General features: G+C 44.5%; 2 long non-coding RNA genes across 4 annotated transcripts; both read right to left on the reverse strand.

Annotated features, from left to right (window-relative positions):
• Positions 1–25,246: 25,246 nt before the first annotated feature.
• Positions 25,247–105,226, reverse strand: LOC135983798 (uncharacterized). The gene is made up of 5 exons (XR_010601613.1): positions 105,075–105,226; positions 104,868–104,983; positions 98,870–98,984; positions 30,368–30,448; positions 25,247–27,780 (listed from the first exon to the last, which is right to left on the reverse strand). It is a non-coding gene; the product is annotated as an uncharacterized LOC135983798 (long non-coding RNA).
• LOC135983797 (uncharacterized) lies at positions 60,385–66,672 on the reverse strand. Of its 3 annotated transcripts, none has more exons than XR_010601612.1 (2): positions 64,436–66,672; positions 60,385–62,599 (listed from the first exon to the last, which is right to left on the reverse strand). It is a non-coding gene; the product is annotated as an uncharacterized LOC135983797 (long non-coding RNA). The 3 variants fall into 3 exon arrangements; XR_010601611.1 differs by having other exon boundaries at positions 64,424–66,672; XR_010601610.1 differs by having other exon boundaries at positions 60,385–62,611; positions 64,424–66,672.
• Positions 105,227–128,581: the final 23,355 nt, after the last annotated feature.

Below are 128,581 nucleotides of genomic sequence, written 5' to 3' on the forward strand. Positions count from 1 at the left end.
CCCAGGCTTTCCTTCCCAGCCTCAGCCCTCTCCTAGGGCTGGCTTTAACCCTTTCTGGGCCGGGTGACCACCCCGCTACAGTTACAATAAAGTAAGACGTTTGTATTTCTCTAGCATAACTACGGAGATCAAGAAATATCAACAGATAAACATGATACAATTATTCTTTAATAGGAGTTCTACAATGGGAATCAGCAGATCTCTGTTACATTTTATGCATATCACCCAGATATAATTTAGATACAGTGTTTTTATGGCTTATATTAATTATTTATTTGTATTATAGCTATGCCTGAATGCTGGAAAGTGTTTTTGTTTTTTGTTTTTTTTTCACAGAAGATGTTGACTTTTCGGTGAAAAATTGAAAAATGAAATCTTTTGGCTGAGAACAAAAATATTTGGAATCTACAGTGTCACTGCGTTGCCTCATGCTTCCATTCTCCCCAGCAGGCTGGGCTCCCTGGTGAGACTACCTCTCCCATGATGCACAATGGTCTCCCTTTTTGGTGTGGGGTGCGAGTACAGCATGGGAGTCCTTGGCTGTGGTGCATCCTGGAAGATGTAGTCTGGCTGGGGAGTCTGGCTCATAGAGGATAATGGGAACATGAGACAATCAAACTACAACTCTCATGAGGCACCATGACAGCATAGCTGAGAGGAAATATTTTGGGTTTTGGCCACACACACAAAAATCTATCTCCCCTTGTAAGTACTCTCACACTTATTATCAAACTGTCTGTACTCGGCTAGCTTGATTATCACTTCAAAAGTTTTTTTTCTCTTAATTAATTGGCCTCTCAGAGTTGGTAAGACAACTCCCACCTGTTTATGCTCTCTGTATGTGTGTATATATATCTCCTCAATATATGTTCCATTCTATATGCATCCGAAGAAGTGGGCTGTAGTCCACGAAAGCTTATGCTCTAATAAATTTGTTAGTCTCTAAGGTGCCACAAGTACTCCTGTTCTTCTTTTTGCAGATACAGACTAACACGGCTGTTACTCTGACACAAAAAAATGTCAGTTTTCAGACATTACTTTTTTGACAACAAATCAAAAGTTTACATGGAAAGCAAATACTTTTTGCAAAAAATATTATGTCATCTAAAACCCAATTTTCTAAGGAAAAACAGTTTCAACAGAATTTTTGACCAACCCTTCTAAAGGCCCCAACCAAGATCAGGGCTCGATTGTGCTAGGCACTGGACATACACATAGTTAACAGCCAGTACCTGCTCCAAAGAATTTACAATCTAAAGAAAAAAGTCAGACATAGGAAGTATTATTATAACTATTTTACAGATGCATAACTGAGACACCGCAAGATGAAATGACTTGCCCATGGTCACACCAGAAGTTAGTGGTGAGTATTAAATCCAGGCTTCCAAGTCCCACTCCAGTACCTTAACCACAATTCCATCATTTTGCAGTAAATAAATATTTTGTCAGTTTGAAACTGCTCTTTTTATCCTGTTGGTGTTTAATAACTGAATGTTATGTTAACTGTTAACTTTGGATGAGTTTGCAGTCTGAAATCTTATAGCACTTACAGTAGTTTTTGGAGAATTCCGTTTTTGGACTCTTCATTTGAGTAGATGAATCTTATTCTTTACTTTGCCTCTTTCTGTGTTTATTTTGGGTATCAATGCACCATTTACAAGAAGAATAAGGAAGACCATTCCAAAAAATGAGCAGGCTCACAGATAAAAAAGTTGAAAAACATACTGTGCCTTTGCAAGGAGCGAGATGCAGAAAGCGCTTTTTGGGGTTTTTTTATTCCATAGAGAGTGAACTGTTTGGCAGAAAAAAATCCATTTACCATATCTAAAAGCTGGCAAATATGAAAAAAAAAAAAAAAAAAAAGAGAGAGTGAGTGAGAGAGAGAGAGCTTCTCACACAATCCTGATACACCAACCTCATGGACAGCACCAAAATTCACTCAACACTTGACAAAATATTTTCTTTAGCAGGAGACCAATTATAACAACACTGCTCCCATGTTGCGTCCTTTACCTCCGCATTTGACAAATAAGAACCATTTAACATGTGTTTTAAAAAGAAGTAGAAAAGGAATATTCTGGTTTACACTTTGGCTATGGCAAAACAGGCATGAAATTCACACCATAGAGAAAGGCCTATGTAGCATTTCTGTCTGAGCTGGCATGTAGTTCATAGGCCTTGTGCTTGCCAATTTTGCCTTCTAATATTTTGTCACATTGCTCCCGTTGAAGTCAAAGTAAAACATTCTTATTGGTTTTATTGGAAGCAGGATCAGACCTTCATTTGGAAGTCCCATTCACGTATTTTTACAATGAGGTGTTTTTGTCATTTAAAGTGTCCATTCTGGGCTTTGCGGCGTATGACACTAGAAATGGCTCATTTCTTTGCTGAGCTGAGTGCAGGGGCCGTTTATCAACACGTTATCACATGGTGACGTGGAGAAGAAGAACTGAAGTGCCAGCTTTGCAGTTTGCTGGAATTCCAGAGTTCTGCTAGCCCATGGATGCCACCTTTCTCAGACACTTCAGGGAGGTTTTCGAGGGCAGGCTGCATTGAAAATGGCAGCTTCATAGTGAATAATAGATTGGAGGGGAGGTTTTAACAGAAGAAATAATAAAATATATGGGCTGTGTCAAAAAGACTGATGAAATGTCGAGTTCAGTGCATAGTTTCAGCTGAAGAAAAACAAAAGAAAAGAAAACCACTTTCAAAGAAGTTGAAAGGAATTGTTTTGGACATTTTGAAATAAGACATTTTGACTTCTCATTTTGAAACAGTGTTTCATTTCAAGTTAGCTTTAAAAAAAACCATAAAGGGGTGAAAGCCACTCAGAAACAACCTGAAATTAAACAAAAAGATGGAGGTGGGGGAGGGAAGTTTCCACATTTTTTTTTGTTTTTCGTTTTGTTGAAAAAAATTCAGTTCCGGTTCAAACTGAACCGATTTTTTTTTCAAATGTTTCAGTTCCATCCCCAAACCAACCCCCTTCCCCCACCCCCAGTGATTCACTCACTTGTAACTCTAAGATCCTCCTCCACACCAAATGAGGAGTCTATTTGCTGGGCCCCCAGTTCCTTGGGTGACATATTGATCCCATTGAAGTCAATAGGAGTTTTGTCATTGATTTCAATGGAACCAGGATTTCACCCCTGGTAATTTTCATCTCAAATGGCCTACTGTACAAGCAATAGGAACTTGTGCATTGTGGATTCTCTTACCGCCCCACTAAAGCATAGAATAACATTATTTACTCTCTTCATTTTATTTTTATTTTATTATTCCTTTAATGGCGCTATTCCCTTCCAAAAGAAACGCTTTATGATTCGTATCCACATCTGCAGACTCCTGGGGGTAGGCCAGGGTCATTATCTTGAATTTGATGAGTGTGCGTGTAAGGTAAACTCACTTAAAAATGCAGGGATGGATGCACAGAGCACACACACACTGCAATTTCCCATAGCTTAAATGAGGATTTTTTTTTATTAAAATACGAAAGTAATTAATACACATGGGCATTTGCTGATCCGACTTTATATACATTTCATATGGACCTGATTTAAGGTCTTGAAATTAATTAAAAGTATCAGAGAAAGAGGCTGGTTCTGATGCGGTTAATACACCAATAACTCCCATAGACAGGATCTGCAAAGTCCATTTGCTGTCTGTTATACAGAAAAGAGGTTGCTATCAGCCAGTCACAGGTCAGAAAAATGATGATTAATCCTTCCCAAGGGGCCTGATCATACTAACTGCCTGATGTACTTAGTGTATGGCAGCTTTGGACCTGACACTAAACTGGGAGGAATGGTAGTTACGCTGGAGGGTAGGGATAGCATACAGAAGGACCTAGACAAATTAGAAGATTGGGACAAAAGAAATCTGGTGGGGCGACCATATCTGCACATAGTATTCAAGATGTGGGCATATCATATAGCGGCAACATGATATTTTCTGTCCTATTATCTATCCCTTTCTTAATTATTCCAAGCATTCTGTTCACTTTTTTGACAGCTGCTACACATTGAGTGGATGTTTTCAGAGAACTATCCACAATGACTCCAAGATCTCTTTCTTGAGTGATAACAGCTCATTTAGACCCCATCATTTTGTATGTATAGTTAGGATTATGTTTTCCAGTGTGCATTACTTTGCATTTATCATTATTAAATTTCATCTGCCATTTTGTTGCCCAGTCCACTAGTTTTGTAAGATCCCTTGGTAACTCTTCACAGTCTTCTTTGGACTTAACTATCTTGAATAATTTTGGGTACGTCTTCACTACCTGCCATATCGGCGGGTAGTAATCAATTTATCCGGGATTGATATATCGCGTCTCTTTAAGATGCGATATATCGATCCCCGAATGCGCTCACTGTCGACTCCGGAACTCCACCAGAGCAAGCAGCGGTAGCGCAGTCGACGGGGGAGCCGCGGCCGTCAATCCCGCGCCGTCTGGACCCCAGGTAATTCGATCCAAGATACTTAGCGTAGCTGAAGTTGTGTATCTTGGATCGATCCCTCCCCCCTCCCCCAGTGTAGACCAGCCCTTAGTATCATCTGCAAACTTTACCATCTCACTGTTTACCCCTTTTTTCCAGATCTTTTATGAATATGTTGAACAGAACTGGTCCCAGTACAGATCCCTGGGGGACCCTGCTATTTACCTCGCTCCACTGTGAAAACTGGCCATTTATTCCTACCCTTTGTTTCCTGTCTTTAATAACTGATCCATGAAAGGACCTTCCCTCTTATCCCATGACTGCCTACTTTGCTTAAGAGCCTTTAGTGAGGGACCTTGCCAAAGGCTTTGTGAAAGTCCAAGTACACTATATCCACTGGATCCCCCTTGTCCACATGTTTGTTGATCCCCTCGAAGAATTCTAATAAATCGATGCAGCATGATTTCCCTTTACAAAAGCCCTGTTGACTCTTCCCCAACAAATCATGTTCATCTATGTGTCTGATCATTCTGTTCTGTGTTATAGTGTCAAGCAATTTCCCTAGTACTGAAGTCAGATCTGTACCAGTTAGTGGGCTTTGGATCAGGCCCCAGGCAAACAGAAGAATTCAGCCTCTAGAGCTATTAATTTGGCATCTTTCATGAGCACTTAGAAATAAATCTTTTAAAACAAATAACTGGCTTTAAATACATTGGTGTCAGTGGAAATCCTTCTCTGTTCACCTAAACAGTTTATATCCTGATTTCTTTATCATAGCATTTGGGAGAGAGGAAAGCTTCCAACCAGGATTGATTTCAAACAAAGGAATTCACCATAATGGCTTCATCATGTCATGTTCTAAGCCTTACATGGACTATAGTATTGAGACATATGTTCCAGCTTTGTAAAAGGAAACTTAATATCGTGTCAGTCCTGTGTTATCATCTACCTTGCTGGCAAGTTAATTCCCAATAAGACTATTGCAAAGGGTATATGCAATAAACTAGAGAAAAAAACAACATATTTGTGATATTAATAATGATGATGGACCCAGCGCTGTAAGGTGCTGAACACCTGTGAGTCCCAGGGATTTCAGTGGGAGATGAGTTTGCACAGAACCTCAGAGGATTTGGCCCAGCAATTTTTTGATATATATAGGTACCTAGTAGTTGAAGGCTTCACGTACAGAAAACAGCTGCGGCCTCGCTCCCAGACCCAGCTTCAGAGGGTGGGAGGGGACAGACGGGGTCCTCAAAAGTTTGGGGGCCACTGGTATAAGGCCACTGTGGTGGGGTGTACAAACCCCACACTGGAGAGCAAGGGATTAAGAAACAGCTCTGGGTCCAGGCAGTCCCATCCAGACACATCTGCAATGCCTGCACAAGCTGGAGGCAGGGCTGTAAAGAGGTGGGTAGAGCAGTTCAGAGGCAGGCAGTGGAAGGGAGCGGACTGCTGCTCTGAGGCGAAAGTACTGGCCAGGATCTCACTGCCTGGGAACCGACGACACAGACCTGTGCAAACACACAAAGGAGAAGCAGGGGACAGAGTGTGTGGGTGAGAGAGACTTGATTGATTTACTGTGGAAAGCTGAAGGAGACAGGGTTAGGAAATGGTACTGGGGCAGTGGCTTAGCACCCCACAGTGTTAGGTGTAGCTGTTCATCATTGGGCCCTGGACTACAGCCAGGTGGAGAGGGCGGGCCTGGAGTCCCTCCTCCCCCACAAGGGGACAATACAAGAGCTTTCACCGCTGGTGAGAGGCCAGCTAGAAAAGATTATGACAGTTCAAGGGCCCAGCCCTCAAAGCCCCTGTGCTAAAGGATTGAAGACCTTTGAGGCTGGGATGCTGAAGGACAGGACTGTGCTTCCAGGGGGAGACACACTGCCAACCCCTGCTTGACCACTAGGCAGAACTGTCAGTGTTTGTGCGCCTTCTACAGTCCCTTCCAAAGAGGAGTAAGTTTGGGTTTTTTCCAGGGTGAGTTTTCCAGTTGTGTAGCCATATCTACCCTCCTTCCTGGATGGGCACATCATTCTCTTTTTTCCCTGTCATCTTGTGGCTGGCATGTTTGCTTCCAGCTCATCAGTTGCTCCACCTTCTGGAAGGCTGGTCCTCAGCTCACTGAGGCAAGACGACGACACCTCATCCACCTCTATAGATTCAGAGGGCCTTGCCGGTTTTTCTGCCTGAACATTAAGTCACAGGAAAGTCTGGATTTGCAGAGTCCAAACAGAATCTTGTCAGGAGAGTAATGGATAGTTGGGTGCCAGTCGGTGTTGTATGGAAAGACAACACAACTAGGACTAGATTAGGCCCTTTTCTTACTGAGTTGAGCAAGAGAGTCAGGGGGACTCCAGCCAACCCCCTACTCACATGAGTAAGACCTATTTGGGTCTGAGTCTGGTGCAGCTGGAAGCTTCTGCTCTCCACATACTTCCCCCTGAGTGAGGTGGAAATAGCCTCTCCACTTCACCAGCCTACTCACTGGCAGGGTAGCTGGCCAACCACAAAGTGGAGAAATAAGCTGCATCCTCTCCAGAGCTGAGATTGCTCAGGAGAGACTCTAGCCTTTCCCATACAGCCCCCAAGGGAGCTCTGGAAAGGACTCTGCCTCCTCGTTAAAAAAGAAAGGAAACAAATGTTAGGATGCATGTGGAATGGGGCAGAGGAAAATAGTATAATATGGTCATTATACAAATCAATGGTATTCCATGACCTGGAGTACTGTGTGTGGTATTGGTCACCCCATCTTCAAGAGGAGATAGCAGAAATAGAGGTGTTTGAGATAAGAGCAACCCGTGTGGTTAGGTTTCAGAGTGGTAGCCGTGTTAGTCTGTATCAGCAAAAAGAACGAGAAGTACTTGTGGCACCTTAAATTTGTTAGTCTTTAAGGTGACACAAGTACTCCTCGTTCTTTTTAGAGTGGTTAGGGGCATGGAAAAAATCTCATGTGAAGAGCAAGGGAAAAGATTGGGCCTGTGCTTTACAGGGAGATCAGTGAGAGGGGACATGATAAAAGCATTTAAAATAATGAATGGTCTAGAGAAGGTAGATTGGGAACATCTATTTCTATGTCCCTCAGTGAGCTCCAGAGAACCTGCTGCATTGTCCCTTAGCTTGATACAGCACACACATCTAGTCTGTGGCTGGCAGAGTCCTGCTTCTTCCCACTCCCTCTGTGGTTATCGTCCCAGGGGCACTAAGAGGGAGCAGTCCCTATGCTCAGGGGAATCCAGGGATTGCAACTGTGACCGACCCTTTCATAAGGATCCAAGAAGATGCCTTTTATGAGACGAAAGATGGTCCAGTGTTTAGGGCATTAGCCATGGACTCAGGAGACTCAGTTCTATTCCTTACTCCACCATAGACTTCCTCTGGAACATTGTGTAAATCACTTAGGGTATGTCTATACTAGAGGTGTCATTTCCAGAAGGGCTAGACATACCCAAGCTAGCATGCTAAAAATGGCAGTGTAGCCAAGGCAGCAGGATGCGCTAGCCACCTTGCGTTTCAGATGGGATTGTACTTAGGGCAACTAGCCTCTGCCACTACAGTTACTTTGCTATTTTTAGTGCAATAGTTTGATCAAAGCTAGCGCAGGTATGTCTGCTCATGCTGGAAATTACACCTCCTGCTCCAGCTGAGACATACTCTTAGTCTTTCTGTTTGTCGGCTCCCCATCTATGAAACGGGGATAATAACACTGCCTTATCACACAGGGCTGTTGTGAGGGTAAATACATTACAAAGTGTGACACTCAGATACTGGAGCAATGGAGGTCACATCAGTACCTTAGCTACACTTTGCTCTCCGCCCTCTTGGCCAGTGACAATCTAACCATCTTGTTACTTAGAGCAAAATAGAGTCATTACAAATGAGTCACGTATGGAAGGTAATTGTCAAGCTTACCTATAGCTTTAGGCAGTAAGGAAGTACTCACACACACACAAATCCAGTTTCTTTAAGCATGAGGGAAAGGTAAAAAGAAATCTAGAAAGTCTTTCATTCCAGTATCAAGTGGGAAAAAATTGCTTTAAATAACACAAATTGTTTCTCTTGGTCCTTATCAGTTAATGTAGAGCAAAGATGGAAAAAGTTGTCTCACCCACCCTTCTGGAATGTGTATTGTTGAGTAACGTAAGAGTTCCACTCAGAGTAATTCTGCCACATTCATATCTTGGCAAGCAGATCCCTTTGTTACATCCTCTCCTCAGGGATATTGAGCTGATGCTGCCAAAGCCTGAGAAGCTGAGAAACTTGGACTCTGTGGAACTTGTGTGACCCTGTTAATCCAGTGAATGAGAATGTGGAAGCAGTATCCAGTGTTGTTGTAGCTGTGTTGCTCTCAGGATATTAGAGAGCCAAGGTGGGCAACATAATATCTTTTATTGGGCCAACTTTTGTTAGTAAGAGAGACAAGCTTTTGAGCTTGACTCGCTCACCAACAGAAGTTGGTCCAATAAAAGATACTACCACACCCACCTTGATTCTCTAATGTAAAAGCAGCTCTATCACTTCCATGAAGATACCGGTAAATTGTGTGTCCTCTTCAGTTTGTTGCAGCCTGAGGTCTGAATGTTAGCCTGACAAACCAAGTCCTGGATTTGCTGTGGGAGTCAATAGAAAAATCTATGCTAGTCAAAAATGTGCAAAAAAGACCAGCTGCCTAACGAGAGAGTTCATTTTGTAAAAAGGCGGCCTAACATGAGGGCATCAGGCAGCTAGAAAATGTAGTAGATAACATTCCAAAGGTTGCGATAGTGCTTCAGCCTCTAATCTTACCTACCCGCTGTTGAGGGGATTCATTAAGTAATATTTGTAAAGTGCTTTGAACATATAGGACTCAGTCCCAGGCCCCACTATTGCCGCTTGGTGCAGTTCCAACAGTGCAAAGCAGCCAGAATGCTGGCTTAATTGGCCACTGGAGGATTCCGTCCGTGTGAGGAAATCCTCAGTTGTTGCAATAATAATAAAGCCTAGTTCTTCACCCAGAAATCTCAACATGCTTTACAAAAGAGGTTGGATCATTGTACTAATTTTATAGATGGGAAAAGGGAGGTACAAAGAGGGGAAAGTAACTAGCCTCAGGCCAATGGCCAAGCTAGGAATAGAACCAAGGTCTCCTTAGTCCTAGTGCTCTCTCCACCAGGCCACACTGCCTCCTATACAACAGTATAAAACCACCATCTTGGCTTTTACATCAGGGCTGTGTCTGAGGGAAAGAGGTGTGGCTGGGGGCCCACTAATCCCTGCCTCTTTGGTACTATACGCAGCTGGGCATATGCTAGAGCTGTGTTCTGAAGTACACCAGGGAACAGGCTGGATCCAGCCACTGTGTCGAGGGATCTGAGGTTAGTGTAACACCACCTTGGTCCACCTCTCCCATGCACACACCCAAGTTGTACTGAGTGTAGCTCAGACACAGCCCTGTACTTAGGTCATGGCTTATGTACTGGAAGGAAAAACTGGTCATTTAACGTATGTCTACACTGCCATTAGTCACCCATGGCTGACACGGGTTTTTAATTGCAGTGCAGCATACCCTCAATTAAAGTGTTTGGAAGTCTAGAGTCTATTCCCAGCTCTTCAACAGATCTGTTGCATGGCCCTGGGTACATGACATCATCTGAGGGTATTTGTGAGAAGTATGCAGTTAGCTGGTGTTTGTAGGTACTTTGAGATTACCAGCACTAGGTCTTCTTTTCCGGTACGGAGGACCTGCTGATTCCTTTCCCATTGTGATTTTCAGCATTTGCTATTTCACCTCTTTACCATTTCATACAGTTGGTTGGAATCAGAAATGCAGCAAACCAAGTTGTTAGGCCCAATGTTATTTCTGTCTTTTTTAGAAATTATTTTTATCCACAGTGATTTGGATCAGAGATATCCAAGGCATGTACTGTAATTTGTCCCTAGCTCTGCACATGATTTGGGGAGTACATGAGTGAAAAAACCAAACAAACGTGCTTTTAAAGAGAATTTTTCACAACACCAATCTTTAGGAACTCAGAATTTCTTTACCAGATCTGGCCATTGGTCTAGCAGAGGACATGATGCTTCCGAGAAAACTGAAAAAATCCTATACTGTGTCCAGATAAGGCCCTGATCCAGTAAAGCACCTAAGCACATGCATAGCTTTAAGTGTAAGAAGAGTGCCATAGAAATCAATGGGATTACTCATGTATCTAGAGTTACACATGTGCTTAACTGCTTTGCTCGATTAGGGTCTAATTATACAGCGCTGTATATTGGGCATGAATTTCTCTTCTTGACCCCTGTGGTGATCACTTGGTGCTCTGAAGCATAAGATGTGGTTACCTTTAATACAGGCAATGTAAAGTGAGCACATCTGTTGGTATTTCGTAAGGATGTTTAGTGACACCTCTGCACTATTCCTAATGATGGAACATAACATTACCAGTTCTCTATCAGAATGTTGGTAATGAAGCATTGCTTATTCCTATATTGGTCATTAACTTCTAGGGAAAGACCAGTATTGTAATAAACAAAATACTGCAGCAACAACACATCAAGCTTGATATGCAGCAGGCACAGGAAAAAATGGCAATTACATTATATTTCCATAATTTATTGCTCTCACATGGTGCACAATAGCAATAACAATTTCCAGGGAAGGCATTTCCTGGAAGCTAATGACCAAACGGGGTAGGGTTTTGGGGCTCTCAGGTCATTTACAACCAGGAAATGCTTTCTGCATCAGTCATTAATGTTTAACCCTATGGCTTATTGCTCAGTCATTCTCAAAAATGGGCAAATTCTCTAACATGGAAAGTATCTGAAAATATTGGCCATGGAATAGTTTTTGTATCTTAAAAAAACACATGCCTTGCTTGTCTTAAACAGAGAAGATGATCTTCCTAGGGGTGAATTTCATCCCTAATGACTCATATTATTTCGCACATATGTAGTGACCAGAAACGATAAAAAATGCAGACAATTTTTTCATCAAAATTTTGATTTTTAAATATAAATTGGTAACAAAACAGCCCCCAAAAAAGAGTTTCATAAATTGTTTGAAAACGTGACCATATCCAAAAACCTCAGATAGTGACATATCACCCAGACATGTTGCTTTTCTAATGAAAAGCAAAACCATGAGGTAAGCCTAATGCCTCAATAATATCAGCCTATTTTCTCTGCTAGAGCTTCAAAGTCTGCTTAAAACCCAGCTAGTGGACCAGGGTAAAATTACAGCCTTTGGAGAACCAGTAACACCCACATCAATTTAATGTTATTGCACGGTCTATTTCATGGTTTGTAATTAATTGTAATTGGGGCAAGAAAAGAAAAAAAAAGACTGAAGCCTAAAGTGGGTTGTTGTTTTGGGGGGGGGTTTATTCATAAGGAAATATATATTTTTAATAATAATGTTACTATAAGGTTGGTTTTTGTGTTGTTTTCTTCTTTTTTCTTTGTAACGAACCCTTTATTTTCTATCAAATTTCTGTTACTTGTGGGCAAGGACTGTTTGATGCTCTCATCTTGTGGGAAATTGTTGGCTACAAGCTATATCATTTCTGTAATTACCACTTTCACTGAAATAGTTCTGGGAAATCCAAAAATACCTTCAAGTATTTGGTCATATGCACCAAGAGTTGGAGGAGCAGCTAATAGCTGATGGTTGTTCCTAAATCCTACCAAAGAGAAGACTAGTTTTGAAAACTCCTGTCTAAACATCTCAGCACCTCTCCAGAACCAAATGAATTATCTGTGTTGCCTGACTATAATGCAGAATAGCTCTGACCGTTACTGCTTTGCTGATGGTGAACCTCAAAAGTCAGGATAACAGCATTGGTTTGCACTTCTGTAAAGCCTCCCCGATGAGGATTCCATATGCATTTTATGTGTGGTAATGAATTAAGCTTCACAACACCCATTCACATGATGGATTTTTCACAAATGGGGTTGCTGAAGGGAAAGCGAGATTAAGGAATATATTTGCACTGGGGCCACTCCTTTCTTGCCAGAACAATGTGCACCTGCAAACTGCACTTGCTTGTTTTTGAGCACACAAAGATCATGACTGTGCAAACCCTGATTCTATTGGTGACTACTCAAACTCGGGCTTGCACACTCAGATCTAACGTGAATTGCAGGTGCAAATATGTACTTGCACCTCTGCCTGATTTGTGGCATAATGAGGTAATTGGGGAAGCCAGTTCTCAGATTTTTACCTACAGTTGACTTTCTGGCACAGATTTCGCACATGCAATTGGCACCCACCAATGGGACGCTGATGTTCTGAAAATGGTACCCTATCTGTCTAGCCTGATGCCTGTGACAAGAGCCGGGAGCTCCTAGTTTCCAGTTCCATCAATGCAGCATATTTCATCCCAGAAGTTCAAGGGTAAAATCCTGGCCCTGTTGAGCCATTGACTTCAACAGGGCCAGGATTTCACCCCAGTTGTCCCAAGATTATCTGAACTATCCAAGCACTTCGAATATCTAACATTGAGCTGCATCTGCAACTGGTCGCTGGCAAAAATACAGTTAAAGCGCATTAATTATTTACTGAGCACCACACAAGAGCTCAGTGCTGCTAAATATAGAGTGTAGGGGCATGTCCCCACTTGGAGCTGGAGGTGTGATTCCCAGCTCCAGGAGAAATATTCATGCTAGCACTGATCAAACTAGTGGGCGAAAAATAGAATGTCGCTGTGGCCGTGCAAGCAGCATGATGGGGTAGCTGCCCCGCATACATGCCTATGATCTATGGGTATGTCCTTGGGGTGGCTAACCCATCCCACAGCCTGTGCTGCCGTGGCTAGGTTCCATTGTTAGTTTGCTAGCTTGTTGAGAGCTAGTGCCAATAAGTCTTCTCAAGCTGGGAATCACAGCCCCAGCTCCAAGAGGAGAGGTACCCTAAAACACAGCTACTGCCCCCTCGGGTTCACAGTCCAAACTAGACACTCACAGCAGCATCCTTCTGATGGTAATTTGGGGCTTCTGGTCCCAGTGAACAGAAAACAAAAGTGCAAAGATGGAGGTGAGGGAAGCAAGTTTGCAGTATAATAATGATGATGATGATGATGATGGCCCCAATTCAACAAAGTACTTAAGCACGTACCTAACCCTAAGCATGTGCATAGTTCCGTTAACAGCAGAGGAAGTATTCACGTACTTTAAGTAAGGCCCATGGTTGAGCACCGTGCTGAATTGGGGCCAATCTAACTTTGCAAAGATTGGGCTTGTAGAAATTGGCGGAGGCTGGGGATATGAGATGTGGAGGGTTCTAATTTTTTCTGAACAAGTCTGGCATCCCCAGTTATTGACACACGAGAACAAACAATACTGTATATTTTCCCTATTTTCTAGATGAAGACGCTCCAAACAATCACGATGTTTTAAGTCAAGACCGCCGTTCTTTCCATTTAAGAAAGGAGCTGCAGTTCTTCTGGATTTCCCTTTAAAGCAGGCGCCTGTATGTAGCTATTTTCCAGCTCTCTTGTCATTCTTGATAGTTGGGTTTGGCCAGGAGATAAGAACCTTGTCCCAAACACCCTTTTTGCTGTAGACAATATACCAATGAGCTAACTCTGTTTGCCTGTCATTAGCAGCAAAAGCACATTTCCCAAAATAAAGGTTTACATGAGCCAAAAAAAAAAGGATGCTAATATTTTGACATTTTAGTCCTTAAATAACACATCACTCTATGTTCGGGGATAACAACTTGTTTTTTCTCAACTGTAATGTTGCATAGATTAAGCTGGTAAACTAAAAATAGTCCTTTTCAATTAACAAGCCCACTGTCACTGAATTGAAAAATACCCTAATTCAGGAGTCCTTAGAACAGAGACTCCATGTTTTTGAAGATTGCTTATTTAATCAGGGGTCTAGTCCAAAGTGCAGACAGGCTGGAGGACTGGAGTTACATGGGGCCCAGATACTTTTGCATCTGGTACATATGTGGGGAATGGGAGGGTGATTAAAGACAGCCATCAAGTGGGCTGTTGCGGATGAATCTGAAAGAAGTGGGTCAGATCCTCTGCTGATATAAATCAGTGTTGCTCTATTGAGATTAGTGCAACAATGCCACTTTTGCACCAGCTGAGAATCTGGCCCAGTGTCTCCTCCATAATATGCAAAATCACATGTCCCTACACCTACACAATCCACTGTGTGGGAAAATCTTTTGTGTTCACTCACTGTCTATTAACTCTTGGCCCATCAGAATCTTTGTCCTGTCCTGCATTCTAAAGAGAGAATACTGGCTAACACTGAATGAGGAGGGGAAAGTGGTGAGGGCAGCTCACACAGGCGAGAAATACAGTAGGAAGTTAAGCTGTCAAAGCAAAAATGCACTTCATCCTGTAAATACCAGCAAAAGTGCAGTGCAGGCCATACTGCATAAGAGCCTGAAAACTCTTGTTTCCCCTTAAGTTAAAAAATATGGGAAGCCTTCCAAAGCCCAGTCTCGCATTGCGGCTGTTTTGACTGTTCAAGCTACTGAGCAATGCAGTTGTTCATCTACTATTGCTATTACTCCAGGAACCCAAAGTCCTCCCTGTTAAGAGTCCTTGTCCTTACCAGCCAAGTTCAGAAGACTTAATTCAAGTCCTCAAGGGCTTGAAGTACTGATAAGCAAATTAACCAAGCAGCACTAATTGCTGTATGGTGCCAAGCTACTCAAGGGAAACCTGGGAAAGCACATGCCATGAATGAAGACTATACTTTCATTCTCTGAGATATTCTAAGCTGGAAGCATCAAAATACAGTGATGGGCATTCCGGAGGTTAAAGAAAAAAAGCTAATATCACAATTAGTGTTGCTAGCTAGCCAATTTCTTCCCTAACTCAGACAGGTTTGGTTGTTGCTTCATTTAAAAAAAAAAAAAAAAAGGAAGGTTAGGTGAACTAAACAGATTGCATGGGAGTTCACTTTGTTTCATTAATAATCCTTTTAATAGTAGTGTGTGCACAAGATACACAGAATCAGAATGCGAGCTGGTTGGAAATTTTTTGTTGAAATGATTTTTCTGAGGGAACATATTCTTTTTGCAAAATTGAAATTTTCTATGGGAAAATTTCAAGTTTTCAAAATAATTTTGGAAATAATTGCGCCCCTGCCCTATGTCAGAAAGTGAAATTGAGAAGAGCCATCCTGGTAGGCAGCTGATAAGTTGATAACTTACATTTCAGTTCTCACAAAATGGATTTTCTTTTCAGAATTTCTGACCCACAAAGCAATCTTGAAGTTTTTTCCTTTTGTCCTAAATCAGGACAAATTTTTTCCCAATGACCAAAATTTTTCCCTAAAGATTCTCCTTTAGTTCAGCTATCGTTGGCCTGTGTTTTAGAGGCAGAAGAAGTTGAATTTTATCCTCTCTGTAGCCATGAAGTTCCAACCGGACGTGGAGTGCTGCCCAGTGACAACCACAAAACTTTACGTGGCCATTGAGTTATTGCAATATCTAAAAATAAAGACACAATCTGGGATTTTCAATGAGCCAGAGGAAGTTGGGTACTCAAATCCCAATGAAATTCAATGGAAGTTGAAAGTCTTTAAGTCACCTTTGCCCCACTTCCTTGGGTCTTGCACTGAGTCTCACCCAGACTGTAGGGTCCAGCCCATGATCTTTAATATGAATACTTATGTTCTCATTAGAGACGAGCCAAAATGGAACCTCCAAACATGGGGATTTGGGTTTAAGTGCCCAGATACAAATCTATCCCTACAGTTCTGGCTCCAAGTCAGAAACCTGACTTCTGGGTATGACTTGAAAGCAGCTGAAATCTCTCAAGAACAGCCTCTCTTTTGAGATTCAAGAAGTCTCATGAGAACTTTAAGGATAGTGGAAATATCATGGGATCAACTGATCTTACAAAAATTCTGTCCTCTTGGGCCTAGACTTCTGAGATTTTTACTATATTCAATCTGAACATGAACTTTAGGCATGATTCAACCTTGATTGTGATTCCTGGCATCTATCCTAAATCTAATTCAGGTGCAAATGTGAACAGTCTCTCAGAACACTATGGTTTGACTTACATCCTGTGTTCATGTTTGTATATGAGACCCACTTAACATCTCTTACATATTAATAAAGGTCTAAAGAAGGTCTAAGTAAATCTGAGGTCCACCTTAAGCATCAGTTCTGACTTTGGCCATCTACATTTAAAGGGACTGCTCCAACTAGTAAGTACTACTTCATGTAAGGAACAGTTACAGAACTGGGCACTCAGGGCTGGCCTACACTAATGCTGTAAGTTGATCTAAGTTACGCTACTTCAGTTACATAATTTACGTAACTGAAGTAGCGTAACTTAGGTTGATTTACAGCAGTGTCTACACCGCACTATGTTAACAGGAGACGCTCTCCCATTGACTTAGCATGTCTTCACCAGACCCTCTAAATCAACACCATTGCATAGATCACAGCAGTGCCAACTTAGCCCGTAGTGTAGACATGGACTAAGTAGTGGTGACTGGGAATCACTGCTGTACGCAGTGAACACTCAGAATAACACAAAGGACAGTAACCCAGGATGATCAGTATAAACAGTATATTAACATCTTCACATTACATGAGATAGTGAGGAAATAGCTAAGTGCTAATTGTGAGATGTCTTTGGCCTTGGCTACACTTACCGGCAAGTTCGACGGCTGGAAATCGAACTTCTGGGTTCGACTTATCGCGTCTAGTCTGGACGCGATAAGTCGAACCCGGAAGTGCTCGCCGTCGACTGCGGTACTCCAGCTTGCCGAGAGGAGTACCGCGGAGTCGACGGGGGAGCCTGCCTGCCGAGTGTGGACCAAGGTAAGTTTGAACTAATTCGAAATAAGGTACTTCGAACTTCAGCTACGTTATTCACGTAGCTGAAGTTGCGTACCTTAGTTCGAATTAGGGGGGGTAGTGTAGACCAAGCCTTTGTTTAAAATGGACTGGTATCCAAGTAGACTAATGCACTGGCTCTTTCTAGCATTACTGAGATAGTATGACTGTCTCCAATGCTATCCCCTAGCCTGCCAGGAAGATCACAGAGTTCTAAAATGTTCTTCCTTCCAGTGGAGATGAAAGGAGCTCTGGATACACAGTTAATTTGTCAAGCACACAGTGTTCAAATATAGCCTCTTTATCTTCTTCTGACTGTTTTCCTTCTCCCATCACTCACAGTTCAACTAGATAATGGGGATAATTATAGGAATAATGTGGTATTTTTGTGTGGATGCTAGAAATGATTGCTTGATTCTGAGTGAACAATTTGTTCATCAGATTTCATTGGTGTTCTGTCTATAAACAGATCTTGAGTAACATTTTCAAACGCACCTAATTCACTTAGCACAACTCCCACTGAAAATCAATGGGACTTGTGCACCCACGTCACTTAGGCTCAGCTCCTCCAAGGTATTTAGGCACCTGTTGGATTACTTGAGATGGAATATATGGACCAAAGGTGTTAGTGTAACCCAGTCACTGTCCAACATTAAACAGTTGCAAACAAGGCCCAGGATTTGTATAGAGACCTCTGCCTGCTCATTACTATGGCAAACACACCTTAAAACCCTTTTTAACCTTTTATTAAAGATGAAGAAAAGAAGGAAAAACAGTTAAAGCATTTGAAATGTAAAGTGTTAAGTAAGGCTTTCATTTGAACCACATTTTTTGTCCCCTTCCCCTTTAGCTGGAGAGAGTTTTAGATGGAAAATAACCCTTGTTTGAAAGTCTCTTAGATGGTATCAAAGATAGTAACAACTGTCCTTTTGGGTAAAAGAGAAGAAGTTAGTTGAAATGAGCCGGAGCTGTTGTTGTTGCTATTGTTGGTAAAATCCAGTCCTGTTTCATCCTAGGTGTTGTTTGGGATTCAGCTGGAGCTGGTAGAGGTCTCAGTATTAGCTGGATCCCTATCTCTGTCATGGTCTGGCCATGATATCCCACAGGATTGGAATGACAAAGGCCCAGGTCCCAGGAGATGGTGGGGGTGACAGCCATGATGGCGAAGCTTGTTCCAGTTGCCTCTGTCTGTTCTTCTATATTTTCTTCCCAAAGTCACTTTCTGTAAGCACCCAAAAAGGGAGTGATGGATGAGATAGCCCATCCCCTTATTATTTGGTCCACCAATTAGTCATAACATCCCACACATCTTGGTTCATTAATTTCCAGTTCCACATGTTTCTGTTTTTTACCAAGCATGATTTTAACATAGTCCTTGAGTTATCTCAATGTGGCCTTTTTGTTTAGTCTCTCTGCCTGGTTCTCTGGCACCTGTTTATAATATTCATTTTTGAAAACAACTTGACCTACTTCCCATCAACATTTATTATTCTAAGTTATTGTACCATCTTATGAACTTTCATGTGCTTTTTACAACTGAGCTTGCAATTGTGATAATTGGGCTAACAAATTTACCTAAACACCTAATTCTTATTGATTTCAATACAAATTAGACACGGAAATACCTTTTGAGGAGCCTGGGTTTAGGTGCTTATGAAAACCCCACTGAGTCTCTCCTCACTATACACTACTCTTACTTTTTATCATTGAGTTTAGTGGTGTTACTTCTGGTATACCCAGATGTAAGTGAGAGGAGAGTCAAGACCAATACAGAGTGTGTGCGCACATGCGCGCATAGGGAGGTGGGGGAGGCAAACATTTAGAGTGCTCATACACTTGCTCATGTGCGAATATGCTTGTTTGTATATGATTATATATTTTCATGAGTGAACAAGCATACGGACATTAATAAGAGCGCATCACCAAAAATTTGTGCTCACATGAATGTGCACGGAGAAACAAACAAAGAAGACGTGAATGTGTCCATGTTGAACATCACTTCCGAAGTTAGCTAAATATTAGTGGAAAGTTCTTCTCTATATTTTCCCAGCTCTAATGGTGTTGTGAAGCATATATGGACACAATATCATACACCTAATGTCACTCAAAAATGACCACACGGTCTTACAATTCTAAATCACCCTTCCTTGTTCTGATTTGGTTTTTAAGTAATTTTTACTTATTATTATTATGTCCAAATGACATAGATGACAAAAATAATATAAGACTTTTCATTTACATTAAAAAAGTTATAAGGTACAGCATTGTCGTAAAGCTAATTTCTGAAAGCCATTCTAACTGTAAACCCTAATCTAGCTCTAAACCTAAATCTAGCCATTAATGCTAAAGCTAATAAAAATGTATGAAGCTTCAACCAGGTATTACATTATTGTTATTAATGTAGCCCCCCAGGCATCCTTGTCAGGATCAGGCCCCATTGCGCTAGATGCGGGGCTGGTGCTACCATTAAGGCAAACTAGGCGGTTGCCTAGGGCGCCAAGATTTGGGGGCGCCAAAAAGCGGTGCCCCCAATTTTTTTTTTAGAGCGTTCCTGGGCGGGGCTGCCGGTGGCGCGCTGACACGTGCGGCTCAGACTCCCTCTCCCCAGCACAGCGGCCGCTCCGCTTCTCCCTCCTCCCAGGCTTGCGGTGCCAATCAGCTGTTTGGCACCCAAGTCTGGGAGGGGAGGAGAATTAGAGCGGGGGCAGCGTGCTCGGGGAGGAGGCGGAGCAGAGGTGAGCTGGAGTGGGGAGCTGCCGCTCGGCTCCCAGGAGGGGGGAGCTGCTGCGGGGGGGGGGGGGCGCCTCAGGGCAGAGTGGGGGGGAGCTGCCGTGGGGGAGCAGGGAGCTGCCGCAGGGCTGGGGGGGGGGGCAAGGTGTACAAATGGCTAGATGCTGTACAAATACTTTACTTTAGGAACTTTAGGAACCAGAGTTTGAAAATTTTGACCAAGGAGTCTGAAATACTTTCTTCTGAATATAACACCCAAGACAGAGCATTAACATTAGTGCCACAACAAAATATAAAAGGGCAGAGCTGGTCGGGATTTTTCTGCCAAACTGTTTTTTTGTTGTCGGGGGGCGGGGGAGGATTACCAGAAAATGTGGTTTCTTCAAAAGCAAATTTTTCCACAGGAAACCCCTCAAACTGAAATTGCTTCAGTTTTCAACAACCAAAAAATAATAATTTTTCTGTTTAAAATTTTGGGTTTTTTTTTTAAATGACATTTTTGAGCCATTTTCAAGCATTTTCCATTAAAAACCCATTTCAGTGGCAAATTTTTGACCATCTCTAATGATAATCCTCTTTTCTCCGACTCTGTCTGTCTCGTATTTTTACATCATAATCTCTTTGGGGCAGGGCCTGTCTCTCCAGGTACATGTATACTTATGGCAGCATGTCGAGTACAGACACAGCACGCCCAGCTAGCACAGGTATAAACAACGGTGTTGACCGTGAGGTACGGTTTAGGCAAGTGAAGTAGAGTAGAGTGTCCTACATGCCTGAGCTCTAATGTATATACCCTACATAGCTCTCTACCCATCCAAACAGTGCTTCCCATATCTACGCTGCTATTTTTAGCAGTATAGTGTCCTGCTGCCTTCTCCCAGCCTGAGCGTTTTCCTATTGCAGTGAAAAACTCTGGCAGTGGGGAAAGGCTGAAGATTTTACCTGCTGCCTCCCCCCTACCAGAATCTTTCACTGCTGCTTTTAGCTACACACTAGACCTGTGATGGTTCCAAAAAATTACCATGACTGCTCCATGATTTTTTATCAAAAAAATGCCATGACGAATCTGTAGCCCTAATAATAATAGGGACATTTACAGTACTTGGAACTTGCAAAAAACTCCAGGGACCAAAACCACCATAAACGAATCCCTCAATCCAACACAATACACTTTTTCCCTCCTTTCCCTGTACTTCAAACCTCTTCCCATCTGTCCCACCCCCAACTCCTACCCTCAAAATCCTAGCAAAACAGGTGAGCCACACAGCACACCCTGAGAGTCACCAACTCTGCTTGCTCTCATTGAAGGCCTGATCCAAAACCCATTGGAGCCAATAGCAGATTCCCATTGGCTTCCATGAGCTCTGAATCAAACCCTGCAAATGGCTTGCCATTATCCCCTCTTATTTAAACCAGGGTCAGTTAGCGGGAGCATACTGGCTAATTGTGACGACCTCAAAAATCACATGAGGAGAGGTAGTCTCTAAGGTAAATGGGGTCCACCCCATATATTAGTCCTCTCTTGATATGTAATATCATTCAGAGAGCTGCTTGGGTGACCCACCCGGGGCAAACGAGTCTTTTACATCTGGTATCCATTAGAGGGAAGGCGTCTGAAGGAGGTAAGGCATGCCTGACATGGTTGTTATTTGGGGGTGCTTATTGCTTGGTGGTACAAACAGTTGGTGATACTAAAATAGCCAAATGCTGATATTTCCAAAATGCTGGTAATCTGAGCGTTAGTTTGGTTACTGTGGTTTACACATATTGCCACATGCGTTTAAATATGATATTTATTAAGCTTACTGACAGGAACCCAGTTTATCCTGGCTGAGGCAGAGAGAACGTGTTGGATTTGGAAGTGCGGTGTCCTGCAATGTGCACTGAGGCTTTCAGAGAGCTGGAGCAATGTGTTTTAAATTAGCAACCGAGTTATTTTATTGTACTTGGCCTCGTGTCTCTATCCAGTGACCTTGAGCTTGATTGTTCTTAAAGAGATAATATGATCTGATCTAATATAAAAACCTGCAAAACCATTCCTAGAAGTATCAGTATTTGGTGCCCAATTATAGCCCACGGTGTAAATTCCTCTATGTTCTGGATGCATATTGTTCATAGACTGCAAAGTAGTGTTGTGTACCTGTGTTTTGGCTGTCAACAACCCCCTGCTCTTATCATACACCAATAATCTGCTCAGGGCCGGCTCCAGGTTTTTTGCCACCCCAAGAAAAAAAGGGGGGAAGGAGGGGGAAGGAGTGCCGGAGTGCCACCGCCAAAGCAAAAAAAAAAAAAAAGTAAATGCCGCCCCTTGAAAAGGGCCGCCCCAAGCATATGCTTGGTGCCTAGAGCCAGCCCTGAATCTGCTAGCAGACTGTACCCAGTGGCCATTGTCTGTTCAAAGTGCAAAATCATGGGGCACACATCCTTGGTCCTCTCTGCAGCTCCTGAGGCAGCGCCATACTTTCTGTGGAATATGAGGCAGGTCTGAGGCTGAAAACTTCTTCCCTAGACCAGTTTCAGGAGAGTACCTAGATGTAGTGCCTGACTAGAAAATGTCCCCTTTAAGGATTTGCTGAGTAAAGATGTTGGCTTGGTGTATGCTAAGTACATATAATTTTTATTATTGCTTTATTATATAGGAGGGAGGCTATCCCATGGTAGCAATCCATGACCAATTGCTAGTTTGTAACTGGATCTATGCGGCATAAACAGCGTTCCCTAAAGCGAGATGCACTGAAAACTGAACTCTATTTCATCAGATGCATGATAATTCTTCTTGGTGGGTTTTTCCAAAGTCATAAATCAGACTTTTTATTGGAAAGCTCAACTCTTCATTGGCACTGAGTAATACAGAACACAGTCCATGTGAAACCACCATTTTGCCTTTTTGATACCAAAAGCTTAAAAGACACTGAGGGTCAGGGGAGAGAAAAGGGGAGAAAACAATTCATTTTACTCCTCGGAAACTTTATTTTTAATCAAATCGGCATAAGAGAGATTTCCTGAACCTGCAGATTTGCATTGAAGCTATTGACGGGTTTGTCAATGCAACTGATGCATTGAAATAATCTTCAGCAATAGTCATTTTCCCTCAGTCAAGTTTAATTACCTCAGAATTGCTCTTTGGTTGCAGATCTCACAGCAGTGACTGTGGCGACTTCATGCAGTGGGTGAACCATTAGGAGGCGGTATGTCTAGTGGCTAGAGCAGAGGAGCCTGGGAGTTAGGAGATATGGATTCTATTCCTAGCTCTGCCTCAAGGTCTCTTGTACGCCTATTCAGCATCTATCACACTGAGGCCCTGATCCGAGTTAGGACTTTTAGGTGTTACTATAATACAAATGAATGATTAGCGCTGTTTGAAAACTGTTCATCAAAGATTTTATTTCGACAACAAATGGCTTTTTGAACAATACCAACGTTTTCACCAAAAAAATTGGAAAACAGAAACTGACGATTGTTGCTTGCAATTCCATTTGATTAGATTACAAAAATTGTTTTGAATCATTGTGTCAAAAATCAGAACATTTTGAACAATACAAAAATATTCAGTTTGGGTTTCTAGGCTTTGTCGTCCCTTTTTAACTTTTGCCCCCACACAAATGGAAATATTTTCATTTGGATTTTAATTTTGAATCATTTTCTCAGAAAATCAGAACATTCTGGGGAACATTTTCAATTAAATGATTTTTTTTTTTTGTTCCAAGCCCTGAATCAGCATTGCCCCAGTGCCCTAGAATGGTGGCAGCGGATGCTGGGCTGCTAAAGGTGTCATATTTCAAGTGAGGTGTAAAACTGAAATCCTGACAGCTTTGGGGTTCCTTAAATATACCCTGGCACTTTTTATCCTAGGCCTTGGCTACACTCGTGGATTCAGCGCTGCCTCGGCAGCACTGTGAAGCGCGAGTGTAGTCGCGCCGCCAGCGCTGCGAGAGCTCTCTCGCAGCGCTGCAAGTACTCCACCTCTCCGAGGGGAATAGCTTGCAGCACTGCGAGAGAGCGTGCAGCGCTGCAGGCGCTGATTACACTGGTCTACAATTTTTGAGCAGTCGTCTGCTTCAGAGATAAAATGTGCTATTTATTATGTATTTTGATGTGCTGAATTCAAATATGACAATTAAAACAACTGATTGGCTACTGTTCCTAAGATATTTAAGTTTTTACATTTTATGTCTATGTATATTGTGTAGATAATAGAGTTTTAATCATAAATTGTAAACCTAGGTCTTTTCATGTGTTTATGGTTGCTTTACGTGATAGTATTTCACATGTCCTGTTTATCTAACACTTTAAAAATCAGCAAAAGGGTTATATAAATAAAATTGATTATGAAACAAAGGGCAAAAAACTATTATGTACATAGTTTAGTCCTATTCAGTGTCTACTCGGCGCTTCTTAGCTTGTCTCTTGTATTCATTAAATGGAGCATCTCTTGCCACTGTCCAGCAATAGTCTGCAAGCATTGATGGGCTCCATTTGCCCTGATAGCGTTTCTCCATTGTTGCAATGTCCTGGTGAAATCGCTCGCCGTGCTTGTCGCTCACTGCTCCGCAGTTCAGTGGAAAAAAATCTAGATGAGAGCGCAAAAAATGTATCTTTAGTGACATGTTGCAACCAAGGCTTTTGTATGCCTTGAGGAGGTTTTCCACCAACAACCTGTAGTTGTCTGCCTTGTTGTTGCCGAGAAAATTTATTGCCACTAACTGGAAGGCTTTCCATGCCGTCTTTTCCTTGCCACGCAGTGCATGGTCAAATGCATCATCTCGAAGAAGTTCACGAATCTGAGGACCAACAAAGACACCTTCCTTTATCTTAGCTTCACTTAACCTTGGAAATTTTCCACGGAGGTACTTGAAAGCTGCTTGTGTTTTGTCAAAGGCCTTGACAAAGTTCTTCATCAGACCCAGCTTGATGTGTAAGGGTGGTAACAAAATCTTCCTCGATTCAACAAGTGGTGGATGCTGAACACTTTTCCTCCCAGGCTCCAATGACTGTCAGAGTGGCCAATCTTTCTTGATGTAGCGGTGTCAAGTATCAGGGGGTAGCCGTGTTAGTCTGTATCTACAAAAACAACAAGGAGTCTGGTGGCACCTTAAAGACTAACAGATTTATTTGGGCATAAGCTTTCGTGAGTAAAAACCTCACTTCTTCGGATGCATCCGAAGAAGTGAGGTTTTTACTCATGAAAGCTTATGCCCAAATAAATCTGTTAGTCTTTAAGGTGCCACCAGACTCCTTGTTGTTTTTGATGTAGTGGGATGTACTCACGAAAGCTTATGCCCAAATAAATCTGTTAGTCTTTAAGGTGCCACCAGACTCCTTGTTGTTTTTGATGTAGTGGGAATCTCTTGCAGGACTATCCCATTCGCAGAGAAAACAGCAGTACTTTGTGTATCCAGTCTGCAGACCAAGCAAAAGAGCAACAACCTTCAAATTGCCACAAAGCTGCCACTGATGTTGGTCATAGTTTATGCACCTCAAAAGTTGTTTCATGTTGTCATAGGTTTCCTTCATATGGACTGCATGACCAACTGGAACTGATGGCAAAACATTGCTATTATGCAGTAAAACAGCTTTAAGACTCGTCTTCGATGAATCAATGAACAGTCTCCACTCATCTGGATCGTGAACGATATTGAGGGCTGCCATCACACCATCAATGTTGTTGCAGGCTACAAGATCACCTTCCATGAAGAAGAATGGGACAAGATCCTTTTGACGGTCATGGAACATGGAAACCCTAACATCACCTGCCAGGAGATTTCACTGCTGTAGTCTGGAGCCCAACAACTCTGCCTTACTCTTGGGTAGTTCCAAATCCCTGACAAGGTCATTCAGTTCACCTAGTGTTATGAGGTGTGGTTAAGAGGAGGAGGATGGGAGAAAATGTGGGTCCTGTGACATTGATGGTTCAGGACCAGAAGTTTCATCCTCTTCCTCTTCCTCGTCTGACTCAAGTGAGAATGATTCTGGTGCATCAGGAACCGGCAGTCCTTCTCCGTGGGGTACTGGGCGTATAGCTGATGGAATGTTTGGATAATGCACAGTCCACTTTTTCTTCTTTGACACACCTTTCCCAACTGGAGGCACCATGCAGAAGTAACAATTGCTGGTATGATCTGTTGGCTCTCTCCAAATCATTGGCACTGCAAAAGGCATAGATTTCCTTTTCCTGTTCAACCACTGGCGAAGATTTGTTGCACAAGTGTTGCAGCATATGTGTGGGGGCCCACCTCTTGTCCTGAGCTCCAATTTTGCAGCCAAAATAAAGGTGATAGGCTTTCTTAACCATAGTGGTTATACTGCGCTTTTGTGATGCAAAAGTCACTTCACCACAAACATAGCAGAAGTTATCTGCACTGTTCACACAAGTACAAGGCATCTCTGCTCACTTTGGCTAAACAGAAATGTGTCCCTTTGCAAAATCAAACACTGACAAATAAGAGAGCATGACACTGTATGATTTCTAGAGCTGATATAGGGCAATTTGTTCAGCAGAGTGATGTAAGCTTCGTTATGATTGCATCATCCATGACTTCTAGGAATAACATGATGCAATTCATATCATGTATGATGCAATACCAGCTTCAGATTGCATCATTCATTGTTTTGCCTAAAAAGCAAGTACTGTCCAAACCCAGTCATAGATTTATTCATAGATCCAGTCAAAGATGTATTTTAGTCATTTCAGGTTTAAATTGAGATCCCTTCCCTTTATAACTCACTTATCCTCCGCCATTCCCAAGTCAAGGATCGTATATACTGACCCAATAGCATATCTTGAAAACTGGAGCCAATCAACAATTTTAAGCATCATTTTCGTTCTCAGTGACCCAGAATTAGTAAAGTTTGACTACATTTATTTCAGAAGCATTTTGGCTGTAGAGCAGTGTTACACTGGCGCTTTACAGCGCTGCACTCGCTGTGCTCCGGGGGGTGTTTTTTCACACCCCTGAGCACAGCAAGTGCAGCGCTGTGAATTGCCAGTGTAGCTAAGGCCTTAGTGTCCTAATCACAGGCCAGATTAAGTAACTATTAGAGTGACCTGACAAATCCTGGAGGGAGTTGAGGGAATGTGTGAAAATGTTCGCACAAGCTTCTTCTGATTTTTTTTCCAGTTTACATATTTACATTCTGCCCAATTAAATTCCCCCTGCACTTTCAACTGGGCACAGCATTCTTTGGAGGCTTTGACCAGTGGATCTGTACCATTAGTAACGCACCAATCAGGTCCCCCAGGCCATCCTAACTTTTCCCATTGCCTTCTTTTGTGCTGCCACAGCGCACAGCTCTGCAGTGTGCAGGAGGTACCTCTCCGCACCCTTACTCGCCCTTGCAGAGCAGAATTGCTGTGGTTTAGCTTTTTACGTCTTGAGCAGGTTTTTGTCAAGGCAAAAGTGGGGTAAGAAGGTTGGATGTGGAAATTCCACAGGGCCAAAATGATAATTGTGCCAGGTCATGCCCCTCCCCCGCCCCCAGCTCACTGTCTGAGCCCCATGGAGCTCCAAGCTAGCATGAAAAGGTTTGCTTCCTTTGGTGCTGCTGTGAGTAGGCTTCTCTGAGGAATTTGAAATCACATCCCTGCTGTAATTAATTGCCGCACATCATGTAGGGACACACATCTGGAGGAGAACATTTTACTGCAATCAGTGCTAGCGATTCTGATCCATCCAGGAGGCAGGAGGAATTATACCATCCCGAAGACCTCGCTTTGTGTACTCCTGGATAATGGGTCTATTTTCTTGCTGTAGTTTGTTCACATGAGCGATGAGAGGAGGCATTGGCTCTAGCAATCTTAGCTTGAAGTGCTCTTGACCCCTGTGTAAAGGTTAAAAAAAAATACAAATCATGGGGCTATTGCCCATCTGCACGCATTTGCTAATTGCCAGCATCTATTAGTTGTAGATGGCTGACGTACTCTGCCAGGAGAGATTGTATCAACAGCACAAAATAAAACAACATTGCTCTTAGTAAGGCAAACAACTTTCTTGTCACTTGCTTTGGCCTCTTTGCTAGATTGCCCTTGGTTTTCAAAGATACTATGGGCCCATTCCTGCAGTTCTCACTTAGGGAAAACTCCCAGAGGAAGAATGTCAGACTAGATCTGACATAAGGACTCCTAAGTCCAAGTAAGAGCACCTAAGAACTTGCTGCCTTACACTTGCCTGACATTAATATTTTGGGCTGAGATGGGAATTCCCACTTTGCAGAATCTGCTTGTGTGGAGAGCATTAGGGATGTGTTGTGTTTATATTATTTTAGGTACGAGATATGTGAGAGGTAAAACGTGGGTGGAAGCGAGAGAGTGGTTTGAAAGTCAGCAGTGGGAGAAAGGCCATGCAAAGGAGAACGTGTGGAGACCTGCCAGCTGGAAGTGGTTTGGTCCAGGCTGGTGAAGTTGCTGAAAGGTCTCTCCGGATGCCAGATCATAGAGGTCCAGGCTGCTGCGAGGGTGGCAGTGAAACCACATTGGGAGTACACTGAGCTCTGTGTCTTATGAAAAGGAAGACTTTCCAAGGCTTGAAAAGGACAATGGGCACTGCCAGATGATCATGCCAGAGTTCATGCATAGGTGTTAATTGCAAATAATAAATTACAAGTTAGATAATTCAGTCTGGAATGGAGCTGTAGTGAATGGGGATTTCTGGAATGGTCTTCAAAGAGCATCTACCGAAGCTATCAGGGATCCCTGCTCCTGGAAAACAGGTCATTGTAACAAGAGAGCAGAGGGAGGGATGCCCTGAGGAAAAATGTCCAAATGAGAAGCTTGATAGTGGCAGTAGGTAATCAAGACCAGGTTGTAGAAAACACAAAGTCATGATGGCACGTCAGAAATATTCTCTGCAATTTCAAGAAAATAAATATTTGGAGGACTATCATGATTGCAGTAGGTATCAATGGTTTATTGTCAAACTTGGGAGAAGTATCTAGTTGGGTCCCACAGGGGTCTGTCCTGGGTCCAATACTGTTCAATATTTTAATTAATGACCTGGATAATGGAGTGGAGAATATATTTATAAAATATACAGATTACATCAAGCTGGGAGGGGATGTAAGCACTTTGGAGGGCAGGATAAGAATTCAAAACAACTAGGGCTGTCAAACGATGAAAAAAAGACTAAAATTTTTAATTGTGATTAATCACCATTTGAGTCGCACTGTTAACAATAATAGGATACCACTTCTTTAAATATTTTTGGATGTTTTCTATATTTTCAAATATATTAATTTCAATTACAACACAGAATACAAAGGGTACAGTGCTCACTTTATATTATTATTTTTATTACAAACATTTGCACTGTAAAAAAAGATAAATAAAAGAAATAGTATTTTCAATTCAGCTCATACGAGTACTGTCGTGCAATCTCTTTATCGTGAAAGTGTAACTTACAAATGGAGAAATGAATTATTATTGTTATTATTTTACATGACTCCCTTCAGCTGAGTGAGCCCTGGTTTTCAAGGGAGGGTGGATTTTACCTCAGGGACTCGGCATACAGCAGGGGAGGAGAGGATGGTGCAGGGAGACTGTGTTCACTGGGCCCCTGTTCTCTAGTGTTTCTCAAACTTTTTGTACTGGGGACCGCATTTGGACTTAAAAAAAAAATTGTGAGACCACCCCCTAGAAAAAATGGTGGCCCCGTACCTTCAGCCCTGGGGGGCTCTGGGCTTCAGCCCCCCTCGGGGTGCAGGACTCAGGTTTCAGCCCCCGTCGGGGCTCCAAGCTTTAGCCCGCCCTTGGGTTTCCAGGCTCCAGTCTTTAGCCCCCCTCAGGAACAGGGCTCTGGGCTTCAGCCCCTCTTGGGATGTGGAGCTCCAGGCTTCAGCTGCTCTTGAGGCTTCAGCCCCACGGAGCTCCAGGATGGGCCTCAAGCCCCCCCCCCCCCCCCCCCCCCCCACCTCCAGAGCTCCAGGCTGGGACTTCCCCCTCCCCTGCTGCTAATGTGTTAAAAAAATTAACACGTTAATTTTGTTTTCCGTTAATTGCAGGCATTAACTGCAATTAATTGATATCCCTAAAACCAATCTTTACAAATTGGTCTGACATCAACAAGTTGAAATTCAATAAAGACAAGTGCAAAGTACTACACTTGGGGGGAAAAATCTAATGCACAACTACAAGACGGAATAACTGGCTAGGTAGTAGTCCTGATGAAAAGGACCCCAGGGGCCATAGTGGATCACAAATTGAATATGAGCCAACAACATGACGTGACTGCAAAAAAAGGCTAATATCATTCTTGGGCGTATTAATGGGAGTGTTATATGTAAGACAGGGGAGTTAATTGTCTCACTCTATTCAGCACTGATGAGGCCTCAGCGAGAGTACTCTATACAGTTCCGGGCACCATACTTTAAGAAAGATATGGGTGATAATATTAAACACAGATGGAAAGATTACCGTGCCAATCTGTATGCCTCACGAGAGTCACGCAGAATACAGAACGACAGAAAAGAGAATATGGAGCCAGAGCCATCAATCCTGCAAGAGAAAGTGACATGTACGGTTATGAAAATGAAGCCTGGAAAAGCGTCAGCGATGCCTACAGAAATGTTAAAAGCCATTGGTGAACTCAGTATTGATCTTATGTGGAAAATCTGTAATGATGTATGGAAGACTAGAAATTGGCCAAAGGGGATTTTTTTCCTGCCCTTTCCAAAGAAGGCAGACATAACAGAGTGCAGTAACTATCCTACCATCTCCCTGATATCACACACAAACAAAGTTCTGCTCTACATAATCCAAGATAGCTGGAAATGAAGAATAGAAGTATAACTATCACCCCAACAAGCTGGTTTCAGAGAGGGCAAAGCACCCAGGATCAAATCGCAAATATCCATCCCATCAGCGGAAAATACAGGGAATACAATCACCCATTGATCATGTGCTTCACTGTCTACTCAAAAGTGTCTGATGCCATCTGGTACAATCATCTTTGGGGGATCCTGGCAGGTCTAGGGGTTCCAAAGCATCCCATTGAACTCATTGCAAGTCTCTACCACCAGCAGCAAACCCTGGTGAAAACAGCAGTAGGTGATAGTGAGTGGTTTTCCACTGGGCAGGGTGTGAGATAAGGTAGTATTTTGTCCCCAAGCCTCTTTAACATATGCACAGAATTTATTAGAAGACAAGCCTTGGAAGGTCATTGCTACGACCACTTCTGCCATGTTCCCTTCCAGTGTGGGAGATTCATTTGCTCCATTTTTGTAAAGGTTTCCTTTTCTGCTAGCATTATGTAATAAAGGTGGGATGCACATAGGAGTGCAGGGGAGAGACCAAACTATGTCCTGGCATTGACATGGCTCAATCTACAAAAATTAACCCTTTAGGATATTATCCCTATTATTAATTTGTATTACTGTAGGACCTACAAGCCACAGTGAGGGTTTAGGCCCACATTGTGCTAGGCACTGTAACCGTACCTAGCCAAAAGATGATGCCTGCCCCAAGAGTTTTGTACAGTCTAAGTATGAGATGTAAGAACAGGAGGTTACAACAGACAGAAGAGGAAGGTCCAGTGGTTAGTGCCAGGGCCATCCCTAGGGCGGTGCGGGGCCCGGGACAAACCCCCCACTTCGGCCCAGGCCCCGCCCCCACTCCACTCCTTCCTACCCCTGCCCTGCCCCCACCTGCCTCTTCCTGCCCCTGCTCCACCCCCTCCCAACCCCCATTCCACCCCAAACCGCCACCCCACCTCTTTCCGGCTTCCACCCCGCCACCCCGAGCGACGCTAGGAGCCAGCAGGGCAGGCAGGGGCCAAGTCATTCGCTGCTGCCAGCACAGACCCCCCACTAACCTCCCAGGCTGTCCTGGATCCCGCATCCCAAAGTATGGGGTCCCCCAAAGCACAGGGCCCGGGGTGGTTGCCCCGGTCCGTCCTATGTACGGGACAGCACTGGTTAGTGCAATAGTTTAGGATGAGGGATACTTGGGTTCAAGTCCATACTCTGAGACAGACTTCCTGTGTGACCTTGAAAACCTCTTTTAGTCTCTCTGTGCCTCAGTTCCCCCATCTGTAAAATGGGGATCATAGCACTTGCCTACTTCACAGGGGTGTTGTAAGGATAAATACTTTGAAGGCAGTGAGGTGCTCAAATACTATGAAAACTGGGGCTATACAAGTATCTAGATGGACGGGAAAGTACAAGGTGACAGTGAGGGTAGCAAGCAGTAGGTAACCATGTAATACATGACAGGGGTTAGTATCCACTGACCCCCATAGGGCTGCTGTTACACAATTGTTTGCCAGATTCACCCAGGAGATGCTGCATTTCCCTGTGCCTAGTTATTATAGTGCTTATGTCCTTTGTAAGTTTGGACATTCTTCTGGTTTCTTCCTTCCATTTCACTCCTCTGCTCCTCTGTGATGGGGTGTCCACTCCACACAAGACTTGAAGGGGTTAAGGTGGCCAGTGAGCCAATTAATTTCCCAGGCTGCAACTGGAGGAGGAGCCAGGGAACAGGGATTGATTAAATGAGGCTCAGCTGGGCAGGAAGAGGAGGGGCCTGTATAAAGCCCAGGAGATGAGAGCAGAATGGGGTGGTAGGGAAGTAGTCTGTAGCCATTCTCTGGGAGAAGGAAGGTGTGTTTATAGAGGAAAGGCTCAGGGGAAAAGCAGCAAGGTATCGGCTAGGGCAGACCTTGGCTGCTGAAGGGGGGGGCCCCTGAGCTTGAACTGGGAGTAGAGAGCAGGCCTGGGTTCCCCACCAGCCCCTGGGGAAGTGGCATGGACCAGACAGTGGGGAGTGGACTGCTGGGACAGTTGGCGCTGAAGACTTCGATATCCTGGAAGAGGGAAAAACGCATAGTGGCCTGACCAGAGGACCAAGTCATGAAGAAGGAGGACCTAGAGTTGCAGAGATGGGTGGAGAGACCAACAGGAGGTTGCAACATCTGGGAGGAGCTAATCTCCAGGGTGGCCAGAGGGAGGTGCCCCAGCGGTGAGCAGACCCCGTGACATCCTCATTCATAATTAGTCCCTATTTTGGCTCCTGGCGATAATTAAAAAGAGCTCCTGTTACTAGTAGGAGCCTGCCTCTTTACAAAAGGCAAGTCTAGCACTTTCCTTGGCACTTTCAGAGAAGGTCCCTAGATGATGGTTTGGACCACACAGAGAGCTTCAGGAAACAGTCTGACGTGCCAGGCTGTGTTAAGTCAATCAGCGTGTTGACATCATGTTGACACTTTGGTTGAAATTGTATGACAAGAGTTGGTGCCCAGCATGTGGTAAGAAATGTGACAGTACACGGCAGTCTGTTGGATTTGGAGATATGCTACAGGCCAGATCCTCCACCCCAGCTCTGTCCACTTTGCACTTCCCTTCTGTAAAGGGATCAACAGCTGGGGTAAAGCTGACATAGGCAACTTCAGGTCCCTTCCTTCTCCAACCCACCTAAGTAGTGGGCATTCCAGGGGCTTGCCAAGGATGGGAGGAGGCACTGAACTGCAGCATATTTTGTTAAATAATACAGTCTTGCTAATAGGAGCTCTCACAGCAGGGCAGTGCAATTAAAGCTTCCCACAGAAATAGGGTCTGATTTGCAGGCAAAGGGGCCTCTTGGAGCAATCCCTGGGACAATGTGGATTCAAACTGCCTCCCTGCTCAGGGTGGTAACTTTAGGCACAATCTGTCCCTTTTTCATACAGGCATTGACAGCTCTCGGGACCTTGCTCTGAGAAATGTAACATACAGCAGGAGCCATCAAATTTGCACGAATGATTGGGAAAGCCTGGCTGGGCCTTCCAAAACCCCCCAGCACTCCCATTGGGAACCTCCCAGGACCAGTTGGGACAGAATGCCAAGTATCTAGCCACAGAGCATCCTGGGATTGAGGTGGGGGATGCCCACGCCAACCAGTGCAGGTAATTGCTTGAAAAGCTGCAAACATTCAAAGGAGACTGGGGATCCCAGTATCCTGCTCCAATCTGGGGTCTCCAGAAATGGTGACCGCCTCATCCAGCCTTATTGTCATGGCTGTTCTGGGCTTGGGGTATTCTGGGGTTAGGGATGGAGGAGAGGGCTAGCTGTTCTATTGGGACGGTTTCCATTCCATAAAGATATTGCTGGAACGGAAACCTCCTAAGTGTAGGCTCAGATTGTAGCACTGGAGATGAGAGCCTCTCCACCCCACCTCCCACCTGCATAGGAGGCAGCTGTCATCTGGCTGCAAAAGCACTGCCCTAGAGAGGGTGTATCAGAGGTGGGGGGCATGATTCCCACCACTCCCCATGTGCCAGCACAGCTAAAGAAAATGCTGGCTTCCCTTCTTCAAACCATAGCCCCAGCTGGCGACCAGAAACTCACTTCCCTGTACTCAGGAGACAGTATTACGCTTTATAGAGGCACAGTGCCTCTCTACCGCTCTTAGTTGCTCTCTCTTCCTCGCATTCCCCTAGCTGCCAACAGCCCCAAAACATTCATTGTGAAGTCATTCAAACAGCTATCGGCGTTTCTACAATGGCTGGGCATCCTGGGACAGACAGACCGGACCACAAAGGCTCCTTTATTACTGATGAAGTGCAGCGGCGCAAGTGCTTCCAGATGCCTGACTTGCCAGCAGCAGCCCCTCTTTGCGAGGACTCCGAACCCTTCTGCCAGGCAATGTCTAGCCAGCATTGAAACACTGTCACTCCTAACGCTGCACCCATCCACTGGAGCCAGCTCTCTTTGCCAATCTCGTCTCCTTTCACTCACAGGGGTCTGGCAGTCTGTGGCTAGTAGGCTCCAAAACAAGTGGGAACACTTGACAGGTAGCTTTATCCCACAGAAAATATTCATGGATCACTTCAGTCTCTGAACTGAGACAAACTTGATCCAGATCCATGTTTTAAACAGTTGGAGTGGCAAGGGGAGGAGGGTGGTGCTGAATAGCTGGCACTCGAAACTGCATGGAATGTGCTGCCAAGCTTCTCTCAGAAAAGGTACCGGTTATTTCTCCTTTCATTGGCTTTTGTTTAAATTCCTTTAGCTCGCTACAAAGAACTTTTCTTGAACATTTCTCCTAACAGCTAAGGTCAGCTGCGACCTTGGCCTAAACGTACATATGTATGGAAGGGGCCAGTTTGAAAAGGTTTTGTTGTTGCTGTTCTATTATCAAATGTCCTGTGGGGATTGGAGGAAGCCCAAAGTCCACTGGAAGATGGCAGATGCAGTGCAACGTGAGATGAATTGTGTACATCTCTCAACGGTTCCTCATTAGGTTCGACCTTCCTCTTTAATGCCCTCTACCCTAGACTTGGAGGAGATGTGTTATCCCACTTGTACTTAACAGCAGAAACTGATAAGATACTATTCGTGGAAGGTACGTCCTTCGACATCTGATGCTTTCCATTCTCAGTTACAATGGTGATTTATGTATTGTAAGTCAGATATTTTTATACACTAGTGGCTGAAGCAATTAAATGAGAAGTAGCGAGTCTAATACTTCAATATTTAGAAAAGTGATCCTGTGTTCAGAATTTGTTTCCCCTGGTATGTTTTATCTTGGTGTTACTATTTTGTTCCTTTTTTCTTTTTGCAACATAATTTCAAATAATGTATTTCATAGTATTGCTGAAATTTTAGATGGAAAAGACCTAAGAGAGGGATCCGGCCCCTGTGAGTGGAAGATTGTTCCGAACCATATGTTTCACAGAGTTTTGTGGAGTCCGGTTTCCAATGCTTCCAGGGATGGGGCTCCCACTACATTTCTGTGGCTTGATCTCCACACAGAGTTGCTCTGGTTCAACAAAAGTTGGAGGTTAAACCGATTTAGTGAAATAAGTGCAACTTTGTATGTGGACACACTTATATTTATTTAAATGTGGCTTATAGCAGTTTAGCTTGCACCTGGAGACAGTTCCACACACAGTCTTATAGGTCAGAGGCCTGATTTCCAGTTGGTCTCTACTGGTGTAGGTCCATTGGAGTGACATTGATGGACTCCAGTCAAAGATTAGGCCCCTAAAAGCTTTCATGAATCTTGTTGAAGTAAATTTAAGTGCATGAACACATAAGGTCATCAAACAAGCAAACCGACTGTATCTCACTGAAGTTGTAGAAGGAATTTAGACAAACAGAAAGTAAATATCTGAGTTGACTTAGGTTTCACACTAATTAGAAATAATATAATGCACACATTTGGATTTGCTACAAATGCATGTATTTTACAAAAAGCCTATTCCATGCCAAAGAGATTGGAAATGAATTTGTTGCATAGCTGGAATATGTTCTCTTTCAAATATTTCTTTTGATTTCAGGGCAGTTAATGAGGAAAAAAACAACAGCAATAAATGAGCATTCAGGTTATTGTAACCTGCATATTATCTTCCTACGATTTCCTGTTTTGTAAACAGGAAGCATCTTGTAACTTGAAAAGTAATATGTGATAATCTTGACAAATTATCAGACAGTAAATTATGTAACCATGGTAACATCTGACGGGGAAAACCTACAAGCTGTCAAGAAAACTGTTGGAAGTTTTGTGATATGATCTATCTGTTCAAGATGAATGCCTGACTGCATAGTGAGGCTTTTGTTTATTTTAATTCCATGTCCTAGGTAGGGTGACCAGAAGTCTTGGTTTTATAGGGACAGTCCCGATATTTGGGGCTTTGTCTTATATAGGCGTCTTTACACCCCACCCCATCCTGATTTTTCACACTTGCTGCCTGGTCACCCTAGTAATAGAAATCATACCTTTGTCCACTGTGGTACTAGTGTCTTGGCACTCAGATTTATTTCAGAGTTATACGTTGCATTCTATAAGAGAAAGATACTGTCTGGTTGTTTTTCTGATGTTAAGATTGTTGCCATAGCTGTCCGCCTCCCAGTGAGTAGTTGTAATCTGGTCAGTTTCATCATCATTTTGTGGCATTTCCAACTGAGATGCCTGGCACTAAGAGAATTTCCAGATGTCATTATTTGTGTTCCTGGACAAGACTGACTGGCGCTTGTAAACTATTTGCAATGTCCATCTTGGGATTTTTCACTTTTGTACTTCTACATTTGGGAATTTCAATGCTGTATCTTTCTTACCGGCTTAATTATTTTTCTCCCATCCGAAAACTCCAAGAAACAATCACAAGGGATACAGTCCAATGATTTCATCATAATGGAAATCTAAGTGCCAAATCCTTATCTAGTGTAAATTGATGCAGCTCCATTGACTCTTATATAGCGACACCAATTTACACCAGCTGAAGATCTGGCCCTGGATTCCTGAGCCAAATTGTTTGTGACGTATCCAACAATAATAATATGATGTCCATTCCATGGTCTTCCTCATTTCCTGTTCTTTAAGGGACATGTATTTCCCTGAAGCCACATACACACTGAACGCGCAGTGACATCAGTAGGAGCTGGGTATGCAGCCCAATGGCAGTATATGATCCTGAATATTTCTCGTCTTTGGTTTTTCTGTTTTTTTTCACAAATTAAATAATTACGCAAGTAACTCAGATGATAAATAGAAAGCCTGTCAGCCACACTGACCTAATGGCTTGTGGAGATATAAGCCCAGAGCTCAACGGGAGATGTTTGACTGGTTACATACAATTGCAATTTGAACATGAGACGTAAGCCCCTCAGGGTATGTCTGCATTGCAATTAAAAACCCTCAGCTGGCCCATGTCTGCTGACTTGAGCTAAGAGGCTTGGGCTAAGGGGCTGTTTAATTGTGGTGGAGACATGTGGGCTCAGGCTGGAGTCTGAGAGTCCCAGAGCTTGGTGTAGACATACCCTTAGTCAGTTAGGTGCTTTTGAAAATTTTGCCCAATATCTATATCTACGTATATATCTATCTATTTCTGTCTATTTCTATGAGTACATAATATGCATACCTGCTCTTCTTCCAATTTCTTTTGCCATGTACTACTGTCACCCTTGATCAGCATCTGCTGAAAAGATGAAGTATGAGTACTCCCCACAACAACAAAAGCACCTCATTCTAATAGTTGCTGCTCTAGGACTTTGATTTGTACAGAAGGTCCTCTGAAGGAACTATAGCAAGAAACACAGCATTTCATTGCTTCATTCATTAGAAATATTCCCTCAGGCAAAATCATATTCCAAAAGGAGCCTCCTTGAAATAAAATTTCCTTAATAAGGTGATGACCCCTTTTTTCATCGCCGGCTGTTGTTCCACTCTACCAGCACTGTAATGGAAGAGCAAAGACAAGAAGGGGAAAATCTCCCATCAAGAAGGCAAGCTCCCTGACTAAAACTCAGGCCAAGACTTTTTGGCCCATTTTTCTTCCAGCTCCCTCCTCTACTCCCTTTTCCTGGTTCTTCTTGAGGCTGCTTGTGTTTGCCAAAGCAAAGGAATCCCAGCACTGAAGAAACAGAGACAGAAACACGTTTATTAATGCCAGCTGCATCAGCCCCAGAACACATGACTTGGCCCAATTTTGTCCGCCCGTGGCAGAAGTAAGATTAAAAAATGATGAACCCTAAAAGCTGCCGCATTTTGACAATTTGGTCTGAAAGGCACTTGGCCCTCAGTCAGAATCCAAACTTCCTGCACTATTTGAATAAAAGCATCCCACTTATCTCCAGGTGCTTTAGCTGGTAAACACTTCCTTTGGATGGACCCCAAAAATCCCCAGCTTGACTTAATAATAATACTGCACAGGGCACCGCATGGCACATTTTTATAGAGCCTTCAAGCATCTTCTGGCATTTCACTAAAGAGAAAGAAAACAAATAATGAGTCAACAGTAAGGTACAATTATAAATGTGGCCAAGCTCCTTAGGGCCTGTTCCAGAGCTCAACAAAACCAGTGGTAGTCTTTCCATGTTCTTCGATGTTTGGATCAGACCCTCAATGAACAAGGAAAGTAAATAAATAGTCTAGATTTGAAAACAATTGTCTTCTCTTTCTTGATCATGTTAAATAACCAAGAAGCTCCTGGGGGAAAAAACTTTAATTCAAATCCCATGTATTGTATTTTAGGAACACAGAGGGAAGCCTTCAGTAGCAGCATGCTATGAGCATCTAGCAAGTAAAGGGAAGATTTTCAAATGCACAGAATGAAATTAGGCACACAACTTCCATCTTCCAACAGGAGATGGGCACCTAAATACCCTTTGTGCCTTTGAAAATCTCCCCCTACCCCTGTGGAGTTGAATATTAAAAAGGCCAGTGCTGTTAGCTTACAAGGTGCAATGTAACCTAGTGGCCCAGGAGACCTGGGTTCTTCTATTCCTGGCTCTGCCACTGGCCTGTTGAATGACCTGGGGCATGTCACTTCCCCTCTCTGTGCCTAAGTTTCCCTGTCTGTAAAATGGGAAGAATGATACTGACCTCCTTTATAAAGCACTTTGAGATCTATGGATGAGAAGATTATTATCATAGCCTTGTAAGAAAGGAATCTTAAAATAAGAACCTAGTAATCAAACCTGAACATTTCTTTGGAAGCCAGTTCAGCAAAATCTCAACACTGGTATAACTTATGTGTATATTGAAAATCATCAGCCAGAATTCTAGATAAATTGTAACTTAGTTATAATTTCAAAACAGTCCAGAAAGATCGTGGTAAATGAATTTCAATAATCCATCTGAGAGACACTGGACAGCTAAATAAACCTCCCGAAACAGCAAGGTCAGGGGCATGTTATATTCTGCGAAGTTTTATGATGTAGAGAAAATTGAAAACAATGATATCTGGAGATCAAAGATGACCCCAAAGGTGATGGACCTTACTAACAGGCTGTACAATAGTGCCATCAAAAAAGGATTTCAAAGAATGAAACTCCATTCAAAAGTCAGCAAGGTTCAACTAAAATCAACTCTGTTTCTCATGACATAATGTTAATGAAATCCACTGCTCCATAGCAGCTGTTTGCAAAAATGCCCAGTCAAATTTGTGACTGAATATGCAGAAAAAAATCACATCCTGAGGAAGGCTGGTTATAATACTCCCCTCTACTGGGCAATCACAACTGTATCGGGATTATTTCATTCAGTTCTGGGCACTACGATTACAGGAAAGGCACTGATAAATCAGAAGTGTTCAGAGAAGAAAAATAAAAGAATTAGGATTAACATGAGGAAAGATTAAATATGCCAAATAAATACAATTTAGCAATGAGGTGGGTTGGACAAACATTTGAAAACATCAAGGCGTGGCTACAGGAATTTTTGTAGGACTTGGCATTAAGATCTAACCAGGAGTAACTGGCTGAAATTAAAAAAGGGAAAATTTTAGGCTGAATGGGGCTGATTCAAAGCCCATTGATGCCAAGGAGAGTCTTACCCCTGACTTCAATGGGGTTTGGATCAGGGCCTCCATGAGGAAGTTTTCCTGATTGTGAGATGCACCAGTGTTAGGTTCCCAGAGAACGTAGGGGACGCCCTATTGCTCGAGACAATGAAATGTAGATTCCATGAAACACTGGAAGATATGCTGTAGAGAACACTCCTGCACAGATGGGAGGATGGACCAGATGCTCTCAGAGGTCTTTCCCATCTTCAATGTCTATGATTCTTTGGCTATGTCTACACTGCAGCTGGAAGCGATCCTCCCAGCCTGGGTAGATAGACTCATGCTAACTCAGCTCAAGCTAATACACTGAAACTAGCAGTATAGACATTGCAGCACAGCCAGCAGCTTGGGCTAGCCACCCGAGCTTGGATCCAGAGGTCAGCTGGGCTTGTACTCAGATGGCTAGCCTGAGCTGCGGCCCATGACACAGCATCCATGCTGCTATTTGAAGTGCACTAGCTCAAGCGGAGCTAGCAGGAGTCTGTTTACCTGGACTGGGAGGCACAATCCCAGCTGCACTGTAAACACATCCTGATATTACTGACACTGAACTGAAGTAAAAATTGCTTCCCTGGGTCATCAAGCTGGCAAATAAACTTCTGTATTATTAGCCTACCTTTAATAAATGAAATGTTTATTTTGCGTGATGGCACCAAATGGAAGCAGAAAGGGTGAAATGCTCACTGAAGTCAATGGCAAAACGTCCATTGACACCAATGGAACAGGAATTCACCCAGGGCCACAGAACACTGTAGATCCAAGAATTGGAAGCTGTGAGACTCCACAGTAAGTTGTGGATTGGACTAGATTGGAAAATATCCACATATAAGGAGGATCCTTCTGCATTGCATGAAATAAGACTAACATCACTTAGAATGAGGGAGGTTTTCAATGTCTGTCTATTGAGATGAATGGGGCCAGTCACCTGTGCAAAGCTGATCTCATGCCTAAGTGTTTGCAGGGATAGTGCCTAAATAACACCACCATTGTGAACCAGGTAAGTCCCCGTTTTATACAGGGGAAAACTTAGCTGCAGGAGTGTTAAGTGACTTGTCCAAGGTCACAGAAAGTGAAGACCAGACCAAAGGAGTCTTGGCTCTTTGTACCTGGGTTGACAAACATGATTTACTAATTTCAGCATTTTATTATTTTAGGCTGTTTTTTTCTTTTTCTTTCCAGTGAAATGTGCTGTTTTGACAAAGAAAAAGAGCTAAGCAGTGTATATTTTTAAATGGCCCATGGTGATCTGCTTTATTTTTCTGTGGTGGCTGGGTGGTTTGGATAAAAGCATCAATGAGGCGAATGGTTTTGAAATCAGAAATTACTATGTTGCCTAAAAAGCATCTTTTTTCTTTCTGTAAAATGTGCTTGTTTAGCTTTATTGTCTTCCAGTTTTTCTATAAAGAGGGTATAATAGAACTGATTTCTGGTTTTGGACAATATCAAGATTTATTGTTTCTTAAGGCAAATATTTATCTTGGTTTCACTTTGGTCCATATTTGGCTCTTAGGTCAATATGAATGAATATTGACCTCAACCACAAGTCACTGTTGGTTTATTATTAGGTTGGCAGCTCAAATCTGTTACACTATTGACTAATGCTACAGGACGCTCTTTGAAATATGTTACCGAAGCACAAATGTTTTCCCTGTGCAAATTCAGGGAGCGTTATGGATGAATCAGTCTCGTATGGTAAAACGTTAAATTATTCCAAAACCAAAAAGCCTCATTTTAAAACTAGCTAAGGTAATTTAATACAGGCAGTGCCATTGCCTATCATGACATTTTCTAAATGCAAGCCATTAAAATCAAGGAAATGAATAGTTAGGAACATCATAAAGCTCGCAATGCCCATGTAGGGTGAGACTGTGACTCTCCAGGCAGAAAAGTGAGGGAGGATAAGGTGCTCCCTTACCCTCCAGAGTGAGCTACCAGTGGCACAGGTTACAGGACAGTGGAGAGAGTCAATGTTGTCAGCTGTCACTCTCCCATAAATGGGTGGTTGGAGCAGGCAGTGGGTTGAGACTTGACTCCACCCATTTCCCCAAGGTACTGGCCGGCACAGCAGAGTCAGCAATGTGGGGAAAGTAGTCTGTGTCAGGGGAAGGGTTGGTGCAAATTACTTCCCCCTGGAGCAGGGAATGGGGGAAACCGGGGCTGAATTGTGACTCTCTGGTCTGCACCCCGTACTCAGAGCTGTTGGAAACTCCACAATCTAGCCCCTAATAAACAGACACATTTGTGATGGGGTGTCTACCCCAGAGGTGAACAAAGGGTTAACAGGAATCAGCCTGTCAATTAACCTACCTGGTTGCACCTGGAGGGTGGGAAGGCCTAATTAATGATGAAACCCAGCTGGGGAGGGGCTGAGCAGTGTTATAAATAGAGGCCATTTATAGCAGAAGGAGGTTGCAAGGAGAGACTCTGCAATCACTCTCCTGGGAGTAGGGAGTGAAGAGGCCTGTAGGGAACGAAAGCCCAGGGAAAGGCTTGGTAGGAAGAAGTCCAGAGAGATGTTAGCAAGGAGTCAGGTGGAATGAACCAGGACTGCCTGCCCTAGGATCCCTGGATAGGAACCCAGTGCTTGGACTGGGCCAGGGTTCCCCTACCAACCACTGGCAAGGTGGCATGACATTGCTGAGATGGGGACATGGACTACTGGAAGCCCTGAAGAAAGGGTGTACAAACTACTGGTCCCAGAATTGAGGGTGGCAGACTGGAGAGAATCAGACATTTGTTTTTACTGGACTTTCTGTTATCCTGGAAGGTGTCGGACTAAAGCTTGACCTGGCCAGAGAGCTGAGTCCTGAGAAGAGACAGACCAGCACAAGCCTGGAGTGACTGTTGACAGGGATGCTTGAGAGGAGAGAGTCTTAAATGTCATACCCAGCCTTGTGGGGGCACTCTAGCCGTGAGTCCACTCTTCTACAGCATTATAGGCATATTTCATCACCACACATGAGCTCTGACCCAGGGGTTACTGGTATTTTTTTTATCTTTTATCTCATCTTGAGTTCTGTAACTAAGTATTTTCAACTTAATGGAATCCCCTAAAAGAAAATGCTTAATCGGCTAATATTTAATATAATAGTAGACTTTGTCTTCAAGTCCTTAGTTGTTCTCGTTGAGAACAATGGTGTCTGTTTTGTGTGTCTCATTCTATTCTCTCCTTCTGCTCTCCTTTCGTTACTCCAGTGTTTTATGCTAGGTCTTGCATATCCTCCATGAGTGGGAATCCCATGGACTTTCATGTAGTTCAGGAGATGGGCCCTCTGCCTTTAAGAACTTCAAATCAAACTTCTTTAGTCCACTTCTTTAATTTCTGCCTTGGCTGTTTCTTCTCCCCTCTGTATTTTACTTTTAAGGGATAAAATAGACTGTGTAGCTCAGAGTAAGAGCAGCATAGAGAGCTAGCTAGAAGTGCCACACTACCTACATTGGATCTTTGGGAGGCAGAGTTACTGGTCACTGATTCAGTAGTTGAAAGAGGCCACTGCTTGTGGTGTGGCTAATTCAGACCAACAGAACATGTTCCCATGACTGTGCCCGGATGGTAGAAATCTACTAATTGGCATATAGTACAATTCTTGTTTAGGATTAGCATGAAAGCATTTCATGTTTGGTACCGATATGATTGTTTAGCACTTACATGTTGTCTTAGGCCATGTCTACACTCTCACGTATGTTGGCAAAACGTATATTGCTAGGGGTGTGAATAAAACACATTCCTAAGCAACATACGTTTCGTCAGCATCAGTGGCAGTATGCACAGCGCAATGTCGGTGAGAGAGCTTGTCCTGCCGACAAGCTACCGCCGGTCGTTAAAGGGGAGGGGTTTAATTATGTCAACGAGAGAGCTCTCTCCTGTCAGCATAGAGTGTCTACATGAGAGATCTTACAGTGGTGCAGCTGCATTGGTACACAGCTGCACCACTGTAAGGTCTCTAGTGTAAACATAGCCTTAAGGTACCTTATAAATATAGGTCAAGATTTCAACCTTACTGGTGCAAATCTGGAGTGACTCTATAGATGTCTGTGGAGTTACACCAGGTTTACACCAGGAAGATCAGAATCTGGCTCTAAATAATCCTCATTTACATAGTGCCACTGGGGTGCCTGGTGCTTTATTGACTTTGAAGACAATATTCCTACCCTGAGGTTTACAATGTAGGCCCTGATCCTGAAAACACATATATGGACATCAGTAACTCTTAATATTGACAGCCCAAAACATTAAAAAAACATGAGTCAGGCCCCCAAAATCATGTGAGTGGTTTAAATATCATGTATATATATATATAAGGAAGGGGGGGGGGAACCCACAGAACCCAAAATGTATTTTATATATATATATATATATATATATATATATATATATATATATATATATATATATATATATATATATATATATATATATATATAAAAATACATTTTGGGTTCTGTGGGTTTCCCCCCCCCTCCTGGCTCTGTTCCATTAAGGTCCCGTGGGATCACATTGTCAAGCTTTTTTCTGTAACCATGAGGGCCAGAAACTTACTGCCTCACCCACCCTGAAAACTGAGATTCTCATGTAATCATCCAGGAGCTGGGGGTTTAAGTAAAATATAAATGTCAGGAGACCTGTGAGAAAAGTGTGAGTTGGCAACACTGGAATTTACACGAGTCACCCTATCACACTTAGTGGATGTGTTTGCAGGATTGAGGCCTAAATTAGATTGGCACAACAATCAATAACAGAGCATGGTGGGCAGGAGGTAGGGATAGAAAAGGAGGGATGAGCCTAGAAAACAAAGAGGCAAGGGAAATGATGTGACACAAACATCCTATATACCATTTGAGATTATAAACACACAGCAATAGGTCCCAATTAACATAATACATTTTCCAAAGCCTGGAGGATGTTCATAGCCTGATTTCATTTTTCCTGAAGACTTGAGCCTGCCTCTGAGAAACACCCCTGGCCCTACAAGGCCCCTGAAAAGATATAATCAGAACAGGCCCTTATTGTATCCTAGGGCTGAAAGGCCAACTCCTGTTCAAGAGATGAAAGGCAATTAATCTTGAATGACTGTTTGTACAGTAATTCTCCCCCTTCCCTGCTCCTGGCCTTGATAAGTGGCTTTGTGTTGAATGGACAGGAGCACCATGGAGTCTTTCAGATGGTCTGTAGGCCTCCGATTCCCTGTGGCAGTTCTTGGCCAGAGAAATAACTGTTTAGTATTAAAACTGCAGGGGCCAAATGGTGTTTACGTTCTTGTTATATAGGAAGAATGGAGCCCATACAGATATGATATGTTACTTGGGGGCTGGGTGGAGGGAAGGGGGGTGTGGGTACTGAGATGATGGCATAGTAGCTGCAGCTGTCCGCACTGGCAAGCAGGGCTCCCAGCTTCTGTAGCAACAGCCAGCAAAACATGTCACTCCTTGCAAGTAATGCCTTCTGGACACTTTTCAAGCCCCTAATATAGCTTTAAGCAATTCAGACACCAAAGCACATGTTGAGGCTGACAATCAGTGTTTTACTGCAAAGGAAAACATAGCTAGTGCTTTAACTGCCAGTCAGAGTGATACCACAATGCTGGGCTACCGGGCAATTAGCTTGCCAGGCCTAGGTAAATGGCTTTCGGGGGGGGGGGGGGGGGTCTCTTTCAGCTTTATCTGTACATTTTCCCTCTTCAGGCCAAATGCTGTGCCTGCCTCCCCTCCCCTCCAAACACCACAAAGCCTGAGTAAAAGGGCCTGGCATAGGATTAAGAGAATAACCTTCGCCCCACGCTCCGGTGGGTCCACAGGACTCCTAGACACCCACTCAGTAGCTGCTCCTACAGCAACTGTGAGTTCTGTGTGCATCTTACACAGTGATATTGGTCAGGGGATCCACCCCATTCCACCTCTCACCTCCTTCCCCATGCTTTCATGGGGCTAAAGGTGCATTTACCACAGAGTAGAGGGTATAGAGCCCTACTGCTTGGCATGTCCAGGGTATTTGTTGCAGCATGTCCTGGGTCTCTAACATCTGCAGGGGGTGGAGGGCCAGCACTTGCCTAGGGGCAAAATGGGACCCTGGTCCTTGCTATTGATATCCGCTCCATCTTTTCATGGACCAGTGCTTCTCAACCAGGGGTACACATACTCATTCCCTTTCTCACCACAATGCTTGATAATTTCATACAGTTTAACACTGACATATCTTGACAGACGTGTGGATTTTGTCACCTTTCTATTTGCTGATTATTTATTACTAAACTCCCAAAACAATGCTCATTTAGCACCTGACCCAAAGCCCATTGACATGACTGAGAATTTTTGCATTCTTTTCACTCCGTTTTGAATCAAGTCCTGCCTGTTATTTATATACAGTTTAAACTGGAACATCATGAGCTGTTAGCTTTACTGATGTCTGCAAGCCCCAGCATATCCCCACAAGTATTTTTTCAAAACGTCTTTCTGAACATCAATGAGGCAGGAGGCTTATATTTTATATATTTAAAAATATAAAAACATGGTATACTTAGAATATCCTGGAAGTGCACAGATACTTTGCTACTTCAAAAATGACTGGCTTTTCTCCTGCATAGAAAGGTCACTTGGTATTGTGCTCATCCACTCTCACTAGTTTTGTTGGCTTAAAAAGATGTAAGATGCTGGCTCAACAAGATGTAAGAAAAGCATCCCAATCATGCAAAAGAGAATGGGAAGTACATCTGACAGAATAGCTGAGAGAAATTAATAAATTGTGGGTGATGATGTTAAACCAGTGCAAATAACTGATTGTTTTGGTTTGCTATTGAATGACATTTTGGTTTGGGAAAAATGAAATGTCTGGCTTGACCAGAAGCAAAACGTTTCATTTAATTTTTTGAGTTAACTTTTTTAAATAAAATTGAGGTGAAATTCAAAATGAACAGTCATTTCCAATAAAAAAAATCGATGTTTCATTAGGAAGATATCAAAATGAAACATTTTGATTTTCTTTTTCAAAAACGTTTTGTTTGTTTTTGACTGAAACAATTTGGTGATTTGACATGAATTCACAAAATGTTTTGGTCAACCCAAACTGCATATTTCAGTGAAAAAAGTTTTGTCCAGAAAATATTGCCTAGCTCTAGTTCAGGGATCGGCAACCTTTGGCATGCGGCCCACCAGGGTAAGTATCCTGGCGGGCCGGGCTAGCTTGTTTACCTGCCACATCCGCAGGTTCGGCTGATCGTGGCTCCTACTGGCCGCAGTTTGCCACTCCAGGCCAATGGGGGCGACGGGAAGCGGTGCGAGCCGAGGGATGTGCTGACCGCTGCTTCCCACCGCCCCCATTGGCTTGGAGCGGCGAAATGCATCCAGTGGGAGCCGCGATCGGCCGAACCTGCGGATGCGGCAGGTAAACAAACCGGCCCGGCCCCCCAGGGTGCTTACCCTGGCGGGCCACGTGCCAAAGGTTGCCGATCCCTGCTCTAGTTGATCTGTGATGTGATGGGGATTCCCTTTAAGGCCCCCAAGGAGCTGTAACTTCATAACCCAATCATTGTGCTAGAACCTTGCATGACCTGTTAGACAGCGGCTGGAGCACTGCCATTCAAATCAGTGTGTGTGTGTGTGTGTGTGTGTGTGTGTGTGTGTGTGTGTATGATTTACTTCCCACAAGATAGTGCAGGTCTGGTGCTCAGTAACCACCACCACGGGATGGAAATTCCTATTTTGTCTGTCTCCACTGAATAGATTTGATAGATTGGTAAAAGTGAATCCACACGGCCAACGTCTCCTTTTCACTGACACTCCTTTTAAACTGGTGTGACTCCATTGACTTCAATGGAATCGCTCCAGAATTACACTGCTGGAAGTGACAGCAGAATCCAGCTCTGTATTTCAACGGAAACCAATAATTGTGAATGTTGCTGTTTGCAGCCCTTGCCCAGCGCTAGTACCTAAGGACAGAGACACAGTGTGCATTGTCGGGGTGCTCTCCAGTACTCTCCCTAGCACCAGTTTTGCCCTCATTCCAATCCATTTAACTCCCGGACCTGTTTATATTTCTACCAGCAATGTTAAATAAATAGACATAAACAATATTCTTCTATTTGCCAGTTGCTGTATTTGGATCACTGGTGCCCTGTATTTTACCCAGCACAAGAATGTTAAAAAATAAGAATGACTTCTCTGTTCTGGGATGAGAGCCGAGTGAATGTGCCTGTACTCCAGCCTTCCAAGTTTTATAAACCATATGGGCTGTGGGTGAGATCAAAGATATAGATACATTGTCCCCTAAAAATCCAATAAGAAGAGGTTTCCTTCTAGTAATGGAAAGGAGAATGCTACAAAGAAATAAATAAGTAAATTTAAAAAGTGGAAATCCTTCTTATTGTATCAATCCTTTCATATTCCAAGGGTCAGATCCTCAGATGATGTAAATCAGAAGTCAATGGAACTACACTGATTTACCCCAGATGAGGTAATTTCTTGGACAAACCTTACTGAATTAAGTTAAACTTTACTGAATTAAGTTCCAGTATCTTAGGAGTTCCTTGTATTAAAAATGCAAATATCTGTGCATTATCTGTACGTAACATCTCTAGGCAGGAGACCTGACTAATGTAAACTCTGAAGTATTATGAGCTGCAAAGGACTATTTGAAATAATATGAACTTTTTAAAGTTAAGTGGGAAGTTAAGTTCAGGAAGCTTCTAGGGGGAGGTGTATGCGAATATAAAGTCCTTCTTGTATGCAAGAACTCAGCCATTGAAACTACAGGGAGGATGGACTTTTTGTCTGCTGACCAACCATTATACAAGGACAGATCTAAGAGGCCTGAACTGTATAAAGAAGGGACTCTCGGATTCATGGGGTGTGTCTTCTAAACCAAGATGTTTATGAACTTGTAACCATAGAAAAAAACCCTGGTGGGGTTTGAAGGACTTTCCACCAGTCAGAGCTGGTCGATCTCTGGTAATCTTATTAGCATGCGTGTAGGTTCTTTTATTGTTTTTGATATGTTTTCTCTGTAAGGCTTTTATCTTAAGAATAACTGTGCTAGCTTAGAAAGGGCTGTGTGGTAACTTAACTGTGGGTAATTATGCTGTTTATAGACTCTGAGGAGAAGGCAAACTAGGCCTGCTTAGGCAGTCAGATATGTTGCAGGATTCACAGCATAGGCAGGAACTGTACAGCCTGGAAATACCCTAGTCAGGAGTGGGAGAAAGATGTGTCTCTGCCCAAGAGAGGTGACAGCTGGGGAGCCAAAAGCATGTCAGTGGGTGCACTTAGTGGACCATAGACAGGGGAATACAGGTGCAGTTGTCCTGAACTATGAACTGTGACAAAAATCCATATTGTCTAATTACTGTTTCTTGTGTACTTCCCATCTATAAATGATTCTCATGATCTCTGCCAAGGATAAGCAGAGTAGTTCACAGTAGTGTTGCCAACTCCTCCAATTTTATTATGTGTCTTGTAACACTTGGTGGTTTTTCTTAAAGCCCCAGCTCCTGGAGTCAGGTGATTACATGAGAATCTCAGATTTCATTTTTAAAAAGTAAGTTTCTAGTCCTAATGGTTTCAGATAAAAGCTTAAAACATTACCTGAATGGACATGAAAGGCTCCAAAAACAGAGTGATAAGAAGCAAAAATGCTTTTTTTTTAAAAAGAGGCATGATTTTTAAGCCAGTCTCATTGTTTGGGGAAGGGTCAGAGCTAAGGCTTCTCATTCAATATTCTCTTAAATGTCAATACATTTCCTGCCTTCTGAGACCTTAATTATTTTTCACATTGTTTTTTGCATTAATATGCTGAACTGCATAACATTCCTCTTTTCTAAGAAGAGCTAAATGCAATAGTTTAAGCGACTTAGCAAGTCATGAGTTTACTTTCAGTTATTTTACCATAGACTGATAATGTCCAAGGTGCATGGCTGCCTTTTCTAGATCTTTGATAGAAGGCTAACAGGTAGGAAAGGGATGACCAGATTCTGAAAATTTAAGAGCTTCTTGAAAAATCACCCGTTAGCACATTATTTACGCTGATGTAACACCATAAATTATGAAGGAGTTTCTCCTGATTGACATTGGTGCAAGTGGAAGGAGAAATGAGCCTTGTTTTGCATAATGAACTAGTTAAACAAAACTGCCTTCTCTCGGTATAGGGCTGAGATAGTTAAGGTCCATCTATTACAATTACAACTGAGTCAGAGGGCCTAGTTATAAGGCTCCAATTTGTAGTGTAGATGGTCCTTAACCATACTTCATAAACCAGATTAAAGCTATGAAGCCTTACTTGTGCCCAAGAAAACCCTATCCTTCCACAAAACCTTTCGGTTAGTCATACACTAGAAAAGTATTATAATATGTGCATCACTCTGAAAAGTACTTTCCCAATGATGCTGGTGCAACTCTGTTAAGCCTGGTCTACACTGGGGGGATCAATCTAAGTTACGCAACTTCAGCTATGTGAATAACGTAGTTGAAGTCGATGTACTTAGATCTACTTACCACGGTGTCTTCACTACGGTGAGTCGACTGGTGCAGCTCCCCCATCGACTCTGCCTGCGCCTCTCGCCGAGCTCGAATACAGGAGTTGATGGGAGAGCGCTCGGGGATCGATTTATCGCGTCTAGACTAGACGCAATAAATCGATCCCCGCTGGATCAATCGCTGCCCGCCGATCCGGCCGATAGTGAAGACATACCCTTAGACTCAGTGAGTTACTTCTAGAGCCATGCAAAGATGGAAATTCCCTTTCGCAAAGGATTCCAAGATTTCAAATACTGGTTTCATTTTGAATTGGAACAAAACCCCAAAATTTCAAAATTCTCCACAAAGGAAAATAATGGGGAAAATATTCTTTTGGAGCTATCAAAATGTTTGACTTTTACCATTTTATGTTAGTGTATAATAATACAAAATTTAAAAATGGAAATGGAATACCTTACAAAACAAAAGATCAAAATATTTTGTTCTGAAAATGTCAACTTTGTTGGGTTTTTTTAAATGTTGGCAAAATTGACCCAACTCTGCCAAGCATTCCAATTTCCACAGAACTGCATTTACTGACAGAGAACAGTTCCATCTCAGTTTTCCTAACCTGCTCTAGTTACTCCTGATTTTCATCAGCAGGGAGAAGAATTAGGGCCTATGCATCTCATCCGTAGTATCTGTGATTATTAGCGCTTGACCCTGTACACGCTATTATTTATTTGGAGCTAGAGCTACATGAAGAACACTAAAAGACTCTGTGGAAGAAGTGTGTTTTCTTTGGCACATCTCAATATATATGCCTGATTAGTCAATATATCTGACCCAGTACATGCTATTTGTTCTGCTTCACAGTTGTATTTACCTGATCACAATCCCTTCTAATGTATTAAGTATGTCACTGTTCTGGAAATGGTATGCAACACAATTTGCTATCAGAAAAGATGGAGCAGGCTAACATGCTTGGGGAAAATGTTAATAAGATGTTTGTGCCTTGCAGGTTTGTTAAGGGATTCTTAGTTACTTCGTCAATCACATTGCAAGAGCAGGTATTGTATCCCTAAAGTCATATTTGACCCTCTTAGTTGAACAGAACTTATGTAATCAATCATGCCTTCTCCTAAGACAGGGTTTCTCAAACAGGGGTCGCCGTTTGTGTAGGGAAAGCCCCTGGCGGGCCGGACCGGTTTGTTTACCTGCCCCGTCTGCAGATCCGGCCGATCGCGGCTCCCACTGGCCGCGGATTGCTGCTCCGGGCCAATGGGGGCTGCTGGAAGAGGCGCAGGCGGAGGGACCTACTGGCTGCTGCTTCCAGCAGCCCCCATTGGCCACAGCCAGTGGGAGCCACGATTGGCCGGATCTGCAGACGGGACAGGTAAACAAACAGGCCCGGCCCGCCTACACAAGCAGTGCCCCTGTTTGAGAAACCCTGTCCTAAGACCTAACTCAATCAGAGGTGCTGGAATAATTTGTATAGTGGGGGTGCTCAGAGCCATTGAACCAGACTGTAAACCATGTATATAATGAAAACCACTTCAAGTCAGGGGGTGCAGCAGCACCCCCAGAACCCCTAGTTCTAGCACCTATGAACTCAATAACCCTTTTTGATTGCTTTCAGGGGAAAGTGTCTAGAGCTCTACTGATTCTAGTCTCACTAACTCTCAGTAACTCTCAGTAACTCCTGGTAACACTGGAGCAAGTGAGCATGGAATCAAGTCCTACATGCATCGAGTGGCATTCCACTTTTTAAGCCGAAGAGAGCTGTATAATCAAGGGAGTCAGAAAGTTAGAAACCATGTGTTGAAATGAGAAGTAAACAGCCTGTGTTGTGCCTGATCACATATGGGTCTGTTTCATAAGGGAGTTAGAATCGGGGACAGAAACGAGCCCTTAAGTGCACAAAACATTGACACTCTCCACCTATTAAATTAAACAGGAAATTAATGTTGAGGGAAACTTGTGGAACTTCTAATAAGTATTTTGCTTTGTGAGAAACAGTGTATGTCAGTATAAATCACTGTGTACTATTCTATCTGCTCTGAAATGAAATCTTTGCAACCTGGTTATATCAAGAGCTCAGCACATACATTCACATGATGAGATCATTTTATAGGAGTTAGCGGAGTGTAAATATTTACATGAATGAAATAAATGGTGACATGTATTCTCTACAAGGCCCTTTATCTGAATTTGCAGCTATATTCTATAAAGTGACTATATAAAAATGACATGGTGGACCTCCATATTTATGTTGCTTTAATGACTTCCATATTAAGGTCCAGGTTCTTCTACCTTTATGGAGGAGTCTCTTGCTCTCTGAATGCTCCCACTGATTTCAGGGGGTCTAATCATGAGGTAAGGTACTACTTGTCCTGAGCAAGATGGCAGAATTTTGCAAGTAGAATGATAATTTTTCTGTTTGCCAGTTCTGCAATCTCAGTTAGAAGCAATTTTATGAATGGAGTATGAGGTAGAGCAGGGTCCTTTCCCCTCTTCCATAGTTGTACTGGCTCCATAGTTCTAACGAGAGTAGAAACTTGGTTTGGTTCATGAAATAAAGGACCCGATTCTGCAACCTTTATATTGAGTAGCCACTTGCTCTGTGAGTACTCGACTATTTGAATGGGGTCACTGCCAGATTACATTGCTGTTTAGCATGGATAAAAGGTGGTTGAGTCTGGCCCGAAGAGATTAGATAATCTGGCTCTTTGTGTCTTTAAATATCGTTGAACCCGCCTTGCCCTAGAGAGTACTCACATGAGTAGACCCAGTGGCTTCCGTGGGACTGTTTGGGTAAGTCTTAGCCACGTGCTTAGACATCTCCCTCACAGGAAGCAGACAGGCAAAGTAAGAAGATGTCGTTCTCAAGACCACCCCACTTTTCTGACCATAATACCTCAAGGTTTGTGATTTCTGGCTTCTAAACAGAGAAAGTTCTTATAGCGATCCCTAAATAGTGGCACAGGTAGAACCAATGCCTTGTTTCACAAGAGCCGTCTCCCAAAGCAGGAGGATTATAGTGTACATAGAGGGAAGTGGTTTTGTTCCTTTCTTTGGTTATATACTGATAGATTTTCATCATCTTCTAGTACTGGTTTACATGGTTATTTCAGCAGTTCACTAATGTTCCACTGATGCTCATTTCTTCATACAAACTGTCAACATTACTCAGCAATTATCGCAGATGCATTATGTTCATGGGCTTCAAGCAGGCAGGAAAATTGGATTGTTATCTTCGAACTTGGAGCTGGTCTTTGAAGCTCTGCAAAATGAGGCCATTGCTACTTTGGGGAGTGGGATTCAACTCTTAACAGCTGCAGCACCATGTCAACATCAAAAAGAATAGCAGAGAGTCACAAAATAACCTTATTGCTATGATGCACGATGAACTTTCCCTGCCAACCTTGCTTCTATGTCTGGTGGTGTTGCATTATCACATATTGGACCAATGGCATGACATGACAGCAACAATGCATCACCCTCCCCTCTTCCCACCCCTCCTCCCCCCAACTGCCAAATCTGTTCCTGGCCCCAGGGAGGGAGTTATCTTTATTCCATGCTCCAACCTCTCCATGAACCCTGCCTACTGGATGGCCCTACTCTCACAGGCAGAATGATCCCTTCAATGAATTTCCAAAGATAGCTTGAGGGTTATTTCACAGACCCAAATGAGAGCTTTGAGTTGCTGCTGCATCTTTTGCTGTGAAACCCCCCAGTTCTGTAGGCCTTTGAACTCCAGGGCTGGGCCTGGTATGGTATTTTGCGCTTACAGTCTTTCTTGTAAGGGGCTTCCAATAGGGTTGCCAGGTGTCTGGTTTTCAAGGTTTGCCAGGTGTCTGGCAAGTGCCCCCTCCTCCCCAGATTGGCCTGCTGGGGCAGGTAGAGAGGCTCTGTCCTCCTCCCACTGCCGCTGCCGCCTCCCACAGCCAGGCTCTCTCGCAGGCAGCCACCACGCTGTCTGGGTGGCTGGGCTCTCACACCGACCCAGAGCAGAGCGGCCGGCTGGAGAATTAGGTGGTCCCGACCCTTCCACTCCCCGCCCAGGCCTGGCCGCCAGGGTCAGAGACTGACTGAGCCGGAAATGTGCCGGGGAGTGGGAAGGGGCGGGACCACCCACTTCTCCCACCGACCATTCCGGGTTGGCGTGAGAGCCCAGCCGCTGTGCTGAGGCTGGGCTGCCTGAGAGACAGCCTGCCTGTGGGAGGGGGCAGCAGCAGGCCAACCCTCACCTAGGCCCGGCTGCCGGGGACAGGGGCCGAACATGCCTGGGGGCAGGTGCGGTGGAAGGAGAGATCCTCACCCCCCACAGGTAACTAGTGGGGTGGGGAGAGTGCGGCGGTACCGGGCTGAGTGCAGGATGGGGGGGGAGGAGAGGAGTGAGCAGAAGGTGGGGCCTCAGGGGGAGGGGGTGGAGCAGGGGTGCCCAGTTTCCAGAAATTGGAAAGTTGGCAACCCAAGCTCCTATTCCTACATTACACCTCCCTGAAGATGACTTGGTGAGCAATAGTTACTGAGAAATAGTTACAGTGGCTGAAATCTCAAGCGTGCAGCAGAAGAAGGAGTTCTGAGATGGGTAAAGAGAATGATTAACAATTTGGGTGTAAAGTGATACCACGTTGGTGTATAAGCAAAGCCTAAGAGGGGATGCAGGACAAAAGAGAAGGGTAATATATGGCTGCCATTTATCCTTTCTCGTAATGCTAAAATAAGGGAACAATCCATGCAATTGAAAGGAAAGAGTTAAAACTGTTATCCTTTTTTACACAATACGTTAACCAGGGGAACTCAGTAAGGCCAAGATACTAGGGGGATTTGAAAAAGGATTTGACATATGGACTATGGGAACATCCACAATGATGTTAGGTAGGTGGTTGGTTGGCTGGTTGGTTGATTGGGCATTTTTAGAGCTATACAACCCTCACGTTTCACGTCATAAACCAACCACTAACTAATGTGGGTTAGGAAGAAATGTCCCCTGTGGGCAATTTATCCCACAACTGTCCAGTATGGGGTTTCTTGTGTCTCTTTCTGAAGCAACCAGTATTGATGTAACCCTGGGCCAGTTGCGTTGACTTCCATAGAGTTATTCTAGAGTTACATCAGTAACTGAAACCAGAATCCACCCCTTTGCTCAATAATATAAAAAACAAAGTTCAGGCAAGTTTATGTTTTGTTTTGGGTTCTTTCACAAAGTGTGGGTCCAAGCATTACATATTTCCGTGTCCTGACTATTTCACATAAACAATCTAGCAGTGCTGTGGTGTTGTGGGGTTTTTGTTTTCTCTGCAATCCTCTGGGAATCTCACTCACATGGGCACAACTCCAATGATGGCTAATGGTAACTGCACAGATAGTCCCTGTATGCTGAAGAGAATGTTGGCCTATGTTTTAGAGGGGTTCAGAAGAATCTAAACATGTCCGAGTGCTGAGACAGATGCTGCGCAGTGATTACCAAACTTTTACAACTCCCCCAGGTCAGGGTGAGTGTTGGCGCTTCATAAGCCTGAGAAACTACCCGTTCAGCACTGTACGGAAAACCCTCAAATCCACCAAGCATGTCAGCTTTATGTTCCCTGCTTTCACAATAGGATATGCCCTCTCTAGTCTAATCTGCATGGGAACTATCATGCAGTGATTTGTGCTGTACTGAAACACAGTTTACATAGCAAAAAGCTCAAATGTGTCCCTGGAAAGTTGAACATGAATACTAGGGGTTTGCTTCATAAGCTGATGTCTTCTTGGCGGAAGCATTGCTAGATCCTTGCTTCAGAGAGCCCTGGTTGAGGTCAACATTTCAGCTAAGAAAGGAGCCATCTTGTTAATGCTCAGCCATGCTTATTTTTATCAGGCTCATCTGTGGAAATAAGAAGTATGGTAAAGCCGTGCTGGTATAGATTATGGAGCTGGCAGCAGCAGGAACCCATTAGGAAAAGCTCACAGTGCGGGGCAAGTTTTAAAGTGAAGGCTGGCTGAGTGTTAATGGTCAAGTAATCTGTCACAGCTGTGTTTAATAAAACATACAGCTGAAACTCAGCATCATAATAAACGGAGCAGGAATTTCACAAACATCCTGGCTGTGCAGAAAGGGCCTTCTTTTCTCGGAGATTGATTAAATATTTCCTGTTATTCAATTTACCAGAAAGGTCTTCGGAAGCCTCCCCCGCTACATTCGTGCCTAGAGCCTTATTTTTTGAGGCTACAGCCAGGCTTCTCTTTTTCACTGCAACTGGAGGCTTTGTGTGAACTTGGTGCAGGGCAACGCACCGAAGGAGAATTGCCTTATTCTACAGTCATGGCCCAGAGAACACAACTGCGACCTATAAGAGGTTAGGATGATTACTACAGAATACTGGCGTATTTTATCCAGGTGTGGATTAGAACTTTCAATCACTGATTTTTACAGCCTAACCTCTCCTGTCTGTGATCAGAACAAGACTGTTGCTGTCATGGAAGGAGTGTTTGGTGGTTAGAATATAGGCCTGGGAGCTGTGAATCCTTCGTTCTATTCCCAACTCTGCCACTGATTCCCTATGTAGGCTCGGACAAGACACTTATGGCTGTATTTTTAAAGGTATTTAGGTACTTCCGTTCTTTTAAAAATCCTACTAGGTGCTTAATTTCCTTCTTTAGACACTTACATATGTTTAAAAATCTGGCACTTAGGACACACTTAAAAATGTGGGTCTATTTCTGGGTGCCTCTATTGTTGGGTGCCCACCTAGGGCCTACTGTTCTGAAGTGGTGAGCTCGAGCGGATTGCTCCAGTAATCCCAAATGGGCACACGGTCCCTTGGGGGCCATCATCAGCTGGCGGAGTTAAAAGTAGCTCCTGGCTGTCTTAAACTCGGCTGCTGCAGAACTGGCCAGATAATTGGAGTGACGTACCCAGCTCCCTGATTACCTCCTTTCTCCTTTGCTGTGCTGGAGAGCTCAGCCACAACAAAGAATCCGGCCCAAAGTTGGAGCAATGTGGAGTTCCTACTGCCTCCGGTTCTTCCTCATGTGTGCTCATTGTGCAGCGTTTGGGCTTGATTCTGGATCTCACTCACAGTTTTGCCCTGGTGGAGCTCAGTGGACGGACTCCTGACTTGCACCAGGGGAAGTGGCAGGAACACCAGCCCCTGTGATTGTACAGAGCCCCGTGACACTGCTATGCAAAAACTCATTTGAGTGCAGCGAGATGCTCGTTTCCAACATCACCTGCGTTCCAGCAGAGCTAAGAGCATGAAGAAATCTGTGCCTTTGGGAATGACAGCACTGACAGCCCCAGACAGGATGCTCCCACAAGGGAGGAGCACAATGTGATTTATTGTCCTGTGACTCCTCTGAGCCATCCGGGCAACAAAACCACCCTAGCCTCAATGTTATTCCCTTCTTCTCATGCTGTACTCCCTGCTTTTAGCCATGCTATCCGGTGGGAGGTTGTTTACACTGTACTGAGAACAGAAGGGCTCTCTGGTGAGTTACACTGGTTAGGACAAAAAAAAAAATTACTGCTGATAAGGGGTTATACAGAGGGCCTGAATACTTGTGGTCATTAAAGATCCCAGCCACCACCACAAACCCAGCTGGCCTCAGTTTCTCCCCCAAGCTACCCACTTGCACACCCCCAGAGACCCAACTACCCTCAGTTATCCCCCTGTTACCTCCCACATACACAAACTTAGTTACTCCAGCCTCCCAACCCAACTGTCCCCTGGTCACCCCACAAACACAACTGTCCCCAGCTCTTCCCTTCAGAGTTCTCCACCCCCAGCCCAGCCACTGAGCAGTTTTCCCATCTTCCCCCAGACACACCCATAGACCCAGTTACCCCACACACCCAGTTCCCCTTATTTCCAGTCTGCGAAGAAATACAAAAACAGAAGAAATAGCCATGTGACTTTAACCATTTTTTTCACCCTAAGCCAATCACAGCTTGAAATTCAAAATACGTAATGAAAAGTCACCTTGAAATGTTCACAGGCATCCACATAGTGCAAAAAACACAGGCCCTGCTCCTCAGCTGGTGAAGCGCCAGCAAAATAAATGGAGGTTTGCCAACTTACACCAGCTGAGGATGTGGCCTGTAGTGCCCAATGTCAACAAAAAAATTCCTTAATGCAAAAAAATGTGTATAAAACACTCCACTGCCAACTTAGTAGGCTAATGTTTAACCTGTGTAATATTTCACACAGCCCTACAATGCTCCCACACAGCTATAAAGTATCGCTCTGCCCTGGGGGAGAGCAGAGATGTGAAATACCGACCTGTGGTATATTCCTTTGCATTCTATACATTATCTAGTACAAGTAGACACATAGTTGAGCAAAAAGCCCAAAAAATTTCCTCCTAGAAAAGAACAATAAAGCTCATTACATAAGTTAATGGAACTTATTCTCATAGTCCTGCAAACCCAGGTGATTCAAATGACATCATAGAGAGAGACTGAAGTGTTTATCTATCTCTAGACAGATTTGTGGTAAGCTGATCTGCTGGTTGGATATACTATGGCTTGGTGTTAGAGAGACAAGGTGGGTGGACCAATTGGTCCAAGTTCTATTAGTGAGAGAGACAAGCTTTCGAGCTTACACAGAGCTCTTCCTCAGGTCTGGGAAAGGTACTCAGAGTGTCACAGCTAAATACAAGGCCAGTTGTATTGCTGAGTGTGTCGTGGAGTATAGTCTGATAGACAGTACAAGCCAGGGAAGCAGGAAATCCTGAATTCTAACCCTAACTCTGACACTGAGGCCTGGTCTACACTCAAAAAGTCAGGTCAACTCAGCTATGTGTCTCGGGGGAATGAAAAGTCCACACCCCTGAGCAACATAGTTAAGCTGACCTAACTCCCGATGTACCCAGCACCAGGTGACAGAGGAATTCTTCTGTTGACCTAGCTATTGCCTCTCAGGGAGGTGGATACTTTTGACAAACTAGGTCTAGGTGATTTGCACAATGCTACAGAGAGTTTACAATGAAGTACTACAGCAGCACCACTGCAGTCCTGCAGCTGTCCTCCTGTAGTGCTTCAAGTGCAGACAAGCCCTGACTCTCTCTGTAGCATTGTGCAAATCACCTAGACCTAACTTGTCAAAAGTATCCACTAACGCTGAATTCCTTGATAGTCAAAACTAGTGCCTCCTGAATAGGTAGGCCTTAGCTGCTCTGTGCCTCAGTTTCCCCATCTCTAACACAACAATGAAAATCTATTTCCATCTCACAAGGGCACTGTGACGAATGATTAATGTTGTACATTGAAGATTAATGTACAGTGCTTTCAAAACATAAAGTGCTGTCTAAATGCTAAGGATTGTTAATGACGTAATAGCTTTCAGGGGAGTTGTAAGATTGGAATTTCTCTGGAGCTGGTCTGAATGACCTCCCTCTAGATTAGAGAATATCTCCATCATAGTTCAGTCTGACATGTGTTTGGTAATATTTAGTATTCAGCCTCAGACGGGCAAAAGGTGAAGCCTCTTGGTGGTACTTCTGAGATAAAAGAAGCTACCGTAATTTCTGCAAAATTAATAACATTCTTCAAGTTGTTCCAAAAAAAAAAAAAAAAAAGACTGGTTTTCTTTCCCCACCCTTTTATTTTCCTAAGACAAGGTTTCAAAATGTGTTGGATGGAATTCTTCTATACATGCTGCAAAAGGCTGTCGGGGACTTTTTAACCCAGACGGCAAGGTTCGTTGTCTGACCGCAGAGTGAGAGACAGGCAACACCAGCAAGGTCCAATACAAGCTCTTTATTGAAGAGTGCACACAACAATAGAGAGCGGCCCGTCTCCAGAGAGAACCAGCCACGATTACAATAACTAGTGAGATTATATAGACAGTTTCGTCGCGTCATAGTTAAAGCAACCCAATTCTTTTTTTTACTAGTTAAAAGCTTCTAATATTTATACATATCTATGTTCTTTGACAGTACAAACAGTTCATGATTTCTCAGCAGCTTCTTATCAGCTTTTTCGTCATGCACTAGAAAGTAGGGAGTTAAGAACAGAAACAGGGAGTGAAGACTGCAAGTCTCCATATGTCCAAACAAACTGTTCCTAGTACATTTGGTACAAGAATACGGTCCCCCCGCCCTTTATCTTATTCTTTGTAGCCCAAGCAAGCATGTCCTCATGTTTCACAGAGAGACAGGAATGGCCCAGCAACTACAGTTAGCCTAACTTTGGCTAAGCTGGCCAAACAGTGTTCTGTACTCCATATTTTTTTTGGCCTAACAGTCCCCCCTTTTGTCCCTGGAGTACCTTGGAGGGACTCCTGGGACAACTACTGAGCAGAAAGACTGGGGTTGGTTACTTTTGGGCAGAACACACTTTGGCGCCTATCCAACGTCCAACTTTTATCATAACATACAAGGCCAGTAAGCCGCATATAATTACAACGGCGCTTCGGAGTACATTATGGAGCCAACTACTTATATCTGGAATCCAACTGAACAGGTTACTCTACCAGGATTCAATTCGCTTTTCTCCGTGGTTTTTTGCTACTTCCATAAGGTGGTTTTCTCTTTCCCAAGTGACATTATAAACATTTGGGACATACACACAGCATTCTTGTCTAATTAATGCACATGTTCTTCTCTGAGAGGCCAGTAAAATATCTAGAGCCAAGTGGTTCTGAAGAACCATCTGCCTTAGTTTTCTCTGTGCTGTTGCCAAGTCTACTAGGGCATCGGCGTTAGTCTAATTTCCCAGATGTCTCGGTGAATTACCCAATCTCACATGCATCCTCCCCATGGACCTGGCAGGATTCGGTATGTGGGAGCCCACACCCCCCTAACCGGTCCATATGCTTGGAAGGAGCATTGAGAATGTCCGCACTTCTACCAGGAAAGTCTCCAAGTATTTCTTTATGGCCACAGATCAGATGGTACTCCTGATGTGTCTGTAAGGGCAGTGGGCCAAGCCTGAACATGCTAGATCCTACTGCAATGCTTTCCCAGCCTCAATGATATTCAATACTATCTCTATCAGCAACTTCTGGGTCATAGTACTAAGGGCGGAGATAACATGTAACTCACCAATCTCAGCCTGTACCTGGGTTAGCTGTGCTCCACAAATAAGGCTTGTGGCCTTCTTTAGTTGCCCTAATTTCTTATTATGTTTTTGGTTCTTAAAAATATTTTAAACTGCTGCTGTACTATTGGCCTTATTTTATAGGGATCCGGTCAAGTCTCTTTTCTTTCTAGAGGAAATAACCCAAGCCCTCTGTTGTGCTAATCTAATAGCAGCCCTTTTTGCATTTAAAATCCAATTAGGGAGGGCAATACATGCTGAAGGACTCATTCAAAACACAGGGCGCAGCCTGTAGAATAAACCCCAAAATCCAATCAAAACCACATTCCCAAGCATGGGTCCCACAAGTTTCTTCCTGCCAGTGTATAATTCTTTGTTTCTTCACCAGGGTTAGTTCTTAATGTTTTTTTTTTTTGTAGTCAGGAATTTCTGGACTTTGGTGGTTTCAATGGAGCGAGTGTTCCTTCTTCTCTTTTTCTGAAACAGTGTGGTTCAGCATCATACAGGGGAGAGGTTACTAGCACATTACCCTGTAATGGGTTTTGCTTTTTTTTAGAAAAAAATTTAAAGGCACAGTAGGTCTGTCAGTGGACAAGGGAGAGGTTACTAGCACTTCACCTTGTCTTTTTTTTTTTCTTTTTTTTGCTGTCCAGAAGGCACGGCAGAGCTAGAAGGAGAAATAGGCTGATCATCAGTCAGAGAGTCCTCCCGAGGTGGAGGGGTCTTTTTGCAGTGAAAAGCATGAGTCCAGGTAGGCAGTCTTTGGCACTTTACAGCAGTGTTGGTGGTTAACAGGACTTGGAAAGGGCCTTTCCAGCATGGTCAAAGCAGTCTTTCGTTGATGGACTTTACGTAGTCTCAGTCTCCTGGTTTCAATGAATGGCAGGGCTGCTACGGTCTTTAGGTAGCACTTCTTTACCTGTGAGAAAAACTTAACACATTTCATTAATGCCTGGCAGTGTTTTGCAGATTTTACAGCTGCTTGGGCACATTCAGGCCCCCCCTTTTCTTGGCTGTCAGCCAAGTCTTAGCTGTGGGCAGTGCCCTTGGATGGGCCAGCATCTTATTTTTAGACTGAGCTTGCTAGCTATTTTTTTTTTTTTAGTTAACTCGTTCTGTTCTTTTTCCTTCTTTCCTTTTTGGCTTCTTTTAACCTACAAAGGAAACTTCCACTTTTCACTCATACACCTTTTTTTAACAATGAACACATACACATTGCCATTATACTGTACATTAGTCTTATTATTCAATGTATGCCATATACACCCTTCCAGTAAAATAACTTTTATACAGAGCTTTGGAGCAACAAACCAGGACAAGCACACCCACCTTTGAGGAGTCCACTCGGTACAACCTCTTGTGTCCAATAGCTTTCCTCCCTCCCCAGCCCTCAGGCTAGAAATCTGAAGCCAGAAGGATCCCATGTGCAATATGGGGAGTGGGTTAACCTTCCATGTCCTTGCTTCCAAAGACTGTTGATATGCAAATTTTAACAACATTTTTTTTAATTAAAAGATTTGACCAATGAAGCCTTTTTTTTTTTACTTAAGCAAATGTATTAGACTTAGTATATCACATTTTTCTTGATTTATTTAAACACTTTGTATTTTAAGTTGAATAAAACAAGTATCTGCTTTTTATTTCAACCCTTCTATTTAATTTTGAACTAGACTGTCTTACGAAAATATTAAACCCAACAATTCTGGCCACAAGACAAACACCACAAGACAGGCCAAAGAACACAAAAATAATTTCTATTGTACCAGTAAATGCATGGTACATTGAATGCTGTTCAGCTGGCAGCCGTTTTCTCTAATGATTTGAAAGACAAAAGAACAGAGGTCTACCCCTTCTGGGCAGTCAGTCATTGCTTAAAATATTTCCTTTATATACACATACTCTTGTTGATTTTAGGCAAAACAGAGGAATTACTCCATATTTCTTTGTATTTGTTTCATAGGCAGCCCAGGTTTCAGTGGCTTCTACCTTATTAGTAAGATCATTTGCATCAATACAAATGCTTTTTGGCTTGCTTCTAGGTCCAAAGCTATCCACAGCTTAAAGATTCTTACTTTAAAAAAGGACACAATTAACTTTCCCAGACTTTTGATTGCCTTTTACTTCTAACTCCTGCTTTCAAACGCACAGTGTTCTGAAAAAGACAACACAACCTATATTGGTAGGTTTGCATTTCTTTTACTTCTACTACAATATACACTGCACATGTTCTGGGGAAAATGCACATTCTATCCACAATTCAATTTCTACAACACTAGCCACATCAATTTCTACACAAGGTGTAACTGTTTCTTTTATGCTTACAAAATCTCCATGCACTCACAGCAAAGTGTCAGCTCAACCACACAGAGCTAGGGGCACTGTCCTTCTCTCTCTTTACCAGATCTTTTATCTGCTATTTTGTTACCCAAAAACAAAATTTAAATCTTTTATTCTTCTGGCTTTGACTACCCTGCTGCAGCCACAACCTTTGGTCTTTATTTAAAACATTTTAACTCTTGTCGCATTAAGTCACTTTAAGGATTAAATGCTAAATACCTTAAACAACACTAGTTTCCTGTGCCTGGCAAAAGTATTCTCGGTTTTGCAACTTTAAACAATACCAATTCATCTTAAACTTATAAAATACAGATTGTACACAGCAGGAGTGTTCTTCAGCAAATTAGACTAACGTATTCATAGTCGAATAATTCCACTTAAATAACTTCTTGCCTGGATTACTTACAGAAATTCTTACCAAGCTTCACTGCTTAATTCCCTCTAGCAACTATAGAGTTAACTTCTCACTCTTGGGAGGGCTGTTCTTTTACACCCTGGGGTCTCCTGCGACGTCTCTTTCAGAGATTCCAGTCCAGGCCGGCTGCCTGTGGCTTCTTCAGCGTCCCCAAACCACGCCAGCTCCAGGGTCTCAAAGGCAGACTGTTGGATCTCACTTGATAGTTAAGCGTTGCAAATGTAATCTCAGCACTGTAACTTGTACTGCCTTTGTTAGTCTCTAAGGTGCCACAAGTCCTCCTGTTCTTCTTTTTGCGGATACAGACTAACACGGCTGCTACTCTGAAACCTTTCGTACTGCCTTTGGTTTGCCTCTGTCTATATTTTTTCACAGCCAGCTGGGGCCGAAAGCAGTTTTTCTTTTGGTTTATAGTTATACCATACAAATAAATAATCCATTTCTCTCGGTCTAAGATCAACCAGGATATTCCTGAGGGAATCCACCCTGTCAACAGAAAAGGTTCTGCACCTTGGCCAGTCTTTAGTCGGGGACAAATGAGTAGTAAAGGAAGGCCATTGAATTTGGCATAAGTTTCTCATTTAGATTAAGTCAAACAGGTTGTTCCAGAGATTTCCTTCTAATTTCTAAGTACCAGAGACAACGGGGCGTCCCCCGGGCATTTGCTGCCAAACTGTCCCATTTAGCCTGTAGGGACTCTAACCCTACTCCGGGGACTCTAACCCCTCACTGGGGACTCTAACCCCTCTCCGGGGACTTTAACCCCTCTCTGGGGACTCTAACCCCTTTCCCGGGGACTCTAACCCCTCGCCGGCGATCGCTTACCTTATTCAGGGACTTGAACCCCGAAGACCTGACCTCCCCAGGGACTCGAACCCCGAAGACCTGGATCCTACTCAACGGGTAGGTGGACATTGCTGGGTTTCTACGGGCTTCAGCTGGTTCACAGAACTCGCCTTATCGCCGATGCAGGGATCAGGTTACCGGGCAAGGCTCCTCGAAGCCAGAGGATGCGCGCTGCGTTGCTTCGGAGTCTGATCCCGCACCGGAGAGTCAGACGAGTCCCGGCGGAGTCGCCAAATTTGTCGGGGACTTTTTAACCCAGACGGCAAGGTTCGTTGTCTGACCGCAGAGTGAGAGACAGGCAACACCAGCAAGGTCCAATACAAGCTCTTTATTGAAGAGTGCACACAACAATAGAGAGCGGCCCGTCTCCAGAGAGAACCAGCCACGATTACAATAACTAGTGAGATTATATAGACAGTTCCGTCGCGTCATAGTTAAAGCAACCCAATCCCCTCCTTTACTAGTTAAAAGCTTCTAATATTCATACATATCTATGTTCTTTGACAGTACAAACAGTTCATGATTCCTCAGCAGCTTCTTATCAGCTTTTTCGTCATGCACTAGAAAGTAGGGAGTTAAGAACAGAAACAGGGAGTGAAGACTGCAAGTCTCCATATGTCCAAACAAACTGTTCCTAGTACATTTGGTACAAGAATACGGTCCCCCCGCCCTTTATCTTATTCTTTGTAGCCCAAGCAAGCATGTCCTCATGTTTCACAGAGAGACAGGAATGGCCCAGCAACTACAGTTAGCCTAACTTTGGCTAAGCTGGCCAAACAGTGTTCTGTACTCCATATTTTTTTTGGCCTAACAAGGCCTTGCCAGAAGAACACTGAACTTCAAACAAAAAGTTGTTTGGAGTACCTGAATTTTACTTCAACCTCAGGAATTCTTAGGCTGAATCTCCTAGCCTAGCCCCTAAAAGTTTTAAAATGCACACAAAGCAGCATTAAACCTTCAGTCATAGGCAGTGATGTTTTCTTAGTCTTTGTCCATTTATCTTGGATGGCCAAATGTAAATCTTCCTGGACTTTCTCAAGGTTTATATTTGGTTGTGTTTCCTCTCCTTTACAGCCCTATCCTTTCATAAATTCTCAGAAGGGATATCTTCGGACAGCAGTCCAATTACAAAAAAGTGGTGGTGCCTTAACTCCTTCCACTCTCTTAAGCCCCACCCATTATCAGCAAAAATGATCAGCAGTGTAATACTTCATTCTGACATGTAACTGTCATCATTAGGCATCAGGATTAACACCACATGGAATGATTCACACTCGTACAGAGACAAGGTGGGTGAGGTAATATTTTTTAGTGGACCAACTTCTGTTGCTGAAAGAGACAAGCTTGCAAGTTACACAAAGCTCTTCCTCATTGTGATCTGTGCTGTACAAACACGCAAAAAGACACGGTCCTGCGCTAGGGTGCTTCATGAAAGGGGAAGGACATAGCTTCCGCTCTTTCATGCACATGACTTTTCTGTTTTATAAATCGCAGTGTGTGCTATATCTTAAATCTTTTTCTGGTTCTATAACATCTGTACGCTATACCTATGCCTTGTAATTTTACAAAATAGGTGCTGTCTTATACAGAAAAATTGCTACTTATACAGTTCACATCATAGATGCTGACTCCGTGGGTGCTCTGGGTCTGGAGCACCCACAGGAAAAAAATGGAGGGTGCTGAGCACCCACCGGCAGCCCCCCTATCAGCTCCCCCCACATGTCCCCCCAATGCCTTCTACCCGCCACCAGACCCCACGGATCAGCGCCTCCCCCTCCCTCCCTGTGCCTCCTGCCTGCTGCAAAACAGCTTTTTCGTGGCATGCAGGAGGCTGGGAGGACGGAGGGAGGACACAGCACGCTACGGGAGGGGGTGGGAAGGGGTGGGGCAGGGTTGAGGTGGATCGGGAAGAGGTGGGATGGGGATGGGGCCATGGGGGAAGGGGTGGAGTGCGGGTGGGGCCTGTGACAGTGCTGGGCAATCGAGCACCCCCTGGCACTTTGGAAAGTCAGTGCCTATGGTTCACATTTAAAGTGATTTTTTTGGTACAGCACTGTGGATTGCTGCTCCAACTCCTGCATCAGGGAACAGTAAAGTAGTTACCCACAGTGCACTGGTGTTGCAAAAGATGGAGGAAGTGCTGTGTGTGAACAAGCTGATCAGGTTTACATTAGCCAGAATGAAAACAATACACTATTACAAGTTCTAATGGTTCATCCAAACCGTCATGAATTGTAACGGTGCAATGCCCTACTGTAGACAGGGCTTGGTAGAGCCAGAAATAAAATCCAGGTCTCCCAAATCCCTTAGTAAATGAAGAAAGGCAAGAGTTATTTGAGTGCATGCCCAACACCAGCTATTGGACTGCATTTTTCCATGCTTGTGCAGTCACACAGACTCCATTCCATTCTTCCTCGTCAGACTGATAATCTACAACCCAATACATATTAACTAGTGAACTTACCAGTTATTCCTACAATCTGAGACTTAGTCTACACTACGAAGTTTTGCAAGCATTGCTCTGTCAGCTAGGAGTATGGGAAAAACATACACCCCTTAGCCAATATATCTATGCCAGTAAAACCCTCGATGTAGATGCAGCTATGCCAATGGAGGAGGAGTTCCGCTGGCGCAGCTAACATCTTTCGGGAAGGTGGTTTATCTATGCCAGCAGCAGAATTCCTTCTGTTGGTTTATGCTGCATCTCCACTAGGGGGCACTCTTGGCACAGCTATCCCGCTATAGCTAGGTCAGCAACCCATTTGCAGTGAACACAAGCCCTGCCATGCTTCACACTTGCTTTGAGAGTGTAAAAGAATTGGGTGTCCATATTACATCAGTGGTTAGACGCTTCTAAGCTCCATCTGTAAACAGGCTACCTCGCGGCCAGATTTTGCCACCTGCGCTCTTGGTTGAGTAGTATCCTACTCCACAAGTAGTCTCACTGAAATGAATTTGCTAGATTTTGCTTGTAGCCCTATGTAAGGGGCACTGCATTGGTGAGCTACCCCATTGACAGTACAAGGAAGGGATGGGATCTCAGAGAGGCATGACTCCCTTTGGCTCGCCACTTACTCCAGAGGTCAATACCAGCTGCAAATTCCTTCTTCCTTTGCAGTGGCCAAGCCCTTCTGGAGGTGTGTTGTGAAGGTAGAGCTAAGGCAGGGTGGGGAAAGCAGTAGGCATGCAGCACTGTCTCACTCCCATGCTTAGTTTAAACCTAAGATGAGACTGTATTAAACTGAGTTGCTTTTTCTACAACGGAGCTAGCTCAGTCTCTTTTCCCCTTAAGCTGCAGGTCTCTGGCCAGTGACTATCCCAATGGAGTTTCCTCCACCTCCCTTGGAGACTGTGACAGTCTAACATCTTGGGTCAGGAAATTTTTCCTGATCGTCAGCCTAAGTTTTCCTTTCCTTAACTTCATCTCATTGTTCCTTTATAGATTCATCCTCAGTAAAAAAACATGGAAAGTGTCATTCAGAAGCCCCTTCGGGATCCACAAAGGAGTCAGAATTAACATTTTCACCTCCGTTTATGTTTCAATGTCCTGAAATTGGGCAGGATCGTCAGCTGAAGTCATGAGGGCTAGCTACATTAGTTCACAGCAGCTGAGAATCTGGACATTTGTATTTACAGGGTTGAGTCTCCTCAGAAATCATGAGTCACTTCACAGAAGCTACTGATGCTACAGAAATAAAACAAGATACAATTGTTACACCTTAGGATAAATCTCATGAGGAAGTGGGCTAACAGAAATATTTTCCCTCTTTCGAGTCCTTGGGACTACATTTCCACTCATAAACTACAGGGCCGCCAGGAGCTTGCGAAAATATTTCCCATCATTGTGTCCCAAAACACACACTTTTCTGGCTAAAAAGCAAGCCCTGCATTGAGCATTTGCTGCTGTGTAAAAGTACTGACGGACAGAGAGAGATAAGCAATGTGGAAGTCAGGTAATGTGATGGATAGAACAGGCTGCATTTTCACCACTGGTGGTCAAAATACCACGTAGGATACCGCGTGTAATAAGTATGGTGGTTCAGAGGGGATGTGAGATTCTGGGTCGGTAAATGGAGTCGATAAATGGAGTCTTCTGTTCATCTTGACCACATAATAGCTAATTTTTCCATACTGCAATATTTTCCATACTGCTCAGCTAAATAGCGTAAATCAGACCCTCTCTAAGGGTCGGAAGAATCAGTTTTCATGCTAAACAATTCCAGGGCCAACCTACGAAAGCCTTAAGTTATGCCAGTTAAAGTCAATAGCTTTGTGGTCTTTGGTCCACCATGGAGTGAAATGAAAGTAGATTGCTATGTCCTCTTCTGTACCACAGAGTAACTAACATCTGTTTAGGCGGGAAAGTCAAGTCCAGTGTGAGACTTTCACGATGGATATTTGATTGGTAATGGGAATGATTCACAAGAAAAGAGCTAACTGAGGGAGTCCTCTGTTGTGTACTGATAGATGGGTAGCTTTGCATACTATGAAGAATCCACCTTAATCTCTTGAACATCTCTTGGTGGGAGGGCTAATTCTTAGAGGGAGGGATAGCTCAGTGGTTTGAGCATTGGCCTCCTAAATCCAGGATTGTGAGTTCAATCCTTGAGGGGGCCACTTAAGAATCTAGAGCAAAATCACTACTTGGTCCTACTAGTGAAGGCAGGGGGCTGGAGTTGATGACCTTTTGGGGTCCCTTCCAGCTCTATGAGATTGTTATATTTTATAGAGAGATATACCTATATCTCTTACAAATTAAGGGGTGGCAGCCATTCCTTTCTGTGTTTTGTGGAGGAGTAACAAAGAAATTTCTGCTGACTGAGAGCTGTGTGTTCTTTCATTTCAGAGAGAGCCTGTTGGAGCTGAAAACTTAACATGTGCCTTCTCACGCTAGTTGAGACTGATAACGGATGCTTTGGACCTGTGACAGTCATAAGTCAATCCAGACTGGAGTTTCCTCCCTAGGTTAGATGAGTGTCAATTGTGAAGTCCCCTGCGTTCAGCAAAGGGTAGGTAAGAGTCACCCACCCTTTACAGATGGGGAAACTGAGATGCTGAGAGTGTTAGAGGCTCCCCCAAGGCCAACGGTAAGTCTGTAGCAGAGTCAGGGATAGAACCTAGATCTCCTGCCGCCCAAGGGGGTGCTTTCGCTGCAAGACTTTCCTTCCCCTCATTCATTCCCATTGTTTTGTAGGTTTGCTAGAACTCTCTCAATATTGAGGATATAAACTGAATGGCCCGGGTCACTATGTTGGGAGCAGAACAATGTCTAGGGTCAAAAAAGAATGCACCAAATGCACCAAAACTGGAGCACACAATCTACACCTGACCCTTCCTCCTTCAGAATGACTGGCAGCAAAGACAGGCGTGCCCCAGTGCCATCTAAGGGAGTTGGACAGCCCAGCCACAAACAGGGCTCCATTCCTGGCTCACCAAACCAGCCAGGTTTAACAACACTAAGCAACCAGGTTACCCAGCCAGGGAATCTGACCTACCAGAGTGCCTACCCCAGGAAGGAATCAGCAGCAGATTGCTTTTGGTGAACAGTAGCTGCCTGGTAGGAATGGCAAGAATGTTTTGAAATGGTTGGGGAAATAGGTGTGACCTGTAAAGCGATGCTCGCCCAGAACAAACTGGTATTTGCTTATTTTATTCATACAAAATACACCTCTACCCCGATATAATGCAACCCGATATAATACGAATTCGGATATAACGTGGTAAAGCAGTGCTCCGGGGGGGCGGGGCTGCACAGTCCGGTGGATCAAAGCAAGTTCGATATAACGCCCTTTCACCTATAATGCGGTAAGATTTTTTGGCTCCCGAGGACAGCGTTATATCGAGGTAGAGGTGTAAGTCTAGTGTTACCCCTTTTGACCTGAAAAGTGAGCCAACATTTGCGGTCCTGCAGGTTGTTTCATTAGGAGGATAAATTGATGATGGAGGCAGGTGTTTCTTTGGTGCAATCCTGTTTATTTACAAAGAACGTAAAAAATCTTGTGTCCCTGAACAAAGTAGGAATCAAACAGCAGGAGATGGTTTCCTTGCTCAATATCCCAAGCCTCTTTTTCCAGCCAGCACTCTTCCCAAAAAATTCTCTCTCAGGGCCATGCTACACATGCTTCTCCAGCTGGCCTTGACTTTCTGCTACCTTCTGTCTGCTTCTATGGCGATTCTGGCTGGCTGTCTACACACACAGCTCCACCAGAAACAATTACCCAGCCTTCTGGGGTTGCATTCAGCCCGCAGCGAAATCCTTCTGCTCACATAGTTCAGCTGTTTACAACCCTTGCATGTGGCCTCCGTTTTGGGTGGTGGCCCCTGTTGTTCCAGTTATCTTACTCCAAAAGGAGTCTAACTGCTTCTTCCATCTATCCTAAATGAAGGATTACGCCTACCAGCTTCAATGATGCCTCACCCAACTGCCAGCATAACACTATGCTCCACCATGTTGTGCAGGAATCTGTGTTGAGAAACCACCTAATCTCATTGATATAACACTTCTGCAGCCTCCCCTTATCCCTCACAACTGTTTTGTTACCCCTTCACCCCTTGCTGCATCACTGGATTAGAAACCATTTCTGCTTATCTGTACCGCATGGTGCCTGGCACACTTTTTGGTGCTATAAAGACAGAGAGATTACGTATACAGTATACATGTACTGTGTATATATGAGTACACACAAAACCATCTAGATAGCCTCTATATATGTAATCTCTCTCTCTCTTTGATTAATATAGATATATAAAATCACATACAAAAACTACATTAAAAACATAATTAAGATAATCAAAAGTTAGGAAATGGCCAAGAGAAAGCGGCCTGTGTAACCTTAATTTGGCCTCCTTGTGCATAGGTATTACGATATGACATGATCACATGCTATTTCTTCCACCGGAGCTTGACTCATTTAGTGCACAGGATGGATAGTACTCACTTAATGTACAGCTATTCAGTATTGCGTGTTCTCCTCGTTTTGTGTCTGTCTGGTTGGAAGCCAAAGAAGAGCACCTCCGTTCATGGGGGTCCCTTTCCTGCTGCTTCTAAGCCTATTCATGCTGCTGAATTTATTGTAAAATTCCAGTAGGTTACATTCATTAACCAAATGGGCTACTACCTGGTTAAATGCAAGTAGCTGATTGATGCAGGTGGGGTTGAGGAGCAGGGATTACATGTCTGTTTGTTTTCAGTGTGTTTCAGAAGGTTTTGGAAGCAGTTGATAATAGCTTTCAGGCTTATAGCATTACTGGCACCAATGCGGGGAGTGGAAGGATGTTCTTGACAATGATAGAATTGGCTCCTGGGGGAAATTATGATATTGCCATCCAGTGTAGTGACCTTACAGATTCTGGCCCGGATGTAAATCACATTGGATCAATATGATACATGAAACACAGGCGGCCTCCTGTAGCATGAATTAGATGCTTACCTTATGACCCAAGGCAGAACAAAAGGGGGGACTTTACTTGGCAATCTGGTATGAGTTTGCATGTGGAAACGCTATGCTGAATGTGACAAATGAGGATAAGAAAGTGTTGATGGGCTGAAGGAATAGCGGGGCTGTGCCTATCATCTGGCCTCGCTTTGCACTTGTCGGGAGGGATGTCCCACCCGATGACAGATTTCGGCATTTCACATATTTTGCAACAGGGTGGCTGGAGCAAAGCAAGAGAGCCCTGGGGTATAAAACCCCTGTGCAATCAACACATAGAACAGCAAAGATTTCCTTGCAGCTGGGATGAGCTGAGAACACGACACACCCATTTGCTTCATTTCATTTCTGTGAGGGGGAGGCTAACTCTTCCATTAAAGAGTTTTCTGACATTATCGGAGCATATGTTGTTATTAACAATCATGGTCATTATCATTTCTACTGAGCCAGGATGTTTTTACAAACAGAATGAGATGAACAAAGACAAGATGCAGGATTGCGGGGAAGGAGAGATTATTGGTGGGGAGGGAATCCTGGAAGACAGGGGTTTAGAGGAGGAGGAAAAGAGGAGGCTGGGTGGCCAGGGATTCAGAGACTCTTCCAAGGCTGCAGCGTGTTCAATGGCGAAGAGTGGAAGGAAGACCCAAAAGGATCCATTAGGAAAAAGTATGGAGAGAAGCCTATAGGCTGAGAGGGAGGAGAGCAGAGCAAAGACATAGGCTGGGTGATCTAGGTGAGGAGGCAGAGCTTGAAAGATAAAGACTCATTGGAATAGTTCTTGGAAGTAGCACGCACGGGGAGAGAGGAATAATCAGGCACACGGGGCCCAGTCCTGCAGAGTTTGCACAATCTCTACGGTTGAGTAAGGGCTGCCGAAATAGGCCCCTCCTTATAAAAACTCACAGTGACACTGCTCATTCAGAAAAGAGAGAGGAGCAAAAGCAGAGGGAATCCAAACGAGTCTAGCAGGAGCTTAAACTGGTATCAATTATACTTTATTGCAGCTTCCCCATGGCTGGATGTTACTGATACGTTCCCAACAGAGACTCCCTCTCCCCACCCACACTTATCAACCTCTGATTTACACCCACACCTTTGTACCCTACCGCCAAATTTGGCCCCTTGAACCTGAGTGTAAGGGAGGCCAGAGGGAGTGCAGCAAGAAAAACAACAGCGGAGAGTGTAAAATTATATCACATAGGCCATTCCCGACTTTAGCTAACACTTTCCTACACTTTCCTTTGGTTCCTTGCATGCAAATGGCACCAGTGGAGAATCCTTCCTGCTCTGTAGACGTCCGTAAGTGGGTGTAAACTGGTGTGAGGAAGACCAGCTTCCACTACCTTACTCATCATCTTTGAATCTGGCTCAGTCTTCACCTGGCACCATAAATTTGCCTTGGATAGCTGCAAAGAAGAGGAAGTTTATAACTAATTAATCTGAATATACCACTGCTAAGCTGATGGGCTATGGAACCAGGTCACCTGTTCAAGTCCAGTCTAGAGTTGACAAAATCAAGGACGTTCCTGGGAGTTTTGTCTAAGGAGCAGGCTCCAGAAATGTTAAGAAATGATGGGTACTGAGTGGCCTAGATAAAATGAGTGTTTGGGTCACAGTAGGCAGATATCTAGATCACAAAATCACTAACACAACTGGCTCCTTTGTGGGCTTTCTCTGTGGCAGTGCCAGGGAATGAATACGCCACTCTGTGCCAAGGAATGAATAGGCCAGTATTTGACCTTTCCTTTCACCCTTAGGTCTGTAGCCGCTAGTCGGACACCTTTTCTGAGCCATAAAATCACATTTTAAAAAATAATGCCCCTAATTTATTATTTTGCCTGATGAGGTACCAGCAAAATTGTGCAGAAGTCATACAGCAATTATAGACATTGCATCTTATTTCTGCTGGTATGATGCCCTCCAAAGCAGCAAGAAGGAATACACAAGTGGGCACTTTGATATGCCCACAGTGTCTGAGATACCCCTCTGAAAACACAACAAAGTCTAACACGGTTGCGTGAAGAAGTCTAAGTCCCATTTTTTTTGCAGAAAACTTCCCTCATGTGGAAACATGCACGTAAATTACTAGCAGCCCTAAAGTTAGCATAAATCAAAGCAAGAAGTCAGCTGCCACTGGCCCTTCAGATGAAGTCCCCACATCTCAAATGGAGCCGAGCTAAAGTAATACATCCCATCCAAGAGTCTGAATGGGCCATGGCTGCAATGGACTGCCACAAAGCTACCATTATGCCACAGACTGCACCTGCTTCTGTAGCTACTGCAGCACTGTGTAGCAAATATAGAGGGCACCTGGCAACAACATGGCATTTCCTGAAGCCTGCAATGACAAGACTAAAAAAAAAAAATCCCAATAAACAGATGGTTTCTATGGAAATAGGAACAATATGGAAACAATAAAGGACATTGCAACTGCGATAAATGCATTTTTTTTTTCAACTAAACTGTCAAGTCTATCCTTAGTGGGTGGTAAGGACAAGCCTAAATTCAGGTGGCTCCGATATCCAGAGAATGGGATGTTGTTTTTAAAGCACATTGCTCCTCACATGGAATAAGAAAGATTAGAATCACAATGATCCACTGAGCAGTGTCTGTCACTGAGCATAAAGACTGGAAGGAAAAAAAAGGAGTGACTTTGCTAGAAATAGGCCATCTGCAAAGGGATGTAAATTTCCAAACCTTTTGACTGCACCCCCGAAGCCATAGATTATGAGCTGGGAAAGTAGAAACATCCAGATGGAAAACAAGCAATTAATGCCAAGCAGAATGTAACATACAGGAGCACATGAAGCAAGGAGGTGGTCAAAATTCACAGAGAAAACACAAAATCTCATTTTAGTTCAATTCATTTGGTGCAAATCTTAGGAACATAGGAACTATCAAACTGGATCCAAGCAGGCGGACATCTTCTAGGCCAGTATCTAAACTCCATCAGTGCTTAGTTTCACCTACTTCACACACACACACACACACACACACACACACACACACACACACACACACACACACACACACACACACACACACGTGTCCATGGAACTACATATCCTCATAACATTTCAAAAATGCCCATTATGAGGGTGCATCCAAGTGTAAGCCAAGCAGGGCAGGTTTGAGACAAGCCCCAGCATGGGGTAATTGCTCTATATAGTCCTAGCATTTGTTTTCCCAATTGCAACATTTGTCTTTACTTGTATGTTTCTCAGGCTGTCCCGAATACTAGAGACTCAAATCTCTGCAGCCAGAGAAATTCAATAAAATCATCCAGTGATTGCGTGTGCACATATTTTGAATCAGCCAGGCTGGACCAAGGGGTATATAATTAAGGGTAACGGGATGAAATTGGGCAGAAGAAAATGTAAGCTGACTAGCAGTAGAAACAGCGAGATCTGTTAGACTGTGGAATAGTCTCCCTGGGGAGAGGGCAGACTTGGGGTCTCTGGGGGCTTTCTTTGGCTCGGCTGCATTGCTAGTGTAAGCCCTGTGGTTTGGAGATAAGGGGGCTCACTATCATCAGCTGTTGGGAAAATGAGAAGAACGGCCCAGAGCTGCTTAACAACTGGGTGTGGACAGGGGCTCCACCGGCAAGGGGGTTCTCTGCCACTGTCTATCGGAGAGCAAGGGGAATTAACTGAATGGGCCAGGCCTCGTTCGCATTTCAGGTTTATGTGATGGTTTGGGGCATTTTGATTAAAATCAATTAAGTCGGGGGTGGTGGTGGAATAAAATGCAACTGTTGGGAGATGAAGGGGCAAGAAATCTACACCAAATATGCCAGGGGTCACCCTGACTCATAGGTGCTGTCGCACCCCTGGCATGAAGTAGTAATAACAACCCAAATACATGGATTCTGCCTTTAGCACCCCTCTAATAAACACGGTTCCAGCACCACGGCCCTGACAGACTAAAGTCAGGCATGGTTGGATAAGGGAGCCTGGACAGAGAGCCTAGCAGAGGAGGAGGGGCTTGTGCCTGTCTGGTGGTGGAGATACTATCAAAGACCCTAGATGCCGCTGATCCCTCTCTAAGAGCGGAGACGGCTGCAAAACAGTGGACAGGGTAGAGCAGTGGCATCTCTGAGGCTTGGAGCCGTCGATGGTGCAGAGCAGTGGTAACTGGTGCAGAACTAGGCAGCTTAGGCTGAAGCCACAGAAAGAGCAGCCTACCTACGAGATTGCTGTGGGCCCCCTACTGAACAATTAAAGCTAAAATCACTTCAGCTGCGCCAGGCGATGGAGCTCCCAGAGCAGCCCAGGGAGCACTGGCCTGCTAGAATCCTTGTACTTCTCCGGCCCAGGACCAGTGGGGAGCAGAGAAGTGGCTAGAATGCACCAGCCACTCACAGTGGCCAGGACCAGTGAGGCTGGCGCTGCTGTTAGGACATCCTGGGGCAGTGGGAGTCCTGCCTCATAGAAGTTGTTACTAAATTAATTGATGGTTTTCCCTTTGTTTTAACCCCTGGACTCAGTGCTTGCGAGTAGGGAAGTATTGCCCGTCGGGGCACTCAGAGTAGTGTATATAGTTTCCCAAGTTTCCGAGTGGGGGCTCAACTGGTGTTATGTCTTTAGAAGGCACCCCTAGAAAATTGAAGCTGGCCCTTGTTGCTGTTGACAACACAGAAGGCAGAGTCAACAGAATGAAGGCAGGAGTGGCGTGCGTGTTGTACTGTCACCGAGAAGTAAATAGGGCCTATCTGACTAAGGCTTCTATTCATTTGCCTAATTTATTGATTACATTAGGAGTGACCTCTCATCAGTGCAGAGGGAATGCAATAAGGAGCCGGGAATGGAAGACTCCCCCTTACTTGGATGGGAGTTGGGCCAGGCCCAGGGATGTTGGAATAGAAGCTGGGTATTACTGCGGAGAGGAAGGGATATAGGACACTAGAACAGACACTGAGGGTGTGTTTACACTGCACGCTAAGTCCAGGTCTGTGGAATCCCGGGCTTGTGGATTGTGTTCCCAAGCCCGTTCTTTAGCATCTACACTGTTGTCAACCTGAGTTTACGATTTCTGGACCTGGGTCTCACAGCCATGCTAACACATCTGTACCACTCTACACAGATCTTCTGACTCAGGTACGTGGCTTGATCTGTGTCCACACTGCAAAGTGACAGGACTTGGACCCAAGCCACAGCAGGACTCAGGCTCTGCCTCCCCCTGCTCCTTTAGCAGTGTCCTAGGACCTGGATCCTGAGTGCTTACCGACCTGAGTCAGACTGATTTGTGTGCGGATGGAAGGGGGGCTTGGGCTGAACCCTGAGTCAGAGCCCAGGCTCAGTGTGCTGTGTAGACATACACTGAGATTGCTGTAGGGGAAAAGATCCGGGAATTTGGGGAGGAAGGAGTCTAAGTTCACCAAAACTGAAGCTAGGGATTGGGAGGGGAGAGGGTGAGGGAGCGGAATGGGGGATGGAAACCTGGTTTATTTAATACCTTTTTAAAAAAAAATTAAAAACATAAAACAACAATAAAAACTAACCAAACAAGTAACAAGCCATGAGTCTATCATCCTCCTGATCACTCTGCTCCTATGTTGCATTCCTTTCCCCCACCCCTCATGTGTCTTTGTCTTTTAGACTGCACACATACAGAGTCTGCCTCTGTTTTTGGAAAAGAGTTGTGCCCATAGGGACAGAGCAGCATGGTCCAATGGGCAGGGCACTAGAGTAGGCATCAAGAGACTAGGGTTCTAGTCTTGGCTGTGGGTGACTCTGGCCAAGTCGCTCTATCTCTGGTTTCCTTTCCACCCTTGGTCCTGGACTGTAAGCTCATTGGGACAGGCACTATCTGCTCGTACAGTGCTTATTGCAATGGGACTTTGATCTCAATTGGGGCCTTTTTGTGCTACCATATAATATGATACATGCTCTCTTATTATAATGATAAAACAATACTTTGCTGATTTACACCAGCTAGGAGTTAGCCCGTTGGGTGCTACCAGAGTCCTCGTAACTAATAATAATGATCCTGAACTCACACCAGTTTCACACTGACTTCAGTTGAGTTAACTTGATTTAGGACCCATCCAACACATTGAACATTGGATCCGGCCCTTCTTTTGGTATGAGGTGAGAATCGGGCCTGTGGTCTCTTTACTTTATGAATTTTCCCAGGCACCGCACTGTAAATAGTCATCAGAAATGGAAAAATTTCAAAACTTTTGCAGAAGCATCCAAAAAAAGTTCTTATCCTTTGGAGGCTTATTCAGACTCAAATAAAAACCTTGCACCTAGAAACAGGGATACAGTTCTCACGAGAACATGCAGGATTTCTTGTCTCAGCGATCTGAGCTGGGTAGATAATAATATAACAATAGACTTTTTTGTGGTATTTCAGATTCTAGTCTTGACTGAAGCCAGGAAGTGCAGACATCTGCAGAAATTTTTAAAAATGCAGTTAACCAACTTTTTCATATGCCACAGAAAAAAGGCTGAGAAAAGGCTTGAGTTGTCTCGATTCAAATATAGCTTGCCCATCACTTATGGTAACCTACATTGTGCTCAGTTACATGCTCAAAATGCGAGCCAAAGCTTTGATGAGGTTTGTAAAAGTTTGAATAACATTTTTTTCCTTCCCATTATTGCTCAGTTCTGAGCCACTTCGCTCTTCAGGGTTCCAGACACTGGGACCTGAAGCAGAAGTGCCAAATTACCATGAGAAAACGTGTCCCTCCTGTACTGCTAGCTTAACTAAGAGCAAGTATTATTAGTTTCCACTTGCTGTAAGAATTTAACTTTTTAAAGTGCAAAACAGACAGAGATGCAGGGTAGGGAAAGGGGAACAACCAACCAGTTACATGGATGAAAATCTTACCAGAAACATTCTTTTTAAAATTGTTATGTCAAAACACACCAATTTTTTTCTCGTTCAATATCCTGTCTCTGACAGTGGACAATGCCAGATGCTCCAGAGAAATCTCACCATAATGTACCTAATTATGCAATATGGGAAGAAATTTCTTCCTGAGCCCAAGTGGTTGATCACTTTATGTTCTCCTGCATGAAGTGAGACTGAGGCTTTCTGGGGTTCAGGGAACACACTGAAAGAGACTAACTATCCAAGGAAGAGAAAAAAAGACAGACCATATAGAAAGGAAGGGAAAATGATAGAGGGTGGGCCCCACTCTAATTCAAATGATAAATAATAACAGTAGGAAGTCTGTGCCAAAAGATTCCCAACTCACTCTTTCAAATACAAAAGGGTCACATAGGGCATCCAGGCATTTGGGTTCTTGTCTCGACCTATCCAAACCTTGAAACTTTCGAGGCTTGCCCATCGTTAATTGTGACAGTAGATAATGGCAAATATGAGATGTGTGCAGAAGATGTCTCTGTTTTCCACTTTATCAAAATCTTCCCGGATGTTGTGAGACAATACGCGTATTTGCTTGGTCCCGTCCCACTCTTAATCATCCACAAACAACTACTCTCTGCCACTTATGCACCTGGCAAGTTCCCCAATCTATCCACCATATTCAAGATAAGAGAATAGCATGTGCTTGCTTGGTATAAAAGATAAGCCCCCCAAACCAGTTATTTTTTGCTTGAGTTACATGAACTACAGCACTACACACTGCAAAAGTCTGGTCAGGAACGGAACCCCAACTATAGATGGTTATGATCCAGCCAAACACGGCATGAAGGCATGGGCACAAACCACAAAAGACCCGGTGACTGAAAAGCAGTTCTCAGCTTGATGAGAGAGGCTTTTATTTGAGAGAGTGATGAAATAGTGTTTATGTAAAAGATGTAATGAGTCTCAGAACAATCAAGACATGAATGATTTACCTGTTAATTACCAGTTTATTCCCTTGGCTGCCTTTGTTTCAATAGCAAATTACAGTATGTGACAACTAGCTCAGAAAAATCCTTGTTTGGCAAGTTTTGTCATCCCAAGTCCTTCCCCATCTTTTATTCAATCAAGTGCTGTACATGTAAAAGGCTAAATACTGAAAACTGACAGCTTAACTATTCACAGCCTATGGCATGGGGATGTGACTGCAGCATACCCGAGCTCACTCTGATCTAGTAACTCAAATAACAATAGCAGTGAAGTTGCAGCAACATGTAGTGTGGGGGCTGCATGGGTTAGTCACTTGAGTACATACATACCCTGCATCCCGGGTGAGCTTGTACAGCTGCCGTGGCTTTACTCCTATTATTCAAGCTAGCTAGATCAAAGCTAGCTCAGTTATGTCGACGTGTGCTACCCTCACACTACTGACTGAAGTGTAGATGTACCTCAAGGCCCAGTCCTGCACTCCTTGAGCATGATTCTGGTCCTATGCATAAACCAGGTGAGACTACAACAAAGTGAACGGTGTGACATTGATTTAAAACTGGTGTGAGGTGAGATAAGAAGCAATCCTTTTAATCCAGGCAGAATTCCCTTCTAAACCAAGGGAAGTTCTTCCTGCAGTCAGGAGTGCGGGTTTATATCCTTAATTAGTCTTGTTTCCTCCAAATTATGACTACAGAAGAGAGCAAGGAACTCTGGGGTGGCCCTTCAAACCTTACCAATTGTCTTAGGTAACTACATAGAAATTTGCAGTTAGATAACGTTAGTGTTTTCAGCATGCGAGGGATTTCCTGCCCTCATATAAGGAAATACAAAGAAATATTGCAGTGCCTGAGGTCATCTTATGTATTTCTCTGAGGTAAGATTAGATATGTTTTTTTTCAGGGACACCACTGCAGAACAGGAATAAAAATGCCCAGATTTTGCTCATCCACCCACCAATGGAGGACAGCCCAAAATATAGGCAGGCAGTGTGCAGCGAGGGGGCTGCTGTAAAACATTTTTTTAAAAATTGTTCTAGACACTCACAGCTCATTGAACCATTAAAAGTGAAACAGTTCATTGAACCGGACTGAGCTGAGCGGCAAGTTGCCGTTTGAGCCAGCTACTTAAGGGTTTTCTTAATCATCACCGTCATTATTAGTTTAATTCCATCCTTCTTTTCAATTAAACAGTTTATGTGAGATGACTCTTTGGAGATTCCAGTGTCATTAGGAGAAGATGGATCCAAACTATTAATGCCCCAGACTTGTAGGCTCAGGGGCCCATCCGTGTGCAGCGCCATAGACTCAACTGTGGCTCACAAAGCTTCTTCCTTGGAGGATTAGGGTGTTAGACAGCAGTGTTATATTCTATTGGGATTTTAAATGATACAGTTGTGTATGTTAAGGGCCAATCCTTCCTGCACCACTGAACTCAATGGGAGTTTTACCACTTTCTGAAGCGGCTTAAGCCCTAACGGACTCCATTGTACCCTATAGGCACAGGCAGTGGGGGGAATTTCAAGCTTCTTTAGCGTTCATTGGGACCAGTTGTGTGCTTACAGTTAAGCACACGCTCCAGTGTGTTGCTGGACTGGGGCCCCCGCAGTGCAAGACAGACACATTTTGGAAAATCAGAAATACATCAACAAAATTAAAGAACGGTGTGATCAAACAAAGTTAATCTGCTTATTTTAAGTATTTATATGTGTCCCATTACCATAATGTCTGAGTGCTTCACAATCTTTGATGTATTTATCCTCACAACACTCCTGTGTTGTAGGGAATTGTTATTATCCCCATTGTACCGATAGGAAACTGAGCCACAGAGAGGCTAAGTGACTTGCCCAAGGTCACACGGGAAGTCAGTGGCAGAGCACAGACTTTGAAACCCTCTCCAACTCTACATCCAACTAGTGTTTTGCTAAATATCAATTCATAGATCTTAAGGTCAAGAGGAACCTTTGAATTCATTTAGTCTGCCCTCCTATATAACACAGTCCATAGAACCACACCCCACAGTTCCTACATCAAGCCATTGAGTTGCGGCTGTGCTAGAAGATATATCTTTGAGAAAGACATTCATTCTTGATGAACACAGTTCTATTGTGCAATCAGAGGGCTGAATTTTTGTAACTCATTTTATGTGCTTTAATAGATGGATGGAAAGATAGAGGCTTCCTATAGTAAAGTGGTCATGTTAGAGTTAATTGGGTTACTCAGAATATTGTGGGATGGATCCATGCTTCATCCCATCCCTTACTTCCTGTGTAGTAAGTGGGAGTTCGTGCACACGCACACACTCTGTTGTGATGCACTTGAATAAAGCAGCAAGTTCCCAGCCTGCAGTCCTGAGAGTAAACTGTTGTTTTTGTTGACTTGAGCTGCCCCTTTACACGACTCCCTGACTTTTAACAAAGGGTGCCGATTTGCATTCATGCCGCCTAGTTGTTTTTGCTTGGCCTTTCCATGTGAGTTTCTATCATGTCTTCTGACATCCTCTTTCTAAACTTTCTTCTTTTATGATCTTGCAGAAGATGCCCTCAACTCACTTACTTAAATGCCTCCTAAGCTATGCATAGAACAAGCTGAATATGGAACAGATGAACAACGCATTCTGCATGCTATCACCTTGCCCATCACAGACACATTTGCACTTGCTCATGTGGAGTACACACATGTAGCAGCTTAGCAGTGAGCTTCTTTACAATGAAAGACAGACATTAGTTCAGTGCTACTTTCACTTGGGGCCTGATCCACCTCCCTTTGAAATCAGCGGTAAATCTCCTATTGCATTCAATGGGAGCAGGATCGGGCTCATAGTTCACTCATGGGAGGTGGTAAGTTTCTTCCCACTGTGTACATTACTTGCATGCCACTGGCACTGTATTGCTGAGTTGCAGAATTATTACTATTATTCATTATTTGTATTACTGTTAGGCCTAGGATCCCCAATCACAGACCAGGACTCCTCTGTCCTAGGCACTGTACAAACACAAAACAAAAAGAGGGTGCCATGCTACAGTTAAAATTGTAGCAGTTTTATTATTGTTGTTATTATTATTGGACCGAAAGGGCCCAGATCAGGACGGGGGCCCAAATGTACAAATATATGAGATGAGACAGTCCCTGCCCCAAAGAGCTGGAAGATCTATTGTAAGGAACAATCCTGTATTGGCCAGGTTTGGACTAATCAGCATCTTTCAGCTCTAAGGTCTTTGGCAGCTGTTTCAATAATTATGATACACATGGAAAATTTTGCCTGGAGTGACTCTCAAGCCTTCAGTTCTACCAGCATTGGTGTGTTGGTCTTAAGTTCAAACAAACAGAGCTTCAATATGAAAACACGCAGGAATCCTGGCAAATCAACAAGCGGTATTTCCTTACACTCTCTGTGCTCCTTTATTTAGCTCAGTTTGTTGCCTTTACTCCTCATTAATATTTAGTGCACTTAAAAGAGCTACAAAATCGGTTTTGTTTGTGTTAGTGAAATAAATACAAGAGCAAACCAAAGCCATCTAAAGTCTAGGATGAAGAGGAAATTGTATGAAGATGCAGGCACACAAGGCTATCCTTGAAATTTTGTGATTTCAAACCTAGACCCAATAAGCTTTTTATCAACAAACAACAGATGGGCCCTGAATGTGTAACTTAAAATGCGGCTGTGAAGAGTACAATGGGGATTTTATGTCCAGAATATATTCAGACTGTACTATATTTGTTAGGATCAGATAATAAATAATTCTCATTTACATTTATATAGCCCCTGTCATCCCAAAGGAATCCAGGAACTTTACAGCTTTACATATACCGGACTCATTTCACCAACCTCTGAAAGGCAGCCACTTCTGGGGTGGGACATGACAGGTACAAGAGAGCATAACAAAATTACTGCAATTTTAGGACAGAAGGTGAAGAAGAATTCTGTATGCAACTGAGATGAAAGAGGAACTTGAGGTAGGCAGTGTGTAATCTAGGAATGGCCTAATCCGAACTCTGAATCTTAACACACCTGAAATTGGTGTGGCCCAGATTCTGAATCTGGGTCTTGTTTCTCTTGTGGGCTGAACTAAAACATTGGATCTGAACATCCCCACGCGACCTTGTGGGAATTCAGAATAAATGTAGGGGCTGTGACCCAGTTAGGCAAACGAGATTTGTTCTAGGACTCTGGGCTGAGTCCTCCCCCACTCTCTCTGATGGAGAGTGCTGGGGTAACTGTAAAGATCAGTGCCCAGGGTCGTGCCCATATGTCTCTCATGAAAGGTACTGCAGATATACTGATCCTGCACAACATAACTTCAGTGGGAGCTGTGCCAAAATAAGTGACAGGATCAGATCTATGAGAGGTCAATCACTGGAACCGAGGCTGGGGCTTGCTGATGAAGATGGGACGGACGGGGGGAAAGAAAAGGGAATGGTGGAGGAAGAATGGTGACTCACCACTGCCTTGCTCCAGTATTACACTGAAGACAATGGGCCAGTTTCTCAGATGGAGTAAACCAACTTAGCTCCACTAAAGTCTACGGATGTGGCCATTTACAGCAGCTGAGAATCTGGTCCAAAGGAGTGACACTAGCCTAAAACCAAAGTAATGCAGTGAGGAATCCAGACCAACCTGTTTAAGTTTACAAACAAAGCATACGTCCGATGGAGCTGTGCAGGAACGGGAATTTCCATTTTGCAGGATATTCGGTGATTTTGGAATTTGGTTTTGTTCCAAATGGGAACGAAACATCAAAATGAGATACAGCCGGCAAAACAATAGTTTTGGGGAAAATAGCTGATTCATTACGATTCTGGCTTTTTAAAAACGTCTCATCATTTATCATGTAAGATCCAATAACCTTTTGAAATGACAAGCCATTTCGAAATGAAAAATCGAAACGTCCCATTCTGAAAAGATCAAAAGGGAACATTTTAACATTATTAAAGCTCTTTGTTTCAATTGTTTTCAAATGAAAAGGAATCGAACGGGATATGTTCCTGCACAAAGGTTTGATTTCAGTGGTGTTTTTGTTTTTTACAAAAAGAACATACCGGCCACAATTTTTCAACTAGCTCTATTTGTAACTAATCGAAGATGCTTGACTATTGTATCCCTTGCCCCCTCACCATTCAACTGTCTCTATCCTTCTGAACTGTAGGCTCACCAGGGCAGAGGCTGAGATGGAAAAGTCCCTAGCACTCTGCCATTGCCATTAAGTCAGTAATAATGCGAATGAGCCGCTCTGTTGTTTCCCTGCAGAGCAGTTACACCCAAGCTAGTACATCACGAATCTGGTGGGGGAATTTCTGACTGATGGAAACCCCCCTTGCACTGCTCTGACCACTACGTTTTCGAGACCTTCTGTAAAACACACACAACGTAGCACAGAGATGGAGAGTTAAATCCTGGCCCCACTGAAGTCAATGGCAAAACTCCCGTTGATGTCAATGGAATGAGGATTTTACCCATAGTCAATATATCAATACACTACAAGTCGGGTAGCGTGTGGGTTCTAAATTCTGCTTCCCCAAATTATTCAAACATCTTGAGTGCAAAACTGGGGCTGGAAATTGCTTGGGATCCTGCTTTCGTAGGGGATTTCTACAGAGCAGTTAAAAGCTGACTCGGGCTCGTGGAACTCGGGCTGCAGGGCTTGGCTTGGTATGGAGATGGAGCTGTGGGACCCTGCGAGGGGGGACAGTCCCAGAGCCCAGGCTCCAGCCCAAGCATGAAAGTCTACGCTGCCGTTTTACAGCCCCAGCCCCGCAAGCCCAAGTCAGCTGACACGGGCCAGCCACAGGTGCTAAATTGCTGTGTAGACATACCCTAAAGAGACTCGAGGCCCATCCCTGTGCTGAGAACAGCCTTTTTCATGGGCTTTGGAACCTTTTCAGATCTGGCCAAGAAAACTTTCTACAGATATTTCAGAACCTCCAAAAAGATTGAAATTGGGTCTTAAACAAGTGGGTGAAAGCTTGGGGTAATGGAGGGAATATCAGATCAGTTTAGTTATTCCCCGCTACAATTATGCGCTAATTTCTGGCTTGACCATTTCAAATTTAGGGTCAGAATTTGCCCATTGTTCGTAGGTGTTAGTGACGTTTTAATAGTGTGCATTCTTCTATTTTCCTATGAGGGGCTGGCAAGGAAATGTACCCTTTTGATACTGCACTAGTTTAACTCCAGTGTGAACTTTGAATCCTTGACTTATGAAATCTTAGTGAGACAATACAAAAGAAAGCAAATGTACTCATGCCCATTATTTCAGAATCTAGCAATCCTTTGGCCGCTCTGGCAGACATATTTGGAGCAGCAGCTAATCCTCTTAATAATTTCTTACCACTTCATCCACTGACTCGAACGAAGTGCCTGTCTGATCCTCATTGTAGGAGCGTCTAGGCTATGCACTTCAGTCAATCCGTAAAAACACTGGAGTATAATATGCTTAGACAAAAAAAAGAGACATCCTGTATCACCATGACAGCCAGTTTATTTTAATTGAGACAAGAACTAAGATTGTGCTGCTTCAATGCAAGTTACTGCATGTCAGGGAAGGTTTTGTAACCATTTTTAACTGGCTTAGAGCTACACATGTATTCAGCATTCGTCCATTAAGAAAAACACATAGTCTTGTTGTACCCGGCTGTCAGCAGTTGAGAAGATGTTAAGCAAATCAATAGAAACGGACATGTTGTTTCAAGGATTTGCTGTATTTGTAATTCATGCAATAACATTATTCATCTGTTCTGGCAATAGATGCCTAACAAGAGAGTCAAGCCAAGGGTTCACTTCACTTCCTCAATGCAAATCGCCTCACCTCTTATATTTGATCCTTCGTATAATCACTAAAGCTGTAGACATTGGCTGCTTTAGGAATGCGATGAGACTAGAAACAGCTATGAACTTCCCCGAGGTCAAGAGACTGCACCAGTGAGATGGTGCAAATTTGCTTGGCTCTTGTTTTGAAGTCTTCTGTCTCAAAAGTGAATTTCTGAGGCTGTGTATAATGCAAGTCATGGCTTGATCTCCAGGCACAACTAAATCAGAGGAGAAAGGGAAGGCTGTGGCTCCGACTAGTACTGTAAGGCTGATTGCAACCAATGCACCTGGTACCAAAGTAGGTCTTACCCGTCTGTCATTCCCCAGATCACCCTACTGCTGATTTTAAAAGCAGCATATGCTACCCTTCAATCCTCTGGCAGAGTAACTGATGTCAATGAGAGAGTGGATATTTTTATTAACCACTTTGCCACTTCATTCTTAAGTGCTGTCTGTACTCTAGGGTGAATACTATCTGGCCCCAGTGACTTGTTGCTTTTATTTTATCCGTTTGTTCCATCCTCTCTTCTTCTGGCACCTCAATCTCAGACAGCACCTCATCTTGTTACCTGAAAAGAGTAGCCATCTCCCCAATACGGTCTGAGGAGAGAGCTGAAAGAAATCATTAGCTTCTCTGCAATGTCCTTATCCTCCTTAACTGCCCCCTTTATCCCAGTGAACACACCGGTTCTGACAGACTTCCTGCTTCAAATATACTTGGACAGTTACTCATTGGTTTTTATATATCTGTGGCTATTTGCTCCTCGGATTCCATCTTCCTCCTGATTTTCTCCTCCCATGTTACCTGCTATTACTCATGCTCCTTCTTACTGGATTCTCCAGGGTTGATTTTCAGCTCTCTGAGATACCAGAACCTGAAAAATGCAACCATTCCACTGAGACCCAGATAAGTTATGTTCTTTTCATGAGGAGTGCTGTTTACTACCATCTCTCCTGGGTCATTACTTGGAGTCATGTGCTAGCAAATGCTGCCTCTTGTGACAGGCACAGGGGACTAGCCATTCTTCCCCTGCCTAGCTAGTAGGTATTTAGACATACATATTAATAAGATAAATAGATTCTGGTTTCTCCCCCAGATTAGCTAGTGCTTGTACAGCACTTTGATGAAGCATTGTCTATGTAACTGCTAAATATTCTTAGTATAAGAATGGGATTGAAAGAATGAATCCTTTCCAATAAATAATGTTTAACACTTACATAGGGCTTTACATCTTCAAAGTGCTGCATGGATATTAGCTAATTAATCCTCAGAACATCCCCGCAGGAGAGGTAAGTATCATCCCAATTTTAACATCTGGGAAACTGAGGTCTTCTCGATGCTCAGGAATAGCTCCAACTCAGTATGCACCAGTGAATCCCAGTTAGAGCAAACCCTGGTTTGCCCTCATCTGCACGAAGAGGTCAGCCCCAGTACAGCTACAACACCCGCTGACTCTGAGCTGCTCCCGAGAGTAGACAAGGCCTGACACACAGAAGCCGAGAGGCACCCAGGCGAGTCGGTGGGGTTAGATCTGAGGAGCCCCGGCTCACATGCCCACGCTCAGTTGACTAGACCACATTCCCTCCAACCTAGCAAAGACAAAGCTTCACAAGTGGAACAATCCATTGGGTTTTAAAGGGACCAGAAAATCAGTAATCGCGGGAGGAAGATAGCGCGGTATTTTGCACAATAGGTCACCCAGGTAATGCCCTGACCTCGGTTATATGATTGGAAGGGGAGAGGCTCCTGTCAATGTCTTTGGGGCTTTCTGTAGGATGCTCTCCCTCCATTGCAAACACATGCAGAGACACCCGTCCAGTCCTAGCTCCCCTTCAAACTCTTACATTTCACCAGTGTGTTGTCTGTGCGAAGAAAACCAGCTGATGTGATGCACTCTCACCACAGGATAGAAGGCCTGGGCCTGCTCCTATTGAACTCATGGGGACGTTGCGAGGGTCGAAGTGCCCCAGAAGAGCCACAAGAGGCTGACTATGGACCCAAATTCAACAAGGGAATTAAGCCTGTGGCTAATTGGAAGCATGTGGGTAGCCTCGTGGACTTCAATGCATAAAGTTAGGCTTAAGTCTCCTGCTGAATTGGGTCCTAGTTCGGTAGCAATGAAAATGACTGCTGATTTGATGGGCTTTAAGGAACCGAGGTTGTGTAGAGAGAATATCAGAAATGTTCCCTTTCCCTAGCACCGTGACTTCACTCGGCATCCCCATGGGATTCTGTTGCTGATATATGAGCATACTACATTTCAGGACAGCGTGGCTCTGCACTCGCTGCTCAGTTATGCTGCAATAAATCTCCCTGGGCAGCATGGTTAGATAGAGCAAGCGGCACCTTTGGACTCTGCAATCTGCTTTTCATTTTCTCCTTAATCGCAAACAGATTTCAGCTCTCAGGTGTGACAGCGTAGCCGGCGAGAGCCCAGTGCGAAGGAGGAGACGGCGAATGCACTGAGCAAGTACATTTCACGCACAGCGGTAGATCTGGAGCTCTGATTAAAAGGTGCCCAGCTGAGTGCTTTGCCTATCAGTTATGCTTTCTTGTACATAAAGGATCTGCACCCCAGAGGCACGTAACTATGCAAACACCTGCCACTCTATCCATGATCTCGATCCCAACAATAGCAGTAACAGTGGGCAAGTGGAAAAATAAATCTGTGCAAAACAGAGAGGGCCATTCACCTCTAGGTAGTTGGTTCATCCAGCGTAGGTCCAGCTCATTACTGTTCAGTGTCCTGCAATTAGTTAGACTTTAATGTCTTTGGGGCAGAGGCCGTTTTTTTGTTCGGTCTTTGTACAGCACCTAGCACAATGGGGTCCTGGGCCACGACTGCGGCTCCTACAGGCTATTGCAATTTAAATAATAAATAAGGATCCATGTCCCAGTTGGTAGGTGTAACAGGGTGGATTGCCCCTTAAGGGGTGAGACCAGCCAACCCTGATCACTAAGGAGACACACCTGAACAGGGTTCCCTGGTTCCACGATAAGGAACAGGAGAAAGCTGCAGGGGGAGTGCCTCTGGGGATCAGAGGCTGCTAGGAATGAGTGGGCTCCAAGGTCTTGAGACTGAAACTACAAGCAGAAAAGGCCTGGGAGGAGCCCTGATAAGAAGTAAATACGTGGCCCTAGGAGGCTGTATTTTGAGCTGTTTGGATGGAGAGAGAGGAGACTCCCCAGAAGAAAGGAAAGACTCCAGCCAGAGCAGGCTGAGAGCAGGCTTGGGGGGAGAAGAGAAGCCCCAGGATTGAGCTTTGTTTTCTGTTTTATGCAGGAGCGCCGCCAGCTTTTCTGCCGCCCTAAGCGGCAGAAGGTCCCGCCCCGAAATGCCGCCCCCCACAGAGGCGGTGGAAGGTCCCGCTGCCGAAATACCGCCGCGGTCGCCGCCCTCCAAATTGTAGTGCCCTAGGCGACCGCCTAGGTTGCCTAATGGGTTGCGCCGGCCCTGGTTTTATGTCAATGAACTAGACCCTGGGAGAAGGGGGGTTATGGGACAAAAGAAGCCTATGCAGAGTCTATATGAGGAACCAACAGTGGAAAGTGAGGTGAGAGGCAGCCCTGAGGGGGTGCTTGGGATGAGGCCACTCATTGACACTAGGTGTCTACTGCACAAAAATCACCAGCACAACTGGCATCCCGAGGCCTGAGTGACAGAAGCTAGAATACCGTCACACCGGGGGGAGGGGGAAAGTACTGGAGTACGCCATGCAGGGACAGTCTATTCCTGGGTGCTCCATGGGCATGGGGATGGTGAGAGCAAACTGCTGTATCCATTAGTACGGAGCAGATTCCTGTGGAACAGACTAGAGGGATGACTTGTAGGAATAGTCCGTGTCCTGAATCCCAAACCCGAGGGCAGTTCAGAACCTCATGGAGCAAACTCTTAAACTCTTCTGGAGGGAGCAGACCAGTTAAAAGTATGTATTTTTGCACAACAAAACTTGCATTTTAGTCTTCTATATCAGCCTGGCTTCCCCCAAGCCATCTTATTTATTTTTTAATCTGTTTATATAGCACCTATCACCAGCGCAACTAGGCATGTTTGGACAGACAAAAGGAAAATAAATCTCCAGACAACCTGCTGGGTTTCTATTTAATCACATAGATGGAGCTTTGACACGTGTGCTTCATGTGTACAGGCAGAGGAAAAACTGAGGGATAATCCTCTCAGAGCCCGATCCCAAGCACAGTGTTACTAACATGAGGAGTCCCAATTCCCAGTGAAAATGGGTTGTGGCTTGGTCTATATTAACAGGGCCGGTGCAAGGAAGTTTCGCGCTCTAGGCGAAACTTCCACCTTGCCCCCCCCCCGTCCTGCGGCAGCTCCCTGCCCCTCCCCCCACCCTGAGGCACCCCCCCTGCGGCAGCTCCCCCCGCCCCGGGAGCCGTGCAACAGCTCCCTACCCCAGCTCACCTCTGCTCCTCCTCCTCCCCGAGCACGCCGCTCCCGCTCTAATTCTCTTCCCCTCCCAGGCTTGTGGCGCCAAACAGCTGATTGGCGCTGCGAGCCTGGGAGGCGGGAGAAGTGGAGTGGCAACCGCACGCTCCGGGAGGAACACTGTAAAAAAAAATTGGGGGCACCGCTTTTTGGCGCCCTAGGCAACCGCCTAGTTCGCCTTAATGGTAGCACCGGCCCTGTATGCTACAGCCTTATGTCGGTATAACTACGTTGCTCAGAGGTGTGCAAAATACTGACCTAACCCCTTGAGTAGACAGCGCTATATCGACAGGAGGGCTTCTTAGTGGGGGGAGGGATAGCTCAGTGGTTTGAGCATTGGCCTGCTAGACCCAGGGTTGGGAGTTCAATCCTTGAGGGGGCCACTTAGGAATCTGGGGCAAAATCAGTACTTGGTCCTGCTAGTGAAGGCAGGGGGCTGGACTCAATGACCTTTCAAGGTCCCTTCCAGTTCTAGCAGATAGGTATATCTCCATATATACATGAAAAACATAGCTACCACCTCTTGGGGAGGTGGGGTACCTATGCTGACAGGAGAAGCTCATGTAAGTAGTGTCTTCACTATGCGAAACAGTGATGCAGCTGCACCAGTAAATGTAGACAAGCCCTGTGCCTGGTTGGAAGTGTTTGCAGGCTTTGGGAAAGGAACAGAAGGCCTGATTCTTGTGGGTGTAAAACACTATCAGGTCAGAATGCACCTACTTTGTGCAGGCCTAAGTAACTACAAAGTCAGGGGCTATCTTTTTGTTTTGTCTTTGTACAGCACCTGGCAGGTTTCCTAGGCACTACAATGAGACAACTAATTAATAATAAGGTACATAAGAACATAAGAGCGGCCATGCTGGGTCAGACCAAAGGTCCATCTTGCCCAGTATCCTGTCTTCCGACAATGGCCAGTGCCAGGTAGGGGGAAATCAGGCCCAGACTCTTTACCAGTGGGGGTTTGTTTCTGGTCAATAACACTCTCCAATTTGCTCTTTCATCTCCCTCACTCATGGCTTTACTGGTAGAACAAGGATCCTTGCATCTTTAACTCTGGCATTCTGCACTGATCCATGTGATAGTCATGAGTGAACATGAGACTGTCTGTTCATCTACCGCCAATGAGCTAAACTATTATTTCCCTAGGAAAATCTTGCAGACAGCTAATACTGTTAATACTTGTTTTCTTTTACTGTTTCTGGCAAGTCTCCTTGTATTAATCTATTTAAGTACATTCCCAAGGCTGCCTTGGCAATATCATTCCCCCCAGTGGAACTCTTTGCATTTGCTGAGGTGCTTTTCATAGTTGGCATACCAGACCTGTTGCATGCCAAAATTTTACAACTTCCACCTGGCTTAAAGATTGCTCTTTCATTCCTGCTACTGTTGGAGTGTGTGTGCGTGTATTGTTCTGGTGCTTAAACTACTTCCTATTTTTGTATCCGGCAGGTACATTTAAAATAGTTTTCCAGGTGTCTCGAGAAACCTTTCCAACATGTGATGCATCTGATATTTTATCTCCATGAGTGTTCATCTCCAACTATCCCTACTATAATGGGATGTGTTTCTAATCCCTGGACCATTACTTAGCATTAAAATGAGTATCATTTGTATTACAGTAGAACCCAGAAAATCCACCTGAGATCAGGACCCTCTTGGGGTAGGCACTACTACACAGGAGCCGCAGGACTTCCCTCAAAGTTGGGGGACCACCAGTGCCCAAACCATGGCCTCGCCCCCTCATGCCGCCCCTTCCCCCAAAGCCCCACCCTCACGCCACCCATTACCCCTGAACTCCAGCACTGTCTCTCCCCTGAGGCCCTGCCCCCTGCTCGCTCCTCTCCGCCGCATCCCCCATCACTCACCCTTACAGCTGGTAAAAAGTGATGGGGCAATGGCCCTCTCCCCCTCGGCCTCCTCCCCATTCTGGTGCCCCTGCTACTACATACGCATACTAACAGATGGCCCCTGCTCTGAAAAGTTTCCAGTCTAAATAGGCAAATACGACAACAGGTGGGGGGTGAAGCTAGAGCTAGTGGAGTCTCAGACCCCCAAATGTGAGCCACCCTGCTGTCTGTGTGCACATCCTCTCAGCAGCAAGACAGGCAGGGTGAGTCCCTGGAGCCCAGTGGGCGGCGACATGGGACACCAGCAGAAGTCCTGCTGGTAGAGCCCATCTGGAGCGTGGCCAGCCCCATCCCTGGGGCAGCGGCGAGTCTATCCAGTGAGTGAGTCTATCCAGTGAGTGAGCCAAGCTGGGGCTGGTGCCAGTGAGGGAGAGAGGAGAGAGGGGAAGGGGCTGTGGAGGAGGGAGCCAGCCACAGCCAGCTGTGGCTACTGGCACCACCATGCCAGTCCTAGGCCCTCTGCCCCTCCCTCAACAACCACCCAGTTCCCACAGCCCCCACCCAGCTCTCTAGCCCCTGCTTAAGCCCATCCAACCCCCTGCTACCACATCCCCAAATAAACCCTCCAACCTCCCAAATAAACCCAAACTCCACAAAACCTCCTGCCACAGCCTCCCACCTCTCCACCACACCAGCTCCTTAAATAAACCCACCCCGGTTGCACAGCCCCCCAAATAAATGTCCTCATAAAACAACCATCCAAACCCCTCCCCCGAATCCTCCCTCCACTCCCCAAAGGCCTTCACTCCTCACCCCTAAACCTTCTTGCATTGCTGCCTCATTCCCCAATAAACCCAACTCTTAAACCCGCCCCTGCTCCCTCAATCCCCACCATCCCCAAACCTCCTTCTTCATCCCTGTCCCCACGCCACTCCACCCCTTACTTTCTCCAGGGCCCTTCTGCTGCCTCTGGTGCCCAAGTCCGTCTGCCCTACAGATCAGCCCAAATGCACCCAACTCTTGGCTGCACCAACCGCCTCTCCCTTGTGCTATTTCCATAGACCCCTATGGCTTACCCAGGATCCCACCACAACACCCGTGGCAACCTTCAGCATCAGCTTCCCATCTTCACTTTGAAGTGTTAGGCAGGGCTGGTGACCTTTTCCCCTCTCCTCTCCTTTTCCCCTCCTTGTCTTCATGGCTAGCCCTCCTCAGTGCAAAGAGCCTGCCACAGCAAAAGCCAACAGGCCAAAGTGAGGAGCCAGGCACCGCCCCATGGGGCAGGAGCCACTGCTGTAGGGTGAGTGTGGGGTGGGCTCGCTCTCCAACACACACACGTGGCCTCGCCTCTGCATCAGGCCAGGCTAGAGACAGCAACCCCCTCTCCCCCCGAGAGGAGCGCCTCACACTTTCACACAGCGCCCCCAAAGAATATTTTCCTCAGACACCATGGCCCTCCTCAGTCCCAGTCTAGGGTCCTGTGTGCAGGACCACATGGTCTGTCTCAGGAAATCTGTCTTCCTCTAGCACCCAACCTAATTTAGCCTTTAGTTTTGTTTAGCTTACACAGGTCAGCCCTGTTTTGCTGAAGTCCATGCACTTGTAGATATTCACTGCCTGAAAATGTTAACACAGAGTCAAGGCTGACCCTAATTCTGAATGTCCAGGTTTTCAGAGGTTTAAGAAGAGGTGCATTCAGGAAGGATATGAGGCACTGCCAGTTAACCTGAACTCTGTGTTAATGAAGTTTTGGATGGTGAATTTCCCTGTGTTTTTGAGAAAGTGTTGGCTGGGGGAGCGGGGGGGGGGGGGGGGGGCGGATTGTTAGGAACACCTATAGGGATGCACAAGGAGGCATCCTGGGAACACTTTACTGCCACTCAGCTGCCCCTTCTGCCTTCCTCCGGCCTTTCCATGCCCCCAGTAGGGCTGGAATATCCCTAGGCAGGTGGATTTTGGAGCCCTTTGTCTATTAAAATCAGATCTTTATTGGAGAAAGGGACCATATCTGACAAACCCTGTGACTAAATGACCCCAACTCCCACTATTAACTCTACCCTTGTTCCCATTGTGACCCAGCAATATTATAGTGGTGTGGTAGAGCCCTTAAAATCTAAGTAACAACATGATTTCCATGTTAATAGGGGTGAAAAAGGTCTACAAACATTCAGTCTTTTGGGTTAGTGTATCATTTTAAAATGTTTATGGTAGTTTATGCACCGCTTGATTTTTCTATAGAAGTTGTGGGGGGAACTATCATTTGAGGTGTGCTATGACAAGAGTTGTGGGTCATATTTTTAAAGATATTTAGGCACATAAACATGCAGATAGGTGCCCAGGCACTTTCCAAAATCTTATTAGGTGCCTAACGCCCTTTAATTTCAAGCCACATGTGACTAAATTTTTTCTGCTGCCTGACATTTCCTGTGGACCCCTTTGTCCAAAGAACTACGGAATCTGAGGGGGTGAAATTGATAGATTTGAGAATTTGATTTGCATAGAGTAGATGAAATATTGTAGAAAGAAAGAAGATAATTGTTTTTTGATTATTTTCATGATAAACAGATTGCTGTTTTGACTGACAGTATCCTGGAGCTGCATTAGTCAATATCAAACTTACAGCAGTCCTTAAACTACAGTTATCTATGATGGGTATGTTTCCTGGTGCTCAGCATCCCTTCTGACCATGCTGACATTAATGAGAGTCACAGCTACTTGCTTTTCTTTGATCACACTCAGTCCCATAGTTCAGGAGATGGATGAGAATCATGTGGCATGATTACATTATCCTAATACTGCTGCTTCCTAGAGTCTTTCATCTTCCTTCTGAGACATCTTCGGGGTATGTCTGGCTCTAATTGTGAATACCATGTTGTTTTGATAACACCATTTTGTTATTGTAACCTCCAGTGTAAAATTCATTTTGCATTGTACTCTCCATCTTGTGCAAAGATATCCAGTTACTGGTGAAAACAGTATAATCTTGACAAGGGCGGTTTGTTCTAGACACTATGCTAATGCTAGAGTGGGATACCTCAAGGAGGGCTAACAAGGAGAGAGGCATCAAGGACCATCAGTGCTGAATGTCTCTTCCCTGCAGGACAAGGGTTTTCTACTTTGACTTTGAATGGACTCTACATACAAACCTGTCTGGGAAGAGGGAGCTGGAATTCACCAGTCTAAGCACATGGCTAGCTCAGAGCTGGAGCTCCGCTGCCCTGAGCTGACAGCCTGAACTGGCACACTTAAGTCAGTGCAAGTGCTCCTGGTGAAGACGCGCACCACTAGCAGAAGGAGGGTAGTAAGTTCATGAAAAAACGCAGTAATTACTGTGTGGGCTGTACGTCAACCTAACATAGATCGACTTAATTTTGTAGTGTAGACGAGGCCTTAGTTTAAGGAGGCTGCTTCTCTGAACAGGGGAGCAATTCCATCGCCACTGGTAAGCCCTTCATTCTGGAGAGAGTGAAGGCAGGAGGCATGGGTGCCACTTGAGTTCAGTGACCACAATGTGTCACCATGAGCAATCCACTTCCTCTGACCCCAGGCTGCCTGCACACACTCTGGCTTTCAGCAGAGTCCCAGTCCTGCTGCTCTTGTGCAAATGACTTTCTCTGGCCGCTTGTCGACTTGGTTCAAGCCACATTGTAGAGCCAGCTTTTACCCTGAATCACTTTTCAGATATCACTTCTCCATTCTGTACACTAGCTAAGATCAGTCCCAAGCAGGTGATATCTGTTTGGGGAGGATCAGAGCCAAGTTTGAGATTTAGGTATGTGCAAAAATAGTTATAAATTTTGATGTCCATGATTTTTAGGGTGGCTGTATCTCTGGAACCCCCTTGATCAAACTACCTCAAATTTGACCCACAAACCCCACCCCAGATGACCATGCAGCACAGTAACTTTCAAGACAATCTGAGTAAGCATGTGGATTTTTGAGTACTTTGAAAAATCCACAGTTAAACAATAAGCTAATTACAAACACCCCAAAAGTCTTCTTCCTTTGTATTTCCATTGGGAACACTACATTGCATACTAGGCTATATAACTATAGCTATTGCTCTAAGCCTCTGTGAAGAGTTATAACATTTTCATTGCCAAGAATACATGTAACAAATTTGTAAAATCTGAGACTTGTTCCTCTCTAGGAAGTGGTCCATATAGAGGATAACAACCTACTACTGTAGACAGCTTGTCTTCCCTCCTGAGTTACTCCTTTTGCTCAATTGACGGTGGTTTGTGCTTTGATACTGAAGGTCTGGGGCTCCACAAAATCAAAATATTTAATTTAAGGGGCAGAGTGAAGTTTAGAAGCTAGGCCTCAAATTGGAAATCTCAGGATATATATGAACTAATTCTAAAAAGCATATATGGTATAATTCCAGTTATGTGAACTCCCTTTATCTGAAAATCTTAGTTATCCAAATCTACAATGTGTCCCCCATGTGAAGCTGCAGCTCAAAATAAAACTTCTGTTTGTCCAAACACCCAGTTATTGGAAAATTTTGTATGTCCCCCAGCACATTGAGATAAACAGGAGCGTACTGCATTCCTTTTATGGGGTATTGAGGTAGAATTGCAAGCTATCACTTTAAGAATGGTCAGGGGCAAGGGAAGAGGGGACAGTTCCTGGTCCTGCTTGCAGGCTATGAGGCTCTGTAGGGAGGTGTGCAATCAGAGTCAGTCTGGAAAGAACCAACCTAAAACAAGGTGAGATGAGTTGTGTCTTGCTGCCTTAGAGAGCAGTCTGCTTTGTCTGCCTCTGTTTTTTCCTATGGGGTGTTGTCATCTTGAATTTTAATAAATAAAGTAGTGTTACCTTATGTTTCAACCTTCCAGAAAGAGTATTTGTGTTTATCTAACTTCAGTGTGTGTGTCTGCTGTGAACATAATACCTTTGTACAGCACCGGTTTGGTATTAAACTCTTCTAAGTGGGAGACCAAAAGAGGTACCAGCCTTCACAAGTCTTAGCAGATCGGACTGAGACTCAGGACATAGAAGGGAAGGGTCCAGATCTGGTTAGAGTCCAATGGTACTGCCAACAAAAAGGTGCCAGTATTGATACATACCTTACCAGGTAAAATGAAGCCCTGGCTGAAATGTAATTGAATATGAATTCTACCCTTGTACAAGGTTTAAATCTGAATGTTTCCTGGAGAATCACACAGTGATTAAAAATAAACTAAAAAAGTTTCCAACAAAAGAGCACATTTTACTTATGCCAGGAAAATTAAATGAATAAAAAATGCATACCTTGTTTCCTCCTCACAGCATACCATTGGTGCACAGCTGCCAGCACCTAGAGCAACAATCGGTGTGGAGTGATGTTCATGCTTAGCTTCTCTGCCATGAAGTCCTCCAATGCTGCCTGTTGCCCAGCAAGCAGAAGGTTCTGTTCACACCTCTTAGACAGTTATTGCGAAAATCACTTTTTCCATGCCCATCTATCTCCTCCCCAGGCAGGCATATCAAGGCCTGTTTGTGTATGATGATACTAGAAGGCAGTAGACTTTTCAAACCAATCACTTACACGCTGGCAAAAGCAGAAAGTTCTGCTGGAGGGAGTTTTCAACAACAACAAAAAATCATTCACAAAGCATTTCCTATTGACTTTCATTTAGTGCAGAAATTAACATAGATTGTGATTAGATTGGAATTTCCGTCCCAGGAGAAGTTCTGGTCTTTCTACATTTGTTTCCGTTCCAAATGGAGATGGAATGTCAAAATACCAAAACTTTTCACCAAACGGAAGATTCTGATTCAAATTTTGATTAAAAACATTCAAATGTTTTCTTTCAACTCATTTCAGCTTTGAACTGTGGCTGCCTGCATTGCCGCAGTGCATCATGGGAGTTTGTAGCTGGGGTGCCTCATGTCCCCATACTCCTCTATGGGATTGGCTCCTTGGCTGGACTACATTTTCCCATCACTGTCATGGGACTGTGTTGATGTACCACAGTGGTTCAGCCAGAGACAAGACTGCATGGCATCATGGGAGATATAGTCCAACCAGTGGCCTGCCCCATAGAAGAGAATGGGGGTCTGGGGTACAGCAGCAGTTCAGGTGGATAATAGAGTAACATCGACCCAAGCTAAACAGAAATATTTCATTTCCACTTTCCTGACAGAATTTTTTTTTAAATTGGCAAAAACAAAAATTGCCCATGAAAAATTTCAATTTTGTGAAAAAACTGCATTTTTCTCTGGAGGGAAATGCCCCTTTGATGGAAAATTCCCACCCAGTTATAATGGTGGTTTGAATCATATGCAATAAGAGGCAGTAAGAACCCCTCCGGCATCACTCGGATTCTGGATCCAATGGTACATGAGTAATTAGGACTACACACCTCCTTACTCCCTCTGCAAAGCAGATAGACAGGGAGTAGGTGAGGAAGGGTGGGGAATGGGGTCACACACACACGCAGCTTTGTCACTGGCCACTGCAGAGGGGGGAAAGGATAAGGAGACTGTTTAATTTGGTGCAGGTATAGAGCACCAGAAAATTACCTCTGCTGCCCTGCCCCCACAACCCTACTGTAAAAGGAAGCTGGGTCTACTCTCGATTTGGAGCAATTTATGAACTACTATTTGCTCAGAGCTGTGCCTAAATGGAGCTATGCCGGTTTATATCAGCTGGCCCACAGTCTAGTCCTAAACCAGGGTTGCCCAACAAATTATGTGCACCTCCTTATTGCTCTCCAACTTCAGTGGAATTACATCGTGGATGAATTTGGCCCAGTGTGTCTATATTTTTCCTTCCTTGTCATCATCTTATAATAGCAATGACAGCCCAGGTGCCGGGATTAATTCTCTAGGGATAAGTGACCAGCTGTGGCTAATAGCTTTGCCCCTCAGCAAATCAACTCCTTTCAGCTATTCATGGAGCCATAAGCCTCGCCCTGTTCTTCAACCGTTATTGAATATAGACCTGGCAACGGCTACTGCTCAGTCACACAGGATAAGTGTTGAATCCCCAGTCAGAATTACTGTCGTCGGGCCTCAGGTCTCCAATACTTTTTACCAGCTAAATTCCATCTTGTTCTTTTATATGATCGCTACATAAAAAATGGGCCCAGCTCTGAGCTCATTTACATCAATTTGAGCCTGTGGAATGGTTCCAGCTCTATTCTGATGTAAATGAAATCAGTGTCTCGCCCAGTGGACCAGACCATAAGCTGGTGTAAGTCAGTGTAGTATCATTGACTTCCATCAACCAGCACTGATTTACACCAACTGAGAATATGGCCCTATATATTTTGAAGCCAGTGGAACTATCATGGAGTGTGAGTAAGGACACGAGAACGAGCAGGTCCTTAATGAGCAGATGTGCCATGAAATCATAGTGGCACAATCAGCCTGGTACCCCATGCTGCTAGCGCAGCGAGTCACTTCTCAGAGGCAAATTGTCCTTTAAGTGAAAGGTAAAACTTTCAAGGTTCTATCCCAGGGACAGTTTCCAAGAGCCACAGTGGCCGAACAGGTTCATACTTAATCCAACAGATTTTCTCATCTTCAGTTTTTCAGTCACTGGCCAGTAGTAATTTTTAGGCCGTGGACAACTGCAGGCAATTTTCCACGTCCATTATTATCTTCCATATTGTTTTGTTTTCTACAGCCATTCGTTTGCTTTGAGTTCTGGTGCAGATGCTACAGACCTGTGACTGTCACAAAGATTTCATTGCCAACCAAAGATTTCATTGCCAACCAAAGATTTCATAGCCAACCAAAGATTTCATTGCTGCTCTTTTAGACATCTTGGGTGTTGGGAAAATGAAATCACCCGCAAGCTAAATCCCGCCCCATTACCTTCAAACCTCAAGTCCTCCAGGAGCAATCTTGGATCTACACTGGCCCAGACCACATGCAGCTCTTCTAACATCCCTGCCTAGTGCCTAGTGAGCCAGGGTACAACTGCCACATTGTACAGAAAGGGAGGAGGTGAAATCCAGCCATTGATAACAAGGGCTAAATCCTTAAGCCTTTACTTAGGCCAAAATGGCAAGGACACAGGTCCAAGCTCTCCAACACAGAACTGTATGTGGTGGGGGGGGTCCTCCAGGCATTGATCCTTCTCCCCACTGTGTGGGACTGTGGCTGTAGCTGCCCCCCACCGCATCATCTCCTGGGAGGCCTCTCTGTGGGTCCAAGGTTTGCACTGGAGGAGAGGGTGAAGATGGAGCAGGCCTGAGAAGATGGGAAAGGAGGCAGAGCGCAGGGACGCACATGTGGCCAAGCCCCATAGGCTTTTCCAACTCCTGGATAGGATGATTTGGGGAGAGGGGCTCACCCTGAGAAAGGACTTGGCTGGAAATAAGCAAGTGTCGTAATCCTGTGGATTTACTGACCCATAAAGGACTCAGATCCTGCCTAGTAATAAACTCTAGGCTCTAATATCTGGGGACCAACACGGCTACAACAACACTGCATACGGAAATGCCATATGTCATTTGAAAGCTATTTTTTCTCTAGTTCTGCAGTAAATTCTTGGGGCCCAATCAATGGCAGATTTGCCTGAGTAAAGACTGGATAAGACATTTAGAATTAGGCTTGTATTGCCAAGTTCTCAGAGGATGTCCATTGGGATAGCTCCATTGATACCAAAGGAGCTATGCTAACTCATGCCAGCTGCAGATCAGATTTTACCTGTGAACTTGATGTTGCATGGTCTAAGTGCCTGATTGTGCGCTACTGGAGTCAATGGGAGTCTTAACACAGTGGCAGCAGGATCAGACTATTAATGGGCTCCGTACATTAGCAGGACAGCTCATGTGGATAAACTTGCAGGCCTGGACCCCTAGATTAGAAATGCTCTGATTCTATGCTAGAATAAATTCTGTTTGGTAAGTGTCTTCATTGTCTTTTCTGTCCATTAATACTGCACAGTCCATGGGCCAGGGACTTTACCTTCCTCTTTGTTTTGTACAGTGCTAAGAGCAACGACAACACGCAGGCCCCAATTCCGCAAGATACTAGGCACATGCCTGTTTTTTTACTAGTTCTAGTAAAATATGACCAAAATGTTACTGGGACTCATTTATCAGCCACTTATTTTAAGGAAATTTAAATAAAGTACAATTTACATAACTGGGGCCAGATCCTGCCCTATATTACAGCCTCCTTGCACTGCAGTCAAATGATCTTAAATCTGCACTTAAGGAGCTGATGGGGGTTTCCCCAGCATGGGATGTTATTTGCTGCTATAAAACCAGCATTGCCAACTCTGCCTCCTGGCTTCCTGATGGAGAAGTGTGTCAGCGGCAGGAGAGGGTGTTTTCGAGGGTTAGATGGAGGAATGCACTGGCATTACTTTCCTTGCAGGATCATTACTAGTTGGCAGAAGTTGGAGCAGGATATGGGCCACCTACAGAATTGGGGGAGGAGGAAAGGTGGCTTAGAGCTGCCTTGACCTCTTCCATACTTTCAGGTATACTGAGCTCAGATACCATGGTGATGGGCGTTGTATTAGAATAGAATAGAATAGAATAGAATAGAATAGAATAGAATAGAGGTCTGGCAATTCTCAAGCACCTTGAGTCTACCCCCTTTGCTATGTGATCTGTCTTCTGGCATTTCCCATAAAGCTGAGATGTTGCGTATCTACACAGAATGTGCCCCTGGGTGGGTTTCACCATTCTCTCTCTATAATGGTGCCGGAAAAGAAAAAAGGAATCGAGGCCAGGTACAGCAGCATCACAACTAACTTTCCGGCAGATCCAAGTGGCCGTCAACTCATGTAGGAAATTAGCTATTTAAGGAAATTATAAAACAAAAATATAAACTCTTGAAAAGAAGCCAAAAAATACAAATGCCATCATTGGTCAAAAACCGTAAAATGAAGTTGAAAGGGCACGGGGAAGGCTGAATGAAAGGCTATATTCAAGTGAGCTTTGCTGCAGCCGCACTGTTTAACTTACTTCTTGGATCTTTTCCCTTTATTGATGTTGTTGGGAGGCTCTCATGCCATAACCTCTAATGCCTTCGTGCTCCGTGATGAGTTATTAAAAGCAGCCATTCTTCTGCATATGAAAACATTCAATTATTTGCATGTTCGGTGTCTTTAATGGCTCTTTTGTGCCTTCATTTTTTTGGAAACAGACGCTGAATTTCAGCAGCGTTCTCCTGATGTAAACTGGGCCAGGAGTGGGGAAAAAACAAAAGGCTTTACAACTACAGAGTAAAGTCTAGGAGATTTCTCAAGTAGGGCAGATTTTCTTAATTTACTTAAGAGACTGATGAAGGTGCTCATTCAGAGATCTGCCAACTGTTAAATAAAAATGAATCCCAGGAATGTCCGCATTACCTAGTGCTCATGCTCATCCACCATGTGATACGGATGAACCAATCAAACCCTTCCCAAAATGTTGTCACAATAGCACAAATGCAGACATTGTATGCAGAGCAGACTACAAGCTCAGAAGGCTGGTCTCCAAAAAGTTTGGCAGATGCTGTGGCAGACAGGATTTATAGATGCCAGTAACCTCCCTAGTGTATATCTGTTTCCATTCTGGATACGGTGCTGATGATGCCCATGTCCCTGCATCCTCAGCTTAGATATTCTTCTTTTAAAACAGAATCTGCTAAGATGTTAGTCAACAGAACTGGAAGGTGGCACATGCAAAACCAATAGAAGGAAGTTTTCACACACACACACTGCACAGTTTTCCTATGGAACTCATTGCCACAAGATAGCATTGAGGTCACAAGTTTAGCAGGAATCAGTAAGGAACAGGGTGTTATATGGATAACAAGAATATCCGGAATTATAATAGTAAATACTAAATCAGGGGGTCTCAAACTCAAATGACCACGAGGGCCACATGAGGACTAGTGCATTGGCCCGAGGGCCGCATCACTGACACTCCCCCTCGCTGCCCCTGGCCCCGCCCCCACTCCACACCTTCCATGAGGCCCCGCCCCTGCCCCATCTCTTCTCCTCCTCCTCCTCCAAGCGGTTTTAATAAAATATATACACTCAGTAAACCCCCCCCGCTGCACTGGGCTGCACCACCACTCCTCTTGCTTGCTTCTCTGCATTGTACATCACCCAGCACTCGCTGGGTGCTCAAGGAATAATAATAATAAATTGTGATCGCCCCTTTCTTTAAAAAGAAAAGGCACAATAGAAAACAAACACAAGAATGAGCACACCTCGCGAATGCACCTCTATGCACCAGATCCAGCCCGCCAAACCCAGCATTATATAACAGTTCTGCATCATATCCCATAAATGTCCGTAGCACTTAGCACCTACCTGGAAATTTGCCTGCTCAAAGCCCTATACAAACATGAACTAATTATGTGATTTCTTCATGTTTCATTGTCTGTTTTGTTTGCTGGGACGCCATAGGAACCTCTGAGTTCTGCAATCTGAAATACAACATGAAAAATACAGGTTCCCAACACCTTGCCTACATCAGAATACAGCGTGGCAGAGCTATCAGCAGATGCTTAGGTTTACCTTTCAAGGTGTTCTAAAATCTCCAAGAGGCCCTCGTTTTCCCAGTCCTCTGTATCTGCTGTGATTTTGTAAATGAATACTGTTTTTATTGGTCTCCTCTTCTCAGCAGAGATCACGCTGATGTTTGCTTTCTCTTTAACAACAGTGCCCCCTCGAGTCTATTATTATATTTGCAGTTCCATTCTGCTTGTGAAAATTCCTCCTCATGCAGAGACAACTGGGAAAACGTTACACAAATCAATTTAGGTGTTTAAAAAAATGTGTCAGTCTGCATAGCACCTTCTGTGTTCGTAAAAACAATTTGAAAAAGTGAAAGTCTGGCCTATGATTTTACTAATGTTGTATGATTCAAAGCAAGAGGGATCAATGAGTGGCTGTGGCTCAAAGCTAAACAAATTATACACTCTGATACAGCGCTGTGTATCTGTAGATCTCCAAGCACTTTTAAAAGGAGGTAAATAGCATTATCTTCATTTTATGAATGTGGAAACTGAAGCAGAGAAGAATGAAGGGTCTTGCACAAGGTCACCCAACAAGCTAGGGGTAGATGCTGGAACGGAACCCAGATCTCTTAACTCGCAGTCTACTAGCCCAGCCACTAGGTCTCACTGGCTCTCTGAAAAGTAATATTTTTCATCTTCACTGTTAACAGCAGTTAAGTTCATAATATCACACTTTGCCTTTCTCTTTTGTAGCAGAGTCCTCTCTCTGTCAAGTTTCAGAGTCGTAGCCATGTTAGTCTGTATCAGCAAGAACAATGAGGAGTACTTGTGACACCTTAGGCTAGGTCCACACTACCCGCCCAATTCGGCGGGTAGAAATCCATCTTCTGGGATCAATTTATCGCGTCTCATCTGGACACGATAAATCGATCCCAGAAGCGCTCCCCCGTCGACTGCGGAACTCCTGCTCGCCGAGAGGAGGAAGCGCTGTCGACGGGGGAGCTTGCCTGCACCGTGTAGACCCGCAATAAGTAAACTTAGTTCGATCTAGGAAACGTCGATTTCAGCTACGCTATTCTCGTAGCTGAAGTTGCGTTTCCCAAATCGATCCCCCGCCCCAGTGTGGACCAGCCCTTAGAGACTAACGAATTTATTTGAGCATAAGCTTTTGTGGGCTAAAACCCACTTCATCGGATACATGCAGTGGAAAATACATTAGGAAGATACATATACACACAGAGGACATGAAAAAATGGGTGTTGCCATACCAACTATAACGAGAGTAATCAGTTAAGGTGGGCTATTATCAGCAGAAGAAAAAAAACTTTTGTAGTGATAATCAGGATGGCCCATTTCCAACAGTTGACAAGAAGCATGTATCCGATGAAGTGGGTTTTAGCCCACGAAAGCTTATGCTCAAATAAATTTGTTAGTCTCTAAGGTGCCACAAGTACTCCTCATTCTTCTCTCTGTCAAGTGTATTTAACCTTACTGTAGCAAGCAACCTTTCTATGACATCAGCTCTTGACAACATTGAATAACCTCTGAGCTCAAGCTAAGGGAGCTCCACTTGGAAAGCAGGGTAAATATTTTAGTACCAACTTCATTAATGCCCATTATTTCCCTTTCAGAGCAGCTCATTTTCAGTAAAGCACCCAGTGCTGTTTCCCTGCTCATGCTACTCTATGTGAGTGTTTGTGTTTGTACAAAAAGTGACTTTTCAAGATTAGCCTTAAGTTTATCACAGTGTTGGTGTCAGGCTGATTTGAAAGGGCCCGACAGTGCATTCCTCATGCATCCAAAGTTGGTGGTTTTGGTATCCCAGAAATGTGGGGACTCAGTGTAATGCAGCTTCGAGAGGAAAAGTTGGAAATTTGATTCATTTAAAAATGAGTTGGACAAGTAACTGGAGAATCTAGCCCAAAGAATAGCACTGATTGTCCAGAAACATTAGGCTAAAACTCATTAGAGTACAGTAGTGCTGTGCTAGTCACTATGTATCTGCAAATAGTAGGAGACGCACAAAGGATGGAAGAAGACACAGATGCATGGTGATGAAGTGACTTGATGAAGGTCGCACAGCAGGTCAGTGGCAGAGCCAGGAAGGGAACCCAGGTCCTGTCCCAAAGTGCAATCAGTTTTAACAAAAAACAGGGTTTGTCTCAGTTTTTCAAAGCATCCCTGACAGACACTTGGCATTGAAGGAGCTATTGACCAGCTAAGCCAGTGAAACTGACAACAGACAGGCTGACCCACCTGCAATTCAAGAACCAGCCACCGCTCAGCGTGCTCAGATACCACAGTGGAGGGAGTTATTTCCTTCTCAAGGAAATGACACTAAATCGCTTTCACTAACCACCTAATGAGAGCTCTGAAATTGTATGTGGGAGGCAGTGAATAGACTAGACAGGTAGATGCAATGTACTACAAAAAAACAGCACGCTTGTTGGTTTCTAACTCGGACAGAACATTTAATTCCAGCGGAGTTCCTGTTTGAAATGATTGTTTCAATACTGTTGGGATTTGTAACAGGGCAGCCTGTCCCTCTAAGTGCCAGGAGGCCTGGGACCAATCACCATATTCAGTTAGCCCTGCCCTACTACAGCTGCACAGGGTGTCAGACTTAAGAAGAGGAAAGCCCAGCCATTGAGGGCTGGCTGGGGAAGAGATAAGATAGGTTGCTGTAATGTAGGGCAAGCAGCTGGGTTTGAGCTAGCAAGTGGCTGAGGGCTACGGCCTATCAGAGAGCTTTGGTAGGAGAGAGGACATGATTTGGTTGATTGGCACCCAGGAGCAAGGGGCTAGAGACAGTGAGACGGGTTATTGCCACTGGGAGCCCACCTGTAAGGAAGGGGCTGAAGGCTCAGCCCAGTAGGGCTGAGGACTCTTGGTTTTGATACTGTTTTTGGACTTGGACTAAAGGACTCTTGTTACCTTGGAAGGCTTTAAAAAGGCCTGACTGGGGGGCCAAGTCACCTCCATGGTGGGAGTGGCTGAAGATTGTTGTGGGGAAAAGGAGGTGGAAGTGCTGCAATGATGGCTCTTGCTGGGGGGAAGGGGGGGCTTCTGGGATGGTGAGCCTTGCAACGGGACAGTATTGGGTTACTAATTACATGGTGGCTGCCGAGAGCATTATATAGGTGTCTTATGTATCTAAATCTAAATAAATAAAATTAAAAACACTCACAGAACAATGGTCAGACCAGGGAGTTGAGGTCAGAACTCCTGGATTTATCTTCTGGTTCTGCCTGTGACTTACTGTGTGGCCTTAGGCAACTCACTTATCCCCTCTTTACTTCAGATCATCCATCTGTCTCCATATGGAGACACTACTATATTAGTAGTACTGGGGTCACTGATCACAGACTAGGACCCCATTGTGCACAGCACTGTACAAAATAGAACAAAGACTGCCCCTGCCCCAAAGAGCTACTTACCCACCTAATAGAAGCAGTGTGAGGTTTTAATTAATCAAGGCCAAATTCTGAACTCAGATACTGATGCGTAATTTCCACTGCAATCAATGGGTGCATGAGCAGCTAAGGGCAGAATCTGCCTTTCTGCCTGATTTTCCTCCTGCTTTAAGCAATGTAAAGCAGCAATAACTCCATCAAAGGCAATGGAGTCATGCTGGTATAAATGAGAGGAGAAGTAGGCCATTGGTAAGACTGTAAGCTTTTGGGGACATGGATTGTTTTTTCATGACGTCTGTACAATTCCTAACACAATGGGGCCCTGATAAATATAAATGATTGATAATAATTAGTACTGGGAAAGTGCTTTGAGCTCCTTTGCTGAAACATGTCTTTGCAATAGGATACATCGTGTTCTCCGTTCCACTGGCATAACTGGCAGTAGACACTGGCCCATTAACTGAAAAGCAATAGCAGTATTTTTAGAAGAAAAGAGCAAAGATTTCCTAGGAAATATTGAAATACCAGGTTTCAGAGTAGCAGCCGTGTTAGTCTGTATCCGCAAAAGGAACAGGAGTACTTTGTTAGTCTCTAAGGTGCCACAAGTACTCCTGTTCTTTTTGAAATACCAGGACTCTCTTTTATCTCCTTCACTTCGTCTCTCTCTTTTAGTAATGGGGGACTGTACAGGAATAAATCAGCATAGTAATAAAGATGTTAATTGCAGCTGAATCCAAAACAGACTAAAATTTGCACTTTCCTTTTTAATTATAAATTTCTACAGCCTAATTTAAACCAACTTGGAAAAAGTCACTGTTGTTTGAAAGATCACCCAGCCTTCTTTTCCAATCTATACTCATTTCAACAGCTTTGGAATTTAAGTAAGAAATAAGAAAAAAACGTAAGGGCTGGATTCTGATCTTGCATGTCCTGATGTAAATCCAGAGAAATGCCACTGTTGTCACTGGAGTTATTTTGAATTTACAATGGAGTAACTGAGATCAGAATCTGACCCTGTATCTGTAAGTATGGGTTTAAAATAATGGAGGCAAAAAAATACATTTCTGTTCCCATTTCTTCTTGTCTGTGCACCATGAAACTGGAAAGTAATTGGTATTGGAATGTCTGTGTGCAGAGACTGGCATAATCTAGCAGGGCAAAAACCTGAAAAGAAAACATCTACCACAGAGCTTCAGCTTGTGGTGCATGGATAGCGTTACTGCTCTGATTTTGTTTCTGCCTACTGCAGTACTTGCCTCTACATGGGCAGCTTCCATTTTAAGAGACAGAGTGAATGCAGCGTGTTTCAGAGGAGATAGATCCTCTTGTGCTTTCTCGTGGAGACTTTATTTTTGTTCTTTCCCTGGATCGCAACTGAAAATACTTCAGAGTGACCATATGATTGTCTTTGTACATGGAAATACACAACACTGGCAGACAGACGTGCTTGGATTTCTGGTTTTGTCTGATGTCATCTTATGTGTTGACAGTTCTGCCCCTGCGATCACATCCAGCCCCAGGCTGGCTAGCAGAGAGTTGAACACATATGAACACAGAAATGCTGACCTCCAGACATGCCTTAACTGCTGCAAGCAGAGATTAAAAAAAAATCCCAGTGACACCAGAGCTTCTGTTTAAGAATTTGATGGCATCACAGAGTAGGGAATTTCTGGTCCTTCCTATGCAAAACGCTCAAGATAAATTTTCCCGAATGGGGTGGGAAGGGGGAGTGTGAGCAGTGGGAATTGATGAAATTATGTGATGTCAGCCCAGGAGCCTGTTGGGCAGAGATGAAGGAGCATGAAGCATTAGGGGGACAAACTGTCCCCTCTGCCTCCATGAGCAGAAGGGAAGAAAACCCTACGGATCCAGGAAAAGCGGCAGGGCAGATGAGACAGAAGGAAGAAGATCCACCTGAATTGCATCATTCCCCCTCCCCACAACCCCAGGGAAGTCCAGTGGTTTATGATGGCTTCTGAGGTGAGCCTGTGCCTCAGTACACACCTTTCTACCCACCTTGGTCCTGCACTGAGGGCAGCTTAGCTGCACCCCAAAATCTGAGCAAGTGAGTATAAGATAACATTGTGCACCCACTTTGGGCTGGATTCTCCAGGCTGCTAAGGGCCCTTCGCCCAGCTTATGCAGTGCACAATGGGCCTTGATCCAGCCAAAAGATCCCCAGGAGGGAGCTCCACCTGTGTAGTAGGGTTGCCAGGTGTCCAGTTTAAGGGGCCTGGCGGCTCCGGTCAGCACCACTGACCGGGCTGTTAAAGTCCAGTCGGTGGCGCAGTGGGGCTAAGGCAGGCTCCCAACCTGCCCTGGCTCTGCATGGCTCCCGGAAGCAACAGCATGTCCCCCCTCTGGCTCCTATGCATAGGGGCAGCCAGGGGGCTCTGCACGCTGCCTCTGCCCCAAGCGCCAGCTCTGTAGCTCCCAGTGGCCGGGAACAATGGCCAATGGGAGCTGCGGAGGCGGCGCCTGCAGACGGGGCAGCACGCAGAGCCTTCTGGCCATGCCTCCGCATAGGAGCTGGAGTGGGGGATATGCCGCTGCTTCCGGGAGCTGTTTGAGGTAAGAGCTGCCCGGAGCCTGCACCCCTGATCCCCTCCCAAGCCCCAAGCCCCTGCCCCACCCACCATACCCCTCGGCCCCAGCCCGGATCACCTTCCTGCACCTCAACACCCTCATCCCCAGCCCCACCCCAGAGTCTGCACCCCCAGCTGGAGCCCTCACACCCCTCTGTCCCCCAACCCTCTGCCCCAATCCTGATCCCCCGTCAGCCCTCTGAACCCCTCAGTCCCAGCCCAGAGCCGTCTTCTGCATCCCAAACCCCTCATCCCTGGCCCCAACCCAGAGCCTGCACCTCCAGGCTGAGCCCTCACCCCCTCCAACATTCCAACCCACTGCCCAGCTCAGAGCCCCCTCCTGCACCCCAAACTGCTCATCCCCAGCCCCACACCAGAGCCCGCACCCCCAGCCGGAGCCCTCACCCCTTCCCGCACCTCAACCCCCTGAGCCAGCCCGGTGAAAATGAGCGAGTGAGTTAGGATGGGAAGAGGGAGTGACGGGGAGGGGGGGTGGAGTGAGTGGGGGCAGGGCCTCAGAGAAGGGGCGGGGCCTCAGAGGAGTGGGGCAAGGGTGTTCTGTTTTGTGCAAGTCGAAAGTTGGCAACCCTACTGTGTAGGGGCACAGAACTAGTGAAGGAACGGAGTGGGGCAGGGGCCCATGTGGCGGAGACATGGGTGTTAGTGAGGGAAGAGGAGGGACCAGGGAAAAGGGGGTTGCACCCATATTGATGAAGGAATGGTCAGGCCCAATGTTGGGGGGAGGGAAAGGTCAGGGCAGGGGGAAGGTTACAGTGGTGTCGGGAGGACGGGGATGGTCAGGCCCAATGGGGAGGGGGGTTACATTGCTGTCAGAGGGAGGCTTGCCCCCTCTGAGTTACAAAACACTGGGACATGCAAATCATTTCATCCAGGACAGCGATCTCAAAAAAAGAATGAGGATGGGAAAACCTGGACAGGTGGCAACCCTAGGGGAGAGTCAGGCTGGGCTAGGGGGCTTTATACCAGTGTTGGGGGCTGGAGAGGGAGTGGCAGGCCCAGTGCGGAGGAGAAGTTGGTGAGGGGAGGATCAGGCCCTAGTTTTTTTCTTATGGCATTTTGACTCCTTTATTTATAGCCCTGTGTGGAATTAAATCTTTTTTCATTAAAAATGCTCATAACTATAAATTCTACAGTAACACACTCACCCCATGAGATGCGTGCAGTCACATCAATAGTGGAGCAGGTTATTAATCACATTAGCCATGCTCAGCTATGAAGAAACAGGACCCCGGTTCCTGAAATTTTTCAGACTGATCACTCTGCTGAGGTAGGAGCGCTTGTGGATGTCCCAGACCACTGAGGCCTAGCTATTCTGTTACCCGCCTGTAATGCTCGTTGGGCTTGGGGGATCCCCATTTTTAATTCTTGGCCTCTTTATAATACTCTGTACATCTCAGGCCTGACTCCCCATTACCCTGCACCTTGTGCAGTCATTTATACCAGTGCAAAGTGAGAGTGAAATCCTGTCCTAACTGACGTCAATGCCAAACTCCCTTTGACTTCAATGAGGCCAGGATTCCCCCCTAGGGTGACCAGATCACCCAAGTCAAATATCGGGATGCGGGGGCGGGGGGGGAAAGGGGCGTGGCGGGAGGGGGCAGAGTAAAAAAAAAACACACACACATGCACCCTTCCTCCACAAGCGCTGGAGGGAGGCCCGGGAGACGCAGGGGAAGCGCGGGGCCAGGGTGAGTGAGAGTCTGGCCTGGCCCCGAGTGCAGGCAGGACTCAGTCGGGCAGTAGGGAGAGTAGGGGGGCAGCCTGTGGGGCCAGGCGGCGGCTGTTCTCCCCCCCTGGGCAGCGGGACTTGGGAGCAGCCGCTGCTGCAGCTCCCACTGCCGCAGGGGGAGGAAGTGGCCGATGGCCAAGCTCGGCGGCTGCGGCTCTGGCGCCCAGGCACGAAACCCCCAAGCCAGGGCCTGCTGCGGGGACCCAGCAGCGCGCACGCTGCGCCCTGCCCCTGGCCAGTCGCGACTGGGCTGCTGCCCAGCTGGTGCAATCCCATGGCGGCCCCAGAGTGGGGGCAGCAGGCCCCAGCCCCCCCGTCCCGCTCGGGTCCTGCAGGGGAACGAACGGGGCTGGGCTGCCGATGCACTTCCGGGCTCCGGAGTATTTGCTTGTTTGTCCAGTGTCCCGACCTAACATTGGTCGGGACGCGGGACAAACAAGGAAATATCGGGACAGTCCCGATAAAATCGGGACGTCTGGTCACCCTATTCCCCCCGTCTGTCTAGATATGCATGTGACCCTCCTCCCCTCATGGTGATTAACAAATTAACAGATTTTAGTCTCGCAATACTGCCCGTCCAAGGGTCCCCATTCAACAGGTGGACCCAGAGCAGATTAAAAGATTTGCCCAAAGTCCCACAGGAAGTTGGTGGCTAAGCTAGGAGCTGAACCTGAATTTCTAGAGCCCTAAGAACCAGTGCCAGTTTACACCCACTTGACACTAGTGTAAATGACTGTGAGCTGGATTGTGCTGCACAGACTCACATGGAGTAGTACCTTGCTCTCTGAATAGTCCCATTGCAATGACTGGGACTGTGTGCAGAGTATGATACACAGTAATGGAGAATCAGGCCCATCATCTTCAACAGCTCAGTGAGGCAGATGGGTAGTCTTATCCCCAGTTTGCCGTTAAGCTTGTTGAGGCCTGGTGGTTTCATTACACCATGTGCTTTGTGTACAATGCGCCTCATCCAACAGGAGGGGGATATTCTGCAGGATGTGGCTTAAAACAAATCTCTAAACAACGTGCATTAGAGCTGTACTTTCACAAGAGAAGAGGAAGGTTAAAGGAAAAGCCGTGATCAGAATCAAACAACTTGAAGTGCTTACTGCAAGGAGTAGCCTGATGTGAAATAGACCCATTTGTCTCCGATGACAGCTCCCCTTGCAAAGTGGCAGTGTATGTCAAAGCTGTCCAGGAGAGCTTATCATTTTCATTCTAGAAGCCAATCAATCCATCCCCTCTCCGTCTGAGACACTTATGTTGTCACAAAGAATATACTGTGTAGAAGACACTTCCCTTGAATGCCTGTCTTGTTACAAGAGATTCCTGTGTAATGCAGTCCTGATTTTAAAGGAGGAAAATACTGTTTGCTTAACACATGGGCCAGTTTTTTACATTCCTTACAAAGCTGAAGCAGAACAGGAAGGATGTGGGTGCTATAAAATGTGTTGGTAACGTTGCCTGGCATTTCCCCGATTGACTGGTTGCATAGATGTGTTTGGCTGTATGTATTTATTTGAAAGAGAATACAGGGAGGGTTTCATTATGTGGTTTATCTTTTTTTCCCCCGTCCTCTCCTTTCAGGTCACTTATCGAGATCTGCATGAACTGAAACACCTTCTTCCCACCCACTCTTAATACACACAGGGCTAGATTCTTATCTCAGTTATGCCATTGTAAATGCACTGAAGTCAGTAGCTACTCCACATTTACACCAGCATAACTGATCAAACCTGACCCTGTGTCCATATCCTAACCCACTGTCTTGATCCAATGAATTAGTTGGGTATATCCAATAAAGATCATTAGAAACATAAGACTTGCCATATTGGAGCAGACCCAGGATCCATCTCACCCAGTGTCCTTTCGCCAACAATACCCAGTATATGATGTTTCAGAGAAAGGTGCAAGAACCCTGAGTAACCAGTGATGGGAAAACCTGCCCATCTGAGAACCTGTCTCTTTAGTTACAGATTGGCTTAGGCACTGAAGCATGAGGGTTATATCTCTTACAAACTCTTGAGGGTGCTTGTTTTTATTTTGGGGGGAGAGCGGTTTGGTTTTTTTGTTTGGTTGGGTTTTTGTGAAGGTGGGTCTTTTCATCCCTACAGTTGTCTCTGGATCTTCTCGTTGTCCATTTTCTGAATTTGGCTATGCTCTTGGCCTTCAAGATGTATTGTCATGATGAGATCCACAGGCTACTTGTGCATTGTGGCTTTAAAAAAAAATCTTTCCCCTTTGTTTTAAATGTGTTGCCTTTTATTTTCATCAAATGTCCCCTTGTTATTTAAGAAAGCATAACTAGAAGTGCCCAATCTGCCTTATCGCATTATTACTTATCCACCAGTAGCTATTTCACATTTATAGTGGTTATTGGTAGCTCCAGCATTCCTGGAATCTAGACAGGGAGGGGAAAGACCTCTTTAATCTCCTGTGGTCCCATCTCACATGGAAGGAACCTTCTCGAGTGTGCATTATATGAGATTTTGAACAGTTTGAAATGTCTCCAGCAATAGAGAAGCTGCCATGTCCCTTTGGAAAATATTCCACAGTCTAATAAATTGTTCGCAAATATATTCCAGATAATCAATTTACATTTGCCTTTATTTTAGTTTCATTCCATTATATCCCGTTATAGCTCCAAGGATAACCACAAGCCTCTACTTTGCCACCTTTGATTATCTTAAATTTTAGCTTGTGCGCCACATTCTGAGCTCAGTTGCCCCAAAGAAAATCCAGAGTAACTCACTGAGTTTACTCCAGATCAACACTGGTACAAAGCCACTAAGAATCTGGCCCTGGGTTTTATGTGTAACCCTTCTGCCAGGTGAAGCCAGCAGCAACCAGGGCCGGGTCCAATATCTAGGGGTTCCTTTCCATTGATACAACACAGAACCAGCTCGAGCCCCCCACCCAGTAACCTGGGAAATTTACACACCACTCCTGAGCACCTCTGAGAGGCAATACTTCCCCACTTGCAAGCACAGAGTCTGAGTGTAGAAAATAAACTTTTAATAAAAGGAGGGAAGTAACTGGGTGTTAATTTGGGGAAACACCACAAACAGGGTTCATAAACATAAACCATGAGTAAAAGACCCACCCCCAAGTAGGTTGGGCAGTGTCCTTTTCCCCTCAGGTTCTTAAGTCCAGCAAAAGTCCCTTTCACGTGCCCGACCCTTCTTTGCACCCCACTCACAGTTGCTGTCCTTGGTCGGTGCAGACCCAGAGTTCAGAGGTGCATCTGCAGAGTTCACCTCCCTTGTCTCTCAAAGGGCTTGTCTGCACTTAAAATGCTACCACGGCACAGTGCACCGCTGCAATTGCGCTACTTTATACTCCCTACACTGATGGGAGGGATTCTCCCGTTGGCATAGGCAATCCACCTCGCTGAGAGGTGATAGATTTTCCACACTCCTGACGAGACATAGCTATATCGATGTAAATTCCTACTGTAGCCCAGCCTAAGAAACAACTTGGCTTATTTCTCCCACCTTTTCTTATTTTCTCTTCTTTCTGCGGCGTGACTAAAGGAAGCCAGAATAAATGCAAGAGCTTCCATCTTGAGTCATGGATCAAGCTTAGGGTTGATTTCATGGTGGTAAGGTCCAGATTGCTCAAAAGAGGAGAGACCGAAGAGGTAACATGGAGCAAAATCCCTGCTCTACTTCTGACTAAAAGGCTCAGAGACTGCGCGTGCACACACATACCTCCCCAGTTCATTTAATTTATGCTCTGTTGGCATGTAAAGGGCTGTTAAATGGAGTGCTAAGCTTCTCTCTTAAAAGGGGAGCTGTAACAACAGTGAGCAATAAGAATAGGATATACGCTTGTGGGCTTGAATCAGCTGCACCATTACTTTTAAGCCATTCACTTCCATCAGGAAAAAATGGCTTAAAAGTTGAGAAATCAGCCTGCAGAGCTTTGCCAATGTTTTAACATCAAAAATATATTTCCCATTACAAAAAACAGTATAGTTGTTTTTAAATGTTTACTGCTCTTCCGTTGTGCAATCCGGTAATGCAAAGTTGGACCATTTGAAAACCTGGCTTTGTTTTTTTTCCTGTTAGAAAAATATTTAGGGCCAGATCCTTAGATGGTATAAATCAGCAGAGCTGTATAGCCTTCAGCAGTGTCCGTTTACACCAGCTGAAGAGCTGGCCCATAACTTCAATACTTTGTTATATGATCATTGAATTGATCACTGTACAGTGATATAGACTAAGGACCCAGTGCTGCAAAATGATGCAGCCAGGTAGATCCTTATGCCAGCGTAGTCCATCGAAGTCAAGATTGCAGGAGTTGATCAGCATGGAACAGCTTGCAAGGTCTGGGCCTGAAAGTTTAGGGCAAGATTCTGATCTCATTTATACCCATGCAAACCTGGAGGAACTGCACTGAAGTCAGTGGAATTGCTCCAAATGTATAGTGTTGCCAATGGGATCAGAATCTGGCCCACAGCATTTTTCTTACCTATGCACTCACTGTCAGATCACAATACAGAAAAAAAGAAAAGTATTGTACATACTGCACAAGATCCCTTTTGTTTTGGGCCCATATAGGCAAATGTGTCCACTTGTACTTATCAGTAAGGGGGGAGGAGACTTATTACTATGGGTCACTTATCCCAATATGTAAAAAATAAGTCACTTGACTATTACAATATTTGACATATCCATCTATAAAATGAGCATTACATTGGCATTCTGGAGAACAGCTAAAGAAATCTAACTGCCTTACAGTACCAATGAAAGATGCTGGATGGACATAGGGGAAGTTCTGTCCTTGGGGCATCTAAGACATGATGGAAATGAGATTATCAAATCACTGTATAATATTTTTATCTTCAACCAGTGTTATGTGCTGTTCCCAGCGGTTCATGTAATGGAATAATTCTCCCCGATGCAGGATGCAAGGGATGGAGTGGGCAGTGTGCCCAAGACTGTATAGTGCACATTGTCTCCAGTGTTAGCAATTCTTGCTCAAGGGACCTGAAGTCTGATGACACCAGGGAATTATTTATCTTTGCTTTCAACTCTAACTAGCTTCTCAGTCAGAGCTGTTGGCTTTTGGATGGTTGGGGAATTGACAAAGATTTGCTGTACTCTGAGCTGACGGAGTCAGGCACTAAAACCCAGTCTGAAGACAAGATGTTGTTGGTAGGACTGCTTGCAAGTCATGGGTGTAATCCTCAAAAGGCAAGATGTGTCCACAATTATCAAGATGATACATTTTTCCAATGGGCTTGTAGGGGGCAGTTTTGCCAACCCATCGAGTAGGGCCAGGTTCCTCAGTAGAGTGAAGAGGGGACAAACAGTTACTATATACATTTTAAAAATCCTGTGAAAATATCCTTATAAAACACAAAATCAGTTTAAAGAAAGTTTATGCAAGAAATCCTCTGCTCATCAGCTTCATTGACTTCAATGGAGCTATGCCAGTTTACACCAGCTGAGGGCCTGGCTCATGCCATCTATTAGAGGCAGGGCTGGTAGCACCGTCTATCCTTAAGGTTGCCCAGCACTTCCCATGATAAGAATCTACTTTCAGTTGGTTATAACTTTGCCAAAATATAACCATTTGGCCTGAAATTTTTCATGCCAAGTGTCTACCTCAGGCTGATTCTATTTTGTTGTTGTTGTTTTTTGTGTTTAGTTCTTTGCTGTGTTTTTTGTTGTTGTTGTTTTTGTTTGGGGGCGGGGAGGGTTGTTGCTGTTGTTTTGTTTTTTGAAAATGTCAACCAAAACAGTCCAGTTGATTTTGAGAATGAGACTGATGAAAAATATATTGATTTTCCCATGTTAAAAATTCTGGTGACCTTTTCTTTGAGCAGCACTAGCACCCCCATATTTTGGGGAAGGGACTTAAAATTTGGCAGGGGGGTGGTCTTTGTGCCCTTTTCCATCCCCATGAAAATCCACCCAAGTTTGGCCAAGTTATAAGCCTTTGAAAAATGGCAGTTTGCACGTGCTCAGTAGAAACTTGCTAGAGTTTGGCAGCTACATTCTCCAAAGAATCCGTTCACACTGAGCATGCTTCAGCCAGCGGCTGATCAGGGCTTTCCCTGCAATTGAAGCTCTGGGCTGCTGCTGGTCATACTGGGTCCTGGCCAGGGCCGTCTCCAGGGTTTTGGCCGCCCCAAGCAACCAAAAAAAAAAAAAAAAAAGCCGCGATCGCGATCTGTGGCGGCAATTCGGCGGGAGGTCCTTCGCTGTGAGCGTGAGTGAGGGACCGTCCGCCGAATTGCCGCCGAATAGCTGGACATGCCGCCCCTCTCCGGAGCGGCCGCCCCAAGCACCTGCTTGCCAGGCTGGTGCCTGGAGCTGGCCCTGGTCCTGGCACCTGAACTGAGGGAAGAGAGAGCCTGTCCCTCCTGTGTTCTCAGTGTCTCTCTGCTGGACCTGGACAGCATGGAGGAGGAAGCTGCCTGATTCAAATGTGGGGGGAACAACATGCAATGTTGGTGGGAATTTGATTGGGACAAGGAGTATGGAGGGGCAAGGGAGAGAGATTGAGACAGGAGGTGGTTTGGGGGGAAAGTGGGGAAGGAAAACTTGACTGGGAGTTGCGGTGTGCAGGGTGTATTTAGTGCACAGGATGAACCTGTTCTGGGGATGTATCAGGATTGTGTAGTGAAGAAGGCTCTTGTCTGTAGGACCCCTGCCTCCTTTGTGGCAGAAGTTGGATGGTAGGTAACTATTGCAGGTATTGGGATGGGTGAGCTTAGGGTAAGCCTCCACCTTATCCAGGGAGGAACCACAAAGCCAGACTGCAACTAAATTTGGAGGATAAAAAATGAGTAAACAGGGATGGAAGGGGGGACACCAAGCAAAGAACCCTGGACAATGCCCACTGCTCCTCAAAGGAGTCCAAGGAGCCAGTGGATGCCATCCAGAGGAACTGTGACTGGAGACTTGAAGCAATAAAGGATCGTAAACAATCCCCATGTTCACAGAGCACCACCCCTCCACCATCACCCCCAATCAAGCGTCCTCCTCCTGGTCTGGTGGAAGGCCACTCTGGACAGAGCCAAGAGGAGGTAGATGAGAAGGTGTCATGACTTGTGGGGCCACAAATGGGGTGTGCAAAAACCCAGAGGTGCAAGGGAAAGTGCAATCAGGACCTCAGCAGGAGGTTCTGGAAGAGACAGAAAAGGGGCTGGAGCACATGATGGGGGATGTGAGGATGAGATGGAAGGTGTGTACCTACTGTGGTTGCCAGGAGATGTCAGGTATAAGCCCACCCAAAGCTAAAGGCCAGTGAACCCAAGCCACAAGTAAATACTCCAGACAGTGCCCACTACTCCTCAAAGGCTTCTAGGGAGTCAGTAGAAACTGCCCAGAGGAGGACTGCCTGGAGGTGTGATTGGACAAGGGATTGGAAGTAGGCCCCACTGTCACAGACCACTCTCTGTCCAGCTTCTTCCTCCTGGTATGATGGATGACTGTCTTGGCCAGCTCCAGGAGGAGGTTGATGAGGAAGTCCATGGATGGCATGTGCTAGGGTCTGGAGGGTGGGAAAAAGTGCAGTCTGAACCTCAGTGACTGCACTCAGGGGGCTGCAACCTGACACATCCGACGTAGATGTGTGCCAGACTCTCCCTCTCACAGCAGAAAGGAGAAGGTGTTGGGGGAGTTCGTGAACCATGGCAAGTACGTGCCCATGTTCATGTCTCCATGAAGGAGCCACCAGCTGATGTCCCCAGCAGGCCATGGAACCAGAGTGGAGTACAGGCTGGCCCATCAGGATTCCTGAGCCTCCTGAGATGGCAGCAGATCCTGCCACTTGGTGTTGGGGCAGGACACTAAGGTGAGGAAATGGATGTCATGAAGCACCAGCATATACAGATGTTTTCTGGGTGCGGTTCAGAGGCAGACCAGCTGGATGGTGTTCAGCCAACATAGGTTGTGTGTTGTGGGCAGTTGGGGAGGTTTGGAGGGCAGGGGCCGGTGATCAGTTCCGGAGGGCCACAGGTGAGAGATGGGCAGAGAACATCCTCCTGCAGGACCTGCTTGAGGAAAGCTAGAGAAGCAGGAGGCAAGGCTGCCCTCACCTCATGGAGTACACAATGGGGGACACACAGGGTGGGATGGAAGGTGCTTAGTGAACGAGGCAGGAGATTGCAGAAAGAGAAAGGATGGCTAAGGCATGTTGAGTGCTGCCCTGGAGAGTTGAATTCTATTCCTACCTCTACTGCTGAGTTCCTGTGTGATGCTGGATAAGTCACTGAAACCAAACTTTTGAAAGGTGATAACTAACTGTGTATTCCTAATTTTCTGAGTGCCTGATTTGGGAGTCTGAGGTTGTATTTGCAGAAGTACTGAGCATTCACAGCTGTTAGTGAAGTCAACAGGAGCTGTGCCTTGAATAGTTTAGGTTTTATGTAATGCTAAGTAATCTAAAAATTCAGGTTTTAGGCCTATCAAATTCTCTACCCAAAAACAGTAGATAATTTCCCTTAATCTCTGTGTTCCTTAGATCCCTATCTGTAACTAGGGGATAATCTCACTCTCTCCCCTTACTGGTTGTTGTGTACTATATTGATGAATGCTATGGCAAAGCCCACGAGGAAATTAATAATTCTGTCTTCAGAGCAGGGTTTAGATTAGGGTGCAGTAAATAGGGCCTTTGGCCACGCATTAAACAATGAGGAGAAAATAAATATTGAATAGATGCTCATTAAGTGAGCACTGTCCATGCTGTGCACTGAATAAGGCAATGGTTCTGTGCAAAGAAATAGTGTGTGAGCATGTAATCAAAGACCGTATCACAGTGCATATACATCAGGGGACTGAAGTAAGGTTTCATGGGCAACCTTAACTCTGGCAATTCATAACTTTTAAGTGCTTGACTTTTCAACCTCAGTAATGTTCCTTTAACATCATTTTTTGTGTGTAATATTTCAGTCAGTTGCTGAGAACTCTCTGCAGGGGGAAATCCCCAATCAGCCTGCCTTGTAAGGTGCAGTACACCTGGGTTTGATTATTTGTATCTGTTAAGCCCTGTGGCCTGAAGCTCCAGAAAGGAAAAAAGCTCTCCACCCCCATCTGTTGGTGAATATGGGGAAGTACGGCTACTGAAAGAGTCTCATTTGTATAAGCTTTCTACCCAGAATTCCTCCAGGGACACTTCGGGAGCCACACCATAAATGGTCACAAACTCAGAATTCATTTGGCCATGAAAAATCAGAGGGGAAAAGGGCTCCCTAGTTTGTGGCAAGGAGTGAATCCCTTGTGGTAAGGACTCTGCTTGAGAGTCCTAAAGACTAGTGATTCCCCAACTCCTGCTTTGTATTATAGGAGAGGAAGGTGCCTCCTCACTAGGGAGCAACATAGGACTCTTTGTTGAAGCAGAGCTGAGTGAACCCTGCTTAGGCTTCTTCTATCCAGTCACTCAAAGCTGAAATCACTCTAACTTGGTAGAGTCTCAGGACAGGACTTCCCAAGAGACTCAAAACAGGCTGGCCCGAGTGCACCTCAGGAAACTGTGAGTGGGATTTAGCAGATGACAAAGGGGGAAGAGAGGTGGCAAAAGGACATTTGCCTATTTGATGTTCACAGTGAGGCAGGGCAGGGCAGGGCAGGGCAGGGCAGGGCAGGGCACTACTGCTAAAGTTACTGTGGGGAGTTATTTTATCATTCATGTATATATTGTTGCTGTGTTTTCCCTAGTTGATGCTGCGTTCTCTTTTCCTGTCATAAAGTTTTCTCTGTTTCATAGCGCTGGACAGTGGGGAAATTTTGCTTGTTAAGGGCACCCAGAGAAGGTGTTTGGTGACCCCAGTAATTCCGGGTGGACGGTTGAGCCGGTGTGTTTGTTAGTTTTCAGAGGAACCCCCTAGCTATTTGAACCCGCCCTGGCTGCTGCCAACACCATCTGGCGGAAGGGTTACATCTCACTTAACCATTAGCAGGCTTAGATATGTTTCTGCTCAGTGCAGTATGAGCAGGTTCATTCCGGTGCTTAACACCTAATCAACACCTAATCAGCTGCTGAGAAACTAAGAAGAATATTGTCTTGGTCTGTTATAGTCCAAACTCTTTCCCACACTTCAGCCCACTGACTTCTGCCGGTCTCAACAATTTAAGGACTGCTGGGGATACAAACATGCCCATGAGCACACAGTCAGCTCCCTGACTGAAAGGCCTGTGATTTAACTGTGTGAGTGTGCAGTAAATAGCGAGTGAGTGCAACAAAAGTAAACAGTTGGGTTTATGTAGTTGTTGTATTTATTCTGCTGAGACATTTCAATGCTAGTTTTGGGAGGGTGGAATTTTGTTTTTTTCTGTCATTCACTTAATGGGATCTGCAAAAAGAACAGGAGTATTTGTGGCACCTTAGAGACTAACAAATTTATTAGAGCATAAGCTTTCATGGACTACAGCCCACTTCTTCGGATGCATATACAGACTAACACGGCTGCTACTCTGAAACCTGTCATTAATGGGATCTGTCTGCAGAGTAAGCATCCCTTCAAGCTACATCAATCTGTTTTGTTGCAAGGAGGCTGCCAGGTGAGAGTCTTCTTACCTCTGGACATTTGTGTTCAAATCATGGGCTGAAGTGTAAATCCCCCGGCTGATCCTCAGTGCTGCCAACTCTTATGCTTTTATTGTGAGTCTTGTGTTTTTTCCTGAAAACCCCAGCTCCTGGAGTCAGCTGATTAGGCGACAATCTCAGCTTTCATTGAAAAGAAAAAGTGAGTTTCAAGACTAACTAGTTTCATGGTGGAACACAAAGGTTCAGAAACTAGAAGACAAAAAGAACACAGCATTCACTCTTTTTAAAAAAAACTTACAACTTTTAAGCCCACCTTATGATTTTTGGGGCCTGATTTATGGTGTACATTTAAAAAAAAAAAAAAAACCTCCACCAAAACAAAACACTGCACACACAATTCTCCCCCTGAGGAGACGATGAGAGACAGAATGAACTACATGTGACAGATGTTAGTCACACTGCTTAATGCCCTACTAGAAGGGGCTCAGATACTACGGTGAAGAACTCATGGAGAACAGAATAGATGTTTAAACTCTTGGGGTTGATGATACTGGATTCCTCAAAGACACTAAGCTTGTTATCGCCTTCTCCTTAAAGCAAACATATCTGGTTATTGAAGTAAACCTTCAAAGGAACTCTTTCATTGGGCTGGAGCCTGATACATTTATGAGCAGGATTATATGACAGAGTTGCCTGTGATACCAGGAGACTGGACTCGATGACCCAGAAGGTCCCCGCCAGTCCTATGCTCCTAGGAGGGATTTCCCTGGATGTTGTGTATTTCTTTGATTTAAAACCAGATTCGTTTTTATCTATATACTTCTATGGCCGCCCATCACTGTTGTCTTTGAGCACCCCACAAACATTAATTAATTTACTCTCCCAGTACCCCGTATTATTAACCCCATTTTACAGATGGGGAACTGAGGCGCAGAGAGATTAAATGACGTGTGTATGCTCACACAGGAAGTCAGTGGCAGAGCTAGGAACTGAGTCCACATACATTAAGTCTCATCGCAGTATCTTAATCGCAAGCCCATTCTGCCCTCTCCTTGCGGCTTTAAATCAAAGGCACCTTCAGAACCAGGGTGATTTCTATTACATTGATTTGTTTCCTTCAGCCACTCCGGTGACTAATAGTCTGATCCATATCCCACCCAAGTCAATAAAAATACACAGAGATGGAGCAGGTCCCAAGCTGGCCCATGGATCAATACTGGCTGCTCACTAAGAAATTGCCTTTATGTTTTGGAATGGTGCAACCAGAGAATGAAGGGGAGCAGCTCAGGAATTGGAGAGCTCATGCAATAACCTTCTCATCCCCTGCCCTCCCAATCCTTCCCAGTGAAAAGAACTTTGTATTCCAGATGTGTAACAAATTTTTCACCTAGGGTGAGTTGCTCCGTGCTCTAGCCAAGGGATCGGGTCACCATATTTTCCCAAAGGGAAAATGGGGAAACGCCCTGGCCAGCCCAAGCCCTCCCTGCCTCCCACTGGTATGGGGCTGGGCTGAGGTCCCCAGCCCCCCCCCCACTATCCCGCCCTGGGCAGAGCCGGCCCAAGCTCTCCCTGCCTCCTGCCCACGGGGGGCCAGCCTGAGGTGCCCAAGCCCCTCCTCCTCCCCGCTGCTTCCCCCCACAACCTCTTTCACCCCCACACGCAGGGCTGGTCCAAGCCCGCATGCTGCCCGCCCATGTGGGGGGCTGGTCCTCTGAGCCCCCACATTGCCCACCCATGCATGGGACTGGTCCTCTGAATAGAACGTCACCAAAATAATTCCTAGAGCAGATCTTTTAGAAAAACATCCAATCTTGATTTAAAAATTGTCAGTGATGGAGAATCCACCACAACCCTCGGTAAATGGTTCCAATGGTTAATTACCTTCGCTGTTAAAAATTCCACTGCTGCCCAGGATACAGTCCCCCAAGTATTGTACAGTCTTTGTTCCCAGATCTATACGTTTACATTTAGCTATATTAAAACACTTAGTGTTTGCTTACACTCCCCTTACTGAATGGTCCACATCACTCTGTATCAGTGACCTGTCCTCTTCATTATTTACCACTCCCCCTGTCTTTGTGTCATCTGCAAACTTTAATAGTGATGATTTTATATTTTCTTTCAGGTCATTGATAAAAATGTTAAATAGTGTATAGCCAAGAACTGATCCCTGCAGGACCCCACTAGAAACAAACTTGCTTGATGATGATTCCCTGTTTACAGTTAAATTTTGAGACCTATCAGTTATCCAGTTTTTAATCCATTTAATGTGTGCCACGTTAATTTTCTATTCTAGTTTTTAATCAGAATGTCATGCAGTAGCAAGTCAAACACCTTACTGAAGTTTAAGTATATTACATCAACACTATCATCGTTATCAACCAAACTTGTAATTTCATTAAAAAAATATATCAATTTATTTTGATGGGATCTATTTTCCATAAACCCATGTTGATTGGCATTAATTATATTACTCTGTTTTAATTCTTTATTTATCAAGTCCCATATCAGCCACTCCATTATCTTGCTTGGGATCAATAATTACCCAGGTCACCTGTTTACCCTTATTAAATATTGTCACAACATTAGCTTTCTTCCAGTCTTCAGGAGCTTCCCCAGTATTCCAAGACTTATTGAAATTCAACATTAATGGTCCAGCAAGTTCCTCAGCCAGCTCTTCAAAAACTCTTGGATGCAATTATCTGGACCAGCTGATTTTAAAATGTCTAATTTTAGTAGCTGCTGTTTAACATCCTACCAAAATAGTAGTGGAATGGAAAGAGTGTTATCATCATCATCATCATATAACAACATCATCTTTTTTTTCCTAATATGGAGCAGAAATATTTACTGAACGCTTCTGCCTTTCCTGCATTATTATCAATAATGCTAACATTTCCATCTAGTAATGAACCAATACTATTGTTAGGATTCTTATTGTTTCTAATATGCTTTTAAAAAACTCCTTATTGTCCTTAATTCTGCTGGCCATAGATTTCTCCTTGTGTTCCTTTGCTTCTCTTCCTTGATTGTTAGGACTGTGGCTTTTGGGGACAACTAATAAAGTATTCCTAAGCAATTCCCAATTATCAGTCACATTTTTCTGATTAAATTTTTCCTCCTAGCGGATTTGGCTCATAATTGTTTTCAGCTAATTAGGTGCCTAAATAAGAATCAAGGTGTCAAACTTATACATCAAAGATTGAAAATGTTGATCTATGTGTCTTGTCCAAATTCACATAGCAATAAGTGGCTACAACTCAAATCAATTTCCTCATCTACCAATTGGCCATAAAACCACTTAGCTACCATTATAAAGTGCTCTGAGAGCTACAGACAATAGGTGCTGAATGGTATTAGAACAGGGTGACTGAACTTCAAGCAAAAGAATGCAGTTTGATTTACAGCAACTCTTAATGTTTAGTAAGATGTAGTGTACTTACACTCACTTTGTGAAGTTGCTTTAGCATTTTTAACCAGATTAAAAATATTTCAGTAAGAAAAGCTCAGTAAAAATCATAGATTGTGTGGCAACTTGCCTGGGAAAAAAACATACCAAATTATGTATCTATAATTGAGCTGGTTAAAAATAGTTTTCCACTGGAAAATGCTGATTGGACAAAATCAAAATGCTTCACAGGAAAACATCAACTTAATGGAAATTTTTCATGAAAAATTTAACGGAGTGTTTCATTTCATTAAGGATTAAGTGTTTGATTTGACTATGTTATATGAGTCTAAACGAAGCTCTTCGACCTTGTCAAAACTATATTTTTCTGAGTTTTTCATTTCACAGGAAATGCTGACATTTTGTTCTGAAATGGAATGAAAGTAGAATGGAAGTTCCAACTTTGGTCCAGCGCTAGTCCACCAGTTTAACCCAGAAGGAAGGAGAGCAGGTGGCTACTCAAAGAAAACCTTTGGAAATGAAATTTCTGATAGCCCTTCAAATGCTCCTCTCCTCTGGAGAGTTATCTGCTAGGCTTTATCTCAACAGGAATCTTGGGCCAGATCGTCAGCTGGTGCAATTCAATGTAACTCCATTGACTGCAATAGAGTTACACTGACTTACGCCAGCTGCAGATCTGTCACATTCACTTCAGTTTACACCAACTGAGGATCTGACCCTTTGCCTTTTCCGTTTCACAGTAGCAGCCATGCAGCATGTGGAAATATGCCTATATAGAGTTTGCTCCTGCAGCACTGAGGTCAATGGGAGTTTTGCCATTGACTTTAATGGGCATGAGATCAAGTCCACACATACCTAACAGATTCAAAGGCTGGGTGTTAAACCAAGTAAACGATGGGAAAGAAAGAAGAAGAAAGTCATTAAGAGTGACAGAACAGGCAATATGCCAGCCAGGTCAGAGAAAGGCCAGGGGAAAGAATGTACCATTTGTTCCACCATAGTCTTAAACCCAATCCCCGCAGCCAGGATTCATATATTATGTTACAACAAAGCGGCACTCACTGGGGTCCAGCCTGCCAGTGTGCTTGATCAATGTTGGTGAGCTTAAAGGGGAGGCAAAATGGAACGGCTTCTGTGAAAGATGTCTCTGGGCAAGTGCATCAGGGAGAGGGGCTGGGCCCATGAAAGCGCTCCTCTTGTCATCTGGGATATTTTGGTGTTATCGTCACTTTTTGAAAGTTTGAATTGAGGGCTTCGGAGGGTTGCTGGGCCCCAGGAATCTGAAATCATCTCTCCACAGAGCACGCAAAGCACAGGCAGAGTAGGTGTTACAAAGCAGAAGACAGAAACAGTCACAATATCAACAACGCACATACCTGGGGAGTGGAGACCAGTACCCTGCTGGTAAGACCCCATGTCATTCACCACTGGAGCTAAAAAACAAAAAAAAACCCTTAGTATTTCCACTAGTGAGTCCCATAGGCATTCTGCACGCCCATTCACTTGTCTGGTACAGTGGAAGAGGAGGGGGTGCTCCAAACACAGGCTTAATTCTGCTTCCTTTGCCATTCAGCCCCGCACATGGGACAGATTTACAAACGAGCTCAGCTCCCATTTCACCACCTAAATGAAAGGGCTGTAGATTTTCAGAAGCGCTCAGCACCCTGCAGCCCCCATGTTTCTCAGCGAGAGGGGCTGGGTGCTGAAAGTCTGACCCTAAGACCTTGATCCTATGAGGTACAGAGCAACTTCCTTTGACATCTGTGAGAGCGGGATCCAGCTGCTTTGTAAAGTGCTCTTTGGCCCTCTGGGGTTCAGGCAACCATACAAAGGGTGGTGATTCTTAAAGACAGTGGTTCTCAACCCTTTTCTACCTAGGGACCCCTAAACTTAAATAGACAAACCTAC

Source organism: Chrysemys picta, chromosome 5 (assembly GCF_011386835.1).
Source record: "Chrysemys picta bellii isolate R12L10 chromosome 5, ASM1138683v2, whole genome shotgun sequence".
Lineage (NCBI taxonomy): Eukaryota > Metazoa > Chordata > Testudines > Emydidae > Chrysemys > Chrysemys picta.